The sequence below is a fragment of the Dipodomys merriami genome, unplaced genomic scaffold, assembly GCF_024711535.1.
Source record: "Dipodomys merriami isolate MVZ:Mamm:240054 unplaced genomic scaffold, mDipMer1.0.p SCAF_192, whole genome shotgun sequence".
Lineage (NCBI taxonomy): Eukaryota > Metazoa > Chordata > Mammalia > Rodentia > Heteromyidae > Dipodomys > Dipodomys merriami.
The window spans coordinates 91,100-202,183 of NW_027203293.1; the positions used below are offsets into that span (position 1 = coordinate 91,100).

The window sequence follows — 111,084 nt, forward strand, 5'->3', positions numbered from 1 at the left end:
CCAAGGATACAGCTCTGAAATGTAATTTTCCATCACAGAGTCCAAGAGCTCCTCTTGTTTGGACCCACAAGTGGCACCTTCTGCAACCTTGCTTGTCATCTTTGCCCTTAGCCTCGGATCCGGGACACATTCCTTATTTGACAGGTTACAGAAAGAGTTCTGCACCACTCCTGTGTCTCACACAAAGGAAGATGGGCAGAAAGCCACAACTGGAAGAATAACCAAGATGAGCTGTCAAGACCCAGTGAGATTTTGCTCGGGCAAAGAAAGAAAAAAGAGCAGGGAGTCACCTCTATGGCATGTTCTTTTCTGTTTTAAAAGTAGCCACACCTGTGCTTCTATCGAGTCTCTCTTCTGGAAAAAGTTAGCCCACTCCGCAAGTATTGGGCTTTTAACTTCTTTCCAGATTCTAGCACTAGGGTACCATTGCAAAGAGAATTACAGCCAGCGTCCCTCGCGCTTTTCTCAACACAGAGAGGGCGACCCGCTTCACCACGTTCCCTGAATAGCACACTGTGGAACCTCTGCTCCCAAACCCAGGCTCCCTTGAAATACTTTCCACTGAGTATGATCTGCGGAGCATAGGAATGCATGCATATTAACCCTAGGGGCTGCGGTAGAACTTATCTTTTGGTGATGATCCTTGGTGTGACTGTTTGCCCTCCTTTGTTTTATTCCCTCCTAAAGAAACACAACATAAAGGCAAAGTAAAATCTGGCTCCAGTCTTGTGCAAAAGCAATGCCAGTGACTTCATGGTTTATTGGGTCATAGCTACTGAGTTGTTGACAGGCTCAAGGACAAAGAAGGACAAACAGTGGGACAGTTCCTGTGATAGCTGCTGCCCCCTCCTCCTCCTCCTCCTTCTTTTTTGCCAGTACTGAGGCTTGGACTCTAGGTCTGGGCACTGAATTTGAGCTTCTTTTTGTTCAAGGTTGTCACTCTACCCCTTGAGCCACAGAGCCACTTCCGGCTTTTTGTGCATATCTGGTACCGAGGAATCGAACCCAGAGCTTCATGCATGCTAGGCAAGCACTTTACCACTAAACCACATGGCTTCTTTTGTGTCCACTTGGCTGATCCACAGCACCTAGACAGTTGTCAAACACTAGCTTAGATGTTTCTGTGAAAATATTTTTAAAATAAGATTAACAAGTAAAAGCAGATTGTCTTCCATAATGCGAGGAGGCCACATCCAAGCAGTGAAAGGCTGTAAGAAAAAGAGGCTGATCTTCCCAAAGAAGAGAGACTTTGGGGGCTGGGAAGTTGGCTCAGTGGTAGAGCGCTTGCCTTGCATGCCTGAGGCCCTGGGTTCAATTCCTCAGCATCACATAAGCAAAAAGAAAAAAGCCGGAATTGGCGTTGTGGCTCAAGTGGTAGGGCACTAGCCTTGAGCTGAAGAGCTGAGGGACAGCGCCCAGGCCCAGAGTTCAGGCCCCACAACCGGACCAAAAAAAAAAAAAAAAAGAAGAGAGACTTTGGACTTCAACTGTTGCATGAACTGTAGCCTGTCTGCCTTCAAAATCAGCCTCTAAAATTGTATTGGTTAATTCCTTCCCTTCCCTTCCCTTTCTTTCCCTTCCCTTCCCTTCCCTTCCCTTCCTTCCCTTCCCTTCCCTTCCCTTCCTTCCCTTCCCTTCCCTTCCCTTCCCTTCCCTTCCCTTCCCTTCCCTTCCCTTCCCTTCCCTTCCCTTCCCTTCCTCTTCCTTCCTTTCCCTTCCCTTCCCTTCCTCTTCCTTCCCTTCCCTTCCCTTTCTTTCCTTTCCCTTCCCTTCCCTTCCCTTCCCTTCCCTTCCCTTCCCTTCCCTTCCCTTCCCTTCCCTTCCCTTCCCTTCCTTCCCTTCCCTTCCTTCCCTTCCCTTCCCTTCCCTTCCCTTCCCTTCCCTTCTTCCCTTCCCTTCCCTTCCTCTTCCTTCCCTTCCCTTCCTCTTCCTTCCCTTCCCTTCCCTTCCCTTCCCTTCCCTTCCCTTCCCTTCCCTTCCCTTCCCTTCCCTGCCTTCCTTTGTTTTGTATGTGTGATTGCCAAGCTTGAACTCAGGATCTCACACACATACTTGGCTTTTTCCACTCACAGCTAGAGTTCTCTCACTTGGGCCACACCTTTAGTTCTTGCTTTCTGCTGTTTCATTGAAGTTAAGAGTCTCGCAGATTTGTTTGCCTAGACAGCCTTCAAACTTTGATACTCAGATCTCAGCCATCTTAGTAGCTACAATTGCAGTCATGAGCCACCAGTGACCAGCACACCCATCAATTTCATAAAATATCCCTCTTCACCCATATCATCTTGGTTCTCAGACACAGGTAAGCTAAGATGAGCATGGTCATAACAGTACTGTTGTTGGTGCTGTGAGAACCCATGACCCAACACTGGGAGGGAGGCTGACCTCAGCCCTGTGGATAGCCATCTGAGGCTGGTCTCCCCAACTCCAGACTTGTAAATGGAACTTCAAGGAAATGGCACAGGGCGGCATGTTGGCTGCTGATTTGGGCTCCTGTGACCTGCCTCATATTCAGCCGTCCTACCTTGGTGTCAAAGCGGTTGGGCATTTTCAAAACTAACCAGTTTCAATTGGGCACCGCAGGGATCTAAATTTGACTTCTGAGCAGATGACAATCACACCAAGACTGTACAGAATGCACCCAAGGGGATTCACAAAGAGAAATGGAGTCCTTCCCTGATTTGAGGAGTCACACCTCTGCATTTCTCCAGCTTGAGGATGATTTAGATGCTCAGGCCATCCATTGAATCATTTCCATTTCTCTCACTTTCACTCCTGCTCTGAATTCTCCGGAAGGCCTAACATTCCTGGGCAGTCCTAACTCAGCTTTTCCGCTCAGTTCCCCATGGCGCTCTATGGTGGAATCCGGCAGCTGCTGTACTCTAGAGTGAGACAGATGCAATTCATTCCCTGAGTTCTCTTCTTCCCTCCTGATCTCTTCACTCTCCTCCCTTCCTTTTGTTCCCTGTAGATATAAAGATTTGGAGGCAGGAACTAAAGGGAGGAAAAGGAGAAAAACGGGAAGAAGAAGGAGAAGAGGAGGAAGAGGAGAAGGAGGAGAAAGAAGAGAAGGAGGAGGAAGAAAAAAAGAGGTAAAGAAGTAGGAATAGGAGGAAGAAGAAAGAATGAAGAAGAGGACCAGAGCTTCTCTTTCCCTCTTTCCTTCCTTCTCACGTCCAGACACAGTAAAAACATAATAAGCATCTTTCAACTACGTGAATAGATGCCACAGCAACTGTCACAGAAACACATCAATGTGTTTTAACACTCAAGGGGCTGAAGCCTAAGAAAGCCTGTCCACTGCTGTTTGGAAACGCAGAAGAGAAATGACAATATGACAAGAGGCACTGGGCTTCCATTTGGTTCTAGGCAGATTATAATGTGAAAAACACCATTTGCTTTTCATTGCTGACACTTGGCGTTCTAGGGAAGTAGGCTCACCCTGAAAATACTTGCGATTTTACAATCTTCTTTCCTGTTTCCCTAAGATTTACAGAGTTGCCCTGCCTCTTTATTTCCAATTCCCCCTCCTCCCACCATTGGAAATGCCAGAAGCAGCTGCTGTTGCCTTGGCAACATTACAGAATAAACTTGTTGCGTTTGCACCATCTGTACTCAACCTGGCTTACGTGGAGGCTGTTTGTTTCCTTTGCCTGTTTGTCATCTCCCAAAAGTCAGATATTGCAGTATAGGGGTTGACCTGCTTGAGCAGCACCAACCAGGCTGCTTTCTCCCATGTGCATCTCAAGGCAAGCTCTAATTCATTCCTTTTTGGATTCCAGTCCTTCCCACAGATCCCTTGAAAATACAGGGCTGTTAACTAAGGAGATGGGATCCATCAACATGTTACAATCCAGGACGATCTGCTAGAATCTCAATGGCCAGAAGTGCAAGGCCACCATTCAAAAAAAAAAAAAAAAGACAACAATGACTTTTAAATTGTTGTTTTCTGAGTTTTAAACTGTGTGATTTATTTCTATTGGTCCAAAAGACATATAATATAGTGATTATAAATATTTGCTTCTTGAAATATAGTTGGAAAATACACACTAGATATAGATGATAGAGAAATAGGTTATATATGTACATATATGTGTATGTGTATGATGTGTATGTATATATATGGAGAGAGAGAGAAGAAAGAAAGAAAGAAAGAAAGAAAGAAAGAAAGAAAGAAAGAAAGAAAGAAAGAAAGAAGGAAGGAGGGAGAGAGGGAGAGGAGACACAGTATAGTGGTACTGGAGATCCAACCTTACACATGCTGAGAACAAGCTCTGCCACTGAGCTACAGCCCCAGAACAATGAATTTTCATTCCCAACAATTCTGCTACCCAGTCACTGTTACTATTGTTTATGTTTTGCCCTTGTTTCTACACACTCTAGAAATAAGATGGATTTGCTGAGAGTATACTCAAGTGGTAGAGCTCCTGCCTAGAAAACTTGAGGCCTTGAGTTCAAACCCCTACAAAAGACGAATTTTTTCATAAATCTAATTTTATATCCTGGTTTTTTCTAACTTGATGTGTGTTGAGCCGTTTTGCATATTATTCGAAACATGATCTCTTTCTCCCTGCATGATTTAACTCTCTCTCTCTTTGCGATGCATTTTGGTATCCATTAACGAGCTCATTTTTTCCCTAACGTTTCCTACAATCTCGATTTTGCTAGTTGAATTCTTATGCTGTCATTTCTCATGTTTTTCTGATATTTCCTAAAAATTGATGAATATTGAGGCTGACTCCATCTCACTTTTGGCACTGAGGCAAGCATCCTTCACAATGGGTATTATCTCATACTCAGGAGACAGGGCGCTTGCCCATTAATGATCACTGCTCAGAGCCATTATTTCATTAAGGATTTAAAAAAGAGAAAAGCACTCTCATTTTGCTGTGATTTCCTCATTTGTGAGCTGGTTTTCTTATATAAAGCATTCTTATTTCCTGTTTGGGTACATGGAGATACAGCACCAACAGGTAGGAACTGAACTTCTCTGAAGAAGCCACATCTGTATTCAAGAGATTCTACCTGTTTGATCTTGGTTAACCAGAAAATATCATGCTTGTGGACCAATGGAGTGCTGAAGATAAATAGCTAAAGTTATCTTGAGCTATCTTTAGTCCCTCTTATGATCCATTTAGAGTCAACCTGTGTATAGCCTTGCATTCTTATATCTAGTAGATAAAACGCTCAGGGTGTAAACTAAACTCCATTAGACCCCTGGCCTCCATGAATCCTAAAACTAAGAGAGTGATGGCCTCTGACTCCTGCAAAAGGGCCCATTCTTGTTCATGATAGCATGTGAACACTGTGGAGGATATTTCCTGATCTTCTTGTAGCTCACCTGCTTGAGGACTCTGCCTCCTTCCTTTTGTCCTATGACTAAAGCTGCTCTTCTATAGAGGACCATGTCATTCAGAGCCATGATTCTGAGTGTCTGGACCATGATTATGCTTGTATCAGAATAAGGTGTTTTCTTGCTTCTTTATGTCAACACAGGAAAGCAAGGATAAATGCCATGCTTAACTTATTCTCCATATTTGTCAGTTACCAAAATAATGCTCTAGATACAGAAATTAGACATCATAATGTCAATCACGTTCTATGGTCATAAAGAGTTCTTATGTCTTGTGTATATTCAAAGGGAATGCATACATACATATTTCTCTACATATGTATGCATATCTATTCTATATAAATCACATAAAATACACACATTATATATATATATATATATATATATATATATATATATATATGGCTACAACTTACATTCTTCCACACTCAAAATATACTCAGCTCTTCTAAAGACTCCCCCAAAGTCTCTTTCTTTATTTTTTTATTTATTTATTTTTTTTGTCAGCCATGGGGCTTGAACTCTGGGCCTGGGCGCTGTCCCTCAGCTCTTCAGCTCAAAGCGAGCGCTCTACCACAGTCTCTTTCTTTATAACATCAGCTTGAGGCCTACAGTCTTGTCACCTGACTCACTCAAATCTGAAGCTAGATCATCAAGGCATCACTGCTATACCTTGCTCTCTAACATAACTCACATCCAAATCCAGGTGTGGTTCCTTCACTCAGCCCAGTCCAATCTGGAATCCTGTGATCTAAATAGAAAAGTTATATCTCATCTCCTGCCTCCAGGTAGTCATAATGGTGGATCTGCAAGGTGCAGATCCACTACCACCATTCCCGGTGGGAAACCAGGGGACACAGGAGCCTCCATCCCCAGAAGTTTGAAAATCTCGGTCTGTTGACTGAGAATGCCTCTCCCTAGCTGCCAGCTCTAGCAGATGCATTCTTGGTTTCACTGTCTAGATTGTTCATACTTTCTCAGGAAATGCAGCCCATATTTTCTCCTGCATAGTTTTCTCAGTTGTTTCTTGCCCAAAGAAACTTCCCTTTCCAAAGGCTTCTTTTCATTTTATAGTTTCTGCCTCTTTCAGTCCAAGCTTCTGATATTTCTGCCAGTTTACTTCTCTACAATTTTTATATAACGCAGCATAAATTCAGTATCTGTAGGCAATAGGCTAAACCAGCACTTTACTTCTAAGCTTCACCTCAACTGTATATTCTTAAACTTCATTTAACTTATATATACATATAAATAATATATATTTTCTGTCTGGTTTTCTACCTTAAAATTGTGTCTGTGAAATCTGCCATGTTATTGTCTTGTCCCCTAGTTCATATTTTTTCATTTCCATGTAGTATTTAATAAGTGAGGAAAATATAACTTATTAATTTTATTATTGACAGAAATGTAAGTTGCTTCCAGTTTTTAAACACTATGAATCTGTTGCTATGAAAACCCATGCATACATCATTTAGTAAGTATGTACTCACATCTCTGTTATGTGTCTGGAATATGATTTCTGGTTCTTTAGTGAGCGATACCAAGCTGTTTCCAAAGGGCTTCACAACATCCATGAGTGTTCCACAGTCTTATCAGTACTTGATGTTCACTTGTGCAAGTTTTTTTTATGAGAAGGAGGAAAAGGAGGAGAAAGAGGTGAAGATGAAGGAGGAAGAAAAAAAGAAGGAAAGAGCCTCTTCTTGCCATAATTGTAGAAATCGGGCATTCTTGTTCGTTTACTTATGATATCTTGTAATATTAAGCAAAGTGCAGAGTTTGACTGTAGATCTGTCTGCTTACTAATCCAAGAGACTTTCTAGCAAAGATAAAAAGGAAATGTGATAGAGGAGACGGAGAATCCCTAGATAGTATGGTGTGGCTATTTCAGAGGACCTACTGTGTGGCTATTGTAGAGGTGAATGTAGTTCTAAATCTCTACACTAAGGCTACTCTGTGCCACCCTATTTTGGGACACAACACATGAACATCTTCTATTAGGGCCAGCTCCAAATATTGACCATGGAAAATGATTCTGAAGACTGACTGAAGATAGACCATTGTGCTTCACATTCTGAAGTGTAATGATGCAAACACATTTATGGATGGAGAGTTATTACAAGGAGGAAAGTCTGGAGCCAGCAGGAGAAAGCAGGGCTGTCCTGCTATTCTCACATCTGATGTACTTTACTAGGTGTGATGTCTAGGGAATATACCAGGGACATATACACTTTTAAGAACATAGGCAGGCTTGGCACTGGTGTCTCATGCCTGTAATACTAGCTACTCAGGAGGCTGGGATCTGAAGATCACAGTTCAAAGCCAGCCCGGGCAGGAAAGTCCGTGACACTCTTATCTCCAATAAACCACTAAAAAACTGGAAGTGGCACAGTGGCTCAAGTGGTAGAGCACTCGCCTTAAGCTGAAGAGCTGAGGGAGAGCGCTCAGGCCCAGAGTTCAAGCTCCACGACTGACAAAAAAAAAAACAGGCAGGAGGGGAGTAGAGGTATGGCACAAGTGGTAAAACACCTGCTCTGTAAGTTCAAGGCCTTTGGTTCAATCTCCACTACAAGAAGAAGAAGAAGAAGAAGAAGAAGAAGAAGAAGAAGAAGAAGAAGGAGAAGAAGGAGAAGAAGGAGAAGAAGGAGAAGAAGGAGAAGAAGGAGAAGAAGGAGAAGAAGGAGAAGAAGGAGAAGAAGGAGAAGAAGGAGAAGAAGGAGAAGAAGGAGAAGAAGGAGAAGAGGAAGAAGAGGAAGAAGAGGAGGAGGAGGAGGAGGAGGAGGAGGAGGAGGAGGAGGAGGAGGAGGAGGGGGAGGGGGAGGGGGAGGAGGAGGAGGAGGGGGAGGAGGAGGAGGAGGGGGAGGAGGAGGAGGAGGGGGAGGGGGAGGAGGAGGAGGAGGGGGAGGGGGAGGGGGAGGAGGAAGTTAGAAAGGAGCTGAGTGCCACTTCCTAGCCCCAAATGGAAGAATGAAATGGGAAGAAAAAACATTCTGTTAAATACCCTTTCTTCTACCAGAGGTACTCGGTAAAAGTCAATGCTGAAAGGCGTCTCTGAACTAGTCACTCATGGAAATTTCTAGTTAGATCACTTAGTCCACACAGTGATATTGAGAGAGTTTTCTCAGGTAATAGGTATGGGGACTGAACCTCAGTGGGGTTGAGAACACTGGGTGACAGAGGAGAGAGTGAAACATCATAACAGTGAGAGTCTTATCTAGGCACACCAGACTGATTCAACATGAAAAACAGCTAATGAAATCTATCCCGTGGAAGAAGAAGAAAAAAATTGCATGATCAAACCAATGGACACAGAAAAAGCATTTCACAAAATCTAACACCCTTGCATGATGAAGGACTCAGTGACCTATGAATAAAGGGGAACTTCCTCAACTTGTTAAGTAATATCTATTAAAAAAAATCTACAGGGTCTGGAGTATGGCTTAGTGGTAGAATACTTGCCTATAAGCACAAGGTTTTAGATTTGATCTTCAGCATGGGGGAAGAAGTTGGGTAGAAAAAAGAAAACAAAGCCTATGCCTAACATTAGACTTAATGGTGAGAGACTGAAAACTCTTCCACTAAAATCAGATGTCTTTTTCCACCTCTCCTTTTCGACATTGTACTGGAAATTATAGCTAATGTTGTAAGACTAGAAAAGAAAGTCAAAGACTCTAGATTGGGCAGGCAGAAGTTAAGTTGTATTTGTTTACAGGTCACATGGCTATCATGTCAAAAATTTAAAAGCATTAGCAATAATAACAACAAAACCTCTCTGGCTAGCCATAAAAGAAATGCGAATCAATACAACATTGAGATACCACCTCACCCCAGTTAGAATGGCTAAAATCAAGAACTCTAATAACAAAAGATGCTGGAGGGGATATGGACAGAAGGGAACCTTACTGTATTGTTGGTGGGAGTGTAAACTTGTTCAACCACTTTGGAAAGCAGTATGGAGGTTCCTCAAAAGACTCCACATAGAGCTCCCCTATGACCCAGCAATCCCACTTTTGGGCATTTACCCAAATGTTCACAAACAAGACCATACTAAAGCTACCAGCACAACTATGTTTATTGCAGCACTATTTACCATAGCTAAGATATGGAACCAACCCAGATGCCCCTCAGTAGATGAATGGATCAAGAAAATGTGGTATATATACACAATGGAATTCTATGCTTCCATCAGAAAGAATGACATTGCCCCATCTGTTAGGAAATGGAAAGGCGTGGAAAAAATTATATTAAGTGAAGTAAGCCAGGCCCAAAGAAACATAGGTCCCATGGTTTCCCTTATTTGCAATATCTAGAATATGTCTGAGTCAAACAGAAAAGGTCAGATAAGTTCATGTTAGGGAAATGAACCCTAAGATAGTATTCAAATGTTTTTTTTTCTTTCATGTGATTGTTTCTAACACATTTATAAGATTATTTCTTTGTTGCTTTGTATGTCCCTCCCCCATGGTATAACCCCTGCTTTCACTTTATTTGATATCGGTGTAATTTGTGGAGGGGAAGGGCAAAAACAAATCGTTTAGCTAGGGATACAGGTGGACCCATTGCAACAATGAGATGTACAAGTCATTATGTCGAAAACAAACTTTACAACTTTGGGGGGGAGGGTTAAGTGGGGGGGTGGGGGAGGATGGGAAAGGATGGGAAGTGGAAACAAAGGAGGAGGCTACAATGCTTGATAAGAAATGTACTCATTATCTTGCCCATGTAATTGTAACCCTCTGTACAGTATTTTCACAATAAAAAAAATCCTCTCTGGAACTAGTGGTCACAGCAAGATTTCAGGAATATAAGCTGAATATGCAAAATTCAATCATTTCTCCATAGACCAGTAATGACAGAGCAGAATTTGAGATAAAAAAATACATTATGATTTAGGTTAACATTTCCCCCATTTGCTAAGTATACACCTAGCAAAATATATACAAGATCTATGTAAGGAGAAAATATAAACCTCTGTGAAAAGAAACTAAAATAGTTGAAAAAAGAAGACAAGCTCATTCATTGATGGTAAGTCTCAATATTGTCACGATCAAAGAGGAGCAAGTTTGAAGAATGGACTCTATGTGACTTTCAGATTGACTACAATGATGCAGTAATTAAGCCAATGTGGCATAGATGAAATAAGAGACAAATTGCCCAATAAAACCAGTAGACCTACAGAAATACAATGACTTGTCACCACATGCAAAATAGAGTATACAAACATAGACCTTAAACTCTTTCCCCCCCAAAAAAAAATAATCCAAAATGAATCATACACCTAAGTATGAAAGAAAGATAAAACTATAAAACTTCTAGCAGTTTCTGGAAGAAACTTTAGTTGATGCTGGGTATGACTATGCCTTTTGCATTTTATTTTATTTTTTAGACAAGGTCTTGCTATGTATCCTAACCTCCTCAGCCTCAGTCTTCTGAGTACTTGCTGCATTAGTGGCATACAGCATCTCACCCAGCTTTATGACTTTTTAAAATACAATACAAAAAGGTACAACTCATGAATGAAATAATTGCTAAAATAAACTTCATTAAAATTGAAAACTTCTTGAGCAGAGAGAGTGAAGAAGGGTGAATATAGGCAAAATACTGTATGGGCACATGTAAAAACAGAACAATGAGACTTGCTGAGATTGACTTGAGAAGGGGGGAGAAAGGAGAAAGAGCGATACCTTATATGTGTAAATGGGTATGTTAAAATGAAACCCTCTTGCACAACTAATTAATGCTAGTAACAATTTTTAAACTTATGTGAAAGAGTAGATTACAAAAAATAGACAAACCACAGGCTGGAGAAAATATCTGCCCATTTGATGAAGGGTTATTGTCCAAAAATAAAGAAAGAACTCTCAAAATTCAACAAGAAAAGAAACAATTGATTAAGATATGGGCAACAAACTTAAACAGACACTGCATCGAAGAAAGTATGCAGATGGCAACTGACTGTACAAAGAAATGCTTCTCCCCAGATAAAACCACCAGAGAAATGTAAATTCAAATGACAATGAGATACCACCACATACTTATTAGAATGGCCTAAAATTAAAACACTGGCAACACCAAAATTCTGGTGAGGAGTGGAAAAACAGGAAGGCAAAATAGCATACTCATTTTGGAAGTCCTTTTGGTCATTTTTTATGTGAAACATTCTCTTACCATATAACCTTGCAATATTCCTCCTTGGTTTCTACTCAAATCAATTGAAAACGTATGCCCACATCAAACTTTGAACATTAGTATTATGATGATTTGATTCATAATTGCCAGAGGCTGGAAAATGCCCTCCAGTTGTTGAAAGGATAAAAATAATGGCAACTATTTTTATTATTAAATATTTTACAAAGTGACTTCAAACTAACAGGTCAGCTTATGTGTACAATGTATCTTAATCTGTATAGTCCCTTCCATCACTCTCCCCATCCTTCCCAATCTCACTCATCTCCTCAAGTTATCTGGTTCCATTTTCACACACACACACACACACACACACACACACACACACACACACACACACACACACACACACATATTAAACATTGTGACTGTATTCCCCTACCCTTCTTCTTTCCATTGGTCTGTCCCCTCCTCTTAACCTTTACCCTCCTCTGACAAAACATGGTTCAGCTTCCTGGTACTCATTTTGTCTCACTTTAAGTTAGTTGTCCAAAGAAGTTACATCATAGAAATGATATTTCTAGAAAAAAAGAGAATTATTGTGAAAAGGCTAGGTCAGATCCCAACAAAATAACACTGGGAAATGGTACAGCAGGAGAGGGGTAGGTGAATGAAGGAGGAAAGTGGGGGAGGGATATTACAGTCAAGAATTCATTATAGGGGCTGGGAAGGTGGCTCAGTGGTAGAGCGCTTGCCTTGCATGCTTGAGGCCCTGAGTTCGATTCCTCAGCATCACATAAGCAGAAAAAAAAAGCCAGAAGTGGCGCTGTGGTTCAAATGGTAGAGTGCTAACCTTGAGCTGAAGAGCTGAGGGACAGCACCCAGGCCCAGAGTTCAGACACCATGACCAGACCCCCTGCCTCAAAAAAAAATTCATTGTATATACCACAAAACTAAGAAAAGAAAGGGAAGGGGTGGGTTGTGAGGGATGCGTGAGAATGTTGAAGCAGGTGTCACTGGCCAAGATGCATTGTATTCATAGATTGCTTTGTTAAATGGCACCTCCTTTGTACAAGAACCTATAGATAATTTTTATAAATTTTCAACCTGATGGGAGCCAGGCACTGGTGGCTCACACTTGTAATACTAGCTACGCGGGAGGCTGAAATCTGAGTTTGAAGCCAACCTGGCAGGAAAGACTGTGAGACTCTTATCTCCAATTAGGCACCAGAAAACCAGAAGTACCTCTATGGCTCCAAGTGGTTGAGTGTTATCCTTATGCAAAAAAGCTCAGGGATAGTGCCCAAGCCCTGAGTTCAAGTCCCACAACTAACAACAACAACAAGATAGGATCTTAATGCCAATTATTAAGTGAAAAAGCCACTCTGATGTGATTCTCATGATACAACATTCTGGAAAAGGTAAAACTATGGAACCTATGCAAAGATGGGTGGTTCCAGGAGCCTGGGGTGAACAGAGAGACACAGAGGATTCTGAGAGTTTGTAACACTCCTATAGGAGGCTACAATGGGAGGTCTAAGTCATCATACACGTGTGTGAACTCTAGTATGTATAACACAGTTTGAATCCTAAGGTCAACTATGGATTCTGAATTAGAATGTGCTTATAGAGGTTTGCCAATTTTAACAAATGCACTTCAGTATTCTAGTGGGGATTCTGGTAGTAAAGGAGGCTATTCCTATACAGAGACAAGGGTAATATAGGAACTTTGTACAATCCTCTCAAAGTTATTGTGAGCCTAAAATTTTCTCGGAAAAATAAGGTTTAATAACATTCAACAGGTAAAAGGAGCATTGAGTTCTAATCTTAAACACAAGCATGAGATTACCAACACAAGACCTTGGTCCTATCTGATAGCATCTTCACTTTGCTTACAATCATTGTACTTAAAATGTATCTTAAAAAAAAAAAAAAAGAGCAGCAAGCCAGTGATCATTGGCTCAAGCCTATAATCCTAGCTATTCAGGAGGCTGAGATCTCAGCTAGTTGAGATCAAAGTTCAAAGCTAGTTCAAGCAAAATAGCCTGCAAGACTATTTCTCCAATTAACCAGCACAAAGTGGGACTTGAGGAATGGCCCAAGGGGTAGAGTACCAACTATAAGCAAGAAAGCCAAGCAAGAGTTTAGGATCCCGAGGCCCAGCTCTAGAACCTGTACACACACACAAACAAAAACAAAATTAAAAGACATAAAATCCTCAGGAAAATAACAAAATGCTGCAACAAGGATACAGATTGACCCATTGTAACAATGAAACGTACAAGACACAATGCTGAAAACGAACTTTATAACTGTGGGGGGAGGAAGGAGTTAGGAAGGTGGGGAGGGAGGGGATAGTAGGGGAAAAACAAAGGAAGAGTTAACAATTCTTGATAGAAAATGTACTTATTACCTTACTCATGTAACCATAACACCTCTGTACAGTATCTATCTTTACAATAAAAAAATGGAAAAAAATAAAAACAAAACAAAAAAACAAAATTCTCACTTCTATTGGATAAGGTGAGCAAAGCAATACGTAAATGGACAAAAAATTAAATGTAAGCCTATGTGGAAAACGAACTTTACAACGTTGGTGGGGGGGGGGGGAAGAGGAGGATAGTTGTGGAGGTGGGAGGGAAGGGATGGTAAGGGAAAAACAAAGGAGGAGGCAACAATGCTCCATAGGAAGTGTACTCATTACCTTGCACATGTAACTGTAACCCCTCTGTACAGTATTTTTTTACAATAAAAATGTACAAAAAATTAAATGTAAGCAAAACAACATAATAGATCCATTCTAATCAAGGATATAAAGGGGGAAGTTTGGACCATTAAAGAATCAATGAGAATATCTCAGCTTAATTTTTTGTTTTGTTTTGTTTTGTTTTTTTGGTGCGGTCGTGGGGCCTAAACTCTGGGCCTGGACGCTCTTTAGCTCAAGGCTAGCGCTCTACCACTTGAGCCACAGCGCCACTTCTGTTTTTTTGTTTTGTTTTGTTTTTTGCTTATATGGTGCTGAGGAATCGGACCCAGGGCCTCATACATGCAAGGCAAGCACTCTACCACTGAGCTACCTTCCCAGCTCTCTCAGTTTAATTTTTAAGATAATGAAAAAAAAAACACATTTTCCTGATGAATTGCCAAAAGCTTATTCCAGACAATGCAAACTTTTAGAAATAGATTCTGACATTATGGACTAGCAACACTTACAGAATTTCTTTACAAAGACCCAGTTTGTCTCAGGACCTTACTGTAAAAACATCACATTGGTATTTAATTAGTTCAAATAGTGCCATATAGTTTTGTGCCACTGCCATTATTTTTAAAAGTGTGGATTCGCTCTTATATCTGGTGCTTATCTTGCCCCTTCAAATATTGATTTGCTTTTAAATTCAAGTTAAAAATTAATCTGGGCTCTGTTTGGTTTCAAAGAATCTTAAACATTTCTTTTTTTCCTTTTATCCTTCCTTCCTTCCTTCCTTCCTTCCTTTCTTTCTTTCTTTCTTTCTTTTTTTCTTGATACTAGAATTGAACTAAGGCCTTGTACTAATGCCTGGATTTTTTGCTCAAGGCTGGTACTCTACTACTTGAGTCACAACTCCACTTCTGGCTTTTTGCTAGTTAGCTAGAGATAAGAGTCTTACAGTCTTTTACAGCCTGGCTGGCTTCAAACTGTGATCCTTGGTCTCAGCCTTCTGAGTACCTAGGATTTCAACTGTAAGCCACAAGCACCCAGCTTTGCTGTTTTAATCTGTTGTGAGGTTGAGTGGCTGAGCGGGTCACAGACTGAGTATCACAGATGTCCGTGTGCTTTAGTGTGCATTACAGTCTGTGGCACTCACAGCACAACAGAGTGAGATTGGGAGAAGAGCAATGGCTCCACTTCAGGGCTGCAATCACTGAAATCATTGCAATCACTCAGGGGCTTGCTTGCCCCAGGCAGGATTTGTTCTGCTGCTCAGTCGAAAAACGGCCAAAGATGACGGAAACACAATATACCCAGCTCTCCCAGCTGCAATCACAAGGTCCAAATAAACCATCAGAGATTATCCTCAGAAATCCTAAAACCCTTTATGTATATAGCTTAGGAGACTTTTTTCAACAGCCAATAGATGGTCTTAGGGCCCCACTAGCCCATTTTGAGGACGGGTAGGAGAGTGCTGTGTAGAAGTCTGAGGACAGGAATGTGCCACTTGGCACCCCAGAAAGAAGTAAGTGATGTGCTGTGCATGTCCTTCATCTCTATTTTAATGTCTCCAACAATCTAGTGGTTAATTAGCAATTTGCTGCCCACCGATATGCAAATGAATGACAAGCAAAGCTTCTCTGCATCTGTAATTATTTTGCTGATTTACAAGCCACTTTCTTCTCTGTGTAGATTTTTCTCTGTGTGTGCATTCATGCATCAGGGATTTCATTATTTTTAGAAGTGTACTCTGCACATTTTCATGCTTTAATAAAAAAAGACTTCAGTAATTACAGTCTTTGAAAAAACATATATATATATATATATATGCATTTCCACTTCAACTCCAAATGTGCTTATCAGATTTTTTTTTTTTTTTTGCTATAGTGAGGAGTTAGATTTATCAAGGGACTGTAATCCAAATTGCAGAACACAAGATTGAAAGATACACATTTCTATTGGTGCCAAATCCTTATCTGGAATCAGAGTCTTGTAGTGTTTGATTTTCTCCCAAGCAGCTCTGGTGAGTTTGAGCCATGATCTGCGTTATCCATCTGCCTACTTTGGAGCAGGGTGCTTTACTATTTGGCGGTTTAGACGCTTTATTTCTTCTTTATTTATTTATTTTAACCAGGCATTAAGAAAGGCTCTCATGTTAAATTAAGTCAATTAATAAATGGAGACACATTAAGCAATCAATTTTGTCAGCCTATCTTCCCAGCATTATGTATGGCTGGCTGTAATCACAAGATAAATGCAATGTGCTGATCTATGGTAATGTTCAATAATACATTCTCCGCCAGGCTCAATTCATCAGGGAGTTTCGGTAGAGGAGGCATTTGTTATTGGCTGTCCCTGCACCTCAAGGATAACATTTCTGTCCTTTTGATTGGCTGTCTCACTGCTGCAAGATTCTAACCGTCTTATTTTGATGATGAATATGAAGGCGTGCTAAGCCGGGCTGGAGTGGAGCGTCTCAGAGGCTGCGCTCTTCCCAGAGCCCAAGGACTTATCAGCTTCCTCTGCCTCCTTCCTGTGCCAACCACCCACCCCCTCCCCAAAAGTTGTGATGCTTTTCTTTACCCAGTGCTTTGGGGCTGTGTTGGATCTGATTCACCTGAGGTTTCAGCATTACAAGGCTAAACGTGTTTTCTCTGCTACTGGGCAACTTGTCTGCGTAGTCAACCCCACACACAACCTTAAGGTGAGTGGCTGGCTCTCATTATTTTCTTTTGTATTCCACTGGGATTCTATTCCTTTCTCAGTGGGCAAGAGAGAGAGGCATCAGGGACCCTCTGGCATGGGCATGGAATTCCCTGATTGCTGGGTTTTTTTTGTGGGGGTTGTTTGGTTTTTAGGATGGTGTGGTGGATAAAGATGCTGCTTTAGCTCATTCTTTCTCTCTGGGTGGCTTGGCGCTGTTAGTGAAAGCGTTCTTTTTCCCAGGCTGGTTTGCAACACTGGAGTGATGGTGGTGTGTCTTTCCCACGCTGTCAACCTGAGCAAGGAGGGGGGAGGGGCGCAGAGAGTAGCAGAAGTACTACAGTAAGAGGATTTGAAAAGTTACCCAAATTGCTGTCTGTCCCATGTCAGGAGAGACGATTGGCCAGGGGAGAAGTCCTTAGGGGGCAGAGGCACCCTGAGGGGTAACTGGGAGTTGGTGAGAAGCTTTTTCTGTGAAGTGTTTGCCCTTGTCCTCAGAGTGTGTGTGTGTGTGTGTGTGTGTGTGTGTGTGTGTGTGCGCGCCCGCGCGTGCGTGTGCGTGTGTGTGTGTGTGTGTGTGTGTGTGTGTGGTGCCCGGAGGAGTTTAGCTCATTTCCTTCCTGCCAGCTAGATGTGTGCCTTGTGCTAAGGACAGGAGGAGGAACAGGGGCTTCGCTTGCTCCAATTGTACAATAATAAAGGCAGCTGCAAGCTACCGCTGCCTGGAGCTCTGTAGGCAGGCAGCTGGGTGCAGAATTGCCGGTGGTGGCTGCCTGGCTGCCTGGCTACTTGCCTGGCGCCTGCTGCCTCTGCACTTATGCCTTCAGGTCAATGGCTTTTAAGAGAATAGCCAAAACACAGGGTCCGGAAGGACTGCCAGACGCCACAACCAAGATGGATGGGGAAATGAATGAAGAAGGGTGGTAAGGAGGACAGCGGGGAAGAAATGAGTGGCAGGAGGGCACAGCTGAACTCTCCAAAGGTGAAGCTCTGAGCCACCTTTATGGTCCTCAGGTAAAAAGCAAGTCCCATGGAGAGCTGTTTCCCTGTCCTCCTCCTCACGGTGCAGGGGGATTGAGGGCCAGGGGAAGAGAATGTCTGCCACAGAGTCCTAGATCCGCCAATGTGTCGTTCTGAGCGCTGCGTTGGGTACTGCTGGGTGTCGTCAACTCACCAGTCAGCCTATTCTCACTGGAGCAGGACAGATCAGCTGAGGGGTGCCTCTCACCTCTGTTTCTGGAAATCTCTAGGAAGGACACTGTCTGGAGTTCCTGAGGCCACAAGGTAACACCTTGCTAAGGCCACCCTGAGTGGAGGGGCCACAGGCTGAATTGGGACCCCTATGATGTATGGGGCTCCTATGTTTAACCTAAAGTCACAATCACTCTCCTTCCCTCCCTCTGGTTCTTACTTTCTTCATCTCTCTTTTTATCCCACTACTCCTTGTTGGCTTGATTTAGCCAATGAGAATTCCCTCCACCCACCCATCCCCACCCCGACCCCGTCATCCTTGGCAAAGCAAGGATATCATATGCATATTAACATACAATTCTGAATTTCATTCTGTGGCCACTCCTGAGACCTTATTCGAACTCTTATTATTTTGTCACTTTACATTAGTTAGTTTCCCATGGCAAAAAAATGTGTTTATTCCTGTTTCACATTTTAATACCTTTAAAATTTATTTATGAGACTTAGCATTTCTGAAGTTTGAATTTATCTGGTTCATTGAGTCAAGCTGATGGCTGGAGAGGGGAGCAAGGCTGAAGCGTTGGAGTGGAGACAGGGTCAGCCATCTGTGTATATTTCCAAGCAATGCCTCCTTGGATATTAATAAGCAATCCTGCTGTTACAGCACAGGGCTCCAGAGTCAGGGCTGGAGGTCTTGTTAGCACTGGTCAGCTATGGTGACCTTGAATGACTCAACCTTTCTCTACCTTTCCTCTCTTTCTTTCCAAAAAAAAAAAAAAAAAGACCAACTTAGAAGCATCTTCCCTGCCCCCTCCACACCTTTGTGAGAATGCCAAGAGATCCTAGAGATAGATGTGTTGGTAATATTCTCCTCTAAAAACAAGCATGCTTTTAAATATAATTTGGAAGAACTTCAAAAGCTTCTCTAAAGCCTTGGAGCAAGTCAGAGATCATAGAAGTAAGAATAGAAAAATGGGTGATTCAAGCTTTGAGAGGCTGCCTTCCCTGCCTCACTTTTTTACATTTACTCTCCCTTGGCTCTTCATTTCCCATAGGAAACCACTTAGGGATTTTGCTCATGGCAGCACAACAGATAAACAAGGCACTTCAAGTGCTGCTGGTGGTAAGCAGGACGTAGAGCAACACACGGGACTAACTGCTGCTCCTGGCAGGGAGAGACCCCAGCAGCCCCGCTGCCTCTGTGAGGGTCTCCAGATTCCCAAGCTCATCCAGAGTCCAGGTGAGCAACCAGGGTTGTTTGCCTGCTTCCCGCACCTAAGGGCTAATTGAATAAACACCTAGAAGCATACCGCACCCTCACTTAGATTCAAGAATGCATGACAGCTCCAAAAAAAGTCCTCTTTTGAAATATTAATTTCCATAAATAAGACACAGAAATAGTCCTAATGTAGTAAGCTGTGGTCTATGTTTTGTTTTGCTTTGAAGCCATGTGACAATGTTAACCAGAGAAGCTATTGATCTGGGGTGCTTCTTGCAGTGTGTGTGGCAGGCTGGTACAGGAAACAGTGACCAAGGGCAGAGGTGCTGCAACCTGGCTTTCCATTTGCTTAGGTTTGGAAAGCTAGTGCTTTTCTTAGAGGCAATGTTTGTATGCTTTGTCTGGGCTTTCGTGAGAAGTCTACTGGCATTTAAGGACCTGAGGCAAATGCCAGTTACAATCAAAACTCACTTACTGAGCGGAGAAAACTATGTATTTGCTATGTTTCCTTAGGTCACCTTCATTCACAATCTCATTATGGTGTACACAGTAACTAACCTGGGCTTCTTTCACATGGGAAGCCTTTCCTTCTAAACGGAAGGCAGAGCCTTCTGGTTAAAGCCATCGCACCAATAAATTCTTCTTAATCCAAAGGGACCTTTACAGTAGCTGGCCTTGAACATGAGAGCACTCAGCTTTAAGTAGCTACCCAACAGTGAAATCTGTAAGCTGCTATGATTCCCAATGCCTATCTGTCTCTGGCTGTAAGGCTAACTCCTTACACAAGTCAGGGTTCAAAGGGCACCCCTTGCCTCCACTTTAGCTTTAGATGTGACCAGTAGGCTTGGGGTAGCATTCTTGAGCTGCTGCCTTCTCCTGATTCAGCACTCTCTTCCTGCTGGATCCTTTGCCCAAGAAGCCAGTCTCTCCTGGCTCCTCTCCTGCTGGCACTGGTCACCCTAAACAGCTCTGCCTCCTTCCCTGTCTGCAGATGTACCCTTTGCAGGGTGGCACGGCTCGGCCCCGCAGCCAGATTTCTATAGTGCAGAGACTGCAGGGCTGGCCAGAGCCTCTCAGCGGCCAGCCTTCAACCCTTCCCACGCAGATAGATGGTGCCGAGCTGAGGGGGCTGGGTGACTTCCTCCTCCTAACCACACACATTAGTAAAGAAGATTCTAGACGAAGAAGGAAAAAAAGACTAGCAAAATGCTTGCTGGCAAACTTCCAAAAGGCCTTTCTGGTATTTCCACCCAGTGCCAATGTTGTCCTGCGGAGATCCCAGTGTCCTCCTTCCTCTCCCTCCAGACCTGGGAGTGTAAGATCCCGGTGTCCTCCTTCCTCTCCCTCCAGACCTGGGAGTGTAAGGCTCATGCCAGCACCCTGCAGCACCTTGCTGTTGTAAACTATTAACCTTGGGTTTTCAGACAGGCGCGTGCGTGTGTACACATACACACAGAGAGAGAGAGAGAGAGAGAGAGAGAGAGAGAGAGAGAGAGAGAGAGAGAGAGAGAGAGAGAGAGAGAGAGAGAGAGAGAGAGAGAGAGAGAGAACTAGGAGAGGTATACAGGACAATGACAGCTTCCATTTAAGTGCCTGGCAGGTAGGAAATCTCAAAGTGGGGCATTTCAGTATCTTTCCTGGCAATGCCCATGTGCCCTTCATTTAGAGAGCAGCCTGTGTGAATGTGTATGGAGTGAAGGAGGGCATGAGGAGCTGTGGGAGCGAGAGAGCAGGAAGAGGTAGAAGAGGGGGAAGAGGGGGAGGAGGGGAAGAGGAGAAGGGGAGGGAGAAATGAGGAGGAGGAGGGAGGAGAGGGAGGAAAAGAGGAAGGAATAAAAGGGGCAGGGAAATGAGAGAAGGAAGGGAGGAGAAGTCCTGAGCATTGGTTTTTGAGTTCAGAGTCAGCCTTTCTGGCATTCAGCAGTGAAGGCCTACTTTCATGCAGTTTGTTAAAGCCTTCTGACAAGATTGTCTCTTAGCTGTCCTTATCCACACAGCCTCCCCACCGAGTCCCACTCTCTGTCCTCTAGAGCATTTTCCCATGCTTTTTCCCCATGGGGTCCAGAGCCACCCTCCTGCCTGCCCCTTAGCACATGAGAAGGGTTAGGCAGGGAGGGGTCTGGGAGAGGCGACCTAGGCTGGTGGTCTGCACTAGCCAAGCTTTATTGGAAAGGCTTTGCAGAGTCTTCTCAGCCCCTGGCTCCCCTGAATACTATGTCCCTCTTCTCTGGGCACAGAGCAGTTGTGCTGCTTTTCTGGTTAATGGTGATTGCAAATGAGGCTCCCGAGCCACATCACAGGAGAACGGAGCCCGGAGCAGTAATTTGGTTAGCTGTGTGCTGGTGATTGAGCTGCAGAGGAGGCTGGTGCTGGCGCTGTGCAGAGGGCCATTGCCTCTGACGGGTGCATCTATTCACATTGCGTGGCATTTCCCTGGCTGGATCTCTCTGGTTGCAAGGACTATTTGGGGAAAATTAGACAACTGATACTGAAACTCACAGAGAGGTCGGAGTTATTTCGGTGGCTTTCCTGGGGGAAAGAGAAGATTTTTTTTCTAGCAATTAATAACGAGGAAGAAGATGGTAACAGTGAAGGTCTTGCACCCTTACAGAGTCTTTTTAAATTTTTTTCTCTCTTTTTGCTTCTTTCTTTGTGTCTTTTATTTTTGGGGAGTTACTGGGGTTTTAAAGTCATTGCCTCATGCTTGCCAAGAAAGCACTCTACCCACTTGAGCTGCATTGTGAACCTCTTTTTGCTTTAGTTATTTTTTTCAGATAGTGTCTCAGACTTTTGCTTAGGGAAGGCCTTGGATTGTGATCCTCCTCCCTACACCTCCCTATAACTTCCTATCTACATCTTCCAGTGGTTAGTTCTAGTTATGTACCACCATACCTCACTTGTTTTTTGAGATAGGGTCTTAACAATATTTTCACCTAGGCTAACCTTGAACCATGATCCTCTCATCTCAGCCTGCCACGTAGCTGGGATTGCAGGCATGCACCACCACATTCAGCCCCTAAAATATCATCTTCACCCAACCAGCTCAGGAAGAATAGTCTAGATGTGGATGGAGCATCATGGGAAAGAGGTCAACCTGGAGAATGGAAACCTGTCCTTCCTATGGGGTCAGTCAAGGTACCCAAAGAACTGAGGCCACAGAGAGGAACCAGCTTGTATGGGTTTCTCATGGCAACAATGGGGGAGCTTAAAACTTCAAAAGACATTCTCTCACAGTTCTAGAGGTATTCTTGTCTAAAAGTAAGGTGTCCACAAAGCTCTGTTCTCCTAGAAACTTCCACAGCAGAATCCTTCCTTGCCCCTTTCAGCTTCTGATGGCTCTGAGCCTTCCTCCTTGTGACTACATCACCCCCATCTCTGCCTCTTCCTCTTCACTATGAGTTTATTCTTATGAGGTCACATGTGGTGGCAGTTCCGAGCCACTTGGATAATCCAGAGTAAGTTTCTCCTCCACATATCCTTAATTTATTCACATCTTTAACATTCTTAAGTGTCAAATAGAAGGAAATGTTTACAGGTTCTGAACTTTAGGATCTGAATGTGGCTTTGGAAACCACCACTTAAGCCACCATGTGACTTTTGCCAAGTTATCCTATTTAGGGACAGAACTGGGACCAGAAGTTAGGTTTCCTAATTCTCCACTGTCCCAGGCTGCCTTCAAATGATCGCAAGCTAAATATTCCCATTCAGGGACATACTGTAGAAGCAGAAACTTGCTGGAGTTCCTTACTGTATCATCACGCCACTCTGGGCCAGCTAAAGCATCTCATAGGCTGTACTATGTCCCTTACCATTCCCTACTTTACCAGGCCCACCTTCCTTAGCAAATCAGAGCCTAGACATCATCTGTCTCCCTTTTCTCTCCAACCCCCCCAATCATCTCCAAATTATTGTTAAAATAGTACAATTCATATGCACATGTGTCATATTTTTTAAATCAGGTAATAAAAAGGTATGCAACAGAAGGATAAAGCTGTATATTTTGTCCTTGGTGTCGGTTTTGTGAAGCTCCAAGATCTGTATAAAGAGAAGCAGTGAGCAGTTGGAGGGGGGAGGATCATAAGCTTTGGGAGAGACAGGTAAGAGTTCAAATCCCAACTGTGCCACTTGTCAAAGCATGACCTTGAACTAATGACTTCACTTCTTAGAAGCTCCATTTCCTCATCTATGAAGGAGAGAAAACAGTGCCCCCTTCTCCATTGAATTGAAAGAGCTCATGTTAGGCTGATGTCTGCAGTGGGATACTGTCACTATTAACGAGGTCATTAGGATGAGAGCTGCCCTGGAGAGGGAAGTTTCAGCCCCTTCCCATCGCATCCCCTCCTCCATACCACCTGCATTTCTCTCTCTCTCTCTCTCTCTCTCTCTCTCTCCTCTATTTCTCTCCTTCTTTCTGGCTCATTGTTTCTTTCTGGTGTTATGGAATTTATCCTCAAAAAGAATTTTGAAAAGAACAATTTCTTGACTCCTAGAGAAGTCAGACTTGTCCTTCATGTGTTTAACTTCAGAGAAAGTGTGAAACTCCATTAGGCTATGAGTCCCAAGGTCCAGTGGGGCACGGCGGGGAGGACGGGGCCTCAGGAGGAGACACATGTGGCCACAATGGGACAGGAGCTGAATGGACATCATCCACAAACCCGAGAGCTGTTACAGATAAATCCCCTTCTCCACCCATCCTGAAAACCAGCTCCTCATGACTTATGCATGGCTTCTATTCATTAACAGCAGCTCACATGAACACAAGGTGGGAAGGATGGTGGCTTTGTAAGGGCACATGGTTCGAGGGTCCAGCCCTGCAAACTCAGTGATGCTGCTCAGAATGGGCAGAGGTTCCAATGCCAGCCTGGTGCTCTGAGAGGGAACACCTTTCCTCTGTCCTGCAGCTCACTACACCTTAAGGAAGTAGTTTCTTATGAATGGGGTGGGATAAGGAACAAGGATCGAAGAAGGTTGTAGCCTCTGGAAAATAGGGAGAGTGAGAGACATTTTCTGACTTATTCCAGTCGAAAAAGAATGATCAACCCTATGTTATTAGAGAATTACAAATTCCTTAGGGTTCCCTGCATGGCAACCTGAGCTCCCCATACCTCAAACACACCCTCTCTCTCTCTCTCACACACACACAGTCACACACTCCCACAGATACAAATGACAGTGACTGCCAGACTGTCCACCTGGGTAGGTCCTAAGTGGTCTGAGAACAGCAGTGTAAGATCACAGGATACAGAGCCCATCAGGAGGGACACCTGGCCCTCAGCACAGTAGAAAATAAAAGAGTGGCAATCACAAGATCCTTCCCCATTAAGGAATGGAGGATCCAAGAGGGAAAGCCTCTCTGGCAAATAAAGAATAATATTTTAGTTGGGTGTTATAGAGTCCACAGATGTGGAGTTGAATCCGGACTTGCTTTCTCTAAGTAAAATCTCTTTCTAATTATACAACTTGTAACCGACACATTTGCAACTTGTACATATTTATAGGATGCAGTATGATAATTCAATACCTGTCCACAATGCACAAAGATCAAGTAAAGATGATTAGCGTTTCCATCTTCTTGAATATCTATGGTTGCTACTTGTTGGGAACCTCTGGACTTGAATTCCTGCATCCTCCTGAGCCTCATTTGCTCACCTGTGAAAGGGTTGCTGTAAAGGTGAGATAATGTGATGTTCAAGAACTGCTCAGCACCTGGCTTGTTGTAATTGCTCATTAGGAAAGGCTTCTACCCTGGCTATTAAGTTGAACTCCTCAGTCATGACACTTTTTTCATAAATTAGAAGTACTTCATGGCTTATGATAGGCTGAGCAGAGTTATTCAGGGTTATCAGACAATATAAGATACAACCCAGGTCTTCTGCCTAGGCCTGTCTAAGTGAGAAAACTGCTTAGCTTGGATGAAAGATGCTACAGTAGTAAAAGGATCTACTTACTGAGGGACCAAGACTCAAAGAATCATGTATTCAACAACTAAGAGAGCCCAAATGGTGCTCTAGTTTGAGGTCTGAGACTGACAAAGGAGGCCTAAAGGATAAAGTGACTTGGAGCTGATGGGGATAGATTAAGACTGGGCTTAGCATTCGTGCATGTATTCATACGTCTGCTCTGTCTGTGCCACCACCCTGTGAGGGGGCCAGTCACTCTGGTTAAGAATACTATCTCCAGGCTATGGCCTCATGGCACCAACAAGCATTTTCCCTTGTCTATCTTCAAGGCAAACACAGTTGTGTCTCTACTGCTGGCACCATACAAAGTCACATGACCCACACACTGTTACCCCAAACTAAAGGCTACATGTGGGTCTTGACTGTGGGCCCAAGATGGGAGCTCAAGCAGAAAACAGATCAGAAACCTGCATCACACTGTTAGTAGAAGAGCGTGTCTTTGTAGATAATCCAGAATGGGGATTTGACGGGAGATGTCAGTTACACTCACAAAATGCTGTACTACGGAATCTTGATTCTTAAATGTCTTTTTAATCATACATTCATGATGAGGGGGATGCTGCAGACTAGTCTCTAGCAGCCAGTGGTATTAGAACCCCAGCAATGAGAGTAGCCGAGGGTTGGGTTTGGGGAGGGGAACAGGGCTGCCCTCCCCAGGACAAAAGTGGAAACAGATCCTCTGTAGAAAGAAATGTCCATTGTAGACCTCAGTTGGAGAGGGAAAACGAGATTGGCATGACATGAGGAAGGCCCCACAGGGATGGAAGCAAATTTAAATCAATGGTGCTAATACTGAAATAGACAAGTCAGCAAACCCATCCTCTGCTGGCATTGTAATGAGACTTCATGGCCCCTCATATCTAACTCATAGGATTGCCAAGATGGGCCAAGGAGTCTAAGGGAAGCAGCCACTTCGAACACCAGCTTCTTTTACCATTAATTAGGGATCTATTTGGCTTATTCTAGGCTGAGCAGGACTGTATATCCTGAAACCTTTCTATCTATACTTTCTATATCTATATCTATATGTGTGTCTATAGCTATCTATCCATCCTTCTATCTATCTCTATTGTGTGTGTTAGGGGCATCATGAAAATAACAATCACAAACTACTATCACTTATGGAAGGCATGCCACCTCCAGAAACTGTTACTGAGGAGTAGCATATAATGGTTTGCCACTGAACAGAATATTAAAACAGGAAGTGGTTAATGAGCTGGTTTAGTGCCCACCAATTCTTTCTGGGAGAGTTAAAAAAATAGTATTCTTTAGCTCTTGTTTCCTGCATGGGCAAAAGGAAATGTTCCCCTCTCTTTTTCCATTTCTCCTGACTTTTAACTCTGTTTTTACTAAAATAAACGCTCACTAAAGCTTTCAAAAAATTAAATCCTGTGCTCTTAAATACTTCCTAATGTGTCATTCTTTCAAGTTCAGCTTTTACCGCAAAATAACTCATCCAGGTTGCTTGGCTCTATGGATCTATAGCAGTTTACTTAATATTGAATGAGGAATCTATACCATTTACCCATATGTGTATGGACACTTACATGACATGCCAGCCTATGGCCCTTAGTAGTGATTTTATTTCTTTCCTCTGCTTCCTGGAATAGCCTCCAAATAAACTACTATATCTGACATCTTATCTCAGATTCTGCTTTGGGGAACTCAGTTAATATGTGTCTATTTTATTATCTAACATTAATTGAGCACGCACTGTAAGTGCCAACTGCTGTGCTAACTGATTTCCTTGACACAATTTTTTTTTAAATTTAATTTTATTTTATTTGTGAACATACTGTACAGAGGAGTTACAATTACATGGGCAGGATAATGCATACATTTCTTACCAAGCATTGCAGCCTCCTCCTTTGTTTACCCTTCACATCCCTTCCCAGCCTCCTCCCTCCCCCACAATCCCAATCCTTCTCCTTCCCCTCCCTTCCCCCCCCCCCCCCCCGCCCCCGACGTTGTAAAGCTCGTTTTGGACATGACAACTTGTACTTCTCATTGTTGCAACAGGTCCACCTGTGTCCTTAAACAACTGGTTTTTCCCCATCTCCTCCACAAGTTATACTGACATCAAATATAGTGAAAGCAGGGGTTATACTGTGGGGGAGGGACATACAAAGCAACAAAGAGATAATCTTATAAATGCGTTAGAAACACATGCATGAAAGAAAAAAACCTTAAAATACACATCTAAGGGTTCATTTTCCTGACATCACATTATCTGACCTTTTCCGCTTGACTCCTACATATACTAGATATTACAAATAAGGGAAACCATGAGACCTATGTTTCTTTGGGCCTGGCTTACTTCACTTAATATAATTTTTTCCAAGTTTTTCCATTTCCTAACAAATGGGGCAATGTCATTCTTTCTGATGGAGGCATAGAATTCCATTGTTGACACAATTTTTTTAATCCTTAGAATTAGGACCAAACTGTACGTCCAATTCACATACAAGGAAACTGAGGCACAGAGGTCAGGTACCTTGTGGAAGACTCCATCTCATGAGTGAAAAAGTTTAGTTCATGCTTTCAATTTCAGTTTTATCTTTCCTGAGCTCAGAATAAGTTGTCTGGCAGCTTCTACAAAGAGAGCCCAACTTTCAGATTCAGAAACTGTAAGAATTATGATTTGAACAAAATACTTCAAGGAAATCTTTTCTACAATGGTATCTGAGTGAACTGGTCACAATTATGCTCCAGGACCATTTGTTTTCAGTGGGGCATCTTTTCAGTGGTTTATTTGTTTGCTTGGGGGCAGGTTTTGTGTATATGTGTGTCAGTACTTGGGTTTGAACTCAGTGCTCTGATACTGTCCCTTAGCTTTTTCGCTTTATCGCTTGAGCCATAATTCTACTTCCAGTCTTTGGGTGGTTAATTGGAGATAAGAGTCTCACAGATTTTCCTGCCTAGTCTGGCTTCAAACTACCATCCATACATCTCTGTCTCCTGAGTAGCTAGGATTACAGGTGTGAGCCATAGGCACCTAGCTGGGCTACCTGATTTGACAGGTGGACAATGTCTGCAAGTAGAACTGACTCCCCAAATGTGGCACCTGTGATTGTTTTATCAACAGCGTCTTGCATTTCAACAGCATTGGGAACTAGCTGATCTCACAATGGAAACGTTACTGTCTCTCATCATCTGGCTGCCTTTTCTCTACGAAGAGAAGAAAAATCTTTTTATGTAAAAAGTGGGGGGGGGGCAACTTTTTAAGAGAGCATGGCTCTTCCCAATCAGCATCTGTTCTCTGAGAGATCACAGGCCTTCGAACCCCTTTCTGATTAACAGCCACACTCCATTACAAAATTCATGATTTTTTTTCTAAAATCAAAGAAGAATGAAATTTTAATGACTATTTCCTCCCTGATTTAATCCAGCTTTTACCTTGGGATCTGGTAGGGCCCTCCCCCCAAATGTCCTACAAACTTCTTGCTGATGCAAAATTGCCCTAGGAAGAAGTAAGTGAAGGAGGTGTCTGTGTAAGAGAGGGAGGGACAGGGAACCCCACTCCAGAGTATGGAATGTGCCCAGCATTTACACTGACTTTAGGGGCACAGGAAAAAGCGTAGCTGAACCAGGGAGTGGAACAATCAAAAAAAAAGTGGGACATTGGCAGAAGTCATCATGGCCACCAGAAGGCCACAGGAAAGACCTGTGAGAAGGATCTCCAATCTGGGTGATGCGCCATGGCTTCCACGTCTAGTCACCCTCTTGCCTGCTTGTCCCTCGGGGTGGTGCCATGGGGGCCGTGGAGCTAGCTCTGGCCCTGTGAGCACCAGATGGTTGTCTGCTGCCCTGGCCCTGCCCAGCCCAGGCTTCCATGTAAGCAGGAGGGCTGATGGGCAGGCACGTCAAGGAGTTGCCTCACTAACCCCCCACTGATACATCTGTTTATAGTAATTAAATAAATGCTAGTTGGCCCTGCTTGCCGTGTTTACTGAAGCAATCACCAGAACTGTGACATTGCCCAAGAATCTGAGAGGAATATGAAACTGAGGTGAGCTCCAGCTCACTTCCCTCCACTTCTGAAAATACCCAGCCACTACGAAGCCAAGCTGCACCTGCCCTCTGGCGTGCCTCCCTGTGGACTCTGAGCAAATCACTCAGCCTCAGCCTCTCCATCTGGCACAAGAAGATGACACTCTTCACTCCCCTCCAAGGTGACCTTGACATGCGCAGATAGGTATTGGCAATTGGACACCAATGGTGGCATGATACCATGAATGAAATAGGAATAATGGGGAATGAGAGTAGGTTCGTGTAGAAGCACACACCACTTACTGGACTGACAGCTTAGGAGGAAAGTGAAAGTCCACAGATGTATTTTAAACTCTCTCCTCTACACTGGGAACTTGGTAGAACTTGAACTGAGATGTAACTTCAAGTTTTATTCTAATATTCATAGCTAAGTGGCCCTTCGCAAGTTGTTTAACCACCCTGAGCTTCATCTTCCTGGTCTATAATAAGATTCAAAATGTGAAGTTAATGAAGGATTACTGAGATAAATATATACAGCAGCACCTAGGCCAGTGTCTAGAATAGCATTTTCATGAACATCGATTTCTCTTTACCTTTCTCTTTTCCTCTCTCCCTTCTTCCCTACATCCCTCTTTTCCTCCCTCTCTCCCTATCCCTTTTTCATCTGTTAACTCTTTCCATGTTTAAATAAGGAAGTCTCAAAAAAAAACTTCTCACATTATTTGGGATCATGTTTATGCCAGTAGCTTATGCCTATTATCCAACCTCCTCAGGAGGCTGAGCTCTAGAAAATTTCAGTTCATCTAATAACAACAGATGCTGGAGGGGATGTAGCCAGGAGGGAACACTACTGCATTGTTGGTGAGAGTCTAAACTTGTTCAACTACTTTGAAAAGCAGTATGGAGGTTCCTCAAAAGACTCCACATAGAACTCCCCTGTGACCCAGCAATCCCACTTTTGGGCATTTACCCAAACTATCACAAACAAGGCCATACTAAAGCTACCAGCACAACTATGTTTGTTGTAGCATTATTTACCATAGCTAAGATATGGAACCAACCCAGATGCCCCTCAGTAGATAAATGGATCAAGAAAATGTAGTGTGTGTGTGTGTGTGTGTGTGTGTGTGTGTGTGTGTGTGTGTATGAATTCTATGCCTCCATCTGAAAGAATGACATCACCCCATTTGTTAGGAAATGGAAAGACCTGGAAAAATTATATTAAGTGAAATAAGCCAGGCCCAAAGAAACATAGGTCCCATGGTTTCCCTTATTTGCAATAACTAGTATATGTCTGGGACAAACAGAAAAGGCCAAAAGCTATGTACATATGACCATACAAGATGATGTTAAGCAAAAGGAACTCCAAGATAGAGACACAAGTGGCTTTCTCTTTTTTGCTATTGTTTCTAATGTATTTATAATATACCATGTGATTTTTTTTGTTTCTTTGTTTCTTCAGTATAACTCTGTTTTCAGTGTATTTGATGTCGATGCCCTGCATCTTGTATATACACTTCTCTAATTTAAGGAGGGGAAGGGGTAAAACAAAATGCTTAAATAGGGATACAGGTAACAATGAGATGTACAAGACACTATGTTGAAAAACAAACTTTACAATTTAGGCAAGGGAGGGGAGAGGGTAGTTGTTGAGGTGGGAGGGAAGGGATGGTAGGGGAAAAACAAAGGAGGAGGTAACAATGCTTGATAAGAAATGTACTCATTACCTTGCTCATGTAACTGTAACTGCCTTGTACAGTATTTTTACAATAAAAAGTATGTTAAAAAATTGCAGTTCAAAAGTCTGAGAGACTATACCCCTATTTAAACAGCAAAATGCCAGACTGGAGGCATTTCCCAAGTGGTAGAGCACCAGCAGAGGAAGCAAGCCAAGCAGCACAGCCTTCAACCCCAGTACCATCACAAAAATAAACAGATAAATAAATAGGAAAAAGTATTAATTCTGGGAATGAGATGAGAGTTTGAAATGTTGAAAGGAAGAGTCTTACACTGTAAGGAAAGGGGCACCGACTCAATGTAGGATTGATTCTGTTAACTAATTCAAAGTTTCCAGAAGTTTGGATAGATACAGAAGGAGCTAGATGAACCTCCTCTAGCCCAGTTGAGCTGCAGGCTCAGCTTCTCTTGTGGGAAGTGAAGGAGAGTACACAGACCACCCCAAATGACAATACTGTTTCCAGGCTATGGGACCTGCATTCAGAGTGGGCTGAGGCATCACCAGAGGCCCCTTTGCTGCTCCAGAACATGTTAACATCTGGTTTTCAGTAGGACTTGAGACTCAGGGGATTTTCTCCCTCTTCTCTAAGCAGGCTCAGGGAGCCCCAGGGAGCAGTCAAGGTCAGCTCATAGGTCTGAGGGCACTGGGCCTTTGCACTTAGACAGACTTTCCTTCCTGTGATGGAGATGAGTGTTGATTACTTGCTGATGACGAACACATTTCTAAGTGTCAGACACAGCATGGAACCTTACAAAAGCTAGGAGTAATTGCTGCAGCCTCGCTGCTAAGCAAACCAGTTGTTGAGTCCGGGATAATTCTAGTAAGAAACTGGCATTTGGGGATTAATTGTTTTGGATGTAATGACTGCTACAGCCCAAACTAATGAGAGAACAATGCAGTTTCCAATTTGAATTTCAGGACGGAAGTGGGTTTTGCCAGGCTTGCTGGTACAAAGTGGAAGGTTGGGTTTTGTAGGGCTTTTTTCCCCCCACTTCGGCATTGATTGGGCCAAAAAAAAATGTTTTTTCCAAGAACAGCTTCTGAGAAGATGCCAAAAACCCATGCAGAGGCCTGAGGAAAACTTGATTGATTGTTGAAAGCCTTGCTAGGTTCTTCCCCAAGGCCCTGGGCAGGCTGGGGCCAGCGAGGCTGAAGTGAGTCATGGCTGGCTGGGAGAGAGGGCTGTCACCAGCTCTGACCTTCAGCAAGTCACCTCTTCTCCCTAGGTCTGTCTCCTGCAAAACCTGGATAGATAACAGTTCTCAGTCTGCTACCTTCAATAATGGATGGTGTGGATCCAATGAGAAAGTTCTGGCAAACACTGGCCTATCATTAGAGTGTGTGTGTGTGTGTGTGTGTGTGTGTGTGTGTGTGTGTGTGTGTGTGTGCATGCACGCGCGTGCGCACGCATATACTTAAACTTAGGGCCTGGACCTGGGCATTGTCTCCATTTTTATACAAGACTAGTGTTCCACCATTAGAGCCATACCTCCACTTGTGCCTTTTTGATGGCTAATTGGAGTGTCATGGATTTTCCTGCCTGGGCTGGCTTTGAACCTTGATCCTCAGATCTAGATCTCAGCCTTTTGAGTAGCTAGGATTATAGGTGAGGGGCATCAGCACCCAGCTTTGCTCTGGGCTTTGAATTCAGGGCTTCATGCTTGATTGAATTGATTGCTTGGATATTCCTCCAGGTCAGCTTTTTGCTGGTTATTTTGGAGACAGTCTCAAAGACTTTTCTGTTCAGGCTGGTTGAACCACAATCCTCTGATCTCAGTCTTCTGTGTAACTAGGATTACAGGCATGAGTCTCTAGTGCCTAGCAGCTCATCAATCTTCATATCCATGTGGGTGGACAGAAGTCTAGATAAATTATCCCGCTTTTAGTTCTTTCTTTGATTGCTTAGCTTTAACCTGTTTCAAAAAGAACTCTAAGCAACATGCTTACCTTTCTCGCAAGTCTGATAGAGCCATGTAGAATAAGTCATATCAAGCAATAGTTTGGTGCCCCCCCCACAAAAAATGACCCAGCATCCTTTGCCATGGTCAACTGAGTGATAACCTGAGAGGCTAGGAAGGACTTGACTTCAAGGTGAGCCTGGTGGACCTTCAGTTCTACCTTGGCCAGGTCTTCTGTGGATCATGAATAGAAGAGGAGAGGTGAGGAAAAGGAAGAGTACTCATTTGTAATATTTACATATGGAGCATCTGCAATGCACATATATTTCTTTTTGTTCTACAGTGAGAGGTTGTACAGTGAGAGGGTGATTAGAAGATGCCCACCAACCAACATGGTCTTCTCATGGAAGAGGAGTTCTCCACCAGTTTTCCAATTCTGTTGTAGTTTGGATATGAAATCTCTTTTCCACTGCCCCTGTGCCACATACATACCTGCCCAGAGTTGTGTGTTGGTCCCCAGGGCAGCAGTGTTGAGTGGTGGGCCACTGAGGGGTGATGAGATCATGTGGTATTCAACTTCCTCAGTGGATTAGTTCATTTAGGAATGCATGGATTCCTGAATGAATTGGGGGGGAGTCAGGCCGGTCAGAGGGCACAGGCCACCTATGTCCTCAAAGGGTCCTCAGTTCTTCCTTCCTCCCCTCTCCTTTCCCTTAACCCTCCCCCCTTCCTCCTCATTCCTCCCTTTTCCCCTTTCCTTCTCCCTCTCCCTTTTATGTCTTCCTCTTTCTCCCTCTCCTTTTCTCTCTCCCCCTCTTCTCCCTTTCTCTCTTCTTCTCTCCCTCTCCCTTTTCGTCTCTCTCTCTCTCCCTCGTCCTCTTCCTCTCTTTACTGTCTGTCTGTCTCTCTGTATGGGCTGTCTGTCTGTCTCCCCCCCTCCTTTCCTCCCTCTCTTTCTCTTCCCTCCTGGCCACCACGAGAGCAGCTTTGCTCCACCACATGCTCCCCACCATGACTTTCTACCTTACCACTGCCTAAAAGCAATGGAGTTGGCTGACCATGGACTGCAACTTTTGAAACCAGGAGCTAAAAGAAACCTTTTCTCTTTAAGATGTTTAGCCCAGGCGTTTTTGTCACAGCAGTGGAAGCTAACACAAATCCTCATCCAGTTTCCTCTCATCTCTGCTTCTGCTTTCTAGCCATCATTAGAAATAGGGATGTGAAACTAGTTCCTTTGAGCTATTTCAGCTAGTCAGAAGTCACATGAATCAAGATCTCATTAAGCAGAGAATGCCTCAGACACCCTGCCCACTGGAGGCTGGGAGCAGGTTGTGACAGAACATTTAGACTTGTAGTAGTTCTTAGGGGTCAAAAAAGTCCATGGATGATGTCAAGTGCTGCTGAGGATGTGCAGAAATTGGAACCTTTGGGTATAGCTAGAAGGAATACAAACAAACAAATAAACAAAAGCCACAGAACTTTCTTTAAAAGAATTCTCACATGACCCAGAAGTCATGTGCTGGGTATAAAATCCATATGTAAATAGATATTTACATATGAATATTCATTGCAACCTTATTCACAGAAGCCAAAAGGAGAAACAACCCAAACATCCATAAGCAGATGAAACAATAAATAAAAGGCAAGATGGTATGTACTGTATTCAGCCACAGAAAGGAATGAAGTTCTGACACACCCTACAACCTGAAGAAATTTGAAAACCTGCTTAGTGAAATAACTAGACACCAAAGGACATCTAGCAGATATTGCCTGTGATAGGAAATATATCAGACAGGCAAATCCATGGAGACACAAGTTAGGTAAGAAGTTACTAGTGAGGGGGCCAAGACATGAGTTACTATTTAGCTTTCAGTTTTTGTTGAGGTAGTGAAAGTGTGGAATGGGTTATGGTTGTACAACATCATGATCATACTTGAAATATACATTGAAATATACATTAAAAAAGATTCACACAGCAAATTTATGTTAGATGATATTTTACCACAATATAAAAAATAGACTTTACTCAGAGTAACACAACGAGCAAAACCAATGCACAAAATTGGCATGGCAGAGCCTTGCTTGCAGGGTAGCGTCAGTCCCTGCCTCTCTGACCCTGGGCCGCCGAATCCTCTATGCCCCTTGCTCCCACACACACACCATGGACCTTGGCATACTCTTCCCCTCCCAAAGCAGCCCCTGGGACCACCAGTCTGTGGAAGGTTCCCCGGTTCTACACCCTCAGAGACTTGTACACCTATTCTATGGAGTGTGTATCTCAGTGGTGGAATGTGGTTGTACCTTGCATAATCATTGTGTGAACATCGCAGAGTACTTACACAAAGCCAGGTAGTATGGCCAACATTGTAGGCAAGGCCACACACCTGCACGGATGCCTCTACACTGAATATTGGAGACTCTTGGGACACAGTAATAAGCATTTGTGTATTGGAACACAACCACACTTAGAAAAGGTAGGATGGGAATACTAGGTGATAAGAATTCTTTAGCTCTAGTGTAATCTTGTAGCATTGTTCTATATGCCATCTGTGGCTGATGGATATGTTTTATGTAGTGAGGTATTGTACTGAATAGTTGATAACTCTGAACCTATTGGAGAAGTTTGTCTAGTCACCAATTGACCCTGGCATGGGTGTCTTAGTTGGGGACTGCCTGAGCCAGGGTTCCAAAAATCTCCTCTCCCCGCCCCCACACAACTCTTAATTTGAAGGCATAGTTCTTACTTGTATATAAGAAGGCCTTAGAGGAAACCACCCCCTTGGTCTTCTTTGAGGAAAACAATGCAGAAAGAAAAGCAAGGGAAACTATTTACTTCAAAACTACTTGTAAAAAGAAGGGTCGCCTCTGGTCTGACGGGAGACTGCATGGCAGAACCTTCCAGATGCAGTCACTGTGGGGATATTTTGGTCGTTTCTGGGGCATGCATGTGCTAAAAGTCACTGAGCCACACACTTGACATTCATGCACATCACGCACAAGCGGTTTTTGGAGTTGCTCAGCTTGGGCTTTGCCAGCAAACTGCCCTTCAGCAAGTTACTGATCCTGAGAAAACTCCATTTACTCAATTACAAAGTGCACAGGGCAGTTCATGCCTTTAATCCTACCTGCACACGAGGCTGTAATCTGAGGATTGTGGTTTGAAGCCAACTCAGGCAGGAAAGTCTGCAAGACTCATCTCCAATTAACCACCCCAAAAAGCTGGAAATAAAGTGAAAAGGTTAAGGAACCAGATTCAGGCCCCGAGTTCAAACCCATGTACATCCCTCCCACACACACATATAAACAACACACGAAGTCCACTGGGCCAACACACCTTCTCATAGCTATGAGGGAATGGCGGAAGGAGTTGATGCTGCGTGGTAGCAGCTCTAAATTACCCACTAGTGAATTAGTTATGCAAGCTGTAAGCTTGTCAAAATGCTTTGAAATGACCAAGCACCAGTCACTTGTAATCCTAGTGACTCAGGAGGCTGAGATCTGAGGATCTCTGTTCAAAGTCAGCATAGGCAGGAAAGTCTGTGAGATTCCTATCTCCAATTAATCACCAAAACGCCAGACTGCATGTGTGGTTCAAGAGGTAGAGCACTAGCCTTGAGCAAAATATTTCAGGGACAGTGCCCAGGCCCTGAGTTCAATCCTCAGGACCAGGAAAAAAAGTTTGAAATAGAAATGGTATAGCATTTCCAAATTCAATAAAGAAAGAAAAAGAAGTTCTGTCTATATACCCACTCCTGACAAAATAGTCCATAACCCTCATTTTCCCTACTAATTTTCCCACTGAAGCCCACTTTTCTGCCTCCTGAGTAGGCTTCCTGCCCACACCATCAGACAACATGATGAGACTATCCAAGTTCGATACTACAGGAAGCGCCAATGTGGGACTAAAAGAAGTCCATTGAAAAGACCTTGATTGCTCTGATCATGGATCTCAGCTCAGGCCTTAAAGAGACTTCACCATGGGTACATTTGATTCTTATGGTAATGTTCCTGTCTGATCTAATTTCATACAGAAGCTCAGCCTGGGACGTGAGGAGACTGACTACTCCATCAGGTAAGCCAGGATAGCAGTTTTGCAGTCTCATAGATTCTTTTTTCTTTTTCTTTTCTTTTCTTTTCTTCCTTTCATTCTTTCTTTAGTCAGTCATGGGGCTTGAACTCTGGGCCTGAGCGTTGTCCCTGAGCATTTCAGTTCAAGGCTAACACTCTACCACTCAAGCCACAGCACCCCTTAGGGTTTTCTGGTAGCTAATTGGAGATGAGTCTCACAAACTTTCCTGCCCTAACTGGCTTTGAACCATGATCTCAGGCTCCTGAGCAGTTTTACAGGTGTAAGCCTTTGGTGCCTAGCTAAATGTGCCATCTCCATTCCATTGCCATAAAGTTACACTGTTCTCTAACCTCAACTTCAAAAGCAGAAGTCAGCTTTGACAGGGACTCTTAGAAGTTTTCAGTGTAGCATCCTCCATGTATTGTACTTTGGTCTCACAGCCTCTGAGGACAAGGGACCAGTCCAAGCCCAGTGGAAGGAAATAGAGATGGTCAGAGTCCTTAAAGAACTTGACTGGCTTGTCTCTAGGTGAGGATTTGGGCGGTGAACGACAGCCATGGAGATGGACGTCTGTCCAATTTAGCACAGTATGAGTCCATCAAGGACATGTATTTCAGAAAAGAGCAGAAGCAAGTGGCTGGGAGCCCTCCCATGGTCCAGGCACAGCAGGGATGGGGATGCTGTATTTATAACAGCTCATTCCGTTCTTTCAATAATTCAGAAAAGTAACTACTTTTGTTCTCACTTTATGTGTATGGAAACTGAGGTTAGAAAGGCTAAGACCCGATCCAATGTCACGAAAAAGTCTAAGTAGAAATCGGACTCGCTTATAATTAGCAGGATATAGTATCAAAGAGAAAAATGGATCCCCTGATAAAAGCTAAGAATTTTACCCAGAGACAGTAGTGCATTCTGTCAAGAGGGAGGACCTTGATTTAATGTGTAGCCTGCTGGCCACACACCACTTTATCTGTTCCATATGGTGTACTTATAATTCAGATAGAGGGTTAGGTCTTTCTGAACACAGCTTACCTTTCCTTCAGAATGATAAACTCTCAGAAAGCAAATCCATGCTCAATTTGAAGAAATGTATTCAATGATATCCACACGATGGAAGCTGTGATTGTGTAAAAATCCATTTGCACATGGTAAGCTGTAACACAGCCATGAGGCAGGTATAAAGCAGAGAAGCCTATAAGCACACAGGAGTCTTGCAGACAAGGCTTCAGAGCCTTTATCCATCACACACCATCTTCTAGTCTAATAGTTATTTCCTACCTACTATGGACCAAGCATTCTTCTAGACTTTAGGATGCATTTATGAATAAGATCAACAGGCCCTGGGTTTCATACAATCCAAGGAAGGCTTATCTTTTTTTAAGAAAGATAATGAATAGCATAAGCAAATATATTGGGTAAATTTTTCAAAGAATTAAAACCAGCTTCAAAAAAAAAAATTAAAACCAGCTTCTATGGGCTGTGACATTTGGGAAAGACATCTCTAGAAAAGTGACACAAGCCAGTGAATGAAAAGAGGAAAGGGCTCAGAACTAGCCACCAAGTATCATGAGGAAAAGCTATTTGGGCAGAGCTTCAGGAGAAAGAAGGAAACAAAGAGGCATAGAAACAGGACATCAGCAGGGTGAGGCTGGACAAGGGACACTTCAGTGTGAGACAAAACCAGGACTTGGAGGAAAGCTGGAATCTAGAGGAGCTCTGGGGGGTGCAGGACCTCCCAGACACAAAGGTCCTTGAAGAAAGACCTGTCCTATACCTGGGAGAACCCTGGGAAGAGAGTGGTCAGGGAGAGCAGTCACATCTTGCTCACAGAGATGTCTCCTAAAGACAGACTGTCCCATTATGCTCGATGGAGGGCGGGGGGAGACGTGGATCATCTGAGGGCCACTGGACACAGATGTTGGAGCCTCTGCTGTGGCACTGAGGATAGCACCAGGCTGCATTTCAGGGAGTGTGGGATGAGGCTCAGATGTTGCTGCCTCACACCCGGCCCTGCCTTGTCTTCATCTTCTCCATTTCCATTTATTAACATGATGCACCCAGAGTCAAGATAATGATTTAAAAGCTCTAATTTTGTTACATTCCGAAGCCTGGCTGCCATCAAGGCTGATTGTAATGAGATTTGGGAAGGAGTATGGCTCTTAGCTGGGGTCAATTCATCATAAGGAGAAAGCGCTACCATCAAAATGCCCAGGAATTATTAGCACTTAGAGGAAGGCTGAAGAGACCTATTAATGCATGATGTCTAGGGAATCCTGAAGTGTGAGGCGCAATTATATTTCTTATTTATTTCCCCCAGCTTCATATTTAAGGATGAAGAAAAGATGGGTAGGTAAGACCTCCTGAGAATCAATAAATATTTATTAAGTACCTATAATACTGTCACGCTGCCTTCATTCTGCATGTGGTGTCAGCGTTCACACGGTGAGCACTTTAGCACTTCTCAGTAAAGGACAAATAGGTTTTTACTTGTTTTTTGTTGTTGTTGTTTTTTTTTGATAAATAAAGAATTTTAGGCTCAATGAGAGAGTAAGTGCCTTTTTTCCAGTAAAGGGTAGAGCCAGATTTTCACCTAGGTTTTCAGGTTTGTAGTGGAATTGGAACTGCTTTTGCAACTGTCAGACATGACCATCTCTACAGACCAGGGTGTTATGTGTTGACGATCCAAAGACAGGAGAGGATCTTCTTTTGAATAGTAGTTTGTAATCTGCCTGGATATTCCACCCCTAGAGAAAGTTTTAAACAAAGCTGAGCAAGGTGGTACTTGGCTATAATCACAGCATATCAAAAGCTGAAGCAAGAAGAAGTTCAAGGCCAGCCTGGGCTACATAGCGAGATCCTGTCTCAGAAGACAAAAACAAGGGTAGAAGAAAGAGAAAGAAAAGAAAAGAATGAAAGAAAGCAGAGAGAAAGAAAGGAAGGTGGAAGGAAGGAAGGAAAGAAAGAAAGAAGGAAGGAAGGAAGGAAGGAAGGAAGGAAGGAAGGAAGGAAGGAAGGAAGGAAGGAAGGAAAGGAAGTAGAGAGAGAGAGAGAAGAAAAGAAGGAAAGGAGGGAGGGAGAGAAAACTTGAAACAAAAACCAAAGACAAAATACTGAAACTGAGTCCCACCTTCCAGAAATTTTTCTTTAATTCAATGATATTGGGCCCAGACCCTAATGAGTTTCTCTGCTCTGGGAGAGAACGGGAACACCATGGTGACAGGCAAGGAAATGGAGTGTATCTCACACTGCTTTAGTGATTCTCTGCTCTTATTTTAATAATAAAGCTTTATTGACAGCAACAGCAGGCAAGTCCCCTGTCTGATGTGGGCCTCATCACATTCACAGTTACCAAAAACTCTTGCACGAAGGAATATAACAGAGACTATCTAGATATGGCACAGTGGAGCTGATAGAGAGCTTGGAACTGATTGCAAAACCTAGATCAGCCAGCTTCTATTTCTGTGACTTTTTAAAAAAACTTAAACTTAGTTCATTTAAACCTCTTTAAGTCTAAATGGCCTAGTATATAAAATGGGACGGATAACATACTCTTAAGCTAGGCACTGGTAGATTATGCCTATAATCCTCTCTACTTAGGAGGCTGTGATCTGGAGGTTTACCCTTAGAACCCAGGCCAGGAAGAGACACTATTTTCAATTAACCACCAAAAAGCTGGGTTAGAGGCATGGTTCAAGTAGTGGAGTGGCAGCCATGAGCAAACAGACCAAACAAGTACAAGGCCCTGAATTCACGCCTCTGTACTGGGGAAAAAAAACACCCTAAATTTAAAAAATTTTGTAAAGATCAAATAGACAAAAGCATATTTCATCTTTGGAGAGTCTGCTATAGACACTATTAAAAAAATATGGCCCCGGGCTGGGAAGGTGGCTCAGTGGTAGAGCGCTTGCCTTGCATGCATGAGGCCCTGGGTTCGATCCCTCAGCACCACATAAGAAAAAAAGAAAAAAGCTGGAAGTGGCGCTGTGGCTCAAGTGGTGGAGCACTAGCCTTGAGCTGAAGAGCTGAGGGACAGCACTCAGGCCCAGAGTCCAGGCCCCACGACCGGACCCCCCCCAAAAAAATATGGCCCCCAATAACACCACAGTGGGGACAACAGCAAAGCAATGTGTCCAATGTCACCCTCTCAGCCTAGGCCTTGGACATACACCATCAGTTCTACCAGCCATGCCATAAAGCCTCCTGGATTAAACCACCAGATTAATACCTCACTAACTGACTAGCCCTGACTACATTTGCATTCTTTAAACCCTGCTTTAAAGAGAGAACAAAATAAAGTTGGTTCTAGAGAGTCAGGAAGGGCTTCCTGGTATCTTTGGATAGCAAAGCAAAAAATGAGGAGACCTTAAATGTTCCAAGTGCCTGGAGAATAATCACAGAATAGGTCAAATCTCCCAAGGGCTAAGAGTTTCTATTCAGATACCTGGAGACTTTTTTAAAGCTGAAAGACATACCAGTTGCAGATTCCAGGAAAGAAAAAAAAAAGAAAATTGGAAAAACTCCAGAAGTAGAAATGAGATTTAAGGTTTTAAAGTAGCAGCTATAAAAAGACCTGCCTGGGAAAATAGGCCAGACACGTCTGGCCTGCAGCAGTGCTGAGGATTTAGCTAAAGTAGTGGACGAGTGTAGCAAGCAGTTCTCTGTGCTGATTGACTGTGAGGGTCACCCTGGGAGCTTTATACAGAACTCCACCTGCAGGGTGCCCACTGCAGACCATGGGGTGGGCCAGGTAACTTTGACTGAAGCCCTGCAGGCAGGTGAATTGTGTAGCTGGAGTTAAGCAACCATCATTGCCAAGAGTTGTAACTCTTTTATTGTTCAAGTGAACCCAGAACTCTTGTGAAATGGGATACCCTTAAACCTGCAGAAATTCAAATAAAAGGTAGCAAGCAGTTTTAATCTATAGCTGAAGACATTGTCTTAATAAGAATTGTCTGTCTGTCCCTAAGACTCCCTAAATATTTGGCTCTCTGCAGGGTGACCCCAGGGTAGACTTTAGCGGATGATCTCATGGCCCTCCAGACTTCATTTTCTCCCTAATAAAGGAAATAAGGAAAATCTCACAGAGTGACATTTCAGGCTGGGGCTGTAGGTCACGAGGTCAGGAGATGAGAGAGGAAGACCAGGGCAGCTTTCACACTTGTCTCAAACTGAGGACCAGGCTCTAATTTCCAGGCCCGAACACAGATCTGATAACCAGCTCCCTTCTGTAAACATCTGTGCTAAAAACAGCTGCTCTTGGGAAAAGTATCATGTTTCTGAGTGTATAAAACACAAATGCTGGTTTTCAAAATTAGGAAATTAAAAACATGAAAAATTAAAATCATTCATAATCCTACTGGCCAGAGGCAATCGTTATTAATATTGTATTTGACTGATTTTTTCCCTAGTCTTGCTCAGTGCATATTTGATCATGAAAACTTTAGCTTACTTTTTCCAGTAGCTGCTCAAATTCAGATGCAGTTTTTTTTAGTTATGAAATAAGTCTTCTTAGTTCAGTCTGTTTTCATATAGTAATGTCCTGCTTGCTATGCTTGGGAAAAATAATGACTGATTACTGGGAAGAGAGTCACCTTCTGTAACTCACTGTAGTAAGTTACAGAAAAACTGCTCTTTGTGAGGTAGATGGGGGAGATCTTGAACTCAGAGCTTGGGCCCTATCCCATAGCTTTCTCACCCAAAGCTACCGTTCTACCATCTAAGCTACAACTCCACTGCCACCATGTTGGTGGTTAATTGGTGATGGGTCTGATAGACTCTTCTGCCAGGTCTGGCTTTGAACACAAGGATTCTCAGATCTCAGCCTCTTGAGTAGCTAAGATTACAGACATGAGTCACTCAATCACGGCTAAGACCACCATCTTTTTTATCCCTATTTCTGAATTAAGGTACTAGGATAAGATGTAAGTTTGAGTCAAGAACCCAACATGGTTAAAAAGCCATGTGTCTCCAAAGCCAAGCATATCCAAAGACTAGCAGGTCATACCTATGGCTTCTGGATCTAGATTTCTCTGGGACTTTTAGTATACATGTCCTTTGCCACAAGAGAAAGACCTATAATCCCAGCTTGGAGCAATCAGGTGTGAGCATACCTGTGCCAACAGCTGATGGCCCTCATAAATCAGTCCTGACTGGTATTAACCCCTCTTTCCAGCTCTGTGGAGGGTTGTCTGAAGGATAAGGCCCACAAGTCAACCTAGCATTGGATGAAGAACCTGCAGGTAATTCACAGTGAACACATGTTACTTTTTATTCTCCCTATCCCAGTGCTGAGCAGCAACTCTCTCTTGAGTGTCTTTCTATCATTTCCTTCTCTCATTGAGTCTCAACCTAACAATTGAGAACAATTATTTCCTGGGGCTGGCAGTCCTTATCTAGGTAAGGATACAATTAAGAGGGCCACAGAGTCATTTGCATAGCAGTCACTCATAATTAGCACCTTTGTTAATATTGATTAGGACAATGGTTAAAATGATCTTTAATGGCTTTCCACTTTGAAGTCTGATGATTCTTAAGGCACCAAGTGCATTTTCCAGTAGGAATTGTGTGAGAAAATGTGTGGGGCACTGTACAAAGTCCCAGGGGGCAAATATGGCGCAGGCCCTCAGAAGCTGAGAATGTAACTGTGGATATGGAGATCATATAAATAGAACTCATGCTGTTAGTACGGCCAGACATGCTTAACCACATAGATATATTCTGAGAGATGCACTGTCATGAAATTTTGTTGTGTGAACATCATAGCACATCCCTACAGAGCCCTAGATGGAATAGATCAATCCCTCAGTGTGGCTTTTGCGGCAATCAAGAAACTCTGGAAATGAGATACATGCAGTTGCTGCCAGGGAAGACAGCATACAATATATAGTAAATTTCTTTTGTAAGTAGGAGTGCCCTACACTCTAATGTGATGATTAAAGTATAACAAATAAATAAACCAGAAGCATAGTCATTTATGATCATTGTCAAGTGTTACACTAGCACAGTTTTGTGCGCTGAACCTTTATGCCACTGCCAGCTAAACCAGGTTTTTAGACCCCAGGCCTGAATTCCAGGAAGTCCATCTTAGGTCCAGCTACTAAGTGCATATGCCAATGAAGAGACATGGTGAAGGGCAGAGAAAGAAGATTTATTACATGGCAGCCTTGGGAAGACAGAACTTCAGTACATCTTCAGTCATCTTCAGGGGTATAGACATTGGCTTCAGGTTAAATAGGGAGAATTGGGGACAAAGAATGAGAGAAGTATGCATAGTTAAAATAGTCCCAAATCACAGGTGTAGCATGGTTTACCATGAACTCTTCCTGTTCTTGGAGAGGTTCCAGAAAAGTTGTTACTGCTTCTATTTGAGAGGAGGAGCAGTGGTCTTGCCAGAAAGAGACCTAGCCAGGAACAGTCGCTCACAGTTGTAACCCTGGATACAAAGGAAGCTGAGATCAGGTCTGATTCAAAGCCAGTCCTGGGGGGGAAGGACCCCAGGACTAAGACCCCTGAGACCCCATCTCTACAGAAAAAATATTGTTAAGATAGATGCCTGTCATCTCAGCATTGACTAGGAGGATTGTGGTTTATCCTTCATAATGGATGATTTCTTAAAGGTCCAACCTCTTAATCCCTTCCCATTGGCTATTTTAAAACCTTAATTTTGTTGGAGACACATTTAAACCACAGAACTCCCAAAGTGAATCCCCCATCACAGTGTGTACCCCTGAGCCAAGAGCTGGCCCCCAGATTGTACTGTCACTTGGTGGGAAAAGGCAGAGGAAGCTGCTGTTGTTGTTGTTGTTGTTGTTGTGGGGCCTGAACTCTGGGCCTGGGCGCTGTCCCTCAGCTTTTCAGCTCAAGGCTAGCGCTCTACCGCTTGAGCCATAGCACCACTCCTAGCGTTTTCTGCTTATATGGTGCTGAGGAAGCAAACACGGTCTCATACGTATATGCAAGGCAAGCACACTACCGCTGAGCCCACTTCCCAGCCCAGAGGAAGTTTTGATGTGTGGGTTGGTGTTCATACCTGTATTTGTGGTGTGTCATGGAGTCTGGGTAGGCTGAAGGCTGAGAAGGGAGGGCTGGGGCTCAAAGAGCTCTCTCCACATACTATTATACTTGGTAAGGAGCAGCTCAGGATCCAGGAATTGTGATTTGATATGAATCGTCCAGCTTAAAAGACTGTGTTTCTAATTTCTGAGCAAAGCAGTGCAATCATTCTCAGAGCTGGAACAAAGATAAAAAGATGAATCCAGAATACACATGCGAGTGTGCCTCAGTTTTTCCTTTGTCTTCAGGATGACAGGCGTTTATCACCTCTCCCCATGTTATCAGCCTTGTATTTTGTATTTTTTTAATATTTATTGTAAAAATATTCTTCACTCAGAGCAAAGTTTAGGTATTTTACAAATTGTTCATCTCTAAAACATTATCCTCTCTATTAATACAGATGTCTCAATAATTTCGCTACTGTGTGTGTGCATGCACTTAAGAAATTCATTATTTGTATTTTGACTGCCTATGACTTGATGCAACATAAAATTTAAAAGTAAGCCAAAAAAAAGGACTGTGTTTCTAAAGGAACAAGAACATATTTTGTTTAAGGGTTTGCTAGTTTGATTTATAACTTTGCATTGTATAGACATCTGGCATAGGATGGCCAGCAGTGCCAATAATTCCAGAATACGCTAAAGTATTCCTTCCCATCCCTGTCCCTCCTCCAGCCTCTTACATCCCCCTCTGGGGCAGACTTCCTACTTGGGATGCTTTCCTCTCTTAGTTCATTGCATTGTCATAACAGGATATCATCCAGGGAGTAACTTACAAAGAACAGTACTTTCTCTTCAAACTAGAGGATAGAAATCCAAAATGAAGGCTAAAAATCAAGTTCTATTGTTGGGTAAGGGCTAGTCTCTGCTTCCAAGATGGCAGTCTGATTCAAATAGAGGCAAATGCTGTGTCCTCTCACATGGCAAAAGAGCAGGTGAGCGAACTGTTGGTGAAGCGTATTTTCTATGCAACCGTCTGGGAGAATCTTGGCAGAAAGATGAGATGTTATTTTAAAACAACCAGAGTAAAATGGGCTGGAGACATAACTCAAGTGGTAGAGTGTCTTCCTAGCAAGCATGAAGCCCTCCCTGAGTTCAAACCCCAGTACCACCTACAGAAAAAAAAGAGGTATAAGAGAGATTAGACCCAGACATAGGAGAGAGAGAATATGATGTAAACAGCGGTGAAAAATTGGAAGATTCTGCCCTTGACACTGGAGTGATGAGTCCACAGCCAAGGAATGCTGGCAGCGTTCCAGGGATCAGAAGCAAGGAAATGCAAATAGTGTCTTCTCCCATGGATCCTCTGGAGGGAACATAGCTCTCTCTGCAAGCACTCTAATTATGGCCACATAGTACTAATGTCAGATATTGTTGTTTTATACTACCTAGATTCATGATCATTTGTTACAGTGCCATGAGAAACACACACTTTATTATGTCTTTGAAGGTCAGTATTTGATTCAATGGTATGGCTCAGTGGTAGAGGTCTTGTCTAGTATTAGTGAGGATATGGTTTTGATCTAGCATTGCAACAAACAAACAAACAAAAACAGTCATTATTTAACCTAACCATGTGCATAAACATAGCAAATATATATACATCTATAAATACGTTTTAGTTTGGGTTCTCTCAGAAGCAGACTCTAAGATAAGGACATGTCCACAAATAGTTAATTTATAAAGTGGTCCAAGGCAACATCAATAGAGAAATTATAGGACAGAGGCATAGAGGAAGCCATGTAGGATGCATAGTCAAGCCGGTGGCCACTGAGGGCTGCTGGATACAGCCCTTCCCCCTCTCTTATTCATCTGGTGATGGAAGCATCTGTTGTTTCTCTAGACTCTTCTGGTCATTGGTCAGGAAGTTGCTGTGGGTGGGCTGCTGTGGGGGTCGCTGAGGTCATGGAGACGGCAAAAAATCCCATCAGCCTCCACTCCCCATACACACACAGCAAACAGCAACAGGTGCAGTGGGGAGAGGAAGGGAGAAGGTCTTGGACAGGACATAGATCCTTTTCTTATCTCTAAAATGGAAGAAAAATGCTGCCTGCCTTGTAAGACGATCGGGAGGAGAAAAATTGAAAACATAAACATAAAATTGTGTGTGTGTGTGTGTGTGTGTGTGTGTGTGTGTGTGTGTGTGGTAGGTACATGTGTGCACAGTGGTCCTTTCACTTAGATTAGTTCAAGAACACCCTGCAGATTCCAAAACCCATGGATGCCCAAGTCGTTTATATATAATGATGTAATATTTGCACATAATGTAGGCATAATCAACTATTTACTTGTAATCACCAATGCACTATAAATGCTACGTCAACAGTAACAATACTGCCCATGTAATTGTAACTCCTCTGTACAGTATTTTCACACACAAAAAAAGAAAAAACAGTAACAATACTGTCTTGTTAAAGAATATTTTCAACTGTTTTTTATCTGTAGTTGACTGGATAAAGAGCTCCTGGATTGCTCATATGTGTGCACACACAGGCGTGTGTGTGTGTGTGTGTGTGTGTGTGTGTGTGTGTGTGTGTGTGTGTGTGTGTGTGTGTGCTTACAATGATCCATCCAGAGGATCTTTAAATGTTTTGTTTTTTTTTTAAACAAATTAACTCCTTTTATCTTACAGTAATGCTGAAGGGTCAGTGGCATTATTATTATTATTCCTAGTCTACCCGTGAAGAAATCAAGAATGTGGATAAAGAGTAGCAGAAACAGGACTCTGTTGTCAAATGCAAATTTCTAATCCTTATGTAAAGTCCTGCCCCTTTTCAATGGGATAATGACCCCGGTGGGTAAGAGGCACTCTGTATATGATTATTTGTTGTCCCTCTTCATTCCTTCTGCTACCTGTAGGCACGGGAACTCATGGCAGACCTTTAGTTGTGCCACCAAGCGTCAGCGTGCTGCCTTGCCTGTCCCAGAGCAGATGAAAAGCAGTCAGATTGCCCACATGCAGACAGTTTGTTCTTACTGAGCACCGGGGATGCCACAGCAAGCGTCCCTCCCTGGCTCAGGTGAAGCAGGTCACAATGAGCAGGTGGATCGGAGCACTGTGACCCTCTACCTAGAGAAAGCATAAATACAGGGTGCAGCCTGGAGGCGGCTGTTAGGAGGGTCTTGTTGACATTTACATTCAGATGAAATCTCTCCCTCAAGGGTTTGATAGCCTGGTGGTTTTAATTCATAACAAGACTTTCAAAAATAGATGCACATTATTTTACAATTCGCCTGATACTGGAAATAAGTGTCTGAGTAGACTTTTACTTCCTTGGTCAGAGTAATACCATATTTCCTTGAGTAAACCTACTCAAAGAAATTCTTGTGGTCCAGCCACCAGGCTCTTGGGTAGAAAAGCCAGAAAATGCCAGGCCTGCAACTGGCTCTATGACAGGGTCACATTCTAGAAGTCCCCAAGGACTGGGCAACATGGTACCATTTAGCAGAAATATCTGTTAGATTGTGGCTGTGACTTGAGTTTTCATCGGAAAGCAGAAGGGTCCAGCCTGGTCTCCAGGGGCTCCATGCCTGTCACCATCTGCCTGTGGGACCCTGAACCAGGCAGCTAAGTTTCTCCATGCCTCATGTTCCCCAACTCTAGAATGGGTTTGCTGCTGTTGCTTAACTCATGGATTTGCTGTGAGAATGAATGAGATGGTGCAGGTACTGGCTCATGCAGGGCGTGACTCCTGGAAGACATTATATAAAGATACCTGTTGTCATTTCCATTCTGTGTTCCTTCCTATTGCTATGTCATTTGGGCCTCTGTTGGCTGTGTGAAAGTTGAAGGAACTAATTCCAGGAAATTAATCACCTTGTCTAGACTCCGGAATTTTATTAGGGTTGGAGCTAGAATGGACTCCAGGAACACCTGTAATTGTGAGAAATATACTGGAAGCACAGTCTTTCCTGCTGGGTAAGATGTAATGATTTCAAATGTCAAGAACACAGAGTACCTGGAATACAATGGCATAGCGTTTGCATATAAACTCACACACTCTTATGTACTTGGAATCATCTCTAGATTGCATATACCTAACACAGTGCTTTCTGAATGGTTGTTACTGTGGTATTGTTTAGGGAATCATGAGAAGAAAGATGTCTAAACATGTTCGCGACAGTCACAACTACCATGGACCTGATTACCTTTGATCTATGGTTGGGTGAATGGGTGAATGTGAAACATCTGTTCACACATACAAAGAGCTGTGGCTTGAATGTTGGTGTCCCTCCCAAATTCTTATACTGAGATCTAATCCCATGTGATAGTATTAAGAAGTGAAGAAGCCAGGTTCAGTGGTTCCTACTTGTAATCCCACCTACTTGAGGAGCAGAGATCGGAAGATCTGATGCTGTTCTGATGGGAGCCTGGAAGGCTTGGGTGGGTTTCAACATGCAAGCTTCTTTCCCACCCCTAGGAAATGCAGCACTCTCCCATTTCCAGCCTGGGCAGCTACTTAACACCTGTATTTGCTACCCACATTTGAGTCTGTGGAGACACCTAAAACATTCTCTAGATGGTCTATCTGTCCCTTAGTATACCACCTGCTTGTGCACCAGAGAAGCCTTGGAAATTACTGTGTACTCCTGCTAGAACCTCCAGCCTGATTCTCAACATTCAGCAAGAGCTCCCTCCCCTGACTGCTGTTTGGTGTGTGTGTGTGTGTGTGTGTGTGTGTGTGTGTGTGTGTGTGTGTGTGTGTGTGCATGCGTGCGCACGCGCATGTACGTGTGCACGCACATACACACATTCACATGTATGCACACATATGCACCCATGCTTCATAGGAAAATATGGCATGAAGAAGTCTATACCCCAGGCTCTAGTGAATCTGTGTCATGATAACGATCATTATAATCATTATAATATTAGCCACCTGCTGCTTCTGAATGAATGTGAGGATTAATGAGATGTCTTTAATACAGTGCCTGGAATCCTTGGGAGAAAGCTATTTAGCAGGCACTATTTTTAACCACTTTTGAGTGAACATTTTCAAAAGGGTATAGTGGCAATTGAGCTGCATCTGTCTATCCACTTATGTTCTAGACTCCTGTAACCTCAACTTTTCCCTCATCCATAAAACAGGCTTAGAGAGCTTGTGGGTCTTCTCACCTGGGGTGTGGGTGAAGATAAAAGGAAATGCTGGAATTGAATGCCCCAAGGAAACCAGTGTGCTGGTATGCATTAACAGTCTTTGTCCTAAATTATCAACAGCAAGCCAACTCTGTGCGTTGAACAGGGAGACCCATTGGAAGCTTGTTTTCAGGATTTCCTGGCTTGCTCCACACATGACTCACTGTTCCTTTCCCTCTGCATGGGGAAGCATCTGGCTGGAATCTCTGAGAGGGGCTTCCCACAGGATTCCAGAGCAGGACCGTTCTGTGTCCTGAACTGTTCTCAGCACTGGACCAAGACAGCAGCTCTCTGGTTCTCAAGAGATAGAGTCACTTTCCCTTCCCAGATCCTTCCTCCAAGTTGACTTCTAGTCCCTAAATCAGCAGAGGCAGCTGCACAGGCGGAGTGGAAACAAAAGGCCAGATCAGCAGATTCAAGGAGAGAAGCTGGAGTCATTGGAAAGAGAAACTGGAGGGAGTGACAACCAAAGCCATCTTTCCTGTCTCACACCATCACTTTCAGAGCACAAGGATCTGAACATCATGCCCTACGTTGCAAAAAGAAAAAGGTCACCCTGTACATATTGTTCAGAGATCATTAAAAGTAGAGAAGGTCCTTTCCCTACCAAAGGCTAATGACAGCTTTCCAATTGTAGCCATTTCCCTCGGGACATGCTCATTGCTCCCACTCTGCCCAAAGAGCCAATTATTGTGATCTTTCACCTCCCTCCAACTAGTCCTGCCTCAGTAAGTTCAGAGAAGAATCATCATTACCACCACCACCCATTCCAATTGCTATGTCTCAGGTAGTATACTAAGGTTTTGCATAAAACTCTTGCAACTCTTGAGATCTCCTGGTGACCAAAAGTTCTATTCTTGTCCCTTACAGAGGAAAATTGGAAAACACTTTCCCAACACTTTCCCAAGGTTTCGCAGCAATTGAATAGCTAAACTGGAACTGAAATCCAGATTTCCAAACTCACTCTATTCTTAACCTGCTTTGCCTTCCTCAAGGAGTCCAGAACAATCTTTTACTGAAACTAAGAAGTGCCTGGAGACAATGAGCCAGAAGTCCAGGGCAAGTTTGTGGTCTGTGACTGATAGGTACTGACAAGGCAGAGCTAAAGTTTTAGCAATCGAATGCCTTCAGATTAACCAGTCTTGTAGAACATATCCATTCCCATCATTCTCACCAACACATCCAGGTATCATTGTTTGAAGGCTCCTCCCCTGACTCCAAGACAAGCTGTAAAAATCAACCAACCCCAGGCAAATACACCGGGCTGAATTTCTAGTCCTACATTTAGTCCCTGCCATGGCATTTTCTCTTTCTAGAGGGTGGTTTGCTCAGATGCCAGGACACATCAATATCCCCATACCTGAGCCACCAAACACCAGCTGCTGGTAGCCGAGTTTGAAAAATGCCCTCTAGATTTTAAGTATCCTGAGTGGTTTGCAGCAGCACTATATCAGCCAGACAATACGCACGAGGGTCAAGATATATGTGAGCATATGGCGCAGACAATTCTTCACTCAGGCACTGGTGCTAAATGGAAGTTCATCTATCTGTTCCGCCAGCCGTACGAGGGATGGAGCCAGACTGCTATCTCTTGTCTTCTTCAGGAGATTGAGCATCTCTAGAATCCCAGTATCTCATGGGGGACAGTGAAGAGCTCAGGGGTATGGGTGTTGGTTATGCTCTGTTGTTCTAGGTTCTCCTACCCCTGTTGGTCTATGCCTTCAACTTGCTGCCCCAGAACTCTGGCATAGATGGTTGGGAATTATGGTGCAGAGCTACGCCAAACAGAGAACTTATGGCAAAGTGATGCCATCCTAGGCTGCTGTGGATTTCCTCTGAAGCAGAAGAATGTCTCCCCGTCAACTGCATTGTTTATAAAATAACAAAAAAAAATGGATGCTAGTCCTTGGGCTTGAATTCAGGGCCTGAATATTGTCCCTGAGCTTTTTTGCTCAAGGCTAGCACTCTATTACTTGAGCCAAAACCCTACTTCCAGCTTTATGGTAGTTAATTGAGGGTATGAGTCTCATGGACTTTCCTGCTTGGACTGGCTTTGAACTGTGCTCCTCAGATGTCAGCCTCCTGAGTAGCTAGAATGACAGGTATAAGCTACCAATTCATTTTTCTAATTATAAAAATAGCATATACTCTAGACAGATATGAAGACAGAAAATCACTAAGGAATGTATCTATAATCCCATTCAGAGCTATCTATTATCTAGTGTTGGTACGTTCAGTAATTTAATACAATAGGTTTGATTGTGTTTTTGTAAATGAGTTTGCATTATTCATGCACAATTTTTACCTTTTTTAAAGAAAAAAAAGGCAGTTTGCTGTGGACATTATAATATCAGCATAAAGGTAAGATCCTTGGGTAAGCAGTCTGGAATCTTATACCCCAGTAGGCCCTAGCTTGAGTTCTGGCCGGATTAAAGGGAGGATGACTCAAATTACTGCTACTTCCAGCTAAAGGAGCAAATCAAATAAACCTGCTCAAGATTCAAGGCCATGCCTGGCAATTTCTCCATGAAGCACAGTCAGTCTCTAGTCAGCATATATGACTTATCTGATCCTCCTGCCACAACATCCAGGGATTCTCATTCCTTGGAGCTGTTCACACACACACACACACACACACACACACACACACACACACACACACACACACACACACACACACACACACACACACACACACACACATCTTGGCTCATACTTCTAATGATTTCCAACTCAAGGTCTATAAATTTCCAATGTAGCCTTAAGTGTGGGACAAAAATGATGGAGTCCATTTAAAGGTCTTAGATCTATGAAGCCCCCAATAACCCCATTCCCCCCAGCAGCTCAGCCAATTACCTTAAGGCAGCAGCTGCTAAAAGGTCAGAGGTTAGGCAGGTCAGCCTCAGGATTTATATCTATTTCAGGATTCATTGACCCACATCAGTTTCTTTTATGAGTCAGGACCAGACAGGGATCATCAATATTGTTACAACAGGGTTGGAAACCCGATTAGTTCCTATGTAAGGACACACTGCTGAAGGCATAAACAGGCTCACGGCCTCCTGCTTTAGCGCCGTTCTTTTAGACAATAATGGGTGTAAATTCTAACATTCTCATAATTGAAGAGGCACCATGAAAGTGATTCTCTTTCTCCTAGAAAGGAGTTGAAGTTGTATTTTGAGCTCCCATTCCACCAAGAGCAGAAACTTAACCATAGCCAAGTTAGAGAGCCTCTAAATTTCCTGGAGTCCACACTCAGGGGGACCGGTGAAGTGATGCCTTCCATAGTTAGCTGTTTGGGAGGCAAGCATGGATGGATAGGTGTTATAAGTTCATTATAAAGTTGACCACTGCGTAGGATATGTAACTCGATTTACAAATGATAATGAAATAGATGACAATTCTTATTTTAAACATCCATATAGCCACACAGAATGCCTCATTGCAAATTCTTGGGTTGATGGCTATAATCCAAGCCATCACCTGACAAAATCAGATTGTGATGGTTGTACCACGCAGCAGAGAGGTCACCCTGCTGCTGTCACCGTGACACTGACGAATGTGTGTGATTTCAATATGAATGTTGGCTGATACTTTCTTTTATGTTAACAAAACTGACACCACAAAGATGCATGTCAGCTTGTCACTGTGGAATGACATGAAGAATTTATTTGCTGAATTCGATGACAGTTGTAGAAAGCTGAAAGAATACTTTCCTAATTTTTATGCTACTTAACACAAAGTATACCCAGTGCACTTATATGTTTAGTTTGCATACTAACATGCTCTTCGCCAACACTTTCTTCAGTCTAGAAAAATCAGCAGAATAGGAAATCAACCCCTGACATGTAGCAATTACCAAATTCTATGGTATAGGTATTCCACCATGGCTAATCTCTAGCTACCAATGTGACATCCTTGGGCATAAACTTAGGAAGCAATGGGAATAATACCTTTTAGTTGCACCAATAGATATAGATTTCCATGTATATCAATAACCTCAAGAACATGTATAGTTGTGAGTTTATGTACTTACTGCATTTTTAATGTAGTTTATTTAATTGTAAGTTTATGTCATTTACTTTTATTAATAATGGCTTTGTTTAAACCCCAGCTCACAATGTTCCTAAAACTAACAACTGGCTTTTGTGAGTTGGTGCACTCTTGTTCATTCTTCCCAGCTCTCATCAAACACTCTAACTGGCCATCTTGCCATCTAGTCTCTGGCCACTGGTCCTACAAAGTGAGTTAAGCTTCATACACTCTAGGTTTTCTCTAGGTTAGTAAGTTCTCTTTAGTCACTTCTATGCCCCTGTCAGTAAATTCAGATGCAAATTTTCAAATTCAGTGGATGGGAAATCCTCTGCTCTAATGATATGCAATGCTAATTTTCTAATCTAAGTCTGTTGAATAGACCAATATATATCTGCATCTAGTTTTGGATTCTGTAAGTCCCAATTGATCTGCTTGGCTTTTGATAAACAAAAGTCATTACCTATTTTAAACACTGTAGCTTTTATTCATGTTTTACAATTTAGTTGGATAGTCTCCTTCACTACTATTCATTTTTTTAGTAATATTCTGATTATACTTATGTTTACTTTTTCATATAAGCTTTTCAGATCAATTTCATTTTTAAAAATTTTTTTTGGTATATTTACAGTAATAAATATACCAAAAAAATTTAGCTTAATTTAGGGAATATCATCAGACTTACAGTGATAAACTATCCTATTGAATACATATAATTTTATTTAGTTTGCTTGTTATTTTTGCTCTTCTTCAACCTTTTTTTCCCTATAGTTTTTTAACGTTTTCTGTAAAATTTCTTCCTAGGTATTGTCTTTAAAATATATAAACAGTTTTTTATTGTGAAAATCACTGATTTATATTTGTTCAACTTTTTTTTTTTTTTTTTTTGCCGGTCATGGGGCCTGAACTCTGGGCCTGGGCACTGTCCCTCAGCTCTTCAGCTCAAGGCTAGTGCTCTACCACTGGAGCCACAGCACCACTTCCGGCTTTTTCTGTTTATGTGGTGCTGAGGAATCGAACCCAGGGCCTCATGCTTGCAAGGCGTGCACTCTACCACTGAGCTACCTTCCCAGCCCCTATATTTGTTCAACTTTATAGGAAGTGGTGCTATGGCTCAAGTGGTAGAGAGCTTGCCTTGAGCTGAAGAGCTGAGGGATAGTGCCCAGGCCCAGAGTTCAAGCCTTACAACCAAAAAAAAAAAAAAAAATCAACTTGATTATCCTGAATTTAAGTTTTCTAATAATTTTCCCAGTTGATTTTCTCCTTGACAACATTTTATACCCTTTATTTATTTTTCCTATCAAATCATATTGATTATATTTGTCAGTATATTAAATAATTTTATAATGTAGTGTATATTCTTAATTTGTTGCATATTTTGATAAGGCTTCTAAAATTTGCCAGTTAAAAATGATGGTAACTGGGCACCTATAATCCTAGCTACTCAGAAGGAAGAGATTTAAGGATTCCAATTCAAAGCCATCCCAGGCAGAAAAGTCTGTGAGACTCTTATGTTAAGTTAACCAGAAGTAAGTCAGATGCAGAGGGGTGTTTTCAAGTGAAAGAGTGACAGTCTTGAACAAAAAAGCTGAGTGAAAGCATGAGGTCAAGAGTTTAAGCCTTAGTACCAACACACACACACACACACACACACACACACACACACACACACACACATACACACACACACACACACACACAGAGCATGCTAGACTCCTTGTGATAAACACTTCTGTCTAATACTTTTCTCAAGTAATAATTCAATAGGCCTTTTCAAGCATAAAATTCAGAGTTGTATAATTATCACCACTGTAATTTTAAAACATTTTTGTCACCTACCAAAAGAAACCCCTTATCTATTAGAAATTAATCCCATTTCTAACTCTTCACTGACCAATAACCAATGCACTTTCTTTCTGAGGATTTTCATACCCTGGACATTTTGTATATATATATAAAGCACATAGCAATGTTTTACTCAATAGCAAACCATGGATACAATGACAGTGCATAAAATTATACCACCTAACAATGCTGGAACTTCTTAGTTTATATAGTCATACTATATATAGTATATATATATATAGTATATATATATATATATATATATATATAAAGAAGCCATATACTGGCTTCTTTCACCTAGCATAATACTTTCAAGGTTTCTCCATGTTGTATTATCTAATAATAATACTATATTAATATTAGTCTAAAATTAATAGGAAGCCAGGCACCAATGGTACGCACCTATAATTCTATCTACTCAGGAGGCTGAGATCCAAAAATCAGATTTTTAAACCAGTCCAGGCCAAAAAAAAAAAAAAAAGAAAATCTGTGAGAATCTTATCTCCAATTAACCAACAAATAAAGCTTCAAGTAGAGGTGTAGCTCAAATGGTAGAGCACCAGCCTTGATTTCAAAAATAGATGAGTGAAGCCAGGCACTGGTGGCTCACACCTGCAATTCTAGCAACTCAGGAGGCTTGAGATCTGAGGATTCCTGTTCAAAGCTAGACCAGGCAGGAAAAGTCCGTGAAACTCCTTTATTTTCAATATTTTTTATTGTGAAGATACTGTATGGAGGGGTTACAGTTGTATATAGTTACATTTCCTATCGAACATTGTTACCCCCCTCCTTTGTTTGACCCCTACCACAATTAACCACCGGAAAACAGAAAGGGGTGCTGTGGCTCAAAGTGGTAGAGTGCTAGCCTTGGGCACACAAGCTCAGGTCCAATACCCAGAGTCTGAGTTTAAGTCCCATGACCAATAACAACAAAAGAAACAGCTGAGTGAGAGCACAAAGCCCTGAGTTCAAGCCTCCCTACAAGTCCCCTAAAGCCCATGCGTGAACACATCCCTACCCAAAGGGTCTCTCACTCTCCATGACCGCTTTCTGCTTATGGCTAGCACTCTGAAATCTGAACCATACCTCCAGTCCTGGTTTTTTTGCTGTTTATTTAGAGATAAGAGTCTAGCAGATTTGTTTGCCTCAGTCTGGCTCTGCACCATGATCCTTAGATTTTAGCCTTCTGAATAGCTAGGATAATAAATGTTAGCCACTGACACCCAGCCTGCTTATTTCTATCATAACACAAAAAGCATAAGTGCATGTGTCTTGTAGTTACTTGTTTTCCAGGCTATACCCATTTGCATTAGACTACTTTAGAGGACAAATAGAGGATCTTACTTATTAGTTATCACTGGAATCTATCAGTTCCTGCAACATGGAAGACAGTTAACAAGTTTTGATAAATGGATGGATGGATGCATGGAACTAAATCCATACACTCCCATGTTAGCTCTATCAGTAGATACGACTTGGCTCCTTAGTGTGTATGCTGAGAAAGACAGAATATGCAAAATGCAGTCCTACTTGCCAGCTACACAGATTTAGTCTCTCTCTGCCTTCACCCTACAAGCAGATTTATGGTCCATGACTGCTTCAATCAGACCTTTATCCTGCCCTCTGGAGCTTGCATAATGCATATTTATTTTGAGATGGCAACATGCAGAATGCAGATTTGCAGCTAGCTGAGGGCTTTCATAACCCTTATTATGACCTTTGAACTGTTCCAGAAGATTATCCCTGAGTATACCTAATGTCCATCTTGAGGTTTGAGCTCTGGATCTTGGTGGTCCATATGCTACCCACCTATCCTACTCTAAAGTATGAATACCTCTGCTGAAGATTATCCTAAAAATCCAGATGTTTTCTATGTCCTTTCTTCCCAGTGCTATTATCCATAAGAATGACTAATTCAGCGATTCCTCCTGTGCCCCATCCAACTTCAACCCATATCATTAGATCTGGGATTGTACTGAAAGAAACCCAACCAAACTCCTCACCATGTCATCTTATTAAATTTTCATAGTCAGTTATAATTTTCTAGTTGATTCTTATATAATGTCACAATTTCTTTCTTTTATTTTTTTTGGTGGTGATCCTGGGTCTTGAACTCAGGGTCTGGGTGCTGTCTTTGAGCTTCATTTGCCCAAGGATAGTGCTCTACCATTGAGCCTCAGCTCTACCTCCAGCTTTTTTGGCAGAGATAAGTGTCTCACAGACTTTCCTACATGGGCTGGCTTTGAGCCATGACCTCAGATCTCAGCCTCCTGAATAGCTAGAGTTACAGGTGTAAGCCGTCAGTACCAGACACTAATATCACAATGTCTATGAAGGACATTTTCATTCCTGCTGCCTGTCTTCTCACAAGTCATAAGGATAAGCAGAACTTCACCAAATCCAGACTTCCTTCCCCCTGAGTGTTTTCACTGGCAGGCTTAGACCAGTGATACACTTGATCTTGCTTCTATTCAAAATCACATGAGACATTGGGTAGGAAAGCACTTTACAGTTCTAAAGTGATGTTTCAAGGTAATCCAATTCTTGATTAGAGAGGCAGAAAAGTGAATAATATAATGTGTTATTAAATACACAATGAGCTACAGCTAGGTGAAAAGCTCAACATACACATTTTCATTGTGATATTTAGGCACTAATATTAGAAGGCACATCGTATTCAACACAGTGCATGTATTACGGTCACATATACAGAATATGGAGTAAGTGTCATGAAACTCTCTTCCATCCTTCCTACTCAACTCTGATTTTCAAAGTACTCTGTACAGATAGATGGTCCCCAACTTAGGATTTTTCTGATTTACAATGTTGTGGAAGCAGTGCATAGTAGGTAGACTCTATACTCGAATTTTGGTCTTTTTCTGGAGTAGCCAACTAGTGAGCTAAGCTGGATGGGAAGGAATGGGCAGTTGCAGATAATCCACTTAGGGATAATCCACAAGGGGATCACTGAGTGCTGGTGGCAGGCACAGAGAGGGGTAGGAAGGATCCATGCAATGCTCTCTCAATTTGTGAGATGGCAGCAGCCAGCCACACCTCCCAGTTCACCCAGGCAACAGTAATATAGTGCACTCAGAGCCAAGCTTTGGTGTTTGATAGAGTTGGGACGTCAGGTACAGTTTTGATTTTGTGATATTGCGTTTATCAGAACAGTGTCATCCTAGGAGCATCTTGAACATGCCCATAGCTTTAAAAAAAATTATTGTAAAGGTGCTACACAGAGGGGTTACAGGTACATGAGTCAGGTAATGAGCACATTTCCTGTTGAACAGTGTCACCCCCTTCTTCATTCTCTCCCAGTTTTTCCCCTCCCAGCTTCTCTCTCCCCAAAGTTGTATTGTTCATTTCCAACATAGTATCTAGTGGGTTTCACTGCTGAACTGGTTCACCCTTTGTCCCACCATTACTGTGCTTCCCCTTCCCCTCCCCAAATCAGAAAACATATACAAGACAAAGGGTACAGAAATCAAAAAGCTGCAAGAGAAGGGAATAAACAAAAAAACAAGGAAAGAAGAAGAAAAAAGAACCACAAACAGTACAATTAAAAACCTCTTGCCTCCATTTCTTTGAGTTCATTTTGATAAGCATCATTTTATATGGATATAGCACAAAGCCATCCTTCCCTAAGAATATCCTCCTTTGTGAATATTTAGGCTGCTATTTAATTAATCATGTCCACGTGTAATTATTTGTCTTTTACTATCCATTGGGTTTTCTTATAGATTATAGGTCCATTCTAATTATTATAAATAAGGAAAACTATGCAGCCTATGTTTCTTTGGGTCTGGCTTATTTTGCTTAGTACAAATTTTCCAAAGTGTTTCAATTTCTTTATGAATGGTAAACTATTATTCTTGCTGATGGAAGCATAAAATTCCACTGTGGGTTTTTTTTTGCCATATACATTGTAAGTATTTATTACATTATTACATTAAAAGCATTAAGCTTTTAATCTGGATAATGAGGTTAAACTCTTACATGTTTTGGCAATAGACTGTATTATTCATTTTTATGTGGCATTCTGACTATGTTATCTTCCTCCTCATTTAAAAATCAGACAAATGAATTTTATATCATAATTTACAAGTACTTTCACCTGCAAAACTTAATCTTCATGCTCTACTTACACGTACACACGCTAAAAGATATTTACACATTTCTCAATATACACAAGAGCATATATATACAAACATATATAAACAAGTATGTACGATAATCTGCACCACATACATTTATGTATATGTTCAACAATAATACTTTATTGGTAGAATTCCATTGTGTGTGTGTGTGTGTGTGTATCCCACATTGTCTTGTCCATTCATCCATTGAGGCTATGGTCAACAATGATGCAATGAAGATGGTCCTGCCATGAAGGGAGGAGCTCACATTCACTACTCCTTGCTTCTGATAGCACAGAAATATGAGTATACATGGCAGATGCTTATGTGTTCCTGAGGGCCAAATTAGCAGTATCTATGGCCACTCCCCCTCAACCCTTCCAGCACAGTCTACTTGTTGCATAGACATAGGCTGATTGATAAGAATCCTGGGGAAAGTGACCTTGAGCCTAAAATCAAAAATGGATCTAATCAGAATCTCCCCTTCCCAAGGGAGTAGCTATGAGAACAGGAGCCATTCCCCCCTCTCTCCCGTGAATACGAACGTGGCATCAGGAGAGGTCATCCACAAAGACATCGTTCTATCTCATTACCCATTCAGTTCCCATGGAAGCCTTTGCTAGGGCCCTTAATTTCTTGTGTTAAAACAACAAACGGGGTGACCCCAGTACAGTCTCTAATAGGTAGCATGGGTCAACAATTACTCATTTGTACTCGTGCTTTTCGCATGACGGCTGAGATGAAAATTTGTCCTCTTCCTGGAAAGAGCTATAAATTAGTTTTATGCCACTGTTAAACCCAGAGGCACAAAAGGGGGGTATTGAGGTGGAAGTGGGGGAGGGCCCACAAGTAAAGCTTGATTGCTTCCAACAACAAAGCAAGCAACTTTGGGGCCTGGGCCATTGCACAGGGAGGTGAATGCAACAGAGGTCAATGAGATTAGCCTCAAAAGAAATTGACACACCGGAGACAAAACAATGGTTTCTTTGAGAATATGAAGGAAATCTTATTTTCTTTCTAGCCTCAATACCTGGAAGCTTTGCCAAATGAATGAATAAATATGTGATTGGATGCAAGCAACATTATGTCTCTTTTAGATGGTTTAGGATAAAACCAATTATTGCCACATTCATATGACTCCCCCACGAATTCTCAAGGTCAAAAGAGACCCTAAGAATGACAGCTTTCATCTACTTTTTTCTTTTTGATATGAATTGTTTCACAAGCTATCAAGTAGAAAAGAAAAAAGGGAGGGGGAGGCTTACAAAACTATACATGCAAGATTTGGACATTTTTGTTGAAAAAGGCAGGAGGGCAAATTTTTCACTGTATAAATATGTGGGAACAGTCACAGTCTGGGAGTTTTCTATTCTCTCGTATTCTTTGTACCATCCAGAATTTTCTAAAAATTTTTGTAGTAAGAGTACATTATCTCCTAAGCAGAAAAAAAAAGCTTGTTGATAACTGAAAAAAAAACACAACTAAGGTAGAGATTCCTGTAGTTTCTGCAGACATGTAGGCAGTGGACCACAAAGCCATGATTACTGCATCTGAAGGTGAACATTCTGGAGTTCTAATCTTAGTCTGGGACAAGATCTGAAGGAACTCCTAAAATCCTTTGAGCTCATTTAACTGATCTGATTTTTTTTCAAAGTGGGAATAGGGAGACTGTAAAAGGGGAACTCTTAAAGGTCCTTTTAGCACTAATATTACATAGGATAGCAAACAGAAAATGTCAGAGGTTTTGAGTCAGGTGGCTTAGGTTTGAATTGCCTCTGTTCCTTCCCAGTCTTATTTCTTTATGCATGATAATAGTATCTTCCTTACCTACCTCAAAGGATTGTTATTAGACACAACGAGGAAAATATCCTATGTAAAAGTGCTTATTAATTATAAATGTCTTCCCCCCCCCCCGTCCCCTGTTCAAGAAAGAATTTTTAGACACAGTAGAACATCTTCCAAAGGTTCTTTGATATCGGAGAATGGCAGCAATTTACAATTTAGGAGTTTTTGTTTCCTCAGCTTTTGAGTTACTAACTATGCCATATTTGGATAACCTAAATTCCTATGAGCAGAATTATGTGATACATGATCAAGCAAGTGGGTCCTTGTTCTCTAGAATAGTAGAGAAATAAAGCCAGGAATGGCAAAAACTTGACTAAAGGAAAATTTATTTGAAAGTGAAAGAAAAGCCATGGAAGTAGCAGGAATTCTCCACTTGGAGTGGGGAGCAAAGAGCAGTCTAATGGATTCATCTCAGCAGGCAGTGTTTAACAATACAAGGCTCCTCTCTTTCCCTCTCCCCTTGGCTTTGCTCTAATTGCTTCATGGCCTGTGGATGTGCCACACTGGCTCTGTCTATTGGTTAGGTGAGCAATTAGGGCATTATGGGAAGAGGAAATATTTTAGCAGGAAGAAGCATTTGAGCAGGGAGCCCAAGGCATATGAGAACAAGAAACGCCAAGATGGATACATGTTCTCAGCCACATGGTAGATTCACTACTTTTAACCCCCATCTACCTAACAGTTTCCCTTTCTCTCTCATATGGAAAGCCATTCTTTGCCATGTGAAAAATATGTACCTTTTCCAAACCAACACATCTAAAGACAGAAGTAAGACTTTGGCCAAAAGTCAAATTGATATGCTGGCTAGGAAAAAAATAATTAAGTATAAAAACAAACCATCATCCTCTCACAGTTATCAACCAGAATAGGAAAATATTGCTTTCCTAGAAGATGAAAAAAACACCCATGTTTGACTTTGGAATATGTTACATATTTTTTATCCCCTCAGACGATTTATCTTCCTAATTATGCTTTGCTCTTTACTTAATATCAGGATTAGTTCTAAGTCCCTGAGCTCCCCTGCCAACTAATGAGCTAAGCAGGATGGGAAGAAAAAGGCTGCTTTGAATGAAATGACATATAAGCTGCAGATCATCCACATGGGAATAAATTGAGTGTTGGGGGTGGGCACAGAAGGGGAACGGAAGGACCCATGTTCTGTAGCTAGATGCTACAGAATGGCTACAAAAAAAATGGCCTGCTATTTAATTAATTTAACCCTTCAGCTTTAGGAAAGACCCTGCCTTTCATGCTTGTATGTCCTGTATGAAAGCTGCTAGTGACAATGGTCCCTAACTCCTGGACAGGGCGTAAGGACTGAGTAAGAGGATACAGGTGATATTTTCAGAACAGACACCCAGCAGGTGTTCACCAGGACAGTATGTATTTCGGGCATATCCTGACAGGATTTGCATCCTTGTGATACTTCTCTCACAAATGAGTTTCACCTTTGAAAACATATTTTAACACATTTTTCCTATTATGTAGGAATAAGGCAGGTAGCATCATTTTCACTATGTAGTCATGGAAACTAAGACCTGGAGATGGAAACCGATATGCCCTCGGCCATGTAAGAACTGGGCCACACCTCGGCACTCTGCCTCTTGTCTCCCTTCTGTGCACAGGCTGCTGTTGCTGGCCTCATCAGCCACCATTAGGTTCTACTCACTGTGCTTCAGCTTCAGTTTTTAGCCAACACAGGAAAATTTCCTGAAAGCTTTTTCCTTGATGGACGGAGTTGTGATGTTTAAATAGGGATTTACTGTGTGGAATGTTTGGCCCAGCTCAAGTGTGGAGAAACATAGGGTTCTAGCAATAAAGAGAAGTCAAAGAGGCTGGGATTCATTCTGACTGCTTGTCCTAAGACAGGAACAATGGGCAGAGCTAGGCTCAAGAACTTATCATTTCTGTATTGGTGGAGAGGGGAGTTTAGATTTATAATTTCTCTTTGGTGGGGGGGGGTTAGAGTCATTATCAATTTGCCTTCCATCAGAAATAAATATTCTCCAATATTAGCATCATGGAAGAGTATTTGGGCAGCAGTGTTAGGAAGGCAGCAATGGGGAGAAATAAAACTCATCTGAATTCCCCTTTCTCATACATACTTTATACATAAGTCAGTTGTTAATAGCACCCCTTAAAGTGGATCCTAGACTTTCCTCACATGCCACCCAAGGCGTCTGAGAAAGGTTCTTTCGTCCCACTCTAAAGTCTACCTTCCTCCTCGCCCACTCAGTTTATCATTAAGAGAGGGCTGAATGCAGAAACAAAACAAATAAAGCATTTGATTGGTGAAAGTTTGAGTAGTTGCCTTCGTTGAATTGTCCTGATAGAAAGTTTATTATAACTAATGTCTGGTTGGCTGCCTGTGATTGGCTGAGCTTAAGTTTTACTTTATTTATTTACTTTATTTATGTGGGAATCTGGGAAGTTAAAAACCACCTTGGTCTAAATGGCCTGCTATTTAATTAATTTAACACACTTTTGCAAGAAACTGGACTGGATAGCCCCCTGATTATTCTGCAAATCTCTACTGCCCACTTGAAAAAGGCAGATTTTTTTCTAACTCTTACTAGACAAGTCAGTTCTCTGGGAACAGGAACTATACTTGTACTGTTCACTATTTTTACCCAGCCACCACCACAGTTCAGAGTAAATACTGAAATATGATTAATTGATTGCCTCCATGAATGAATGAAAATAAATGAATTCACTATATAAGAGAAGAATGACAGGTAAACCAATAGGCCCTACAGAAAAGCATGATATTTGTTTAAGTATTATTACATAAAACTTAAAATGAAAACCCAATTAAACAAGATACTAGGAAATATAAAAGGGCAGCCATAAAAAACAGAGAATTTACTAATTAAGGCTAAGTTCTCACTACAACATGAATCTAAATACTGAAACAGAAAGGAAGGAAGGAAGGAAGGAAGGAAGAAAGGAAGGAAAGGAGGGAGGGAGGGAGGAAGGAAGGAAGGAAAGAAAGAAAGAAAGAAAGAAAGAAAGAAAGAAAGAAAGAAAGAAAGAAAGAAAGAAAGAAAAAAATATGATTGATTTTAAAATGAACTTCTTGCCTGTGATTAAGAATTCCTTAGGGCTCTGCTTTCCTTCTACCACCTTGTCAAATCCTGCTTTACAGAGCAGGGTATGACTAACAAATTGCAGTTATCCACTGAATAGGGCAGCCCTATTAGCTCCATTGTGAAGGTAACAATGGGCTCTGCTGGGACTTGGAGATTGTTAAAGAATCAAAGACTAAGAGATGAACCGCGAGGTCATTAAGAACCTTCTACTGGATTCCTAATGGAATGCTTCAACTTTTGTGAGGAGGGAAAAGGGATATGGGATCTGATGTAAGTAGACAAAGAAGAGTAAGTCCAGCCTCTTGCTCTTAAAAGTGCTGTCAGTGAGCAGCAGCTTCAGCATCCCCGGGAGCTGGCCCAGACCTGCTGAACCCCATCGGCGTTTTAACAAGATGCCCAGGTGATTTGTGTGTGCACTGCACAGTGTATGAGGATCGTTGTATAGCCTGGTCTCAGCAGAGGAATGAAAGGAGAGTTTTATTGGTTTTGAAACTAAAAAAGAAGTTATAAGTGATTTACACACATGCCAGGCATAGGGTTGGGGCTTTGGGTCACTGTAAGTTCTGCATGTCTTGTCTTTGCTTATACAACATGCCCTCAGCATGGGAAAATGGTAGAGAGAGGACATGAACCTGAGCCCAGTCTTCAGGGTGATCAGCAGGTGATCCACGCTACAGGCTGAAGCAGCCCTAGCCTAGAGAAGACAACTGGAGACCAGATGTAATCTGCAGTTCAGAGGCTGGGCTTCCAAGTGTGGAATACATACCTGTATTCTCAGCATTGAGATCACAATGAGGCTCAGGCAGAAGAACCAGCAGTTTGAAGCAAGCCCGAACTACATACCAAAACTCGGTGTTCACACAAAACAGCCTTGGCCTTTTGGAGAGTTTGGAATCCATGGAGTGAGGTCTGTGCATGGAGGGCAGGTGAACAAAATAGAACCAAGTTTGGAATGAGTCACGGTGACCTGGAGACCTCTGGAAAGAAATACACATATGAGGAGCAATTTCAATTGCCTTGAAGTGGAATAGACTAATTAGCAGCACTAATAAACTTGGCCCTTAGAGACATACAGTGGCTCTAATAACTCAGAGATGAATAGGGCATGGATGAATTATTCGGGACTAGCTGGACTGCTAACCTTCCAAGCCCAGAGGGAAGCAATCTCCATTCTGCTTTCCATCCCCGACCCCAAGCAGAAGATTTTTATTAAATATGTCCCAGCTACTGGTAAAGATTAAGAATCAATCAAACACCTGCCCCCATCCTGCTGGTGAGGATTCCTTTGGTACTGTTGTTCGTGATTGTGTGTGGCTGCGATGCAGAGAGAAAAGGGGCCACTAGTGCGGACAGGGAGAGACTTGCTGATTCGTGCCCAGGCTATGGCAATAGTTTCAGTCCTTAACCCCGAAGTCTAAATTCCAAAAGGAGATTTCTGCCCTTATCACCAAAAGGGCAAGTACTGAGCTACAGCGAACATGGCTGCCGGTGCCTGCCCTTGGCTTTCCGGGCCTGTTTTGTTTTTTTTTTTTTCCTGAGAGTAACTACCTTTTAAACCCAGGGGACTCTTGCTCACCTTCCTCTTATCCCAGCTATGATGCTTGCCTCCCCTCCACGCACCCCTACTATTAGCAATGATTCTTTCCTTTGATTGATGAGGAGTATCCAATTATACGAGTATACCACAATGTGGTTATCCTGTCATCTGTTGATGGACATTTGAGTTATTCATTCTATATTTTTGGCAGTATATTAAAGCTGTATGGGCATACATGCATAAGTCTTTGAATGGTTGCATCTTTCTTCCTTTCTTTCTTCCTTCCTTCCTTCCTTCCTTCCTTCCTTCCTTCCTTCCTTCCTTTCTTTCTTTCTTTCTTTCTTTCTTTCTTTCTTTCTTTCTTTCTTTCTTTCTTTCTTTTTTTGTTGTTGTTGGTTGTGGGGCCTGAACTCTGGGCCTGGGCGCTGTCCCTCAGCTCTTCAGCTCAAGGCTAGCACTCTACCACTTGAGCCACAGCGCCACTTCCGGCTTTTTTCTTTTTGCTTATGTGGTGCTGAGGAATTGAACCCAGGGCTTCATGCATGTGAGGCAAGTGCTCTACCACTGAGCCAACTTCCCAGCCCTGGTTGCATCTTTCATGTTCATTTTTCAATAGTCTATACTTAAAGGTATAATGTCTGGGTCATAGGGTAGCTATCTGCATAGAGAAACCAATTAGATATTGAATAAGTTTGCCATTTTCTGTTTAAAAACAAAACAAAAAACATGTACCAGAGAGCCCCTGCAGGATGAATGCAACTTAGTCCAGCCAAGGAGGCTCTGGAGGTAAGGTATGGAGAGGATGGAGAGTTCTGGCACAAGGAGGTGAATGTGTGCAGTTTCTGATCATGATGTCATTGAAGAACTAAACTAGCATGTGACCTTGGGGAAACCTGACAACCAGATTGTCTCAAACACCTCTGCCTACTCATAACCTGTTATCACATCTGCTTCCAAAGCTTAAATTTGCATATGTAATTGTTTCTAACAGCTCAGGTCCCCTCTAAGCCACAGAAGCCTGAGCAAGCTTGCCTGCAACTTGAGGCTTCCCAGTCTGAATGAAGCTGTTCTGTCTGACTGACGCTGTCCTTTATGGCTGAGGCTGTCCTGGCTGGCTGAGGCTGTCTCTGTGGCCAGCTCAGCACACCTGCTTCCTGTGCTCCTATACCAACCCTACAGAGATACTCCTAGTTAATGTTGCTTCTGGTAATTAAATTTTAACCTTTAAATTTCTCCTGCAGCCCCACGTTTCACTTAATTGCATGTGAAAGTCTGAATATACACACACAAAAAAAGTTGCCTTTAAGGAAAAAAAAAAGTCTTTCATCTCTAAGATGCACAAAACTCATTAGCATGAGCCAAGCCTCGAAGATAAAAAGCAAATCAGGAAGAAGTAAGGAGGAAGCATTGCTTTGACGGCAGGCTCACCATTGACATTTGCAAGGCTCTAGGCAAAGGACAAGGGAAGGCCCACACACAAATAAGGAAAAACTTAAAAGAGGAAAAACCAAGTTAGGAAACTCTCAAAATATGTTCTACCCACCTACCTTACTCCTTGCACCTTCATAATGAGTTGTGTTCACAGCTCCCAGCCAGCATCTTGTCTTTCTTTCTTCCTAACCCAGCTTCATCCCCTACCGGGATATGGTGCTTATGCAAGGCTGAGTGGACACTCCAGCTCACGCTCCCTATTGGCCACTCCTTGCATCCTAAGGGCTACTCTCTGGAAGATGGATCCCCAGAAAAGCATAGACTGCATGGCTGACTCAGTCACTTGAGGAAACTTCCTGTATCTAGTATCTAGATAGTATGGATGGGTAGACTGTGGGGCTTGGGGTGGCGGGGGTGGGGGGCACACATAGACCGAGTTGGTGAGCAGCAATTATCTTTGTCTGGGTTGAACTTATCAGCTGGTTCTTGAAGATAGAAATGGGTAAGAGTAATGGGTAAGGGGGTCTGGTCTTTTTTTTTTTTTTTTTTTTGTCAGTCGTGGGACTTGAACTCTGGGCCTGAACGCTGTCCCTCAGCTCTTCAGCTCAAGGCTAGTGCTCTGCCACTTGAGCTACAGCACCACTTCCAGTTTTCTGGTGGTTTATTGGAGATAAGAGTTTCACGGACTTTCCTGCCCGGGCTGGCTTTGAACCACGATCCTCAGATCTCAGCCTTCTGAGAAGCTAGGATTACAGGTGTGAGCCACCGACGCCTGGCGGATCTGGTCTTTTGTTGGGTCAGGTATTCTTATGCCCAGCAGAAGAGAGAATGGGTCTAGATCTATGAGAAGGTGGATGGATTTCCTGGATTAATTTGGCAGGCTCCACCAAATTGGAAGAAGCAGTTTGCAATCAGAAAAAGGGAATGCCTGAGGCTCTGAGTAAACCGCTAAAATTAAAATAAATAAATCATGAGAAGTTTTCTCTTCAAAGCTTCTATTTTATGCTCCATGCTGGTAGTTGACAGACTGATCAGACTCAAAAACAGTTTTTGTGTCTCATGCCTGCTGGGTTTTGAAATCTTGAGGACAGTGTCCTGATAAGTCTGAAGCTATTACTCACTGACCTACACAAAAATCACGTTTCTCTACAGCAGAGAGCTGGAGTGGAGGACAAAGACTCCAAGGCATGTGGTCCATAGCAAGGCCTGTTTGTAAATCATTTGCTCAATCATTCTGTCCAATAACATTCTTACTGAGAGTCTATTAGCTGCCAGGCTCTGCAAGGTAGACCACTGGACCAGGCACTGGGCAAATTAAACACACTCCCAGCCTTCACTGACTCCAGCTCCTTAGGAGAGAAGGCTACTGAGTGACTCTCAGTATGAGTTGAAATAGGAAGCAGGTAGAATGAGAAGATTTTGACAACTACAGAGGTGAGGGAGAAGGGAGCAGCACTCCATCTATAGCAATGGATTGTGTCAGGCAGTACCAGCTGGGATCATGGTGGATATACTAGAATGATACAAAAGACAGAGCCTGTGTGGTCCTCATCAAGGAAGCTATTACCAAAGCATCATGCATTGACTTGTCCTATAAATACATGTCAAATACCTTAAATGAATGTGAGTACTATACTCATTTGAATAAGGAGCCCATTTCCTGATAGCACTCACAAAGCAGAAAAATAACCATATAAATCAAAGAGCCCTGATCAGGGCTAGGACCTGAGGCCTGGGGACTCAGAGGTGTTTTGTTTTGGTTTGGTTTGGTTTTTTGTATTCAGAGTAGAAGCCACATTTTCCTACCTATCTCCTCACATAGCCTTGGACTGCATTTATAAAAGGACCAGTTTAGACTTTTAGCATCATCGACTAGTTACTATGTGGACATTTGTATTCATCTCTTTCATTATTTTTCACTCATGGGTCCTGTTTTTAATTAGATCTGACCACCAAAGTTGTTTTTTCCACTTTTGAATTGATGGTATGCTTAGCTTAAGACTCAAGGCTCCTCCATGTACTAAATGACTTTATGATCAAGTTACAAAATTTCAGTATAACTTTTTTTTTTTGGTCAGTCGTGGGGCTTGAACTCTAGACTTGGGTGCTATCCCTGCAGCTCTTCAGCTCAAGGTGAGCACTCTACCAATTGAGCCACAGCGCCACTTCCAAGTTACAAAATTTCAGAGGTAAGATTCCAACTCTTTTAAGAGATGGCAACCGAACATCAGAAGTCCTAATCCTGAAGCTGGACACAGAATATTTAGAGAAGAAGCATTTCAGTATCCATTTGTAAAATGAAGAATCTCTCTGATCTAGTTTAACCAATACCCACTCGCCAATGAGAACCCATTTCCAGTGTCTGTTTTGCTGATTGACAAACCACTAATTTTGCCTTTGAAGTCCTAGGCAGAAGTGTTAATTAACAGCATCTGGTGTGAATCAAAAATATGGATAGAAATCGAAGCAATTGCACTCATTATCTCTGAGGTGTGATCTTTTCCAATAAGATCACCTTGAAGTGTGAATTCCTGACCTAAGAAATAGCTATCACTGGCTCAGGGGTTGGGGGGCGGAGGCCGCTAAGAATGAAGTATAGGGATCATGCAGCATGAGATGCATGGAGAGGTCTGTCCCAGGGCATGAAGCCTTGTAACTGCTTTTCACCTTAGCCCAACTTATTTTTAAACTGCTTTTAAACACATTCTAGTGTCCTCCTGTGTTTTCTCTGCTCAAAGGCAATTGCCCTAGATTTTGAGAAAACCAAATGGGCAGCATTTGGCCTTCACCTTTTTTGTTTTGTTTTGTTTTTCCTCACAAACATAGGTTTGGGGGAATTTTGGCAGTACTGGGGCTTCATTTAACTCACGGCCTCACCTTCTTGCTTAGCTTTTTCATTCAAGGCTGGTGCCTTCCTACTTGAGCTATACCTTCACTTCCAGCTTTCTGCTGTTGACTTGTAGATACAGTGTAAGAGTGTTGCCGACTTTCCTGACTGGTTTGGCTCCCAACTAGTATCCTCATAACTCAGTCACTGAGTAGCTAAGATTACAGGTGTAAACCACTGGCCGGCACCTGGCTGAGAGAGGTTTAAAACACTGCTCAATGTGGAATCTGGAATAGTCACGATTATTCTCCCTTCATGCAGACCTGACTTTCAGCTTGGCTTTGACTTTACCTCCGTACTTTAACACCTGTCTTAAAATGTTACCCTCAACCTTAACCTGTTCTTCCTCCCTCTATGTGAAATGCATCAACAGCATTGCTTCTTTTCTCCCCTTTAACCAGAACTAAAACTCTCCATTAGCCAACACAAGTAAGAGCATGAGTAAACTCAAAGTAAGAACCTGTCATCTAAAATGAGGACAGAATCCACTTTCCAAAGAAATGCCTCAGCACATCAGCCACTGTTCCTGAAAGGAAGTGGAAGGAATAGCTGTCCATCTTCTAAGTAAGCTTGCTGACCACAAGAAGAGCAAGCTGAAGACAGGACCATGTGGTAATTCCAGGGATGGATCTTGCTTTCCCCTTCTAAACCTAAGATTCAGAACGTGGGCCATTATCAACCAAGAGAGTGTGGCTGATCAAATTAAGAAATGCATTTTTTAATTCAATTATATCCTCAGTGGAAACAGCCTCCCTAACGCTTAGGGAAAGAATTATACCCAAGGTATAAAGCCTAACATTTCAAAACCCAATTTTGCACATTATTCTAAAGGTTAATTCAAAATCTCTCTTCCAAACGGGAAGTTAAATAGAGCCAATGGAAGGAAGGCATCCGCTGGCTGACTGAGGGGTTTATCAGTCTGTAAGAGTTCATTAGTTTTAATTAGTGTAATCACTAATGTTGCATTAACAGTTTAGTGAAGGAAAGTAATTACTCACACATCCACTGTATTAGATGGAAAGATTAGAATTCATTTTCCAAGAACGATTAGCATTTTGCCAATTAAAAGGATCCCTTCTCTCTGTCAGCAGCCCTGTGACCTCCCTTGCCCAAGGATCATTTAAATGAAACATAGTTTGCATCAAAAGATGGAGCAGGAAGAAAGGAAGAATTAAGGCTGCATTTCTTTTGAGTTCCTTCTCAGAGCTCAGCATATGCATGGGTCTCCATGAGTTCATAATGTCTCACTCTATTTGCATAGTCATTCACTTCAATCTCTCTGGATTATACCCTTGGCTGCTTTGTAATACAGGCAGCAATTTAAAAATTTTTTTTTAAAAAAAAGGCTGTGAGAGGTGAAACCAAAGGAAGGGATAGGGGAGTCGAGGTGGAATAACCAGTTATTGAGTCCAATGGTTGGACAGAGCGGGGCACTTTGTGGTTCATTTGGAGTGCCAGCTTGGAGCAGGCTCTGTTGGTGGGCTGGGAGACATTGTACAGCCTAGGACTTGGGGCAGTGGAGAGATGCCTTGAAGAATGCAGCCGAGTCTCTGGGTCCTTCCTAAAGGTTGCTACTGTGCAAAGGGGCCCTCTCGGTCTCAGCCTGGCTTCCGAAGCCTTGCCGATCTGGCCCCCAAACTCTCCATCTCCCTCAGGTGGTGCTCCATCACCACCATATTCCCTATTCACCAGGTTCTCAGAAATTTCTTGTTACTTTCTAAACATCCTATGTACTTTCACACTTGACTTTTTTAGTTTGCTGCTCTCCCTGTGGCCAGCCCTTTGCCTGTTTGTTAGAGAATTCACCCCTGGTGCTTCGCTCACTTCAAATGTCACCTCACCCCAGCTAGCATAGCCTCCCCATTTTTGTCTTATCTGAGCACTCAGTGGATCTAGTCCCTATCAGTATTTTGGGGGTTGGTTCAGGACCTCCTACGGATACTGTAATCCTTACATGCGCTAGTCCCTTATAGAAAATGCCTACTATTTGCATATAACCCATGAATAGCCTCCTAGTTGAAATCCTCTCTACATTATATATAATAGCTAAATATGGAATTAGTTGTTAGACAGTATTGTTTAGGATGTAATGACAAGAAAAAGAGTCTAGATGTGTTCGGTACAGGTGTAATTCTTTAAAATACTTGTTTAATTGTGGCTGGTTGAAATCACAGTCACAGAACTCAGACTTGGAGTGCTTACTGTGCTGCATTTTCACGTCGTTTTGTAATGCATATAATCTTAGACAGCTGGTGAGGCAGGAACAGGGGTTTGTTTGGTATTTGCAGCCCCTTGCATGTTAGGTGAAGGTCTTACCTCATCCTAAATCCCATCAAAGCCCAGCCTAAGAGGCCTAGACTGTTCAGACCTGCAACTTCACATTGAAAGAAACTGAGACACTGGCATACAGGTAGGCATTCGCTCCCCTCACCTGTCTGCTTCACCCACCACCATTTCCAAAGGGAGCAGAATCAACCCTGGTTGAGGGGGTGTCCTGGCTCTCTTTGCTGATTGGATTATCCATGGATGGAAGCACTAGTGGGAGATTAGAGGAAGGGAGAAGGTAGGTCATGGTATTTCTTTCATGCTCCCTCTCTACTGTGATTTCACATTTTGACATTAGCAGCACAGTTCAGAATGGAGAAAATGGACTGACGAAAGGCACGTTGGCTACTTGCAAGATGGGAATTTCCGGATGTTCTATTGTCATGATTCAGCATTGTGACAGAGGCCAAGGCCAGTGGCAAGATTGGGCTCTCCAGGCTTTTATGGTCAGAGTATAAAAGACAATGGATCAGCTGGGCACTGGTGGCTCATACCTGTAATCCTAGCTACTCAGAAAGCTGAGATCTAAGGATTGTGGTTTGAAGCCAGTTCAAGCAGGAAAATCCATGAAACTCATCTCCAATTAACCAAAAAAAAGTGGAGCTGTGGCTCAAATGGTAGAACCCTCACCTTGAATGAAAGAGCTCAGGGACAGAACCCAGGCCTGAGTTTATGACTGGTATGCACACATAAACACATGCACGCACACACACATGCACACACACACACACACACACACACACACACACACACACACACACACATCAGTGGATCAAAGCAGAAGGTCAGCAAGGACCAAGGCAGAAGGTCACCAGTATGTTCACCCCAAACCATATCTCAATGAAAGAAAATTTTAGGCATAACACTTGACATAGCTGCTAATGCCATTTTACAAGTGTTAGTTCCTAGGATTCCATATCAACCTTTTTTAAATAGGAAAATTGCCTTCATCAAGGCCTCTGGATAAACTAAATAGGGAAATACATGAGAGCTTTTTTCACCCAGACTATAATCTTTCTAGTCTATGATTTGTCATTTTTACTGATCAGGGCTCTGTTCCCCTGGCTCCCCCACTGTAAGCTGTGTGACTTTGGGCAAATGCCTCTTCATGACTCAATTTCTTTGACTACGTTCCTCTTATGGTTGTTAGTAAAACCACGTGGGTAATTCTCAAGGACTAGAATGAATTGTGTTTGGCATTCTGCCTGGAAACCTAAGACTAGGTCCTGACCACAGCAGAAATGGATCATCTACCATGTGTGCAGACCTTTGGACAGACTGTATGAGTCCTTGAACCTAACTCACACAAGGAGTGAGCCCTGAACACCTCCCCTGCCCAGTGACTACATGACACATGCCACTTATTTTTATAAGTAAGAAAATTAAAGCTATTGAAATAGATTTGTCACAGGGCGTAGAGAGGGAAGTAAGGGAAGGAGGGTGTGATTGGGAATTATGTGGAAGGGGATAGGTACTCCTGTGTCCAGAGTCTTGAGGTAAGAAAACCAGTCTGTCCTTTGTTAACCAGCTTTGTCACTCCAGGCATATTAGTACTAAGGATCTTTTTTTTCTTTCTTTCTTTGAAATGAAAAACGTGGAATCATTTGTGCATCTTCATGTAGCAAGAAGGACTCTTGTCAAAACTGTAATTAATAAAGAGCAGATTAATGTCTGTACCACCTACACAAGGGGACACAGTGTCTATTTTGCTGCTGGTTCTCTCTCTAATGCCCACAGGGCCTGGCCATGGCAGGTGCTCAATAAATATGTACAATGGCACATACCCTGTCATTACTAAGGGGGTCTGGAGGCACACTACAAATGGGCACAGTGGTGGCTGCCTAGAGACCAGGCTCCAGGAAGTTGCTCTACAGCAGACAACAAGGAGTGGAGTACAAATGTGCCTGGTGGGCAGACTCAGGACTCCCTAAGGATTCCCTCTCTGGTGATGGAGGGCCAAATGCACACTATCACTTCCGTACCCCACATGTGGTCTTAGGTCCTAGGAGAAGGGCAACACTGGAAAGACCAATGGCTATTACCAAAGTTTGGCTCTGAAAAATATTAACTGAAACAGGGAAAAACTCCAGTGACAGCCATTGTCTACACAAAAATACCAATAGTATCAAATAAACCCCTCCAACAGTATCAAATACGCCCCCTTGAAATTTGTTTTTGGCCAGGCGGCAGTGGCTCACACCTGTAATCTTAGCTACTCAGGAGGCTGAGATCTAAGGATTGTGGTTCAAATCCAGCCCAGGTAGAAAAGTCTGTGAGACTCTTATCTCCAGTTAACCACCAGAAAACCAGAAGTGGGGCTGTGGCTCAAGTGGTAGAACACTGGCCTTGAGCTGAAGAGCACAAGAACAGTGCCTAGGCCCAGAGTTCAAGTCCCACAACTGACAAAAAAAAATGTTCTTTGTATGTAACTGATGACTATCAGAGACATGTTATTTGGGAGGAAAACAAATGTCTGTTTACATGTGTATCTTATGAAAGTATCAGAAAGACATGCCTATAATCCTAGCTACTTAGGGGACAAGATTGTGGTTGGAAGCCAGCTTGGACAGAAAAATCCAAAAGACCCCATCTCTAAAAAACCAACAAGGTTAAGCCAGTTTGGAGGTAGGGTTCAAGTGGCAGAACAAAAGCCAAGCAGGGATAAGCCCTGAGTTCAAACTCCAGTATTGGCAAAAAAAACCTCAACCATACACACACACACACACACACACACACACACACACACACACACACACACACACATACATACATCTATGTGAATATGTGCATATTGTATGTTCTTAGATGGGGTTTTCAGGATCTCAACCTTGTCCCTCCCCAGGTACTCACAATATCTCCCATTTTGACAGGTATTTTACTTCCTTCTACCTGTACTGTACAGTCTGTGTAATACTTTGGACATCAAGGGGTCACAGCCAGGGAGAGCGAGACGGGCCTCACACTCCACTAATGCTCTCTTCTTTCCTTCCAGTATGTGCCCACGAGACGAGCGATCACTCAGGGCACGGCAGAGCAGAGCAGCTTCCCTCCTCATCACCTCCCGCACCACCACCGTCACCACTGCCACCACCACCACCCTCACCACCACGGCCGCCCCCACCATCTCCACCACCAGGAGGCAGGCATCCCTGCCCAGGTGATGCCCTGCATCTGCCCCCTGTTCTCCTGCCAGTGGGAAGGCCACCTGGAGGTGGTGGTACCCCACCTGCGACAGATCCACAGGGTTGACATCCTTCAGGGAGCGGAGATCGTCTTCCTGGCCACGGACACACACCTGCCTGCACCGGCCGACTGGATCATCATGCACTCCTGCCTTGGCCACCACTTCCTGCTGGTGCTCAGGAAGCAGGAGAGGCATGAAGGGCACCCTCAGTTCTTTGCCACCATGATGATGATCGGGACCCCCACCCAGGCCGACTCCTTCACCTATCGCCTAGAGCTCAACAGAAACCACCGACGGCTCAAATGGGAGGCCACCCCGAGGTCTGTCCTGGAGTGTGTAGACTCCATCATCACCGATGGGGATTGCCTCGTCCTCAACACCTCGCTGGCCCAGATCTTCTCTGACAATGGCAGCCTGGCCATTGGCATTGCTATCACTGAGACAGAGGTCCAGGCCACAGAAGCGGAGATGTGAGGCCCAGAGCCACTGGACACTCACGCACTGCCACCAGGAGGCTCTGCCAGTGCACCATGGACCTCCAATCAGGACACCAGACTCCTTTTTATTCCGCTTCCTTCCTTCCTTCCTTTTTGTTTTTTGTTTTTTGGGTTTTTTTTTGTTTGTTTTGGTCTCAGGTACTTTGTGGTATTTAGAATCTATCATGGACGTTCTATTATGTCAACATCCCGTGATTAAGATTGTGTGACATCTGTCTTGTTTTGTTGGTATGTTTTATAGAACTTTTGTAAGATTTAACCAGAATAGTTATTTCCCACCTCCCCTCCCCCTCCCCAATTCTTTTCTCAACAGATTCCAAAAGAAGCAAAAGCACCATCCTGTCCATGAAGTATTTGTTGGGGTTGACAAGAGGTGTAGTGTCCAAATGGCCTGTTCCTTCTCTTTTCAGTCTGTTTTAGACAGAACTAAGGCTATGTATGTAGTCGGCAGGATTTGGGGGAGGGGATCTGGGACAGCTTGACAATAGATTGTGTTTCTGACCAGCCCAGACACTGGCTGACAAGTTCCCAGCAGGAGTCTCCGGGTCAAAGTTCAGCTCATGAGAGGGCCAAGGACAGGAGACTAGATGTCTCCTCATGCTGTTAAGTCTTCTGAGTTGATTTATGGCTGGGAATGGAGATCAGGTGCTGAACCTTCCTGTCAGGTTCCCAGAGACAGACCATGACGTCTCTTTTTAGTTCAGGAATTAAAGTCCTGAAGTTATTGGTGCTTTCTTGAAAATCCTTCTGCCCTCTATTGAGCAAGAAAGATGGGCACAATACAGGAGAAGAGAAGCAGCAAGGGGGAAAAAAGGCTAAATTTAATCTCCCATTTCTGGGAAGGCAGGTACGCCTTCCTCGGAGACTTTTATTATCAAATTATAAAATCCATCAATCCTCTTTTGTATCAGGCAAAGGACTGCTTGATTCTCAGTGCTCTGTAAAAGAGAAGTAGAACTCAGCATCAAATATCAGGATCACAGACAGATATAACAAGGACCTTGGATTTGGAACCGTGGTCACATTGAGACTCCTCTTTCCTGTCCTTACTTTTGAAAATAATTCTAAGTCTCTTTTTCAACATATCAACATCAGCACCACCCATATGTGTGCTCAGCACGGTTTGAATTAGAAAACAACAGAAATCAGTGGTTGTCAGAAAAATGCATCCACCTCTTTTTGTGGAAGTCCCCCATGCATTTGGAGAAAGGAAATGTATTTAGTCAGCTTTGTCTTTCTGGGTTTTTTGGGGGGGTTTTTTTGGGGGGGTTCAGTTGTGGGGCCTGAACTCTGGGCCTGGGTGCTGTCCCTCAGCTCTTCAGCTCAAGGTTAGTGTTCTACCACTTGAGCCACAGTGCCACTTCCGGCTTTTTTCTTTTTGCTTATGTGGTACTGAGGAATTGAACCCAGGGCCTCGAGCATGCAGGGCAAGCACTCTACCACTGAGCCACCTTCCCAGCCCATTTGTCTTTCTGTTTTAAGCGGGGTACTTTTAAGCCTTCCTAGCTGGATCCCTCCTCCTTTCAGTGTATCTGTCCTTTCCTTTCTGCAGCCCTCAAGATGCTGGACAAGCAATCCATGCAAATCACAGGCTGCATGCTCACTAGGGCTGAGCAGGCCTCCAGCCAGCCCCTTTGCTCATCTCAGCCAGGCAGGCCTCCAACTGAGTACTTAGTTTCAGACAAATTGTCCTAACTAGCCATGAGTAAATTTTTCTCCACCAAAAAGGATTCAACCTGAAACACAATACCCTTCCCCCAACAACTAAATAATTCTTCAGTCATTTTTGCTGCCAACCTACACCTCAAGCACCAGAAAGATGCCAGTTGGTAAAAGATTTGACAACACAGTCCGCTTAAGTTACCTAAGCATTGCTGGAACCCTGGGGCTGAGACTTCATTCTGAAAGAGCAGTGGCTGGGGGAGGGGGGAGGAGCCAAGTTTGCTCATAGACTGAGGCAAAAATCAGACTCTGGGGTCCTAAAGGAGTAGTAGCTCTGTTCTCAGTGCTGTCAGATATGTGATCCCAGAGCCCCAGCCAGCCATATCTGACCTCAAGGATGATGCAGGAATACCTGAGGCTGGTTGGTCCTCACATTGAGAAAGACCCACTGATAGTTAACAGTCTCTCCCCTAGCTTCTTATACTCACTTACATTGAAAACATTTGTGTAACATTACAGGTACCCCAGATAAGTCAACACACAAAACCTCAGGAATATGATAAATCCTCAAAAGACCTCAAGACTCCTGTACACCTCACCTTTGCCTTCTTGTCCTGCCAAGTTACTGGAGTCAAACTGGAAACAACTTGAGGTTATTGTTATTGCATACATACTGTATTATGAAGATGTGGTCCCAGACAGGAACTTGAAAGTTGATTCCTTGAAAGCTTTAGAACAAAGTAGGAAGTATGTTATTTTCTTCCATCTATGGTGCTCCAAGTAGCCTTTTTCTCCATATCCAAATGAACAAAAACCATAGAGCATACACTAACAACAAAGAATCAAGAATAGAAAGTGGTAACCCCAAAAATGTGGGTTTGACCTATATAACTCCCAAAAGTCTCTCCCAATCATGTCTTAGATTAACTTTCATCAGTACCCTCAATCTGAAAAAAGGAGGTTCACAAACACGATATGACCTTCTCATGATCATACATGTGACTGGACCATACCCAAAAATCAGGCTGGAGACTAGCTGTTCTCAAATTAGGAAGAGTGACCACACACATTCAGCAATGGTCCCACATGAGAGTGGACTATGGACCTAGGACCACTGGGTCTTCATCATGGTGCTGCAAGAAGGTCAGCACAGCCATCTCTATTCTTCCATTCCACAGGAGATGATTATCAGGCAGGACAAGAAGTGGAATAATGAAATATAGTCAATTAGAATTGAAAAAAGTGCTTTCAGAGGTAAAAAGTGAGTCCTCTCAGGAAGACAGTTTGTGATCTACTATATACACCCTAGCACAGGATTTTATTGAAGTTTAGAGGGCTTTGGACATTAAGTCCCTCCCCAAGGCTAACCTACATGGAGTGACTGACATGAAAGTTATTTAAAACAAAACAAAACAAAACAACAAAAAAAAACCCATGTTGAGAATCCTTTGGCACATACTCTGGTGATCAACTAAGAAAACTCTCTCAGCATAATGGATAAAGAAAATTTTGGCATGGTAGTGGTCAAAGTGTTCTATTTTAACTTATTTAGACCAGGCACAGTCTACTTCATGGTTGACCAGATGTCTTCCAAAGTAAAGCTATTCTAGTCAAGAGGATATAATAATTGTAATATCTTAAAGTTCATCTTAAGGAAGATCCTGTATCAGGCTTTCTTACCAATTTGCACTATGCTTCCTCTCATGAATCATTTTTTTACAAGGATGTATAGTCAAAAGCCTAGGTCTAGAAAAGTTTTGCTTTCAGCATATAAGAGAGAGAACAGATAGTGACTAGAATAGCATTACTTGGAGAGGCATCTGTCAACCACAAAGTAGACTGGCCCTAGGGAAGTGATGAGCAAGAGACAGAGGCTTCAGTGGCCCTGTTTTCTTTCTGTCTCCCTGTTTCTACCACAAGACTTCTCTTTCTTAAATTCCCAAAAACAGTGACCTAGGTTCTGGTGCTCTATTCACACCAAGGTGCTGCTACAGGTGCTAGACTTCACAATGTCCTCTAAAGGGTATTTACATTTTAGAAGGCCTAAAATAGATATTTTCATGGTTTATGCCTATAATTTTACTGCATAATCCTAGCACTTAGGGGGTTGAGGCAGGAGGAAGATCATGAGTTTAAGGTCAGTCTGTCTGAAGGAGAAGGAGGAGGAGGAGGAGGAGGAGGAGGAGGAGGAGGAAGAGGAGGAGGAGGAGGAGGAGGAGGAAGAGGAGGAGGAGGAGGAGGAGGAGGAGGAGGAGGAGGAGGAGGAGGAGGAGGAGGAGGAAGAAGAAGAAGAAGAAGAAGAAGAAGAAGAAGAAGAAGAAGAAGAAGAAGAAGAAGAAGAAGAAGAAGAAGAAAGAGAAGAAGAAGGAGAAGAAGAAGGAGAAGAAGGAGAGAAATATTGAACATTGAGAAGTGAGTTCCCACATTTGAATCAGCATCTGTAAGCAGTTTTTTCAGGAAGTGTGCAGACAGGAGCAAGCCTTCCTATGAGGATGATCCTATGTGAATCATTGATGGTGAAAGAGAGGTCAGGCCATGCAAAGAATCTGTACCTTGATTAGACCTCCTCACACCTGAGGACTTTTAGAAATGGATGAGGATAACACTCAAGGCTGCCACTGATTAAAAGTTTAGTGTATGACCCAGTGGGCTGAACATTTGGAATATATTTTCTCACATACGCTTCATAACACTGTTATGAAGCTAATAATATTTACTGTACCCTTGTCACAGGTAAGAAATGTTATGACAGACTATATAACTTTGTTTAAATTATCCAGCTAGCAAATAGAGCCAGCTCTACAGTCCTTGCTTCTGATCACATCTCCCAGGTCATTTCTATGAACTTATGGACTCCAGCCTCAGAAGTCCCGGTCATAAAGTCTGAATAGCATAAAAGTCTTTTAGTAGTTAGTACCAAGTGTTCCCTTTCATTTCTCATTTTTCCCCTCTTTTTTTTAAACCCAAGACTCAACATGTTCTAGGGCTGGCTTGTATTCCAATAGTTAAATTTTTCAAAATTTTGCAAGCTGATCATTAAATGCAGCCATTATTAAAAATTAAATTATATAAACATAATTATAGAAATATAATTTAATACAATAAATTCTCACAACTCATCACTTCTTAATTATTTCATTGCTATTTATTTACTTAATTACTTGCTTATTTGGTGGTACTCAGGTTTGAATGCAAGACGTTGTACTTGTTTGAGCCATACACCTGGCCCTTTTTTTTTTTTTGCTTTAGTTAACTTTCAGATAGGACCTCCCAGTTTTTGCCTGGGCTGGCTTTATCTGTACTTACAGACTGGCATGAGCCACTGTGCCCGGCCTTCACCACTCTTCTTATTTTCTTTTTTCCTGAGGTTATTTCCATCTATTAGCTGTATAAGATGAACATGTTATAAAATGATGGGCTGTAGCGCATCCTCAATATTCATTCAGTGACTTCATAATGATAGTTTGAAATCAGCCAAAATGGTGGATGGACTTATACCTTGACAATTAGCAAATGCTGTAAGCCAGGGCTCCTCTCTCCACCCAGAAAGCTGGTTGCCAATACATTACTATCAACACTTTGCTGATGCCCAGAGCAGTTTGGGGAGAGGGGAATTTAGAAGGAGAAGCAATACTTTGATGGTCATGCTGACAGAAACAGAGATGATAGTCAATCATTGGGAAAGTACAAATTGAGGATGGGAAGGGGAAACAAAGGAGGCAACAATGCTTGATAAGAAATGCACTCATTACCTTGCCCATGTAATTGTAAACCCTCTGTACAGTATTTTCACAATAAAATAATTATTTAAAAAAAGTACAAATTGACCAGAAGAAGAGGTTATGGGGTTTCTAGGTGGCTTAAAGAGTACATTTTGGCAGAGCTTCCTCTGTTGTACATGGATCTCTCTATTGTCATTAGTAAGCAAGGTCCTATTTGATGGCTTTCATGGAGAATTATGGGCCACAAAACGAATTGGCAATTCCTATTGGCAGTTCCAACCCCAAAGCAAAGCCAAGCTCTACGAAACTGGCAGCTCCATTCATTTGTTCTCCTTGGTTCCTGCACCTCTCCTTCTTTCTTACAGGTCGGCCAAAACCTAATCTAAAGAAATGTTTCATTTGAAATTAGAGATTAGAAATATCCAACATCTAAGAAGGACAGAAGAAGTAGTGGTTTCAAACATCTCATAAAATGTGTTAACATAAAAGTAGGACCCTTGGTACTGCAGTGAGCTGAGGGACAGAAGAGGTATTAGTTTAAGGAATCATATAAAAGACGGAGCTCAACACCTTCCTCTACTGTTCTGGGTTCTCCAACAGGGATCCTGCGTGCGTAAAGCAGGCTAAGTGCTGGTCACAGGCAGAACCTCCAAGGTCACTGCTGAACCAAGTAGTATCACCAGCAGTGTCGATGTAAAAGAAGTGAGGTTTGATGAAACTTCAGCTGGATCCAGTTTCTGGTGGAAAGAAAGAGGCTCAGAGGCTAGACATCAAAGAATTAGGCTTTGAGCCAGAGGCAGTGGCTCAGGCCTGTAATCCTAGCTACTCAGAAATCTTGAGATTTTTGAGGATGATGGTTTGAAGCCATCTTGGGCAAACAAATCAGAAAAACTCTTATTTCCAATTAACCACAAAAGGCCAGAAGCAGAGCTGTAACTCAAGTGGTAGTGTCAGCCATGAGTGAAAAAGCTAAGGGAAAGCACCCAAACCCTGAGTTCAAGCCCTAGTGTACACACACACACACACACACACACACACACACACACACACACACACACACACACACACACACACACACACACACACACACACACACACAGGATTAGGTTTAGGTTAAAGTCCAGTTCCAAGCAGCATTGAGTAGAGGTTCCTAATCAGATTACCAATCTCAGACTATTTGTTCTGTGGGTTTTCTTTAAGAGTTGCTGAGCTCTCCTCTGTGTTAGCCTAGAGAATAATCAGCTGGAAATTTTTTTTATAAAACACTGAAAAGAGAAGATCTAAAATATATTTTGTAGATAAGTTTGCTTTGCCTCAACCTAAGTCATCTTGGGAGTTACATACATGGCTTAGTTTGTCTTTTCCAATAGTGAATGTAAATATTTCACTTTGAGTATATTACTAACATTCCCTATCTTTGAAAACCCTTGTTTTAGTGTATAGAAAAGGAGAAAGGAAATTGAGAGACATTTTATCCTGAATCGATGTACATAGAATTTTCTAGGCTTTCTTATGACATGAAAAAGAAAGAGCAAACTTAGAATATTACTTTATCCTGTCTCCTATGGAAAAGTGTCATTAAATTGCGTTTGATATTGTTTCCTTGCAGCCTTTGGAGTTATTTATTTTGATGTCACCATACAGTGTGGAGGACTAGCATGAAATGCTACAATTATCAGAAATGTGTTATCTTCCTCCCCTTTTCACTCTTGCCTCCATTTTAAGGTCATAATTGGTTGTAAGGAATAAAATGTCACCAGAAGATAACAGCAACCATGGTAATTAATGCCCCCCCACACTTTTGCTTTTAGCACCCATCACCCCTTCCCCCCTCTTCTCTCCCTGCCTTGCAAAGAGCCAGACTGGCTTCACTCCCCCCCCCCACTTCCCTGACCTCCCAGAGCTCCTTATCTTGGCCATCCCCTGCCTCTGCTCCCACAATAGTGTCCCTGAAATTTACTTCCAGACCTATCAGATTGGTTGTCAAAGAAACCTTCATGGTTTAATTCTTTAATTTCAGGCCAGCGTTAGTTACTTGAAGATCAGAATTGAGCAAGGGTTCTAATCCTATTGCCTGTCAATTCATTTTAACCTCAATCTTCTTCCTACGGCCTTATTCCCAGAACCTGCTTCCTGCTTTCACAAAGGCTTACAGAAAGCAAAGCGCCTTGAATTGAGCTGAATGATCAAAACTGACCACATGGCCATCATGAATATTCATGAGCAGGGCCACTTCTCAGACAATGTCCTCTCTATAGGCCATTCTGCCTGTACCCCACAGTGCCCCAGTTACTTGCTCTTTCTCCCACTGACTTTAGTGACTTCAAATTCCTTTGCTAATGAGGATCTATGCTGGAGAGAGGCTCCTTAAAATCAAAATGAACTCCCATCCCCCCAAAATGTAAGAAACCAGGTACTGGTGGCTCACATCTGTGATTCTAGCTACTCAGGAGGCTGAGCTCTGAGGACCACAATTCAAAGCTAGCCCAGACAGAAAGGTCAGACTCTTATCTCAAATAAACTAACCTCCCCACCCCGCAAAAAAAAAAAAAAAAGCCAGAAGTAGAGCTCTCACTCAAGAGGTAGAGCACTAGCCTTGAGTTCAAGAACAGTGCCCAGGCGTTGAGTTCAAGTCCCAGTAACTAGCACACACACACACACACAGAAAGCTACTTGTGGCTCATGTCTTTGATCCTAGCTACTCAGGAGACTGAGATCTGAGGATCACAGTTCAAAGCCAGCAAGAAAGTGTGTGAGACTCTTATCTCCAATTAACCACCAGAAACCCAGAAGTGATGCTATGGCTGAAAAGGATAGAGTGCTCAGGGACAGGGCCCACAAGCACTCAAGCTCCACAACTGACCAAAATGAAAAACCAAAAAAGGTCATAAGAGATTGCAGCCCAACTGAAGAAGTATCTGGAGAATGTAACTTTTTCAATGAAGATTCTAAGGGAAGCCCAGCATTTTGATTGTTAATTCTGTCTACCATGGGATTCTTCTGCTAAGAGAGGGTTTGAACTTTGCATTCTAAAATCCAGAGCTAAAGGTGGTGAGAATAGAGATGGTAGGAAACAGAGAAGCAGGTAGAGTCACGTGAGGAGGCCACCTGAGGGAAGCAGGAAGCAGGTGGCTGGAGATGTCCATGGTTGCATTCAGAGGGAGAAGCAAGGAAGAAACACCTACATGAGTCCAGAAGGACCCCAGGGGGCTATGAAGGAGGGTGCCAGATTCCCAGCCATAAACCCTGGCCCTGAGCCCAATACTTGAAACATTGGGAAAAAATGCTGTCATAGACACAGAGAAAGAGAAACACGAATTTAATTTGTTTAGTTTGGGTCACAACTGGGGTGAGAGAAATTCTCAACTGTTGCCGTCTTATGGTATCATAACATGTAGAAACTAAAAAAAAAAATTCTTTTAAATAGACAAAAGCCAGGAAGTCTCTCTCCTGGAATGGGTGTCTTGCTTCTGATATCAAGATTCCTGTGGATGGCTCAGCTTTGTTTCCCTCCCAGTGGTATTTTCCGGAAGAACTCTAATTCCCAGCTCTCCCTGGCCCCATAGGAGTCCTTGTGTCCCAGTGCTAGAAGGAATTTTATTCTTGCATTTGGACATGGCTGTGGAAGGCAGAAGGGGACAGAGGAACAAAAGAATGGGGGTGTACAGGCAGGTCGGGGTGCAGGAAGTCATCAGCCAAGATGGATAAATGAGCCTAGTGTGGAACAGTCCCCTGCAGCGGACCTACACAGCATCACTCCTTGCAGTTTGGTAGCAATGAAGTGCCTGCCACTGTGTAAATCTTTTAGTGAGTAGCAAAGGACTCAGCTTGTAAATCTGTGCCTGGTTGGGATAATAATTCGTATTTAGGTCTGTACCCATCCCTGACAAGGAATTATCTACCAAATCCCTTGGGAGGTGTTTATTTATCCTGCAAATCCCTGGCTCTGCCCTTGGGAGTGGAATTATCAGGTCTCTTTCCCCTGGTAGCTCCCGTCTAAGTCCCACCTAAGCCTTGCCTAGGGGTAAGAGAGAAGAAAATTGCTGAACTAGTTCCTCTTAGCCTAGAGGGAGACAAGATAGACTGCAGACCCTCTGCCAGGGGGGTGCTGGGAAAAGCATCTATTAAGTATCAAAGTTGGGGGCTTTGATTACCACCCAGCCAGAAGGTAATTGAATCTTCCATTTTCTCTGTCTCTTCCCAGGTTCCAATTCAACTTCCATTAAGACACAGGAGGTGGACATTTCTTGATTTTTAGATTTGACTTTAGAATGTTAACTTTAAAAAAAAAAAGGGTTGACTTGGGAGGGGGTCAAAGGAAACAGCATTTGTTCAGAAAACAAAGGATTGTAATTCTAGCGTATGAAATTAAGGTAACCTGAACGGTATCCCACAAGGCAGGCACAGAGGTATATATATATGATTTTCATAGCAAAAGTTATTGGGAAGAGGAGCAGAATTCATTAGCTGAGCAGAAATCCTAAGTCACAAATCTCTTCTGATTGGTTAATTAGGATATTTCCAGCTGAGATACATGGAGGGCCATTGACCATATTTGTTTACCCAATTCTACTGGAACATTCTGTGGTTTCACCTTCCAACATCATTGAAAGGCAGACCCATCTCCCACATCATGGCCTAGCTTCCTTGAAATAGGGGGAAAAAATCTAGGCCAATCAGAAAAATTCAATGAATATACCTTGAATACCTGTGTGCATTCCCTAAGTATCTGACTCAACTGATTTCACTAACCCAGCAAAGGGGCAAAGCCCACTTTCACTAGAGCTAGTTTACAATGAGGATCATTTGGGGCATGGGCTTTGAGAAGAGAAAGAGCAAAGAACTATCTTGTCGAATAAGATATAGAAATCCAGTTAAATTTGAATTTTAAATACATAGCAACAGCAATAAAATTTAATATATCCCATGCAGTATTTGGGATCTATTAATACTAATATAGTATTTAATGCCTCTCTGAAATCCAGATTTAATTTAGTGTCTTGTTGTGATATATTTGTAGAGGGAAGGGCCCATTCAATGGGCCAATAAAATTCATTTATTATGAGGACAGGTTGCTATCCCAGAGCAAGCACTGAGCCCTTAATCAAAAGATCTCAATGTGTAGCCAGTTCCCTCTCCCCACAAAGCTGTAAGGTCACCGGCCTGTTTTCTCATGGAACACTGTGGAGGAGAACCCATCATACCATCTTACCAGGCTACTGTGATGTTAGATTCCAGAGTCTCATATAGCATGGGCTGAGGGAAGCCATCAATTTGGAAAGTAGTCACACATCATTGTGCCCCATTAGTGGGAGCATTTCAGGACCCCATCCAAACTGGTGGTGCACACTTTGCAATCTCAGCTACTCAGGAGGCAGTGAATAGGGAAGATCACCATCCAAATCGAGCCCTTACCTGAAAAACCTACTAAAATGAAGAAGACCTTGAGTCTGCCTTTCAGGACCCTGTTATTAAATACTGGAGTGAATTCTTCATTACAAAGCAGGGGAGTACCTTGATGGGTAGTCCTGTAAATAAACTCTGTGAAGCATAAGCCAATCAAAATACCAGGACTCTGTCTTAGTTCATAGTAAGAGAAAGTCTTTGAAATATGATGTTGCAGGAGGCTGCTCAAATGCCTTCTTTCCCAGAGTTTTAAGGTGTGCTATGTTTTAGTTAGGAAAGCTAAGATAGCAGACAAAAAGACAACCTTTATAACTTACAGTTCCCAAAGGAGGGGCCACACAGGCTCACAAAAGAAAACTCCAGGGATGTGGAGAACATGGACAAGAGGAACAGTGCAGTAGAATCAGCAGCTGAGCAGATATGCCACTGACTAAATTGAGAGGGTTTATGGGCCATAGAATTGCTCTCTAGTTGAAACTAGCCCTGAGATGATTTAGAATCAGGGACAGTGTCCCAGACTACAGGAGTCTTATAAAAGGCACAGGATATGGATGCAGGACTTGCTGAATAGAATTCCAATGGCATCTTCTCCAGTAAGTTGTCTCTACCTCTAGAAATTATGTAATCCTGGGAGGAGCAATAAGTACATCCCCTACATCTAGAAGGCTCAGATATCCACGTGTCACAAAATACAGAAAATAGCATAACATGATTTAGTCTACCCCACCCCAAAGGGAAGCCCCTACTATAACTGTCTGGACAGTAGAAACTATAGACAAAAAGAGCTTTCATGTCTTGGAGAAGGCCCGGCAGGCTGAGAGGGTTTTAAATTTTGTAAAAGATTCTTGCTTCATACCTGGCTGGCCAGACTTACGAGATGAGCCAGCGTATGAGATGTGCCACAATAAAGAATGAGCTTCAGGAACAAAACTGAGGATTGGAAGCAACTGTATCCATGTTTCTTAGATCTATGAGCAAAGGTTGAACAGTCTGAACCCAGGAACACCAAAGCCATGTACATAGACAGCATTTCACTAAGCCCACATTCCTGCACTCATGAGCTGAATCATGTTCAGTACCACCATGGATGTTTATCAGTCTCAACATCCACTGAGTTCCTTCATGAAAGAGATATCCACCCTGTATATTGTGTTCCTGTGAAACTGGATTGAATACAGTGAGCTTTCTAAAAACACAAAGTATCATCCCATGTGGAGCTCTTTTAAAAGAATAAGATCCCACAGACTTGTGAAAAAGTCACAGTTCTGACGTCATAGTCATGACAGGATGCAAAAGGCAAGTGGAAAACCCATTGCTCAAGGTCTTCCTTCCAAAATTAGCTACAACTTACCAGTTTGGACACAGAGTGAGCTGTGTGATCCTAGTCCCTGCTAGCTCAAGTCCACTTAGGAACTCGGGGTATCATAGCTTGTGGGCCTCACGCCCACATGTGTGCTATAAATACTCAGCGCAGAGGAATCGCTAATCAATGTCCTCATAAAAAAGCAGCTCACAGATGGTAATTAACACCTCACAATGTCCTCAACATGCAAAATGAATGTGCTGCAGCTTCAGTGGCTGCATGAGAGGGGGTGGGCTTTCTGTTAAGCTTTGGATCTTACTTTCCTTTATTTTTTTTATTTTTTTCTATTTTATTATTTTTTGCCCTGAGACCTAGAGGCCAAACGCTGCACATTATGAAAGGTTTCTCTGCCCATTCCCTCCAATCTCAGAGCATAATGGAGATGGTTTCCCACTAATAGATTCGTGTAGTCTTTCCCCAGTGCCTTGTCAGAGAATAGTGGCATCCAAGCATTCAAGGAGGAGCACAACTCATCTCTGCCATCCAACAGGAGGAGGGGGCGCGTGCATTGCACTGTGTGGAGCTGAATCAAATTATTTATGGGCCATTTAGATGCAAATGTATCATTCATTTAGCAAACATGCTGCATATGCCGACAATTTAGCCAAACAATGGCTCTGTAAGGACAACCTCACTAATCTCCAAATATCAACTGTGTCTGTTCAAAGGGGATTCAGGATATTCTCTGAACTGATCAAACTTGACAAGCAATTTCTACCTAATGTGTAGGCTAGCCTCTTCTCTCCCTTCTCCATCTGTAGGTGAGAAATTCTATTTTCTGCTAGTGCCAAGGTAATGCAAAAAGGCTACAGGTTCCGGTTAAAAAAGAAGGAGAGATATTGCACCCAAGACGATGCTTTCACAGAAAATCAAACTATCCTGAGGATCTGTTCTGTTTGGTTGCTTTGAAATTACAAAATGTGTCCATTTGATACAGGAGCCTTTGCCTTTATCGGCTCATTTAGGATTCCTGAGCTGTTGCAAGAGAGGAGAAAGAAGAAATCTAAGCCCTCTTTGCACAAAGAGAGAGTGTGTTCTTGGTCCAGAATGATGTCTGTGTTCCTGCCCCAAGATTATAAAGGAGCCACCGATGACCCAGCTAGTCCTAGAATCAATGAAAACCGCATTAGGGAAAGAGAGACCAAATTTGAAAACTCAACTGAGCCTGGAGTTTATTATCAAAATGTCAGCTTGATTCAGTTGTACTAAACAATTGGGCAAATAGGAGACAGAGAACACAATAAGCTCAGCAGGCCAGGAAGGTAAAATAGAATTAGGTGGAATTTTCTGCAACAGGCTGGAAAGGTGGCTGAGGGGCTTGTGTTGCCTTTGAGTGAATTCTGAGGATCAGCCTGGAAAGCCTGTATTCTAATCTTGCCAAGAAAGCCAGCCTGGGGTTGCTATCCTCTTGCTATGCAAGTGACCTAAAAGAGAAATCACATCCAAATGCAGAATGCCAACCTGTTATCTGCCCATCTCCTCTCCAGGGAGTCTTAGATCAATTAAGAATCTCTAGCCTTTCCAGGAGATCGTTCTTGCCATCTGGGAAGCTTATTACATTTCCAATGTGTCTCTCACTTCCTTATTCCTAGATTTACTGGAAAACCAACCAACATCTATGTTCAACCAGCAGTGATTAAGTACCAGCAATGTGTTCTAATGATACCCAACTAGCTGCCCTTCATACTTCTCTGTGTGTGTGTGTGTATGTGTGTATGTGTGCATGTATATGTGCATGTGTGTGTACTGGTATTTGGGCTTGAACTCAAGGCCTGAGTACTATCCCCTTAGTTTTTTTTCACTAAGCTTGGTGTTCTACTGTTATGCCAAGGTCGCAGGACCCCCCCTACCCCCCCCCCGGCAAGAAGACCACCAAGAGTCAGACTCTACAGCTGTTTTATTTAAACGGGCTGCAGCTCAGGCCTCGTCCTACACAACACAGCAGAGCCTAGGAGGAGAGCCCCGAGCTAAGGATTTGCAGGTCTTATATAGGCACACAATCAACCAGGTGTTTTGATTACCACCACGTGTTGCTTTGCTAGACAGAAACAAGCAACATGTGGTGGTCACTGCCTCAAACTTTAACCTTTCACTACCACTCGAACCACAGCTCCACTTCTGGGGTTTTTTTTGTGTTTTGGTGCATAGTTAAAGATAAGACTCTTACAGACTTTTCTGCCCAGGCTGGCTTCAAACCTCGATCCTCAGAGCTGAGCTTCCTGAATAGTTAGGATTATAGGCATGAGCCAACAGGTACTGGCTCCTTTCACATTTCTTAAACAAAAGAACAAATTTCTTGACATTATCATCCAAAGGGGTTCAGGTGATCTGTGACACACACACAAAAAAAGCAAAGCATTTCTTGCAGGGCAAGGGAGGGCAGTCTTAGAATTGCACATTGCAAATAAGGAACTCGGATTCCAGTAGAAACCAGGAGTCCTGTTAAAGAGAGGTTTAAGAGTCCTTCAGAATGGTGAGACAAAGGACAAGGGGAAAACCAGTGCAACAGCGATATAACACAAGGCAATATGTCAGAAATGATCTGTACGACTTGGGTGTGAGGAGGGACGGGGGTGGGGGGAAGTAGGAGAAAAATGCGGGAAAGGGTAACAAGTTTGACAAGAAATGTACTTATTATCTTACTTATGTAACTGTAACCCCTCTGTATATTACCTTAACAATAAAATAAATAAATAAGAATAAAAGAGAAACTTTAAATTAATTACTTGCCTGTTCGTCATGATTGGAGAATAAATTTACTTTGTGTAGCTCATTGTCTACCCCAGCCCAGACCACATTGTATCCATTTTTCTGACAAAGAGGTGAGTCTATGCATCCTCCCATGGTCCCTCTTAGCCACTAATTCCCTTTTGCAAGTCCACAAAGAAAGTTTCTCCACATCACACAATGGAATCAGGTTCATAAAATGCAGTCATTACTGTCAACTTTTTTCATGTTATCATATTATTCTTTATTAATTCAACAAACCTGATAAGTGGAACTCATATGGAATGAGTTATAATTCATCCTCATCTACCCTGCTCTACTTCCCTGTCTACCCCCCCACACTGCCCCCACACAATATTTGCACTTATTTTTCACTCCCAGCTCCTTACAATTGTTAAGAAATCCAGAGCCTACCAGTAGTTCAAATGGTTAAACACAGAATTTACTCAGGAACTGTTGCAATAGCGGAAAAGAGCCCTCAGGATGGACTTGAACTCAATTCAGAATACATAGTAAAGTGAGGATTTAGGGCCAAGGGACGGTTGAGGAGGGGATAAGTAGGTAGAAAGTTACTAAGAAGAGGATCCAGCATAAGGGGGCTCTGGCTGAATTGTTCTGATGCATTTTTTCTGAAGGCAAGTCAACTTGGCCAGATTTCCACTGGCAGAGGAGGGACTTGATCAGATATTGATAGTGATGGAATATCCAGGGTGGGGGTTTGCTCTAAACTGATTTAGCAGATTAGTACTTAAACTAGGTGCCCCAACAAGGACCCAAAGAGGATGACACTGAAGCTCAAGGCCAAAGCCTAGTTGAGAAGAGGCTTGGAGGAGTTCAACACAAGTTGAGTCAAGGCCAGGTCAAAGTTACAATCCTGACTCTAAAACTTAGGACTTCCATCTCATTTACTTCTGATGTCTGGCAGCTTCATCCCTCCCAACTCTATTCCCTCCGCTTTTCGTGGTCATAAGCTACCACATATGCTGAATTCAGTGGCTTCTTCTGTCTTCATTTTATTCAAAGTTTCCTTCTCCATTGATGTTCCTGGATTTCCAGGGAAGCCTTGTGCAATACGGAGAGGGCCCAACTATCCAGACCCCAGAGCTGGTTGCCTCTAATTCACCTGGCCTGGGGTTAACATCTGCCTGCCTCTTCTTCCTGCTGGGAAACGGAGGTACCTTGTAACCTCCTACCCTTGAGTGCACTGATTCTGGAAAGGTAGCACTCTCCTTTGGTCAGTGTGGCTGGAAACCCCACCATGGGACTTGGAGTCCTTCCCTTTTCCTCATTCCACTTTTCCAGTGTACCTAAGCACCTCTTAATTCTTCCTTGGCATCTCTGTTCCTCCAAGATACATCCCACAATTCTAATAATAACATAATAATAACAATAACAACAACAACATCACCAATGTCAGAATCACTTGGGGTCTTCAAATTGACATTGTACGATGCCCACGTTATATTGTGTTGTGCTTATGGTTGTCACCTCCTGGTGACTTTACCATGAGTTAAAATGTCCACTACTTCACAGAGAAATAAAGTATGCAGTACAGCCAATGTCTTTCTGCTTCTCCTTGGTAATAGTGTTAGTACCTTACAATTTCTGAAATTCTGAGAGACTCCGTTAACTTCACTTTAGATGGGGTAGATGGGGCTGATAAGTGCTTTTACAGTTGTTACGTAATCTGTCCTCTGGAGCCCTCTGCTTTTTTTCATTCTTATTTATTTACTTAGTAGTGCCAGTACTAGGGCTTGAACTCAGGACCTTACCCTCTTGGTTTTGGCTTCTTTACACTATTATCACGTGGGCCACACCTCTAATTCCAGCTTTTTGCTAGTTAATTGGAGATCAGAGTCTCACGGACTTCCCTGTCTGGGCTGAGATCCTCAGATCTCAGCTTCCTGAATAGCTAGGATTACAGGCATGGTTATGGACCAGTGTCCAGCTTTCTTTCCATTCTTACAGGATGCTCAAATCATCATTGATCCCCCCTCCATTCCCCTGCACACATACTTTAATCCTCACATCTCCAAGTTCTTGTCTCTTCAACCTTCCCAGAACACCTCAGACCATATCGCTTTCCTCCCACAAAAATCTCCCATGGCTCCCTGCTGCCTCTTAAAGCAGCTTCTGAAGGTGGCAAGGAAGGCCATCACACTGGGACCCTTCCAGCTATGAAAGGTGATTAAGCTAAAGCCAATAATGAGAGCTCTCTGCCCTCTCTCCAAATTGCCTTAGAAGTAGGGCATTCATTTATTTGCAAAGACAGAGGTCTCACCTTTGTACCAGGCAGAGCAAAGGGGAACCACTCAGGACAACTCTGCACACTCGTTGGCTTAGACGTGGTACCAGAGGAGTCTACAAACTGTCCTACCTACCCTCTGCCTGCCACGCCTGCAGCCACCAAGCTCTTTTCTTTTGTCTCATCACGTCTCTAAAATATGTCACTGTGCTTTGAGGAAGATGCTATGTGAGCTGGAATTCAAGCTTATCTTTGTGTGAACTACTCATTGCTGGGGTTGGGGGGTCTGCCATGTTATATGGGATGTAACATTAGTCAACTTGCTTGCTAACTAAGTCAATTTGCTTTCTTCTGTGGATCTACTTTTTGTGACAGGACTCCTTTCCAGCTATGACCCTGCAAGGCCTCAAGAAGCCATTCTTTTTCTTTCCCTGAACGTCAGTAACTGAAACTTGCTCCTCTAGGCCTTGGATTAAACTCTTCTGCTTATCCCTGTTCCTACCTATTAAGATAAAACTAGGCTTCAAACCTCAGTACGGGAGTTCACGTCAAGTGAAAACTGCCCCATTTCTGTCCCTGAACCTCACTTGGACAGTTTACCAGGCTCCACTGGAGCCTTATTTAATCCCTCTTTCCCCCCTTGTCTCTCAGTTTGAGTTATTTTGTTGTGTGTGTACCTCTCTCCCTGGATTACCTTGTCTGTCTTTGCTGCCTCCTTCCTCATTACCCAGCACTTTGACATGGCGGACACTCAAGAAATGCTTACCGAGTTGAGCTGAAATAGCAAATCCTGCTACATGCTACAAAATATTTCAGGAGCAAGGTCAGGCAGGACAAGAGGGAAGACCGCTGATGTCTCAATAGACGCTTAATGGAGCTAAATTCAGAGCTTAGGGCTCTCCAAGAAAGGTCTCTGACATTTCTGTTCCATTATTTTAATTGAAATCAAAAGCACACAACGATAAAGCAACAAGAAATAAATGCAGTGCTTTCTTCTGAGGCAAGATTGCGATGTGGATTGGATTTCCAGACCTCTGTTTAAAGAGCCCCTCTGACACCACTGCCACCCTGGATGACCATTAGTGGTCTTGGAAGGGTCAGAATGACCCAACTGCCAATGTTATAGAAGCAACGATTGGGCTCAAGCTGTTCATTCAATGGTGGTTGGAGTCCAGGGCACCCTGGGAAATGCTCCCTGCAAACAGCTCTAACCGATCAACACTGCCATTGCTCCTTCAGGGTCTCCTACAACTGCTAGCCCTCATCTGGATTTTACCCCAGCCTACTCTCCTCTGTGTATGTCAGTTCTGTCTACCTGACTCATTTCAGGCCTGTCTCCTCTTCTTCCTCATTTTCCCACCTCCTCCCTCTTGTCTCTGCTCTCCTGCAATGCTAACTGAGCACCTCACAGTCCCAGGATTTGTTTGGTATCCTCTCTTCATGGGTTTTGATGTGAGCAATGCTCTTCTTCCTGCCCATCCACCTCCCTTTTCCTGGATCATTCCTATTCCTTCATGTCTTTCCTGTTCCCTTTGGCTTTAGGACTCTTGCTATACTCCTCTGCTGTCATTCTGATACTGGTCATACTTCTAGTAGCTTGATGTGTGGGTGTGTCATTTTCTTTATTTGTTTAGCATACCATAACTTTCTTGGAGATTTATTTGGTGCTAAGGCTTACATATGATTAAAGATGTTTCCACAAAAGATCACATGTGAAAGTTTTGTCCCCGAAATGACAGCTTGGGTTTTTGTTTTGTTTTGTTTTAATTGTATCAGGGTTTTGAACTTCTGGCTTTGCTAGGCAAGGACCCTACCAGTTGAGCTATCCCTTCAGTCCTGTTTTGCTTTTGTTATTTATCAAAGAAGGTCTTGGGGGTGGACCTACAATCCTACAACCTGTACCTCCAAGTGGCTGGGAATTACAGGTGCACACCACTGTATCCAGCTTCTTGGTTGAGAAACATTTTCCCCAGGCTGGTCTCTAACCATGAATAGCTAAGATCATATTACACCACCATATCTGGCCATGTGTGATATGCATAAATAAACAGATAGGTAAGAAGCATAACGCGAGTCTCTGCTGCAGAAGTAACAAGCAAATGGAAGATGCATAGGGCTTGGCATGAGCACACCCCCAAGCTCCCCTGCCCTCCCTCGGCACCTCACTCACCCAGCCCCTTGATGTGCCCACTAGCCAGGAAACCTCTGTAGTAGCTTTCTTTGTATGTGTGTCATCCCAGAGCCATATCTGCTCACCATTTTGTCTCCAGGGCCCAGTCTCCAGGGCTGGCACAGAACAGAAAATCAATAATTATTCACTCAATGGAAATGAGCAGCATGACTGGGTTGGTCTGCATATTTCAATTGAATGCCCTTCCCATAGATCAAGGATCATCCCTGATGAAGGCAGGCAAAATTCCTGTTATCGAGGGTCTTATGTTCCAGTAGAAAGAAATAGATATTTAAAGACATAAACACATAAAAGAGGAATAGAATGACTTCCAAGAGTGATGTTTTTGAAAGGAAGAAAAAGTTTAATTCCTCCTTTATTTCATTAATATCTTCAAACTGCCAATGTTATGGAGAAGTAACATTTGATAGAGCCTCTCAGGTGCTCTATCACTCAAACCACATCCCAGTCCTTTTTTGCTAGGACTTTTGAACTCAGGACTTCATGTTTGTTAAGCATGGACTCTGCCACTAGAGACATACTCTCATCCACTTTTCCTTCTACTTATTTTTGAAATAGGATTTCACTTTTTGCTCTAGTTGGCCTGGACCCTGATCCTCCTATTTAAAGCTCCTTGCAGTAGCTAGGATAAATAGCTACATACCACTATGCCCATTTGTTTCTGCTGATGTAGTATTTCATGGACTTTTTCCTTCATGCTGCCTTGAGGAATATACAATTCTCCCCAATGTTGCCTTCTGAGTGGCTAGTATTACGGGCATGAACCCATCTGCTTTAATTGTTTTTCATGTCAGGTTTTGAAGTTTTGCCCCAGGCCAGCTTCAGATCGCAATATTCCTGCTCATATAGCTAGGATCACAGACTCACACTACCAACTCCAGCTAATTTGTAAAAACGTGAGTCGCACAAAGTTTTTGCCCAACCTGACCTCCAACCATGAGCCTCCTGATCTCTACCTCCCAAAGCATACTATATTTTCTAAAGCAAGGCGTAGTCCTTTTTACAGAAGATAGAGACATGTCCTGGGGTCAGCTGAAGATAGAGGTAAGAACATGCCAGTGAAGGCAATGGACATGAGCAGCTGGGGATGGCAGGGTAGCAGGAGCCTAGGGACAGCGGGACCCCAGATCAGTGGAAAAGTTCCTTGAGCTCAAAGCAGAAAACAGCTGATGATACAGCCACCAATTCAGAAAGCCTTGATAATTCTGCTCCTGAGAGAAGGATTCGATGACCTGCTCCATCAGGAGATGGAGCAACTTGCATAATTTAGAGGCCATGATGAAAGTTCCAGCAGCTCCTCTGATTAAAACCTCAAATCCACAGTTCTCTTGCTAATCCCTTGGTGTGAAGGGAAGATTAGCACAAGTTGTAGCCCTGCTAACTCCTTCTATCTCTTTAAGTTGCATGTAAAATTTCAGGCATCTCCCTGGAGGCCTCAGGCTGGGCTATTGCCATTGCTCTCCCACTAACTGGAAAATTATAATAAGAATGTAAACATTGCCGATTCTGTCATAATCTGAATAATGGGGCAGCCTGTCTCGAGTTAGTGATGACAAATACCCAGCATGGTCCAAAGGCTGAATGATAGTGGTTATCGTATGCCCTGGATGTCGCCACATTTTTTTTTCATTATATTAAGACAATGACAGCTGCACCCAGAGAGATCATTTGGTCCAGAAGTCCTTTGGACTCCTTGGAGGTGGGATGGAGGCTCTGCAAATTTGAAAGACTCCCTTCAGGGACATAAAGATATCCAACTTTCTTTGCCCATAATGAAATAATTAAATCACAGTAGTAGGAAGTGGGTGCAGCATGAACTCAGGTGCCCTGGTGAGACTGGTGCTTCTTCTCCTTTGAGTCCTATACCATTTCACATCTGTCATCTGCTGTGTCTTAGAATGTCATTTCTGTTGGAGGCAGAATCCCTGGGGGACCAGGGCTCAGACCCCTCTATGCAGAATAGAACAAATACAGCCTGCTACCATCCAGACACTGCCTCCCTGAGATCTAAATTGGTCAGAGGACCTGCGGAAGATCCAGCCACCCACCACCACCACCATTCTACCAAAGAACATACAAGAGTTGTCTGAGTTCCCAGCACAGGGTAGCCCTGATCCATCAGTCAGATGACAACAGTGGATCCAAAGACTTCAAATGTAAAATTTATTGATCTCCTAACTGGATCTCCTACTGATCTCCCAGAATTTTATTGAAGTCTGCCTTGCTTTTATTGTTGATGTGTGGGAATGGATTAGGACTGTGCAAAACACTGTACCAGGCTGTTCCCCAAGTTTGATCATGCTACATTAATTTTTTTGCACTAACTAAAAGGAAATTAAACACTCCAGGCAATTAAAAGAGCAGATAAAATCAGGCACTGGTGGCTTTACACCTGTAATCCTAGCTATTCAGGAGGCTGAGATCTGAGGATCACAGTTTAAAGCCACTTCAGGCAGCAAAGTCTATAAGATTCTTACCTCCAATTAATCACCAAAAGGTGGAACTGGAGCTGTGGCTCAAGTGGTAGAGTGGTAGCCTTGAGCAAAAAAGCTTGCAGATAGCGCCTCAATTTTTTAAAAAGCAGCCAGCAGTATAAATATAGTATGGTATATTTAAGAAAAAACAAAACATTCAATATAGTCAGGAAATGCATTAATGAAATTTTAATGAGAAGCCAGTTTGCAATAACTTCACATTAATGATTCTCTTCATTAGAACAACTGTCTAAATAACTGTCACCACCGTGAGGCATGTAGTTAGCAGAGGTATGCATTACCAAGAAAACTAGGCTATAACTACACAATGCTAGTTATTTTTGCATCCAAGTGGCAGGAATTGTTAACTGGGAAAGCTGTTTAAGAAATTACAAAAAGGAATTCATTTTTTTCTTAATGGGTTTGTAGTTTGGGAGAGAATTGTAGGTTCGCTAACAGATGAGCAAAGGAAGAATCTTCTGAGACATGACGCAGTGTAAGGTATCATGGAGAATTCCATTTCCTATGGCTGGGCAGGATGTAATGTTTGAATTGTAGAAACATCAGGTCCAGGAGGAAACCAGGAGCTACCTACATAGAATCATGCATATTAAGTTCTGAAGAGAAGAGAAAAAGGTTTTTGGGGGTTTGGGGGGTTTTTTTTGGTCAGTCGTGGGGCTTAAACTCTGGGCTTGGGCACTATCCCTCAGCTCTTCAGCTCAAGGCAAGTGCTCTACAGCTTGAGCCACAGCACCACTTCTGGTTTTCTAGTGTTTTTTTGGAGATAAGAGTCTCATGGACTTTCCTGCCTGGGGCTGGCTTTGAACCTAAATCCTCAGATCTCAGCCTCCTGAGTAGCTAAGATTACAGGTGTGAGCCACCAATGCCCAGCTGAGAAAAAGTTTTGAAGGATAGAGTACAACAGGAAGGGCAAATGGAGAGGGTGCTTGTTGGACCATTGGCATTGGCTTTCATTTGGCAGAATCTCCAAGACCAGGTTCTTTGGCAAAATCTCACACACAGATTTTTATTTTTATTTTTTGTGGGTCCGGTCATGGGGCCTGAACTCTGGGCCTGGGCACTGTCCCTCAGCTCATTAGCTCAAAGCTAGTGCTCTACCAGTTGAGCCACAATGCCACTTCTGGCTTTTATTCTTTTTTTGCTTATGTGGTGCTGGGGAATCGAACCCAGAGCCTCATGCATGCAAGGCAAGTGCTCTACCACTGAGCCGCCTTCCCAGCCCCTCACACACAGATTTTTAAAAGAAAGAATGTGTGATGATTCTACTATAGCTCAATAAGAGCTTAGGCTTAATTAGAACTGTCTTTCTCAAGTTTCAATAGAACTATGAATTACCAGAGGATCTTGTTAAAATGAAGATTCTGATTTGGTCCACCAGGGTTGGAGCCCAAAATTTCTACATTTGTAATATAAGTCTTCCTGGCTCTTCTTTGAAGAGCAATGTTACACAGTGTTATCATGATTCATGTGTGGTTGTAGGCACTTTGTGCATAGTGTTTACTCATCCTAACAAACCTCTTTGCTAGGTAGTGTGACTTGCTTCACTTTTGCAGATGGCAAAAAGGAGACACAAAGAGGTTGCATAATCTTCCTAGTGTCACATAGCCAATAAGGGTTAGAGCCAGGATTTGACCCTAGGCTGTTAGGTACCAGTCTAGATAGAGCTTTTTCAGGGCTGATTTTTTTTTAAATTCAGATTTAATTCTTACAGATAAAACTGTCTTATCAGGGTCTGGGAAGGTTGCTCAGTGGTAGAGCGCTTGCCTTGCATGCCTGAGGCCCTGGGTTCGATTCCTCAGCACCACATAAGCAAAAAGAAAAAAAGCCGGAAGTGGTGCTGTGGCTCAAGTGGTAGAGCGCTAGCCTTGAGCTGAAGAGCTGAGGGACAGCGCCCAGGCCCAGAGTTTAGGCCCCACAACTGGACCCAAAACAAAAAACTGTCTTATCGAACCATGCAGACATAGCTATCTGCTTGATTTCCTGTTTATGGACTCTTTTTCAAAACTTTTTTGGTACCTGTTTACTTTCCATTTGTATGGAACATTCTTTTTTTTCTTTATTTCTTTTCTTGTTTGTTTGTTTTTTCTGATACTGGGACTTAAACTCAGGGCCTCACATATTTTTCAGTTTTTTTTAATTTTTTAAAAAATGTTATATACATTTTTATTGTAAAAATACTATACAGAGGGGTTACAGTTATATGAGTAAGGTAATGTATACATTTCCTATTGAGCATTGATGCCTCCTCCTTTGTTTTTCCCCTACCATGCCTTCCTTCCCCATCTCCCCAACTCTTCCCCCCACAACTCCTTCCCACCCCCACCTCTCCTCCCCCGACAAAGTTGTAAAGTTCGTTTTCAGCATAGTGTCTTGTACATCTCATTGTTACAATGGGTCAACCTGTGTCCCTATTTAAACATTTTAACTTTTTCCTTCTCCTCCCCAAATTAGAAAAATGTATATATAAGATGCAGGGCACCGAAATCAAATACAGTGACAACAGGGGTTATACCATGGGGAAGGAACATACCAAAGAAACAAACAAAAAATCACCATAGTACATTATAAATACATTAAAAACAATAGCAAGAAAGAAAAACCATTGTGTCCCTATCTTGGGGTTCATTTCATTTAACATCATCTTATATGGTCATATGTACATAGCTTTCGACCTTTTCTGTTTGTCCTAAACTTATACTCTTGCTTAGCTTTTTCACTCAATGCTGGTGCTCTGCTACTTGAGCCTCTACTTCCAGCTTTTAATTGGAGATAAGAGGCCCTTGGATCTGTCTGCCCTAGCTCCCTGTAAACCTCAATCCTCAGATCTCAGCCTCCTGAGTAGCTAGAATTATGGGTGTGAGCCACTGGTTCTTCAGTACTTTTCCTTGGCCACATTGATCAAGCAATAGCTTTCATGTAGCCTTGGGCTTCATTCTATCTCTATAGAAAGGAAGTTCTGTTGCTTACAGACCTGGAAGGTGAGAGAGACAGAGACAGGCAAACCAGCTGCGCTACACTCTAGCACCAGGGTACCCACTGAATACACTCAGATATCCTTAAGTTGTCACTTATTCTTTCTTGAATGGAAGAAAAGGGAAGAGAAGAGAAACTAAGGCTTTTTATTTTATTAAACCCCCCACTATGCCATGGCTTTGGCCATCTGTTATTTCCTTAAATCCCCTATCAGCCTGAAATACAGTCATGTCACTCCACTTTAAAGCAATATCAGGCCCTATTCAAGGTCCCAGAGCTAACCAAGTAGGAGTTGGCATTTGAACTGATGTCTGACTGACATGAAAGCTATAATTTTCCTTGCATGGCAGCATTGACACTATTGCTTCATAATTTAGTGACATAACGTAACACATATTTATGCTCAAGGGTTCTTAGATTAGGAATTCAGGAAGACACAACGGGGTCGGGTATCAAAGGTTAGCAGGGCTAGCTTTGGGGCAAGCATAACAGCTGAGACTCGAGGATCCACTCCAAGGAGCACTCTTTACTGACAGTCTGGTTCGTGGGTGGGTAAGGCTCAGGATGAGTTTGTTCAACGGCCTTGTTCATTTGGGCTGACTCCCTGTGACCTCTCCAGCTAGGTGGGCTCAGATTGTTCAAAGTTTACACGGCAACTCTAAGATCCAAGAGTAAGCTTACACATAAACAAGATAAAAGGTGCATGACTTTTAACACCCCTCCCTGGGAAGTCACATCACACATTTTCCTTTCTCTATGAACGCACCGCTGGTCGTTGAGCACAAATTCAAAGTTGGACCATGCACTTGGTCCCCACGTTTGTAACCACATTCTGAAACCTCCAGGATCACTCTCCCGCAGATGGAACAACCTCAAGCCTTTTCACAATGCAGCCCAGAACAATGAGTGTATCAAACAGCACAGCAGGAATCTACTTGGGTCCCATCCAAGGGAAAGTTACCGAGCATCTGGAAGACATCAATATGATGAGCTCACCTCTAATCTACCCTGTGGGAGCACAGTGTTTACAGCGAGTCACAAAACTGGCACTGACCCCAGACTCTCCCTGGTTAACACTAGCACTGCTATGGAATGCTAATGCAAGGGAGATTGCCCAGGAAGAGAGATTGCTTTTTCCTACCCATATCTTTTTGGTTTGGGGGTTTTGTTTCTGGTTTTTTTGTTGTTGGATTTTTTTTTCAGTGCTAGGATAAACTCCAGGGCCTCATGCACAGTAAGCAAGTACTTTAAAACTGGACTACAATCCCCAGCTCCTTTCTGCATCTTTTTTTTTTTTTAATCTAACTCCATAGACAGCAACTGCTCATAGTTCAGGAATGGGGGAATAAAATCATTCATATAAAGCTGACATAAACCAATTACCCTCCCCCCCCAAAAGAAAAGGCTTTGGTTGCTAGAGGACACCTTCAATGGAGACACTTGGCCTCCAATAGAGAGACTCAATTTAAATTTATGTGAGAGTCTCATTCCCTCCTCTCTCAGAACTTCATACCCCTGATCCTCTAGCTTTGAAAGCCTGCCAAGGAGCCAGAGAAAGCCATTCACCATTCAATATGGCTGACAGGTGGGAACACAGATAATAACTGATGGACAATTGATTGGGCAGGAAAGCATTCATCAATGTAGCAGGTGCTGCATACCACTCTTATTGAGTTCAATCAGAAACAATCAGTGGGTGAGAAATGAGTTTTGTACTGGTTTTTAAAAGTTTGTGTTTTTCCCCTCTCTTCACCTGGGTTTATGTTGATTTCAGTTTAACAACCTCTGTTCTAATATCTAGGCTTTCTTACCTACCTACCTCCCTTATTCCTCTTCCTCTCCTCTCCTCCCTTCTCTCCTTCTCTTCCTACATTTTCTTCTCTTCTCTCCCTTCCTCCCTCCTTTCTTCCTCCTTCTGCTCTCTTCCCTCCCTGCCTCCTTCCTTCCCTTCTTCCTTCCTTCCTTCCCTTCTTCCTTCCTTCCTTCCTTCCTCCCTCCCTCCCTTCCTTCCTTCCTTCTTCCCTTCCTTCCTTCCTTCCTTCCTTCCTACCTTCCTTCCTTCCTTCCTTCCTTCCTTCCTTCCTTCTTTCCTTCCTTCCTTCTTTCCTACTACAAGACCTCCTACTATCAGACTAGATTGGCTGCTGTATTGGAAACAGACAAGAATGGAAGGATGTAATGTAAGAGAACACTTATGAGATCATTACAGAGGCAGGAGAGAGAAAACAGTGGTCAAGACAGGGTGCTGTCTTAGAGGTGCAGAGATGCATCAGACTCTGAAGACAGACTGAGCAGAAAGTCTGTCTCTCCTGGAGATGTGGTCCTAAAATGCAAGCTCCTAATCTACTGGACCTCATGAATTAGAAGAGTAGTTTTTTATATGCAGAAAGGTGAGTGGCATCGTACAAAGCATCTGCAGCCTAAAGACATACTGCCCCAGAAGATGGGGAAGGCAAGTTCTGTTTAGACATGTTGAATCAGAGATCCACCCAATATCCAACAGACAATGGCAAATCACTGCTTAGATGATATTGGCATCAAGGGAAGTGGCCTCCCAGAAAAATGCCCGGATGTTCACAGTTGACTGGAGCAGGAGTAGCTTTCCATTAAAATGTGAATGTTTTCGTCAAAGTAAAGTAGTGAGTCGAAGGCCACCACATGAGAGTTCTGGGGCTGGGCCATGTGGCATCAGGTCACAGGCCCCTGAGGGATGACAGGAGACTTAGTATATATATTTCCTTTAAGGAATGTGGTGCCCAATGGGACAGTCAACTGTGCCAAGCGCTGAAGGCAACACAAGAAAAAGTAAGAGATACAGCCAAGAATTATATCCAGTTAGAGGGAACAACAGAAGCCTTAAAGGGTACAATGTGACAAGTTGAGAGAAATCATAAAAAGCTACAAGAAGGACAATGAACTAATTTGAAAGGAAAATAGAAAATTCTCAGCAAATGACTTCTTCTTCAGAGTGCTTATTGGGGATTTGAGTATAAAACTGGACAAGCAGATGACACCTGCTTAGATATTAGGAAGCTCTCTGCCCACCATCCAGCTCTAAAACAATTTAACTTGGGTTTTCATAAATCTTCCCAAGATGTGGTACTTTTCTAGATGGATGCTCAAAGTCATCTGAAATGCAGACACTGGTTTCAAAATAATAATATGTGGGGGAACTTGTAAACATTCAGACACCTGTAGCACATTTCCAGGGTTTAGAGCTCATGACGTGATTTGAGGAGATCCTAGGACCATATTCAGAGAAAGCTGTCCATTGGCCTTGCTGCCTTTGTCCCCAAAGATTAAGAAAACCCAGTCAAGCAGAATTCAGTCTCTATGGAAGGCAAACCCGAGTAGGAGAACTGTTGCTCTAAAACCCTAACCACCCACCACTGATGCAATGGGCAGGACTGAAGGCTGCCACATCCCAGGGCATTAGACTTTGGGAGCAGGAGGCAACCAATAGAATGAAAGGCAGTTTTTCTCTGGTATCAGTCTGATTCCTTGTGATTTACTGATTTACTCAGAACTCCTAAGTCTATTTCACCTGTGGCTCATCATCACACTTTTTACTCTAATGATACAGAAAACAAGAAATGTGGCTTCAATCCATTTTCTGTACAATACAATGGAGTGTATTTATCCCCACACTGATGAATGCTTCTTTATAATGAAGGACTGAGCTGGGTTCAGATGACTCATACCTGTAATCCTATTTACTTAGGAGGCTGAAATCTAAGTATCACAGTTTGAAGCCAGCCCAGACAGAAAAATCCATGAGCCTCTAACCTCCAATTACTTAATAAAAAGCCAGAAGTGGAGCTGTGGCTCAAGTGGTAGAGTGCCAGCCTTGAGCCAAAAAGCTAAGACACATCATCCAGGCTCTGACTTCAAGGTCCAGTACTAGCATATATGAATTAAGGAATACATAAAGGAAGGAATGCAAATTATCATGTGGATCAGACTCTATTGTCTTTCTGCCTTTGGTGTGTTTTAAAATAAGGCTGTTTACAACTCATAAAATGACAATCTCCATCCTGACTGCTATTTTAATATGTCTTATTTTGAAAGTCTTTTGTTCTAATGATCTCTACTTATTGATCCCTAAATATGAATGCACTCACGATGGTTCTTTTTTTTTTTTTTTTTTTTTTTTTTTGGTCAGCGTGGAACTTGAACTCTGGACCTGGGCTCTGTCCCTCGGCTCTTCACTCAAGGCTAGTACTCTACCACTTGAGCCACAGTGCCACTTCCGGTTGTCTGGTATTTTATTGGAGACACGAGTTTCACGGCATTTCCTGCTCAGGCTGGCTTTGAACTGAAGTCTTCAGATCTCAGCCTCCTGAGTAGCTAGGGTCATAGGCATGAGCCACCAGTGCCCAGCTCACGATGGCTCTTGATGGAAGAAAAGTGGCAAATCTATGTGAACAGTGTCCCCATAGGCTCACATATTGGACCTAAGCAGAACTATGCTAACCTTAGGACAATCGCAACTTGTCAGAGCCAAAGACAAGATCAGTGCAGATGAATGCTTAGTTTATTTTATGTCTGCTTAAAGAGACCAGTGTCTTGATCACCTACTGACATGAGTTTGCTAAGAATAAAGAAATGGGTCTGCCCAATATCACAGGCTAGGAAGTTGTGACGCCAGAATTTGAAGTCAAATCTGTATGACTCCAAAATCTCTCCCTTTTCCTCTTTTTCACCTTGGAGATCATGTGAAAACCATGTGAAAGCCATGTTTCAGTTCACCCTTTTCCCCACAACTAGTCACATGGAGAAGTATAACAGGTCTTCTCCTTCTACTCTTCTAGGTTATTCTATGTATCACATTCTTTCTTTCATTCATTCATTCATTCATTCATTTGTTTGTTTGTTTGTTTGTTTTTGGGTCCAGTTGTGGGGCCTGAACTCTGGGCCTGGGTGCTGTCCCTCAGCTCTTCAGCTGAAGGCTAGAGCTCTACCACTTGAGCCACAGCGCCACTTCTGGCTTTTTTTCTTTTTGCTTATGTGGTGCTGAGGAATCGAACCCAGGGCCTCATGCATGCAAGGCAAGCTCTCTACCACTGAGCCACTTTCCCAGCCCCTATGTGTCACATTTAATAGCCCTACATCTTGCACATATCACATAAATAGTAAAGCTGGGCACTGGTAGTCCTAGCTATTCAGGAGGCTTAGATCTGAGGAATGCTGTTCAAAGCCAGCACAGGCAGGAAAGTCCACAACACTCTTATCTCCACTAAACCACTAACACAAACATAAAAAAAGACCACAAGTGAAGCTGTGGCTCAAGTGGTAGGGCACTAACCTTAAGCAAAAAAAAAAAAAAAAGCACAGGGACACCAACTAAGTCCTTGAGTTCAAGCCTGACCAACAACAACAACAAAAAAAAATAGTATGGACAAATTTAAATGATTCTATTGTATGAGGGATAGGGAAGGAGCCCCAGGGAGCTCCTTTTTGCAAAAAGACAATCTGCAGATGCATGGTATATGCAATGTATAGAAATACGCTTGCGCTCTTCATCCTTTGTAATATTGTCTTCACCCTTTAAGTCACTGAAAATTAAGGCTTTGCTGCAGACTCTCCTTGTGCCAGGATTAACAGCGTCTTTGCTACAATTCCAGGGCTGCCTGGCAGGTAGATAAGGGATGAAGGAAGGAGAAAGTGGGAAAAGAGGAGAAAGTAATGTCACCGACATCAGGAAAACAGCCCGATAAATTGAGTGCTTTCTAAGGCATTTAAGTCAAACACAATGGAGCTTGGCACTGATCCCTGTTCACTTGTGCTACCAAGCTCTCAGGGACCACTTACCCTGTCTTGCTTGGCCTGCCCTTTGCAGCCCACAGTGCATGTTCCGGATCTTCTCACACTTCCTTTCTTCTGCCTCCTGCCTCATCCTGGTGCCTTCTCATGCTTGGTTGACATTGCCCTTCCTCTTGAGTATTGGGAATTGTTCTTGTCAAGACAATGATTACTTTAGGCACTTTCTGAAACCCTCTTTCTCATCTGTGGTCAGACTGAGCAGTGTGCAAATCATTAATGCTATTGCTTACTGCTTATTCCTCTTCCCAACCCCCACCCCCTGCCCCTCGCCAAAGGGCAGGAGGAGAGATTGTTGTACTTATCGCTGTGATTGTAAATACCTATTTGTCGCCTGGTAGGAGTGACCATTACAGCTGGCTAAGTTCATCCTGAGAAGGATATGAAGCAGAGGCCCTCCACCAAGGTTAAAGATTCCAATGCCATTAGTTCCAACAGTGCTTTTGTCCATATTGCCAAACAGGACACCAGTTTGGGCAGAAAATGTTCTAAAAGGTAAATTCTTCTTCCAAGCTGAAGCTGAGCCAAGGCCCCTAGATTCTAAAGAAGCTGTTTCCCTCCCCCATACACCTTTCTTTTTTTGGGGGGAGGATGGATTTTTTTTATTGTGAAAATACTGTACAGAGGAGTTATAATTACATGGGCAAGATAATGAGTACATTTCTTATCAAGCATTGTTGCCTCCTCCTTTGTTTCCCCTTCGCATCCCTTCCCAACTCCCCCCCCCCATATACCATTCTCTAATGTGTGCTGCTTCCCTCAAGTCTGAAACCAGGGCAGTCACTCTACTGTTCCTAATGGAGAGATGCGTCTGAAGCTAGTGCTTCCCCGTTCCCTCTGCTTCCTGCCTTGACATATGTATGATGCCTATGAGGCAACATAGCAACCAACTTAGGAGACAGAAAGAAAGATGGGTAAAGCCTGAGCCGTCAATGACAGTGTGGAATTGCTACACTGGCCCTGGACTATCTTTGAACATCTTGTTATGTGAAAAAAATAATCCTCATTTTAAGCACTAGTAAGAGCTGCGTGATAGCCAAAATAATCCTAATTAAACCAGGGAATGACAGAGGTATCATGGTCATGTCATATCAGTGACTAGTAGAGTCTGGATTTCTAGCTCTTGGGATGCTCATCTTTAGAGGCACTGCTTAAGCCTATTTTACCACAGAAGTGTGTGTGTGTGTGTGTGTGTGTGTGTGTGTGTGTGTGTGTAGATACTAGGGCTTGAACTCAGAGTCTATACACTGTTCCTTACCTAGCTTTTATACTCAAGGCTGATGCTCTACCAACTTGAGTCAAAGCTCTATTTCTGGTGCCTTCTAAGGCTGGCTTTGAATGTTGATTCTCAAATCTCAACCTTCTGAGTAGCTAGGATTACAGACATAAACCACTGGTACCCAGCTCACCAAGGAACTTTATTATTCCTCTTTCTCACCAAGATCTAGATAGATAATGACAGTGTTCTACTCCTGAGAGTGAACAACTGATATTGACAGACTGAAAATATCATAATTCTAAAGGCCATTGGTAGGTATGGGCCATCAGATGAGAAAGGGCAACTCTAGAGAAAGCCTGCCTCCTTCCTTGTGCTCCATTTCTGGTTCTGGGGGCCTTGGTGATTTTGCTACCTCCGAGAGGGCAATTGTCCCCACCTGTCCAGCAGAGATAACTCTCACAAGTGGTGTTTTTGGCTAGGTAAACTATTCTGGAGAAAAAAAAAGAGCCAGTGCTAATTTAGTGTTCACTTCTCATCAGCTGAAATGTTTTCATTTTTGGAGGGAATTGGTGAGCTATAATTATTATTGTTCTCTGTGACAGCAATCAGAGAAAGCTTTCGTGTGTCCTCCAACAAGCAGGGCCAAAATAGATGCAATGTCTCTCTTGGCCAATCATAGTTTCTTCTTGCTCTCAATTGATTTTTATAGCTGACTTGCCACTTAAAGAACAAAATTAAGTTTTACATAGTGAATTTGAGTACCCTAATCCTTCCCCTGTCAGTCTTTAAGGGACATTCACTGGAGCCTTGGCCATATCATCTTAGAGAAAGCTTTACCTGACTTTCAACAGATGGATGCTAATGGGATATTTATTTACAGAATAAAATTAAATTGGAGCTGCATCTTAATGCACAATTTACATAATCAGCTTTGTTCTGAACTGATGAGCTGTTTTCAATAGCACTTGGGACCTTTCTCTCACAGCTGCCTGAAAGCAGCAGCCACTGAGAATGGAGATTAAACAATTTCCTAAAGCTAGAAGTCTTGATGAGGATATATTATCCTATCCTGGAGACCTCATAATTTCTCCAGACACTGACATAGCAGCAAAATTTCGTGTTAGCTTCTTGCCATCGTCTGGAATTAAAAACAAAAAAGATGTTCAATTTGCATTGGGAAACCATTATAGTCATAGATATTCTCCACACTCACCCCTCTGATAAAATTATGGCACTTCTGTCTCTATATACCTTACCCATCAGTGTTCCAGCCTGTGTGCTTTGTGAGATTGGAGGAAATCTCTCTTTTCTTTCTCTTTCTCTTTTCTCTTCTCTTTTGTTTCCTTCTTTCTTTTTTATTGTTGTTGTGTTTCTTTGTTTGTTGCTTTTGTTTGCCAGGATTAAGGCTTATAATCAGGACCTAGAAATTGTTGCTTGTTTGGCTGGCATTCTACTACTTGAGCCATCCCTCCAGCCCTGTTCTTTATATCTCAGCCTTTGTATCTATGATTAGAGGCATGAGCCCTCACTGAAAAGGTTTAGAAGAAACCTTTCTAATAATGACTTTCATTGCAATACCTGCACACAGGATGCTGGTCTCTAGGGATAGCAGATCAAACGCGAGAGAAGCCTAGATGGAGTAGAGGGAAGAAGAGTTAACCAAACTCAGTCCTGGAAGCAGAGGTGTGGCTGAAGAGGTAAAGCACCAGCCTCATGTGAAAAAGCTGTGTGAGAACAATTTCCAGTGCAATTTTAAAAAACGTGATCTCTAACAGAAAATAAAAATACTAAGCTGAATGTGGTAGCTCATGCTTAACAAATAACCAGCAAAAGCCAGAGCTACAGGTATGGCTCCATGGAGAGAGAGAGAGAGAGAGAGAGAGAAAGAGGGAGAGAGAGAGAGAGAGAGAGAGAGAAATCAAAGAGAGAAGAAGAGAAAGAAGAAGGGGGAAAGAGGCAGAGAAATAGGGAGAACCAGAGCATTACTCTCTTTTTCACACATGAGAAGACAGCTCTAAAGAAGTTGAATAATCAGCACAGATTAAAAGGCATAACTAAGATTTGAACTTAGTCTGTCTCCAGAACACAAAGCACCTGCTCACTGCAGTATGTGAAATTGCATGCAATGAACAGTGTAGGCAGTTCTATTACTAGGCCTGAGGTTTCCATTTATTAATAGAAACAAAAGGAGTTTGAAAATGAGATTTCCATTCCTTGGGGCTATATTTGCTAACCTTGAGCACTGGGCAAACACATAAAATTCCTTAAAAAGTAAGCTGATCTAAATTATTTATTCACTCTTTCATTCATTTATTCATTACAAAATGGCTTATTC

The 111,084-nt window shown here is 42.8% G+C and overlaps 1 protein-coding gene across 1 annotated transcript; it reads left to right on the forward strand.

Annotated features, from left to right (window-relative positions):
* Window positions 1-16,725: 16,725 nt before the first annotated feature.
* Siah3 (siah E3 ubiquitin protein ligase family member 3) lies at window positions 16,726-77,072 on the forward strand. Its single transcript, XM_070028424.1, has 2 exons — window positions 16,726-16,866; window positions 76,238-77,072. The coding sequence occupies exons 1-2, from the start codon at window positions 16,732-16,734 to the stop codon at window positions 76,901-76,903; spliced, it is 801 nt and encodes a 266-aa protein (XP_069884525.1). The 5' UTR covers window positions 16,726-16,731; the 3' UTR covers window positions 76,904-77,072.
* Window positions 77,073-111,084: the final 34,012 nt, after the last annotated feature.

Bases quoted from the DNA above. Each gene is read 5' to 3' on its own strand.
- Siah3 (XM_070028424.1), top strand. From the start codon at position 16,732: ATGCTTTTCTTTACCCAGTGCTTTGGGGCTGTGTTGGATCTGATTCAC. The intron at 16,867-76,237 runs GTGAGTGGCTGG...CTTTCCTTCCAG, and splicing joins ACCCCACACACAACCTTAAG to TATGTGCCCACGAGACGAGC.